Source organism: Grus americana, chromosome 2, assembly GCF_028858705.1.
Source record: "Grus americana isolate bGruAme1 chromosome 2, bGruAme1.mat, whole genome shotgun sequence".
NCBI classification, from domain to species: Eukaryota; Metazoa; Chordata; class Aves; order Gruiformes; family Gruidae; genus Grus; species Grus americana.
Genome location: NC_072853.1, coordinates 139,942,953 through 140,087,131, shown reverse-complemented (window position 1 = coordinate 140,087,131; position 144,179 = coordinate 139,942,953).

The window sequence follows — 144,179 nt, the reverse complement described above, 5'->3', positions numbered from 1 at the left end:
AATCAGTTGCTGTTCTGAAGATCAGACAGTTCAGAGAACCAAGTCAGACAAAGAATGGGAGAACAGAAGTATTACTGTCTTATTTTACAGATAAGGAACTGAATAATAGAGAGATTAAGGTCAGACAGGGAGGCTGTGGCAGGTCTGGGAACTAGTCCCAGCATACTTCCTTAATCACAAAACCATTCTTCATTCTGAAAGATTTTATTGTTTATTCTGCAGACACCTTCTATGGAGCTGAAAGAGAAGCAGAGCTTGGATCAAGCTTCAGATCCAGAGTAAGGATAACTTTGTTGTTTGACTTGAGGACTAACTCCAGTATAGGATCTCTACTGACGTCTCTGAGTTCTTTAGAAATGCAGTTCTTATCAGCTCCTGGTGATCTGGAGATTTTGGTCCTATGTAGTTAAATTCGGGTCACAGTGTTTTTTAAACATCTAATTCCAATTAATTTTAGTAAGTGTTAGACAAATAAATAAAAGCTACTTTTGTTTTTCATTTCATTCACATTAATTTGCATTATGTGAGAATTCAGTTTTCTCTATCTTGCCTAATTTGCATAAATATACACATCTTTAGGATGTTAATGTGCTAGTCTTCTGGCATCAGTGGGAAGCTGCTGATCCAGAAAGGTCCCACTTATCACTGCCTATATTTTAACAGTCTGTGGATTCCAAGAGCTGCTAATTTACGCCAAAGAACGCATTTTCAGATTTGTCCCGGTCTTCTGTCACTGGGGACTTTCACTGTATCAGAAGCTATGTTTTGCAGTTTCCTAATGGCTTTAAAAAGGAACAGTAAATGTCAACAGGCAAAAAGGCCAAAAAACTGGGAGAACTGATGCTCACTAACAGATCCTTTGGGAATTAGTCATACCAGTTCTTGGTTCTTTCCACAGGCATTTTTACAATAAATGATATAAGATCTAAAAGCAAGATAAATGTTAAAGGTTCTTTAGTCACTGCCTAGTCCAACAAATGAGCAAAAATTGAAGAAAATAGCATCTAAAAAGTCTAAGCCCTTGAATTCAAATCTTCAGTAGTTTTAAGAAGCAAGTCTTTCTATTTATAGCTTTAATTATCTTGAATTCTGTGTCTCCCATGGCTTATACAAAGAAGCACAAAACATATATTTAAAAAGAAACCTGTAAATGCATTTTGTTATCAAAATCAGTTGTGTTCCAAATTATATATAGTTTTTATAGAAATTCATGTTACTAGTTTCTTTGCTAGTTCAGTCATTTATCCTGTAAGTTTTTTTCCCATATTGAAAACCAACAGAGAAGCCCACAACATATAGGTACTGAATTATTTCAGTTATAATAGCCTCATAGTTCATATACTACTTATTTTCTGGTTTATTTTAGTGGTTACATAGCTAGCCTCCTTCCATAGCGTAACACTTATAATTGATTTAGGAAAATGGAAGTTTCTGCTTGACCTTATGTTGCTTTTTTCAATCCTGCCTAAAGATACTCTTTGTATTTGTACAATAATTCCTTCTCATAGAGTTAAGCACTAAAAGAATTTTGAGTATTTCAGATTCTTAGAGGTTCATCATGTCTGCTTTAATGAGAAATCATTTTATGAGCTATACCATGACCTCTATAGTCAGGTGATTTTTCCTGTCCTTGTTCTTTGCATTCTTAAGAACAAAGCTTTTGTCCACCTGTGTTCATTTCTGTGGGAAGCCTTTCCATGATATAGTCTTGTCATAGTCTGCTGTGGTTGTTTTTGAATGATATTGAAAATCTTAGTCTACTCTTCAAGATGGATTTTTGGGCTATATTTTCCCTTTCATTATTGTTACAAACTGGCATATACATAAGAACAGAGATTACCCTCTGAATTTGGTCATACTGAGCAGGCCAACCCCCCTACCCTCTAAAAATACCCTCTAAATCAAGCAAAAAGTAGGAGACCCTAAGTCATTTTTGAAGAAGACCGTCCACTGAGTCATTGAACCACAGAATATTTTAAGTTGGAGTAGACATCTAGAGGTTGCCTATGCTGACCTCCTACTCACAGCAGGGCTGACTTTAAAACTAGAGCCATTGAGTTCCTTAGATGGTAAGGCCCATTGGTCCAAAAGTTCTGTCTTCCTGTCTTTCCCTGTCTTCCTTCGCCATCAGGAAGTTAGGTTTCTCACCACTGCATATGCAAAGCAGCTTCCTTCTATTTCAAAGCAGGGGTGATAAATAAACTTAATAACTGTCTTGCACTGCTGTAATGTAAGTTATGCTGGACAGTTACTCTGAGATGCAGCCTTCTTTGGAGCTAGCAGCATCTGAAGCATCGTCCCGGGATCCAGAACTTGCTCTGCTATCTGCTCTGCACAATAGTAGATCCTGTGCCAAAATCTGACCTTATGAATGTGGTAGAGAAGAATTAGGTGGGGAGGCAGGGTTGGGTAGTGCAGAGATTTATGTGGTAGTCTTTTTGGAAGGCTGTATATAGTTGGTGGGGAGTGGGTCAATAGCAATAAGATTTAATAAAATTTTTGGAAGGTAGGATTGGTAAGAGTTAGTGGGGAACGTGGACCAAAGTGTCATGCACTGCAAGTGGAACTCACTCGTTTGACTCCTCTCTCACACTCTGTCCTCATAGCATCATATGTTATGCATCTGCTATTAGCATTCAAGCCTGATTCACATGGTCATCGCATAACGATGAAACCATGAAACAGTTGGAAAACAGAAAGGCAGAGATTAGTATTCTTCTGTGTGAAAGGCGAATTTCTTATGTTTTAAGTGACAGAATGAGGCATGGGTGGGTGGCTTCCCAGAAATGGAAAGGACAGTGGAGAAAACTTGACGAATGATAATGTGAACAGCTGATTTGCATAGCCAGAAATTTTAACAGCCAGTTCTACTGAACTAGCTACTCCTCCAGGAAGGCTTTGGCTTACAGGATTGAAGACAGTAGCCAGGCTTTTTAAGAATCATTTGTGGCTCTAATTTGTATCTAATTTTTTTCTGGAGCTCTGAAACATGAATGACTGCATGTTTTGCAGTGGGCACCGAACACCTTGCAGGAGCAGGACATTTCAAACTTACTGCTGCTTTATTGATATCACAAATACTGTCATGGCAACTAATAGCACTTGCACAGACAAGCAACCTTTTGTAGAGACTCAAGCAACAGAACAAGAAAAACTAACAACTGTCTGGCAGTGATCTATACTTTCAAACAGTGAAGACTGAAAACAGCACTGATCAGCTTCATGTTCAAAAGTGGGTACCTTTAGGAAGTGTTTGTATGGCGTGCGTCTGTCTGTCTGTCTGTCTATCTGGTGTACTGACAAAATAAAGAAAATGAATTCTTTTAATTGGATATGATTGATAAGTATTTCTTTTGCCCTAAAATTCAGTGCATAGACTTTAAATAGCAAGTATGTTGCACAGTTTGAGCTTGCATTGAATTATATTCTGGGAAAGGGAGTATTTTCTCAATACTGCCTATAAGTATCTTTTTAAAAAACCTAAATCATAGTTTGCATACTCCACAGAATACAGGAGGTTGTGCACATTGTCCCTCGCACTTTACATGCTTCGTATTTGTAGTCTGGAGCCTAAAGATACTGTGATTGCTCATGGCTATGTGGGGAGAGGGAAGAATCAGATGTGATCACTACAGGGCTCGGAATATGTGGCCCTCTACACAGCATCACTTTAAAATTGTTGTTACAGCTCTATACCTTAAGGGCTGGCCATGGGTGTGTACCAGTGGTGAATAAGTGGCTATTTTTTAGCGGGACAGTGCTTCCCTAGCTCACATGTATACCCATTAGCACACTTGGTCAGCATGAGGTATGGTCTGTGACCAGCATCCTTGCTCATAAACCATAGGAAGAAGCAGAATGCTTCTTTTAGGCAGAGATGATTCAGATATGCCAAACAGTGCATTAGTTTTGCTTCACCTAAATTCAATTAGAGCCTCTGTATGAAGCTTTTAAATCTCACTGATGTTTTTTTACACTGAATTAAGTATGGCTAGATGCAATAGTACCAATCAGGATTTTCTATTCTGAAGACATGATCAGACTATGCTTCATATATCCTTTACCTGCTAGCATGCTGGATTTCTTATAGTATGATTATTTCTTTAATAGCATTCCTTTCCTAAGGATGTGCAATGGAAATAAATGTCTAGCTGTCTTCGAACTGACATTACCCTGCCTGACATAAGCCTTTTGAGGAGAAATGATGGAAGACTGAAGGTTGTCTTTGTTTTTATCAGAAGATAAAAACGAAGTGACTGAGCATTTTACAGTTTGTAAGCTGTAGCCCTTGAATAAAACAAGAATATTGCTGGCTAAAAGCAAAATTCTGTTTCCACTGATACCAAATTTCCTCTCAACTTCTGCTTTGGTGTATAAAAGCCTTTCACAGAGGTAAATTACTATGGTTCTTTTGGGACAGGACAGGATTTCTTCATGTATTTTCAAGTATTAAAATCTCACTAGGGAAAAGACCATATGTCAAAATAAAATCTCTTGATTTTAAAGTCAAACTCATGATTTTGAGGGAAAAATAAGTCATGATTTGTGATTGAGTAAGATTGGCAGCATTAGAGAGCTGGCTTTTGACACATTCAAACTCGTAACTTGTGGAAAAGAAAGTAATGTAATCTGTAGTATCTGGTACCTGTACCTGTAATATCCAATAGTCTGATACCTGTAATCCATATTAAGATGTATAATTACAATTATTTTTCTTGTTATGTGCTTTACAATGCCCAATTATTAACCCAAGTTATAAGCCTCTCAAATTTACTGACACAGTAATGTGTTCCCTTTTCTCCCAGTGGCTTGTCATTGGATGTTCAATCACTGTTGTAAATTCCTTTTTCAATCTGCTCTGTACTTTTTTTATTTCCTACTGATGATTTCCTATTATTTACATTAGTTTGAGAGATTTAAATTTTAACATCGCGGCCAAATACTGGATTGCATTTGCTCTGAATGAATCATAGATCAGTAAAAAAGGACAATGTGGCTCTGAGTCACCTTGTTAGCTTTCAGATTCTGGAATGAGGCAGAGACCTGGCTTTTTCTCAAAAAGAAACAGAAAATGGTCACATAGATCTTATACACCCATACGTTCAAAAGAAAACCATGCTGCAGAAATAATTTCTCAAGATCCAAACATCAAACTAATCTGGGATGATCCCAGAATGATGTTTGCTTTGTCATTACAATACAGAATAAATTGTTCAGAATAACATACAGAATAAATCATATGTATTCTGTGTTTTTAAGCAATATCGGGAAGTAAAACAGAGTGTGAAGGAGGACACCATTTTCCTCCCTTATGGTTTAGTAGCAACATTGTGTTCAGTCTCCAGTGTGGCATCTTCTAAAATCAAATCAGGCTGTTCATTAGTTCATCACTTCCATAGACTAAGCCAGAGAACTTGAAACAAGAATGTTTGAATTACATATTTTAGCTTGGAAGGGCCTATCTTCATTTTAAGGTAATCTCATGTAACTAATAATTTAATGTATAGTTGAGTCTTACTTTTGGCCATTTGCATTACTTTGCTTTCTTATGTGACATCTGGCCCTTACACACAGATTCTTTCTGACATTTTGTACAGTAAATTACTTTCTTGCTTATAAAAATTATTGTGCTTCTCTACTAAGGTTGTTGAGTTAGAACCAACTGACAATCAAACTTACTGACTTAATCAAAGTCAGTAGAGTTAATCTTATAAAAGTGAGCTTAGAGGCATGCCCACTATTCATTGTCAATTTAGCTCTTTTTCATAGAATCATAGAACAGTTTGGGCTGGAAGGGACCTTTAAAGGTCATCTAGTCCAACCTCCCCTGCAATGAGCAGGGACATCTTCAACTAGATCAGGTTGCTCAGAGCCCTGTCCAACCAGACCTTGAACATTTCCAGGGATGGGGCATCTGCCACCTCTCTGGGCAACATGTTCCTGTGTTTCACCACCCTCATTGTAAACAGTTTCTTCCTTTTATCTAGTCTAAATCTACCCTCTTTAGTTTAAAAGGATTACGCCTTGTCCTATTGAAATAGACCCTGCTAATCAGTTTGTCCCCATCTTTCTTCTAAGTCCCTTTTAAGTATTGAAAGGCTGCAATAAGGTCTCCCCAGGCTTTCTCCAGGCTGAACAACCCCAACTCTCTCAGCCTCTCCTCACAGGAGAGATGTTCCATCCATCTGATCATTTTTATGGCCCTCCTCTTGGTCTGTGTCTTTCCTGTGCTAAGGACTCCAGAGCTGGACACAGTACTCCAGATAGGGTCTCACCAGAGCAGAGTAGAGGGACAGAATAACCTCTCTCAACCTGCTGGTCGCACTTCTTTTGATACAGCCCAGGATAGGGTTGGCCTTCTGGGCTGCAAGCGCACATTGCTAGCTCATGTCCAGCTTTTCAGCCACCAGTATCCCCAAGTCCTTCTCCGTAGGGCTGCTATCAATCCCTTCATCCCCCAGCCTGAACTGATACCAAGGATTGTCCCAACCCATATGCAGGACCTTGCACTTGGCCTTGTTGAACTTCATGATGTTTACATGGGCCTACTTCTTGATCTTGTCCAGTTCCCTCTGGATGGCAATCCAATCCCTCAGGCATGTCAATCGCACCACTCAGCTTGGAGTTGTCTGCAAACTTGCTGAGGGTGGACTCAATCCCACTCTCTATGCCATTGATTAAACAGTATCATTGATATTAAATAGTACGGGTCCCAATATGGACCCTTGAGGGACACCACCTGTCACTGATCTCCACCTGGACATTGAGCTGTTGACCACTACCCTCTGGATGAGACCATCCAACCAATTCCTCATCCACCAAACTGTCCATACATCAAATCCATATCTCTCCAGTTCAGAGGGAAGGGTGTTGTGGAGGACCATGTCAAAGGCCTTACAGAAGTCTGGACAGATGACACTGTAGCTCTTTCCTCATCCACTGATGTAGTCACTCCATTATAGAAGCCACTAGGTTGGTCAGGCAGGACTTGCCCTTGGTGAAGCTATGCTGGTTGTCCCAAATCACCTCCTTGAACTCCATGTACCTTAGCATATCTTCTAGGAGGATCTGTTCCATGATCTTCCCAGGCACAGAGATGAGGCTGACAGGTCAGTAGTTCCCAGGGTCCTCCTTTCTACCCTTTTTAAAAATGGGTGCAATGTTTCCCTTTTTCCAGTCAGCAGGGACTTACCCGGACTGCCATGACTTTTCAAATATCATGGAGAGTGACTTGGCAACTACATCAGCCAATTCCTTCAGGACTCTGGGATGCATCTCGTCAGGTCCCATAGACTTACCTAAGTTCAGGTTCCTCAGGTGGTCAGGAACCTGATCTTCTCTTACAGTGAGATGGACTTTGCTCCCCCAGTCCCCGTTTTGCAGTCCATCAACTCAAGAGGTGTTGGAAAACCGTTTTCCAGTGAAGACTGATGCAAAAATGTTCTTGCGTACCTCAGCCTTCTCATCCATTCATTGTTACCAGTTTGCCAGTCTTGTTCATCAGAGGGGTATGCTTTCTTTGACCTTCTTTTTCAGGTCAATATACCTGTAGAAGCCCTTAATATTCTTTGCATCCCTTGCCAAGTTCAGCTCCAGACATGCCTTGGCCTTCCTGACCCCATCCCTGTACAACCAGGCAGTCTTCCTATGCTCTTCCCAGGATACCTGTCCTTGCTTCCACTGCCTGTGCATTTCCTTCTTACACTTAGTTTGACCAGCAGGTCTTGACTCATCCATGCGGGTCTCTTGCCTTCCTTTGCTGATTTCTTACACTTGGGTATTGAGAGCTCTTGCGCTCTATAGAAAGCTTCCTTAAAGATCTGCCAGCTCTGTTCTGCTCCTGTGACCCCAAGGGCAGTTTCCCAGGGGGTCCTATTGACTAACTTCTTGAAGAGCTGGAAGTTTGCTTTCCTAAAATTCAGAGTCCTAACTTTACTCTTCTCCTGACCCATATCCCTCAGGACTGCGAACTCCATCACTGCATGATCACTGCAGCCCAGGCTGCCTCCAATCTTGACGTTACCAATTAGGTCACTTGCATTGGCAACCATCAGGTCCAGTATTGTATCCCCTCTGGTAGGGCTGTGCATTACCTGGCTTAAGAAGTTATCCTCAATGCATTCCAGGAGTCTCCTGGATAGCTAAAGCTCACCATGCTACTTTTCCAGCAGAAGTTGGGGTGGTTGAAGTCCCCCAACAGGTTGAGAGACTGCAAGCACAATGCCTCCTGTAGCTGATGTAAGAAGGCTTCATCAATAGGCTCCCCTTGATTGGGCAGCCTGTGGTAGGCACCAACCACAGGGTTGCCTTTGTTGCCTCGGTCTCTAATTCTTACACATACTCTTACTTTCAACCTGCTTGTGGTTATTCTTCAGAGAATTCTTCATTTTCTCATAATAAATCTTTTCATGAATAAAGATTTCTAGTTCAATCTTTAATACAATTATTAGTTGCTATTTGAGAGTTCTTGCAATGTCAGTCAACAATTTGAAATTACTCTGTTGTCAATAAATCATTCATTTTGAATATTTCTAACTGATTATTCATTGTTTTCAGGGAGGAGTGGTAACCTGCCTCTGGAAGATCCAACTGGGCCTTTTTTTGCTACATTACTTCTATTTTTGAAACAGGGAAATGACAAAGCAAATACTTTAGCTCATGTATAAATACCCTTGCAAGGTAATTTACATGTTCAGTATAAAGAGCAAGTCTCTCTCCTAATCTTACAGTATACAATCATACAGAATAGAATTGAATATATTATATATATGCATTTTAGAAACATCATGTACAGATTCATAGATGCAGACAGTCCACAAAAGAATGGTCATCCTTTTTTTTTTTGTATTGAACTACATGATTCAATAACAATTGTCTTTCATAGTTGGTCACTAGTAGTATTTGATGTATTCATAGTCCATTACTAAGGGAATTGTTCTTCATTCCTTCTGTTTGTGGAAGTAATATGTCTGACCTAGGTCAAGTAATGATTAGCACTGAAAGCTTCCCATATTGGCTAATGCAGGCTAGGTTTTTGATACTGCTTTTCCAAAATACAGTAACACCTCATTTGTGACATCATGAAATTCTAGCAATCTGAATGCTTGACTTTGTAACCCTGATAATGTTCTTTTAATATAGATTGTTGCTGTGTAGCTTCTTAGCCAGTTTTCTCTTAAGTGAGCTAAGAAATCACTGTACTGCTAGGTAACATCCTGTTGACACCCATTTGTTCCACGTTCTTGGCTGGAATCTTTTTATCCACCCTATAGATACTGATAACATTTTTTCTTCAGTCTCATTGGCTATTTCTTACAAATGACAGAGTTTGTTTCAATTACAAGCTCTCTGAAACAAAAACTGTGCTTTACATTATGTACAATGCCTAGTATTTTCAGTTCAGAGTAGTACAGAAAGATTTTTTGAACTTCAAATGATCCTTACCTAGAAAAAGCATTTCTCAAGAAAACATTGTTTTTCTGATGAAGAAAAGAAAACATTACTTTTCTTGGGGTTTTTTTCCTTTGTAATCTCCATACTACAAAACTGAAATTTTACATTATAGTTTTTAATGATTCATTTAAGAAAACCTTAATGAAGTAGTTTAAGCAAGAAGATGAAATTAGTAATGAACTTCAATGTAAAAATGATCATTAGAATGTGAGTCAATCTTGTTGGTGTTAATAATGACAATAATACAGAGCCATTCTAAAACAAAACTATCAAATATTAAGCATACTGGAACAGCAGTCAAATAAAGTAGATGCAGAAGTCTAAAGACTGCCATGATAGATATTTCAGATTATTGTTGATACCCACGCACATATGCTTTCCTGCCCCCATGTGTGTAAAGATTAGGATATGAAAATATGAAACAAATAGAAATGTTCCTTCAAGTGGGATATCAAAGAGAGTTTTTGGGATGTAAACCTTATTTCAATACTTCAGCTTCAAAGATAATGCCGTTTTGCAGTAAAGTCTGTTGAGATTCTAGAATTGTACTGTTATGCAATGACAATTAAACAACTGAATTATTCTTTATACTTTAGCAGAAGTGAAATTTCATCAAATTGCTAGGAAAAACACCATTTTAAAAGATAAATCAAAATGCAATATGTTTAATTTTTAAAATAAAATAGCTGGGTTTGGGTTTCTTCCATGTTCAAATTGTGCTTTTACTTGCAAAGACCCCTGTGGTTTAAATAACCCAGTCAGTGTACACTAATAAAAATCCCATTAAATTAAATGGCCACTAGGCATATAGAATGTCCTGTTGCAATTTCAAGAGACAGTTTGTTACAAGACACCCTGCTATGTACCTTTTATTTTATCAAAGTAAAGGAGAAAAAGAAAAGGTTGCAAAATGTGTTTATTTCTATGAAAAATATGTTTCCAGTGTACTAGGAAAAATTGATGTGTTGTGTGTTGGTTTTGTTTTTTGTTGGGTTTTTGTTTTGTTGTTTTTTTTTTATAGAATGAAAGAATTGGCTTATTCCATGTCTAGTACATTTATAGCACAACCTACAATAAATATATATAATCAGCAAAATCGGTCAGTAATTTTCATCCTCTGAACTATTACTTGTTTCTTTTGGAAGGTGGCAATTGAAGAAGCAATTCAGTATATATTGTATTAAACTGTTTTAGAGCACATACTGTACTTGTTTGCCAGCAAACATTATTTCTGAAATAGGGGACTGGTTTTCTTGCTAATGTTTTTCTTGCTTTCCTTTCTTCTCTTAAAAAACAAAACAAAACAAAACAAAAAACAAACCCAAAACTGTGGATATATTGAATACTTGTGAAAACAAATTACAAATATCACACTGGGATGAGTTTAGTACCCATGGTTCTCAGCCGATATTCCCCTCCATACTGCCTACCCAAGCAAGGTCTGTGATATTTTGTTGAAGTAGAAAGCGAGAAATAGGATAGACTATCAAACTATTTTTACTTTATGAGATTTTATCAGAAGCTTAAATTTCCAGAAGCTGCTAAACCTCCTATCTTGTTTTCTCACATCTCCTCCATGCTCATGGAAATCACAGTGCTGAAATTAACAGTTCTTTCAATTTGTCTCAAATATTCTGGTCCAATCCTGTTTCACCACTTGTTTCCTGTTTCATCACTTCATACGCCTGGCCGATCTCATTTAATGATATCCAGTTCTGAAGGATATATGGGCTTTCCAGAGGCACAAAAGGCTGTATGCTCACCTGATGTCTGGTCTGTTAATTCCTTCTTATGGCTTCTCCTAAAAATGAACTACCAGCATCCTCATTAGTACCACTACCATAGAAAAGACATATATTCAAATAATGTTTAATGACAATATAAGGAGACATATAAAAAATATTTTTATCAAATATAAAATAGAATTGAGATTGTCTCATGTAAAGACATAGAGCCCCAATTCTTATTTTAGTCTTTGGTCTCTCTTTTATGGAGATAAAATATGGAGAATGTAAAATGCCTATAATAAACATAATGTAGCCTTGACATAGCAAGGTGTATGTTAACTCCTGTCAGACCAATGTTTGTATTACATACAGGTGTTTTGGAAGAACTTTGCACTTTAAGTGTCTTCTGAAATTACAAACCAATGTAAAGAACTGCCAAGTAGAAGAGGTGTATAGCTGCTCCTTTCTGAATGGCACAAACATTGTTGTAGACAGCTTTTCCTTTCTACCTTCCAGTTTGACATCGGGCAAGCTTTGCCATGCCTACCTGTGGTTCTGAAACCCCTCTGGTGACTATTTTAGTTGGCTATGATTTATTTCTTGCTGAAGACTGAAGTGTCTTGACACTATCTTCATTCCTTTAACCAGTTGCTTCACTGAGCTCAAAAACCAGTCTATTCTCAAAAGTTTATGACCCTACTATCTTAAGTATTCTCATGCAGTTTTTTAACTACTATGCCATTTTCTCAGAAAACAGCTACTTGCTGCAAATACTTGTTGTAGAACCTTCATTCATGTTCTTCTGCTTATACCCTTTATACTCACAGTTTAGATCAAAACACTGTCCTCACATGGGCAATGTTTATTACTTGCTAAATATGCATGAAATGGGCTTTATATATTACATGTTAATAGCATGGATTTCTTTTCTGCCGTTGTCTTTCCAGTTTTGAATGACTCCTTGAAGTTTACAGGGCAATAAACTCAACACAATTTTGTATTAAATTTTTTTCTTTAAGAACGGGACAGGTAGTAACAACATCATACATTCAAATTTTCTCAAAGATTGAGTCTTATGTGAGAATCGATGTATCTTGGCTGTCTTAACATTCCTATAGACTTTTCATGGGACTAGGAGGGATGTGCTGACCCTCCTTAGGCTCAAGGAATGACTTCACTCCACTAGGTAAAACTCAAGGAATTTTACTATTATCCCTAAGTGGGCTATGTAAAAAACTTAATCTTCCTATTGAGATCTTAGAGGACAATTAAACCATTTTGGCTGAAATGTCAAATGATGTTAACGACAGGTGGCTTAAAAAAAGAAAGCAAAGAGTGTTCTTCTGAAAATAATTTGTGTAGATATAATGAAATTTTTTGAGTACATAGCATGATTCTCAGGTGTCATCATGTTATGAAGTGTTAAAGAAGCAGCAGAGCAAAAGCGTAGGAGGCTGTTTAACTGGTCAAATTTTCCATGGCAAATCTTTTACATTGGATTTCCAGCAGTTCCCATTGCTTTGAGAAAACAGACAAAGCGCGAAAGATGTGTGAGAGGAAAAGATGGCTTTCACGCCTTTATTTAGCCATTTTACTTAAATATTTAAATTATATGTAAATCATGTTATGGATATTTAAATCATATTGTCTTCTTACTGGAAACATTTTTGTCCCCTCCCTCTATGTAATTAACGTGTGGAAGAAATTACTGTTAGAAGGCAAAATGCAACCACCTGCATTTCTCAGCATTGTCATTTTTCACATAGAACTCACAGGTGTCTTTTAAACAATGATGAATTAGCAGGCACAATCTTTTTTTCCTACTCATTTGTTTGTTAACTACCTCTATGATAATAATGTATTTGCATACTTAATTTCCTCCGTTGTAAATGAGCACCTTTGAACCACTTCCTAATTATTTTATAGTATTCTTGTATTCTTCATTATTCATGCATTCTATTTACCAAATAAAATGACTTTTCCTCCAAAGGACATTTGAAAGTATTATAATCATATACATAGACCAGTTGTTTCCAAATACAGTATTAGAAGGGTCAGAAGGGAGTTCTTAATATGAAGCAGACATTAAAAAAAAAAAAAATTGTTATTTTGTCTGAGGTTGTCTTTCCTTTGCTCTCTTTTTTCCATGTGCAAAATCTGAATAAACAGGCTGTATATGGACTAATTGGACTAATGCATGGGAATAAGGAAACCACCATTCACTCACAGCTTTGGGGTAGATGGCAAAGAACACACTACAGCAGTCCTGGTAGTGTCCTCCAGTCAGTGGTCACTAGTCACCACTGATACTTTTTCCTAAGATTTTGTATGTTGCCTGATAAGTCTTTCCGTTTTCCTTGACCGTACATACCCCTACATACTGCTGAGTCTGCACATAGAGCTAGCATTTTATTCAGCTGCATTGTGTGTGGGAGGCAGAATCGTGTTCCCACTGAGCATGTTACTCAGCCTACATTGTGTTCGTGCAAAAAACCATTATTTGGCTCATGGCTATACACACATAATCACCTCTGCTGATTTGCAGTCTTTACAGATCTCATAAAGTTTCTTTTAAAAAATATTTTTTTAAGTGTTCCAGGTGTTGCCTAGCCTCTTGTCAGGTACCTAGACAATATTTTCAAGATAAAGTCCACTTTGTTTTTCTGCTCCCTGCCCTTTTCACCTCCACCTTCTTTCATCCTTGGCTATCTCTTTCTAGCATTGTACATCAATCCTCCACCTCCATGATGCTATTTCTTCCTGATTTCTAACCTTCCATTATGTGCTCCTTAATCTCTCATACTCGTCTCTGAACCCTCTGCACATTACAAGTAAAACCTAATCTCTATCATTCATTGCTGTTTCAAGTGATAGTATTGGACAGCTCTAAAGGAAGCCAGCACAGCACTTCAGAGACTGGGAGAAAATGTATGGGTTGCACACTGGCAGCTCTGGCAGTTCTACCTCAGCATCACTTCAACATTTAATCAACTACAAAAGCCATTTAATGCTTGGGATACTCCAATGCTATAAATATGATCCCTTAAGTAATTACACAGCTTTACGTCCTGTAACATATTTGGTAACACTTTAAATAAAGTGTCTTCAGTGCATTTTGATGCATTTTTAATTTAGACTGGATACAGCTATGATTGCATGCTAGATAAATAACAGTTCAAATTTAAATGGATGCATCGAGATTTCACAACTGGCTAATAATTAAATAACTTGGGATATTGCAGTTGAAAGTATCAGTATATTTCAAAGATTAATTAATAAAATATAACTTTTATGAAAAGCATCTTTTCTAATAGCACACTATCAGCCACACAGAGAAGCAGTGTGAAGAGGCCTATTACTTTGCCTGGAAATACAGACTCTGGTAGAGATTGCTTTTGGAGTGTAGAGAAAAATCTATGTCACTGCCTGGCTTTCATTGTCTGGATACCAACTTTTATCACCTGAAGATGAGCTGCCTCAATCACGTATTTACCCATGACAGTCAGGATGTAATAAGCCTGGCATATTTGTCTCTGGGTTGTGAAACTGTAGTATGAAAATAAACAAATTGATCTTAATTAAAAAGTCAGTGTTTTATTGTCACAATTTTTAAATGAAATGTGTACCTTTGTATTAAAAAAGCCTGTTCACTTCATACTTTTAATTTAAAATCATTAAAACCCTTACTTGACTATGAAGTAAAACTTTGTATTTCAAGATGAAATTAAAAATTAAACTTTTACTTTTTATTTTAGAACAGAGTAATTATGAATATCTCAAAATATACCTTTGGAATTGCTAAAGAACAAATAAAATATACAAGACACGTTACATATTTCAGAGCAGAATTAACACTTCTCTAGCCTTCAGAGTTCTACACTACTGTAAATACAGACTATAACTGAAGAAGTACAAATGTTACTGCACCTGTGAGTTCACAGTAATATATTTAACAATGTAATGTTTGAATAACGATTGCTTATTCTGTGATTTCCACTACAATTAAGTGCTAGTTGAGGACAAGCAGAGCACTCCAATATTGCAGGCATTCACTAACTTCCAGAAATCAAAAGAAAGGAAAACAAAAACTAAAAAAAGTCAAACCTCTTTTTACTAGAAGCTATTATCCAGACAGTTGAATTCCTGAAGAGTGGCTGAATCTTTGGAAGAGTGAGATACTTATTTCTGCCAGGCAAGGTACATTTGTACGGCATTTCATCTTCTTTAATTGAATATTGTTATACAGAACCCTGATGAATTGGATCTAAGATGGGCATCTAGGAGGACTACAAAGCTCTATTATACAACACCATCCTAAGTTTTACACAGCTACAGTATTAAGCTGACAAAATATTTTTTATTAAACTTAGGTTTCTTCATTTAATCAGTAAACTTACTTACAAATGCTAATAAAATTTTGTCTTTTGTGAAGCCATGAAAACAGAAAGAACTGCGTAAAGAATGTTATGTAGGTTTATATAAGGATATATATATATTTTTTATGTGTTTCTTAAGCAAGAACAATTCTAAAACAATCAAAACTATCAAGTGGCATAGGGACGGTAAGAAAGCTTTGTCGCAAATGAAGGCTATATGCTTATCTAGAAGGCCTGAGTAGCCTAAAGAAAAAGACATGACTGAAAAGCATTTCGGTTAAGCTCATAGTGGATAATAACAGATTATAATATCCATGTATTTTGGAATCCATTGAAAGCTGATGCCTCAAGTTCAGTGAGAAACTAATTGTTTAAAAGAAATAGATCCAATGTGTGCTGGATCAACCAAACAGTAGAATAAAGCTATTATTTTATTCTTTCTTCAATCCAAATGCAAGAAATAGCAAAAATGAGGGAGATTTCATAACAGTCTAAGTTAGGCTGTTCCAGTGTTTTATCATCTAAACAATTAAAAAGGGATTTTTATTTTTTTCTAAAAATGAGTCTACATCAACTTATCTCCAGTTTCATCAGAACTGATAGATTGGAATAATTATTTTCTATGTCCTACACAGGATACTTCTGTTGCTGAAGCTCTGATCTGCGTTGCCTAATGTAATGTTTTTGTAATGAAAACATGTAGCTGACTCATATTTAATTTCAAAGACATTATAACCCTTAGATTCTTTTCTGTACTCCTCTACAGGTCTCATTTTGTATGAGTGCATTTAAATACTCTCTTTGAACTGTAGATCTTTGCTCATGCTTTCATTTAATTTGCTCTTGTCAATTTCTTGCTTTCCCTCCAATTAGCCAAGATCATTTTGATTTATGATATATTCTCCAAAGTGCTTGCAAACCTTGTTCTTTGCAGTTTCCTGCAAAAATGTCACTCTGTCGTCCAAATTGTTGAAACTGTTAAGTGGAACTTGGCCTATGACAAACCCTGTCCGAAAAAGACCCCTTCCCATTTGACAGAGACATATTGATAATGCTTTTTGAGAGCTACTGTTCAAATTTGTTGTTCATAAACCAGTCCATTTGTTGTAAAAATGTAATTGATGTAAGTTACATCTAGACGAGTATTTCTTTAGCCTTCTTAGTGTGCTGGTTTTGGCTGGGATAGAGTTCATTTTCTTCACAGTAGCTGGTATGGGGCTGTGTTTAGGATTTGTGCTGAAACAGTGCTGGTAACACAGGGATGTTTCAGTTACTGCTGAGCAGTGCTTGCACAGAGCCAGGGCCTCTTCTGCTTCTCACCCCACCCCACCAGCCAGTGGGCTGGGGGTGCACAAGAAGTTGGGAGGGGACACAGCCGGGACAGCTGACCCCAAATGACCACAGGGATATTCCATACCATATGGCGTCACGCTCAGCACATAAAGCTGGGGGAAGAGAAGAAGAGGGGGACATTTGGAGTGATGGCGTTTGTCTTCTCAAGTAACCATTGCACGTGATGGAGCCCTGCTTTCCTGGAGATGGCTGAACACCTGCCTGCCCATGGGAGGTGGTGGATGAATTCCTTGCTTTGCTTTGCTTGTGCGTGCGGCTTTTGCTTTACCTGTTAAACTGTCTTTATCTCACTTTTATTCTTCTGATTCTATCTGCCATTCCGCCGACGGGGAATGAGCGAGCAGCTGTGTGGTGCTTAGTTGCCAGCTGGGGTTAAACCATGACACTTAGGAGCCAGGCCATTTGAATAATACCAAAAATGTTGCAAAATCCAAATATCTAAACAATAATTCCTCCCATACTCACTACATTCTGTCAAGGAAAGAACTTGGAGAAATTTAACATCATTTGCTCTTCTCAAATCAATATTAATTCTTTTCTCTGACTTTAGTATTTTCAGGTACTTATTTGATTATTTAATAATTTTGGCCAGACTCTTTCCAGAGATGAAAAGGAAGATAATTTCTGAATCTTCATTCTCCTTTTCCTTTCTACTAAAGATACTTACTACATTTGCTTTCCTTTAGTCCTTGGGGATGACAGTAAAGACTTAGAGATTGCTTCAGAAAAGCATTCAAATGTGAATTTCATAAGGCCCTAACAATTCAGACTGTTCTAACTGCATATTTTTCAGTCTGTTCTTCTTATTTGACTGTGTTCCTGTCTTCTGGATAAACTCAAGTAGCTAGTCACAATTTAGTGTTTTGGTAAAGAGTAAAGAAACTGGAAGGCAGTGAATATTTCAGCTTTTTCTGTATCATCTATTATTTGCTCTCTTTCCCATTTGGTAATGAAATTATTCTTCCCTTTGTTTTCTTCTGTGTTCCTTACTAATTGAAACTGTTTGTGTCTCCACCTTTCTGCTTTTGTTCCCACATACTTGTGCATTTTGTTTGCAAGCATATGAATTCAGATTCAGTTATTATTTTCTACTTTAATCTATTATTATTATTATTATGCATTGTAATTCAGGTAAATACATTTGAAAATTTGTGGTTTAAATGTATTTATCCAGAGGACCTTCATCTTATGCATTTTGCGTAGAAACGTACTGAGGTGATAAGGAATAGTCATCATTTATTTCTTGAGTCACACTTGTTTTTCTTTCCTCCTTATCTTTATTCTTGTTTGATATTTCTAGCCCTTATCTATAGTATTCTGGAAGTTGCATGCATTACTAATATAGTAACTCCAAATATTTCACGGTTATTTTTCATGGCTGTCTTTCTTTTATCAGATAGAATGCAAGTGAACAGTGAGGCTCCCTGAGAGTAACAAGGGCTAAAGTTACGTGTCCCTTCCTTTGGTCTGGCCAGTGGAAAATTCTCCTTAATTAGAACTTCAGTAATGAACTTGTTTCTGAAACCCTTTCTTAGTTTCAGTGGGTTTAGAAACCACCATGGAACCTTTTTTTCCCTCACTGAATATCTTTGCAGTAGTTAGTAGTTCATTACCAATGAAATGGTAATTTGTGTATTTTAAAATATTAATATATTTTGAGATTTCCATTGCATTGCACTTCACTAGAATGAAATATCACTGCCTTGGTCCCTATAATGTGCTCCAAGTCCCAAAGGGGTACACACCTACTGCGGACATTAGGCCAAAAGCAATCACCGTCAGCTGAGACAGTGTGCTCAATGCATAATGCAGGAGCAAACTTCATAGCAGGACAGGGAAGCAGGTAAGACAGCGTGTGTTTTACAGGAAATTTTATCATTCAAGTCAAGATGATTTTTCTGTTGAGCGCAGATTAATCCAAAAAGTTTTATCAAATAGGATATGCCATCACTGGTTTGAGGCCATTCTTTAAAAGACAAAGTCAGTAGATATATAAAAGTTTCTTCTAATTTCTTAACAATCTTCTTCTTCCTGTTTTTTTTTTTTACTTCATGTATGTTACATTTCCAAAACAAATTTTGCACATACCCTCCCCAATCTGATTAATGAAAACTATCATTGCATTTTCCTTAAGGGTTCCTATCAAGGTAAAAGCCACAATTCCTGGCCATTTAGGGTGTGCCCATGTTCACTGTAGCATTTGTTCTGTCCAGCAGTCTATCTATTACAAAAAATACAATGATGAAATGAACCAGTACTTAATAATCCAAACTATCAAGAAAATGCTGTTCCTTTTTCGCACTGTCAAATAAAGTAAACAATTTAAATAAACTAGGAATTATCTTACTAGGTCAGACCAATCTAGTTAATAACATATCTTCAAAAATGTGGAAGAGCATTTTCCTTTCCTGTGAAGGCAATGATTTATGGCTGCTATTTACCATCTTCCCACAAAACATTTTCCTGTAGTCCAGGGTTTAAAACTTCTGATTCTTTTCATTAAGGAAAAAATCCTTGCTGCCTTATGGAAGAATCCAGGAAAAAAAAAATATATGGAAGGAAAACCTCACAGACATCCAAAGGGCTAAGAGCATAAGGAAATGGATGAGTCATGTTTTTAGGTGACTAAGATGAGACATTTTAAATGCTTCTAAAAGTAAGCGTTTGCTCCTCCTGGAAACCAAAAGGTTAGCTGTCTAGAAATGGAGGCAACCAAAACCAGTCATTTTTAATGTCTTGCCCTTTTTTCTTTTGTGATTCCTTTGCCTTTCCATTTTCCTTCATGTCTATTTTTATTTTTTCCCATTAGGAAAAGGTCATCATGATCCAGCTGACAATATTTCATGGAAGAAGTTACAAACCAGTTGCAATAATCAATTCTACTTTTTCTTTATATGTATATTCATTTGCTTTGACATCTGAATGATAAGAGGAAATTAAGCAGGGCACAGACAGGTGCTCTATATACGAAATTTATAGTGAGAACATTAAGATGAGAAGAGATGAGTTGTTCTTGACACCTGTTGCACCTGTTGCACCATCTGATACATCAAAAAAAGTCAAGCCATACCTTCTGCATGACACATAATGGTGGTAATTATACATTGAGTTTTACACAGGCTCACATGGATAAGAATTTAATAAATGTGAAATCCACCAAGGTGATAAACTGAGAAAGTTTCGTAAGGGTAGATTTCCTCTTTGATCTGCAAACACAAAATCAAAATGAGAACATTAGGAAGCATAGCTTTCAAGTAAATTGCTTCTCTGATTGCAGGTCTGTAAGTAGACTTAGTGAGGAAAAAAGATAAATTAAGTATTAAGGCAAATGCTCTCTTCTTGAATATTTATATGGCTTATTTTACTATTCTCCTGTCACTGCTAGTGTCAGAGAATCAGACAACTCAGAATGCTGTAATGTTTGTCCTATAAAATAGAGGTCATTTTATCTAAAAGCTTGCTGCCCAAGAATGCCAAAGCAATACAGTCAGACCCTTTTCTACTGATCACTGCAACAGAGATTACTCAGCCATTTAGACCAAAACAAGCTTCCTCAAAGTGGCAGTTTGTATTTTTGCTCTAAACTTTACTTGCAGTGTAAAGGTTCGATAATTCATTGGAAATCACTGTGTTTTTTCCCTTTGGTTTGGGAAGCAGCTATTGTGTCCTGATCTTGAACTTCTCAGAAATCCAAGTAAAGGAAGGACATTCATAGACCCTTAATTTAGTTTTATCTGCTCTTTGGTGAGGCAGGTTATTGATAAATACGCTGCGCAAAAATGCCAGATAGTGCAAATAAGTTTACATTCATTTACCAACCTCAGTATTAAAATTCCAACTATATATCACCTACTTCACTCTACCTTTTCTAACAAAATTTGTGTAATGTGTCCACTTCTGCAATATAAGCTGATATATACAGATCATGTCATGCTCAGGAAGCTTTTTGTTAAAATATCCTAACAATAACATTTTGTTGCCCATCTAGCATTGACCTTCTAAGAAGGTTCTAATTGTTGTAGACAAGAACTTTTAAATCAATTACTATTAACAGGTTTTGTGATAGTTTCTGTAGAAATATACTGCTTTTCCATTTTCAAATTAAAATCGAAGTAGATGGATTCTCTGTACTCAAGTTCTCTTCTCACACCAGAAGCAGAGAGATTAACTTTTCACACAGCAGGAAGACCCAAACCTTTTATGCACCAGTTTTCAGAGATTTCATGGAGGAGAAGAATATGAGGACTCTTTAATGGATATAATGCAAGTCCATTTCATCCATACAGCACTGGAGAGTGAAAATGGGGAAAGAGGGATAACGTTTAAGAAACCTGGTCAATGAAGGAAGAGGAGCTACCACTTTAAGAAAATGGAAGTGATTTGGGGAAGAGATGGGTTGAGGTTGAAGCTTAATTTTGACTTGCCAAATGTTTATGTGACCAACCAGGGAAATGTGCTTGAAAAACTTTGATTAGCAATGATGATAAACTAAATTCTTTAGAAGAGTTCTGTCTGTCTTCCGTCCATTGTCTCTTCCAGGAGGGGTCACCTCACTGTATACTTACTAGTAAATACTTTGGCAGGACTTTGCTTTTTCAGTCCATCAATCTTCATAGACTTTCTATGTTAGGCCAAGCTCTGCACAATGCCCTCTGACCCCTGGCAGAATCATCTTAAGTGTGACATCTGGCTACATATCTAGTCCCTAGTCTCATAATAGACTCAGTCTCTACTCTTGCCACAGCTCTCCCAGTTCCTACAACTCTGTCCTGTTCTCTGCCATTTTTATTACAGCTCTCCGTGACATTCTCTCAGGTGTGTACGTTCAGTAGCTCTAGGTAAGAATCATTCCCTAAGAACAACAGATTCTACCTGTCTCTTTGTATAAAAGCCAAAATTATGAAAATCCACTGCCCTCTGTGATACCCAGTCATAGTCTTTTTAATAGGTCTTGCTATAACCATGTGGTGCAAAGAAACAAATAGCACGTCAAAAAAACTTTAATGTTTTGGCCTCACAAAAATTTTCGTCAAAGTCCCAGTGAACATTTGAACTCCAAGTAAGACAATTTAAAACTTTAAGCAAGTGACTAGGGCGGAAAAGAACTTTGGAGTACAACATATTCCTCTGCCCACAACAAAGTTTAGTATTTCCAAGACAATTTGAGAATAAAAGACAGTCATCAAGATAATACATTCTGCTCAGTGAATATCATGAGATGATAAAGTTCAGGATATCTGTACTGAACTCCAAAGCTAATATGATTTGCTAGTGTGCTCTTCTGCTTGGAAAGAGAGCTATAAGTAAGATGACAAAACAAAACAAAACAAAACAAAACAAAAACCCAACCAAACCCACACCACAAGAAAAGGATAATTGAAATTGCTGATATTTAAACACTGGAGAAAACCAAAGTCATTGTTTTTCCACATCCAGCTAATTTGGATAGCATCTTGCACTGTATTGAATGAAGCACAGATATTTGGTTGTAATTAAAAAAGATTAATATGTTCTTATCAATAAGATGATTTGAATAATAATAAACTTTGACTACCAACCTCATTTCTTTTCCATGGATTTGCAGTCCTCTAGAATTATTTGGAAAATAAAAATGAGAGTTTCCTTTTATGTGTAACTATCTTCAAAATAGATAAGCACAGTGTTTATCCTGACCTGAAATTGCCAGGTATGTCTGGGTTCTTCCCCACTTATTTAGATATATTTAGCACAACATCAAAAATGTTAATTCTTGAGTAATCATATCTATATTAGAATAAAGATGTCTGGTCTTCAGAAGATGCAAAATCTACATTTAAACTAACACTGTGGACACTTACCTGCTTGATAAAGAGACCGCATTAATGTTTTCAACCATTTTCTCTAGCAAAGATAAGAAGAACTTCATGTCACAGCACAGTTCAAAATACAAAGTATAACTCCTGCTGTTAATGACCCATTTTCTCAGGCTGAATTTGGCATACAACAGCTTTCTGATCTTTGGTGGGCAAGGAAGAAGTGTTTAATCATCATGAAGGAGGAAAAACTTCCAGTTCTGGGTTAATCAGAGTACCAAGAGACTCCTTAGGATTTAGGTTTATATAAGAATACCTTGGTTTTAGGCTTAGAAATTAATTTGACAACAAATTATTTCTGCTTGAGCATTTGATTCAGTGATACTTCTAGACTATAACTTTCTGAGGAAAGAATCAGAATTGATCAATATCGAAAACTTTCAGAAGTATGATTAGTTTGATTCTTGCCCCTCCCTTTGCAAGTATCTTTTCACATTTTGTTTCCAAATCAATTGGTTACATTTTCATTGGTTTATTTCTTGACTGTATTAAATTTTATTTGTCTTTTTTTTGTTAATATGAGAAAGGTGAGCAAGGTGACATTACCAAACTCCAGATCTGCAATCTGAGATAGAACTGGAAAAAAATTCTACTGACAACCTCCCAAGAGATACTTTTGATTTATTTAAAGATATCTTCAGCATCTGTGAAATGGGTACTTGGTTGTATCATGACAGCAGCAATTGTGAAGATAACTTTCAGATCCCACTGGGCATTTGGTATGATTTTTGTAGCTTGCAACTTCAGTAGATTTTAGGAGAGATACTGACTGAGAGGTAAATGGTTGATTGTTATAAGGAGGGACTATTATTTCCTTTGTTTTGTATTACAAACCTTCCATAAATATTTTACACCTTACATTTGATCAAAGTTTTTACAATAAGCCACAAGGTAATTTATTTATGTGGTGTTCATTAGAGATGAATGTTCAAGTAAAAGCGTGATAAAGTAAATTTAAACCTTGTACACAAGATATTCACTTTAATATTCTTCTGCATTGTTAATTTTAAGATTTTTTACATGATTCTAGGAGATAGCAAATTATTACTTAGCCAAAGAAATATTTTTGAATACTGTCCATCTGCAGACCTCATTTTAACATAATTTTTCTAGTAGTTGTGGCTTAGAAAGACTTCGCAGTTCTAACAAGAACAGATTGCATTTATTAGAAATATTCTTAATATTCTTGACATAATTAAGAATTCTTAATCCTACCCATTTTCACTCCAAGAGATTCATGGTTGCGTGTTTCCTTCAAATTGTGTTCCTTGTCTTGTCTAGGAGCAGAATAATTTCTTATGACTAGTCACAGGTGTTTAACATGTCTGTGTTGGAGTAAGAAATATAAAATATTCATGGAAAAATTGACGGAGGGATTTGGGGTGTTGTTGGGGTTTTTTTAATCACAGAATATCGCTTTATTAGGTCAGATGTTAAATAACTTGTTTCATTTTATTGGTGTCCTTCAACAAGCATCAAAGAGATTACTTTGTCCAATAAATATTTGCACTTCAGCTTCACAGAGTGTAAACTTAATGAGCAGGTAATTTTAAGGGTTTTAATGGAAGATGGCAAGTAGCTAAATTCATAGACGACAGTTTAATGCTTGATTCTGTGAAGCAGTGAGTAGTCTGGCCTAGTCAAGCAAATCCCAAAGAATGCTTATGTTTAAGTTTAAGCACATGCTTAAGTGCTTTGCTGGAGAAGAGAAAGAATGCTCAGTAGTTCGTAGGACTGAAGCACTAATGGGTAATTCCAGATAAATTAATTCATCAGTGAAAGCTGGTCAGATTAGTTTCTGGAGCCTAAGTGTTTGTTTTCTACTGCTCCATTTCCCTGTTCTCTCAGAGGAGAGTTGAGGAGATTTACTTGAGCTTCTCTTTAAAACACCAAGTTGCGGCTGAGCAACTGAGCAATGCATTTCCTTAAAACTTGCAATCACTATCTCTACAGAGAACAGAAGCACTTGTCTGGAGCATCTGCAATTCAACTTATACCAGCCTATGCTTCATTACCAAAAGTTTTTCAAATTGTTTGCGATTCAGATGAGGAAACCACTATTTACCTGAGAATGGATTTAGGTTTGAATTATTTTTCTCTGTTCCAAGGCTTTTGTACTGGGATCTCAGAGCTAAAGGGTAGTTCCGAAGAGTTTTATTGGAAATGTGTCAAAGAGGAGTCATTATTGAATCGATCTCATAATATTTAGTCTCATAATATAATGGTGTATAATTACTTAATTTAATCTAGTAGTTCATCATAACGGAAAGCTCCCTGTACTATAAGAAAAGTCATTTATTAATCTTTTCATGTATCAGTAAAGAGACTGGGATATAACTTCTCCTCAGCAAGAAATCGAGTCCAGCCTGACAGCAACTCACTTTTCATTGACATATGTCCACATAAGCACAGAGGAACCATTTGAGAATACCTGTAATAAGCTGCCATCTGTCCATAAAGCAGGAAAAATCTTCTTTGTTTAATTTCGATTTAAAGACAAGCTCAATCTCCGTGCACCCACATGAGCTGTGTGGATGAAATAGATGATGACAAAAATATCGTACATTGTGAAGAGTTACTGTTAAAATGTAAATCCCCCTGTATCTGAAGACACCTCTGTGGTACTCAACACTCTGCTACTTATTTTCACATGTGTATAAATCCAGTTCTTTATAGGTATCACGCTTTCCTGAGCATAAGGATGAGAAATAACCTTTATGAAGCTGGATAAACTAAACTATTAAAACAGAATAGCGTGGGGAGATTGGCTTCTCAAGCTGTCTCAGTGTTAGTGAGCTCTTAGTGTGAAATGCATTTGGCCTAAACCCAACTTGTTACAGAAAACTTCCTGGCTAATTCAGTTGCTATAAACCTAGTTAATTTTTGCTGGAACACAATTATTTACAAAGAAAAGCACAGTCTATTAAACACCTTCAGACAGCTGCAGCTAAGTACAGCCATTTTGCATTTGGAAATGAAGGTGGAGCAAATTGCACAAGGGATTAGATCTGTGTTTTCTTAAATGCTTTTCAGCGAAGACAATGTTCTCATGATAAAATTCCTGTTCTCAAACTCTGTGTTGTCCTGTTCAATTTCCTGTCACATCAGCCATGCACTATCATGTTACAGCAGGAAATGTTACACAGCTTGATAGGTGTAACCAGATGTGCTATGTCATGTCATGATATTTCAGCCAAGGAAATTTAAGAAGAGTCTGTTTTGAAAGAGAAGCGATCAACGAAATCTTCCCTTCCCTTCCCTTCCCTTCCCTTCCCTTCCCTTCCCTTCCCTTCCCTTCCCTTCCCTTCCCTTCCCTTCCCTTCCCTTCCCTTCCCTTCCCTTCCCTTCCCTTCCCTTCCCTCCCTTTTCTCTCTTCATCTTTCTCTGCCAGCTCCTTTTGCGTTGGTGACATCATTACAGAATGTGAAGATTATTCAGTGAATTGACTAGAAAGAGAACACAGAGGCATGTCCTTCCCCTCACGCAAGTCTCTATGTCTTTAGGGAAATACTCAGAATTGTGCTAGAAATCCTCTAAACCAAGGGCAGTGAGAGGTGTGCCAGGCTGCATTTTTCTTGCTCAAATTAGAGGTTAAGTGTGCATTGGAATATCAACAGAAGCAAGGAGATACCGTTTTTCAAAAGTTGATGTTCCCAGTAGTGCTAGCAGCAATGTCTCATCCCCCTGCAAGGGGCTTCTCCAGACAGAGAAGCTGGGATCTGCCTTCTCTCTCTCCTAGATGTCTTCCTCAAGGTGCTGCAGCTCTTGAGCTCATGCAGTCCATGTTGTGCATCATTTCAAATGTTTGACCTTGTGATTGATTATGTTGACCCCTGCTCTATTGCTCACTAAATGGCACTGTAATGTGAATTTATGGGAGGCTGATTTTTATTTTTTTATTTTTTTTTAAAAAGAAAGATAACGGGTCCAGAATGCTTTATTGGAGGGCTCTGATTTTCAGAGGGCACTGAATACTCACACACTTCACCTATTCATATCATTCTGAGCACAACAGGCAAAGCACCAAAACTCACAGTCACATCAGCAAATTTCCATGGGTATTTTTATTATTGCTAATAATAATTTTGTATTTGACTCTTTATAGCCCAGCTGAAATTCTTCTTCCTTTTTCTGTCTCCTAAAAAACACAAACAAATGGATTTGACACACACACACCCCTTTTTTTTTTCACTTGTGACAATCTAAATTAGATGTCTGCTAGGATTCTTGGAATCAGACCTATCTGAGCATCATCTAGTAAGACTAGAACAGCAATTTGAAAAAGAAGCTGAAATTGCAGTTTATATTTCCCTGAATTTTAACCCTTAGCATCCCAGTTCTCAAATTCTGCTCTGCAATTTCTAAACAGATTTTCTTATCCAATGTAAATTGCTATCTTAATTACTTTAACTCACTAAAGCTGAAAAACAGTAACTTACGCACATTCTACTTGAAAGTAAGTTTTTATTTTTACTGAGGAAATATACTCTCTGACATGTTAAATTCCATCTAATCCATGAGCCCTACCATCTTTCACTGGAGGATCATTATAAAGACAGACAATCATTCATTCTCTTTGCTGGATGAAAGGTGCAACGCAATGATACCATGAAAGCTGATAATCCACTCATGTTTACACTTTAGATATTTCCCACAGAGCACTGTGGAACGAGGGACACAGATGATGATTTGACAAATGCTGTCCTTTCATACAAATTCCCTGGATGCATTCGTACCAACGTATCAGAGTATTCTACTCCTGTTATTCATTTCAGTAATTAGATTTGGAGAGCGCAGTACCACATACATGCTTATGGTGATCACTATTAACCCAAATGGTGATCTTTTTCCTTTCTCCCTTCTCTCTGTTGTCACTTGAATTTGCTGCATACTGCCATAGCATCTGCCAATAAATAAATAAATCACCCAAAATACCCAAGCCTGCCACCTAACAACAGAAGCAAAATCCCTTGTATTTTCCTGATTGCAAAGACAAAAAGAAATCATAGTAGAAGAAAAGGAAGGAGAGAAAAAAATGAATTAAAGATGAAACAAGAGAGAAAAAAACATACAAGTAAAATTTTGAAACAAAAGCTAGTTTTTTAAAAGCTGAAAAAAACAAAGTGTTAAGCCATAAAAATAATGAAATGGACTTTTTAGGAAGGAACTGTACAGATGTATGAGATAGTGGAATATAAAGGAAAAGTATAGATAGTCCTTTATATATTTCAGTGCTTTGCATCTTTGTTTTTATTAGTGACAGAAAAGCTATTAAAATATAACATAGCCTTGGGACTGAATCTGCAGAAACTCAAACTCTTCTCACATTTGCACAGCATAAATGTAAAACAAATCAGTATATTTAGATCTTTTCTGAACAGACTTCATAATATTTCATCATGAATGATAATGTATGTTTTTCCTCCCTTCGTCACCCTTATATCTAAATATAATGATGACCTTACTCCCAACTTAATTTCTCCTTCAGAAAAACCTCACATTCACTTAATAAAAATTTTATCTCAAAGAGGTTTCAAATATCACATAATATTATTGAATTGGATTAAGAGTTTCCACATTTACCACGTATTTTATATGAGTATCTAGCACATTTGAATTTCATTAGTTATAATAATAGATATCATATATAATAGATAAAATTAAGACATATAAATACATATATATGTGCACATCCCATATTGTATAGGGCATTGGTGCCACAAAACAAACCCTTTTCCAGGATTTAATGTTTGGTCTTCCACACATCCTTACAATACAACTGCTGTTTTCACTTCCACTTCCATACATGACGTAAGTGATGGAAATGCAAGTATACCATCAAAATACATCCCTTCTGGGCTAAGGTATGCCTAAGTGTAAAACGTTATTAATTCTTTTTGTCAGCTTGGATTGTATTTTTCATCGTGATCTGCTAGCAGTTGAACAATTGATCATTCTTGTAAACTGAACAATTGATCTTGGTGAACTAGAATTAGACATTGAGCTAATTTTGTGTATGTCACAGAATATGCATCAGATAGTACTGGCTTTCACTGTGTACTGACTTAGGTCATATTCAGACCACTTAGCTAAACAAAAAAGGTCACATCTCTTTCTAACAACCCCTTGACTCATCCATTTTCTCATAAACAATGTGTTTTTAACTAGTGGAGGAAAAATACCCTCCAGTAAAATGTGTATTTTTGCTGTCAACAGATCAGGTAATACAACTATCCCTGTAGTCAGTTGTTGTTTTCATTAGCTGAGCTTCTTGACATTTTAAGTTCTACAGTTGAAATTTCACAGTCTATTATCTTTATTAGGACCTGGAAACCATGAACCTGTTTAAAAATCTTTTCTCTCTCTCTTTTTTTTTTTTTTTTTTTTTTTTTTTTTTGGCTAGATTTAAAAGAACTGAACAGGAAAATGACCAGCTGCTTAGATTACCACTCCAATCCTCTCATGAATTTTTAAAGGTAGGGATTTTCCGAGAACCAACATCAAATAAAGGATCAAATGCCTTCTATTACAGAATACAAATGCGTTGTTCAAAATCCCTAGAAATTACAGTCTTTGAGAACCATCTGGACCCACATGTTATGCAGAAGAGGAGAAACACAAAGGAAGTACTGATTAATTTTAATGTAGGGTGAAAAGACTTGTAATTAAATGTGGTTTTATTAAGTTAGTGTTGTTTCTAGCTCAGACCTTCAAGACTAGTGTCACAGCCTAGACTTCTCAAAAGTAGATTTTTTTTTTCTCATTTTGAAAACTTATTGGATATATTGATAACAAGAGTAAGCTTGTAGATATGGCATTGATTTATTTAATGGACATCCATTCTGAGCAACACACTGGTCAGTTTAATAATTCTTTCCATTGGTGATTTGCTTTTTTTTGTCTTTATATACATATATATATATATCTATCTTGTGCTTATGGCAGTTTAAACAAATTTGCCTTTTTTCATGAAAAGCAGAGTGAGACATTTTTATTAGCATTCATTCAATACACTTTCCCCTATTAGTTAAGAGCTTTAATTTTGAATGTGGGATGCTAGTAAGTGAGAAACTGCTTGTTTATCTGAAATGACAACATAGAGATCTATGTTTTCAGACATTGATTCTGTTTACTATGAATACAGACCAGTGAAAGGGGACAAGTTTTTTTAAAATGTTATCTACCACTCTTCTATTGCCTTTCAAGGGACATAAATTGTTTGCACGCTACTCTCTCTGATCATTTGGACAGAAGATTTAAATGAGAGACAGCTTTAGCTGAATGAATATACAATTCAATTGGAATAAAGAGATAGCATGTGACCATATCACTAGGTAGTGCATAGACTTAGTACTGCTCTCTGCATGGAAATTATTTTTTCCTAGAATTACTTGCCAGCCAACAAGAGGGCTACATTTGCTTTCAGTGTGGTATTTTCATTGTGTATAGAAACACAATAATTAGAAGAGACGTCTTCTGACGCTCACTCTAAAATGCAGAGAGTAAATGGCACATGCACAGATTTCCTATTTCAGATATAAGGGAAAACAGATAGATGAAAACCTATGAGAAAAAAAGAAAAAAGGAAAAGACAAAAGAAGAAGAGTAACTTGGAAAAATGAGAAAATCTAAAAATATGAATGACGAAAACATTCATACCAGAAGTTCCTATGACAAAGCCTTAGGAAAGAAAATTAATAATTCATTGTGTAGTTAGTTGTTTGGGAAGCTACCTAGTTTGGAGTTAGTCTGTTAGGAAAAAAGAACAGTCAATATCATGAAAGAATGTCAAAAAAGAATGAAAATTTATCAGTAAGCAGGAGAATTACAGAAAGATAGGAACAGAGAGGATCATAACCAGTTTTATTCTCCTTCCACTTGCCACCACACAGGATGTGCTATGTGTTACAGATACTTATATCCATCCCAAAAGGTGTTGGTCTGTTCTTAATGATCTATAATGTTGAAGACTCCGCAAGCTCTTCAGACAAACTGCCCTTGTACTTCATTATCCATTTCGACTAGATATTTTTTTTTTAATATCTACCCTAAATTGTTGTTGCTGTAATTGAGTCCATTACTCACAGTCCTGTCCACTCATGCATGGAGAACAGATTTTTTTCTTTATCACCATACCAATCATTCAAAATCTGTTAAGAACATTGTCTGCTGAGAGTTATTAAATACATGAAAACTACTTCCAGTTCAGGAAGTCCATCAGTTGAAAATAGTTAGAGGTTGAGAAGGTTTTAGATGCATCATCTTTTCTTGTACTCAGTTTCTTTGAGCTTCTGTTTCTGGCCATTACTAGAAACATGGTAACAGGCAAAGTGGACCTTTGAGATGATTTATTTTTCTTCTGATTTTATATAGCTTCAGATATGTTTTTGTATCCCCTCTCAGCCTTCTTCTTTTATTTAGGTTTAATAGCTTCATTTTTTCTCATGTTTTGTAGAACTTCATCATTCTCTGCTCTCTCGCAGGCATAGACTGGTTCACGTCTTCCTTAAAACGTGGGTCTCAGAAGTGAATTCTGTACTGAGTTCAGCTGAGCTGAGTGAAGTGGAACGACTTGTTCTCTTATTCAGTAGACTATCCTCATATTTATTCATTCCACTACAGAGTTTGCCTTTTCTGAAATGGTGTGGTATTACTGTCTTGGCTTCAGTTTGTGATCCACAAAAGCCCACATCCTTTTCTGAAGAAATGATACCAGCCTGTGTTTGTGCAGTTGCTCATATTGCGTTTACCTTCCTAGAAATTAATTTTACTCTTTCCAGATCATCTCTCAAATTTATTCAGGCTCTCTTTTAATTCTAATCTTGTCCCCAACATATCCTCATTCAGCTTGGTGTCATTTGTAAATGTAATAAGGCCATTTTGTATTTCATCATCAAGATTGCTAATGAAAATACCAAAGGGTATCATAATCTTCAGAATGCTGCTGAATCACTGAAAACTTATTTTCTGGATTGAGCTGTCCAACTAGTTTTGCTGCAACAGAATAGAAGTTTCATGAAGAATCTTTTCCCACATGCAGAAGTTCTGGAAGGTAACTTTTTACCTTACTGTCAAAATTACTCATGTTACCCAACTGTAAGCATTATGACAGAATTCAAAAAATCCTGAAATTTTAAATTATCTGGGTGAATATAGATTTCATTCACTTTAAAAGCTTAAAGCATCATTATTCAGCTCAGTTGCCTGCCTAACACAGGTAATGCAGCTCCTCCGTTACATAAACCCTATTTAACGTATTTGAGTAAAGTACAAGCTTCATATAAAGACTTTGTATTCCTTTATAAACTTTCTTTGAAATACTGGAACATGATAAGATATAATGTGACTGAACCTAGATCCATTCTGGAAAGGGAAAAAATATGGCTCCAGCCTATTAGAAAGATATTGTCAAGCTGGTCAGCAAAACAGTAGGTAAACAGGAACTGACAGTTATAATTTATTTTTATTCAGAAATGCTGCAATCAAACTCCTCATAAAAAGCTATGTGGAAATACAGATATTTTGGGATAAGAGGCAAACTACTGTTATGGATTGGATACTGACAAAATAAACAGTGTTTTCTAAACATGGAAATATAAAATACAGAGTTTGCTAAATGGTGCAATTTAGGACTGTTTTTAGTCTTCATTAATGATCTGGAAACAGGATGAATAGGGAAAATGAATGAAACAAACGAAACTAAATGCTGGTTGCTTTTACAACCGGTAATATTCTCTGGGGTTTTTTTAAAGTTCAATCAATATGTTAGCCATTTTTTTGTGCTTCAATTTCAAGAGTAGATCATAAAAGCCACACATCTGAATAACTGTGTTTCATAGCAGGTCCAATTCTATTGTTCCTTCTCATAAGCAAGTCTTTATACACACACTGAAAGTAGAAATTGGTTTAGAAGAACTGAGACTACTCAAATGAGTCACTATGTGTTGACCCGAGGCATATACTGTCTGTCTGTCTTGTTGCCTGTTTTGCACCAGGACCCTTGCTTCCCAGTTGCACACACACTACGCGTGTACATGGTACGCAGATACACATTAATTCACTCTCAGACTTCCATTATGGTGCAAACCCCGAGTTTTCTTTCAGAGGTTTAGGCATTTTGGCAGAAGAGGGATGCCTTAGATTGTGAATGCTTGTGGGTTGCAGATAATTGCGTGTGTGTGTGTGCATGAATGTCTCAAATTAAGCCTTTGGATTCTCAAGCACAAGCCTACTGTAGTGAGCTACAGCCAGTATGGGCTGGTTGTAAACTGTGATAACAGCCTTAATGAACAGAAGTTACACACATGGGACTCTAAAGTGTACAGATACTCATTATACATTTGTCAGAAGAACCAGCTGGGAAGCTGATGATGCATTGTGCTTCTGCACGTAGACTGTTGAGATCGGGGAAACCTTGTCCTGTGGGAGATAAGCTCTGACATGCTCCAGCCATTGCCGGAGGAGGCCTAGGGACACAGCTATAACTGCAATCAGCTGGACCACATGAAACCAACAGGACTTTCAGTCCAGCTTTTCCAGACAAGCAGCGATCTCCTTGATGGGAAGGGAAGGCAAGACTGAGTAATGCTGGGGGGAACTGAGGGCATGAAATAATCAAATAGCGTAGAAGCAGTAGTCTTGTTGGTTCTTAAATAAACCTCAGTGTTCAAATCTGCTATGGATTGCCATTTAGTCTGTCTCTCCTGCGATAGGCATGACTGAGAGAATAGCTCGCGCTCTCTGCAAGTATTACAGACGCAAACTGTGAAGACATTAAAATTAATTGTTGCATTTCTTGCTGCTGCTTTATGCAGGGCCAGTTCTCTACACTCTGATAAGAGAGTCTGAGGGGTACTCAGACTTGTGCTGGCCCTAGCTTTTCACAGGAATCAGAAAACAGAAGATTGGCATAGAATAATGATGTTCTGGCGGAAATTCTTTTTTATCAAATTCACTCTCTTTTTGCCACAGTAGCTGCTGGAGTTGGGAAGAGGACTGTTGAAAGAATCACTTTATTACCCCTATAAATTTAGGCTCATCCTTAAATCTAGTTAACCACGGCTGGCTAAACCAGCTTTGGAGTAGAGCTAAGCAAAATACAGACATCCTAAAGAGCTCTGTAGGCCCTCTTTATCCTGGAAGCTGACCGGCAAATTCTGTCCTTAGCCAAGCATGTGACACTTCAAGTGACATTTACAACCTTTGCAGGGTTATAGTGAAGTGACTGAGAGCAAAATCTGACCTTTTTTTTTTTAATATTAATTCTACCCATCCTCAAATTTTTTCACTAGCATACAATGGAAAACTCTTTTTCACACAAATGCAGGGACTGGGGTGTCTTTGTATAAAATCAGTAGAAAGAATCTTTCTTTGATTTCACTGGGAGCCTTCACTTCTGCAAACAGATCCACAGCTAAGGAGGGGAATATATTAGTCCACCTCTTTATTGCAGACATTTTGAATTTTAGCAGTAAAATAGCATTGGAATTTACTGCCGTCTCAGTTGTCACATCTTCTATATATAGCAAGATTCTTTTGGTTCATAGTGCTGATTAGCAGATAAGTAGAACATGCGTCTTCTCTAGATCTGTGCTTTCCTTTATCCAATATTCTCAAACAGAACTATTAATAGATGTCTTTTAAAGGCTTTTAGTTATCTGAGGACTTTAGTATGGGCTATTACAAAAGGGAAACAATACTAATAAATTCTTAATTTCCCTTATTGTTTTTTCCTAATGTATCTGTAGTAGCCAATGACAGGAATGAGTAGAATTGAAGTTTCCAGCTGCCTTGGCTGTTAATCATGTACGGTGCCTCATATTGATCCAGTGGGCCGTGTTTCTGCTATCAGACCTGGCACAGATGTCAAAGTCTCATCAGGCACAGCTAAAGCAGCATATTGTCCATGGTGGTGAAAAGTAATACTGTATTAATAACCTTCAGCTTCCACTTAATCCGTGGTAAAAGCTGAGGGGTAAAGAGAATTTCCACTTCACAGGCATAAACACCTGTAGGTGGGTAAGAGTTTTTAAATGTTCTAACACCTGCACATATCCAGGTATGGTGCTCCAGGGACAATATGCAAGCTGTGCATCTGCCCGGAGCGCATTTGCAGTGTTGACTCTCTGCTTTGTTTTGGTTCGGTTTTACCTGAGTATCACAGGTGATCATCCTCTGGAGGCTGTCACACAGGGGATTTTTTTTGGTAACTTCTTTGAAGCTTATAAGTGCATTACTCCTCATCTATGTCCCCTCCTAACCATATAAAATTGTTCTGCCTTTCACATTACACAGGGAGCAGCAAGCTTTGATAAGCTGTTTGAGCAAGACACCTATTGGGGTTATTGATTTTGTGTACTCTTTTATTTGACCTGCTTAAAACAACTTTTAGCAGTTGACTAGGTTGTGATTTTCCTTCCCCCCATTCCTCTCATGAGAAATTTTAATTTTAAAATCCTAAAAGAGGAGGTGTACAATTCAAACAACTGCCAGCTTGCAAAAACAGTGTGATAGGTGCTTAGTTTCTGGAATATTTTCCCAGCTCTCATATTGAGAGTTAAAGCAGATTTCTAATTTTTATTCCACTCATTACTAAACAGGAACACTGAGGTCACAGCAAATAAAGCAGTATGAGTTAATGAGAACAGCTTTAGCAAAAAGAGGAGGTGTTTCTCAAACTACATCAAGTGCTTCACATATATTAAGAAACCCCAGCTGAATCGATTTAATAATGTTGGGATTTACACAATTATTACAGAGCCTTCATTATTCACCCAGCCTGCACATACCACAGCACAAATGAACATCTCAGTCTGGTGGTATTAACATTGCCATTTTCTAACCCATTCCCAGGCCATCTGCTACATGCTGATCATTCACTGCTTTAACATTTAACAGTTACCCAACTGCAACTTAGCAGATTTGTGTACTTTTGAAAACAGCTGGTTTAATAACTGCTTCAGAGCTTTTGGATAAAGAAATTATTTTGTAGTGCTTTACAATAGACTTTTTTTTTTTTTTTTAAATCAGTGCCTCTGAGAAAATAGTATAACAGTTGCTTCCACAAATTTATGAATTTGCAACTCTTTATTTCTTGTCACATGAGGAAAAATGTTTGATTATTTATAGAACAATAATTCAAGAAACCTCTTTTACCATTCCTGGTTTATTTTTTGTCCTGTCTCAACTGAGGAGATATTTATGTGCTGGGATACTGAAAGAGGTTAATATGTCTAATCTGTTGGAAAGGCTCCAAGTTGGTGCTTGTCATATAAAACAACAGACATATAGTTTAAAAAATAAAATCATAGCATAATAGTAAAAATTAAGTTAAATTAATAGTGAGCTTTGAACGTAGTTGAGCTGTAACCCTCACTTTCCAACTTGATGAGAATGTGAAAACAGTGTTCATTCTGCCACTGCTCTTGATGTCACATTTTATAACAAATAGTAGATAGGACTGACTGGAACTTCTTCTCTTTACTTTGTCTTCTATATATCGTAAATTATCACAATTTAGGCACTCTTATAATTTCAAAAGATAGTCTAAATCACAGTGATTAAAAAGCCTTTATCATTCACCTGAAGTAGATTAAAAATATATATAAAAACATCTTGTTAATAACCATTTGACTTGCTTATTGTAAATACTCTTCAGATGCTAATTAACCCTTGCTTCATAAACATTCAGGTAGTTGTTGCTGACATTGATGCCGACATTGATATTTACATTAGAAACCAGAATGGAAGCAGTTAAAAGGCAAGAACTTAGTATTAATGTGTCACAAAACTGACAGTTCATGAGGGTTTTTTTCAAAGCACCTCTTCTTTTACACAGCCATCAATCAAAGTGACAGCATCCGTTAGATTAAGTTTGGATTCTCCAGCACAAATTAATTAATCTGTCCAGTACTTCCTATCTCACCGTTTCAATCAACCAACAAATAAAGCCAATCAAGACTTCAATTCTTTGCTGATTAGCCAATAAAGCATGACAGCAGACTTGTGACAGTACTTCTGGGATTCTCACAGAAGCTTATTTATAGCAGGTAGCAAGTGTTGTGATCAGTCTTCACAGAAACAAATGGATGTACATTTTATTACTATTTTTTAAAACTAGTTTCAGAATAACAATAAATGAAAAAGTGGAACAGCATAAAATATTTTTGAGAAACACATCTGAAACACAACAAAACATAACATTAAGCGTCTCAGAAATCACAGAAAATGAAAGCACTTTGGTGGTATGTAATAACAGCTTTCAACTCCTGCCACTGGAACCAGAGCAGTGAGGAGTGTGAAAGTGAGATATGCAAGGATCTGCACACAGCTGGCCAGCAGGTAGCTTACACTGTGGAAATGTCCTAACGTAGGAAAAAACAGCCACATACAATAACTCCAAGGACTTTCCCTTTTCTATTGGAAAAGCTATACATTCTAGCCACACGAGGAAGAGTGAGAGCAGGAGGATCTCCACCAGCCTGTGAGAGGTTAGGGAGCAATACTGTGCCCTTGGCACGCAGCTCAGTTATGAGCCCATACTAATCTGGTTTGGACCCTTCTAACTAGGTCTTTCCAAGACAAAGCCAGGACAGAGTCGTGGGAACAGTTCATTCCGGTTTCTCCCGCCAAAAGGCAACAGGAGCAGGAACACATAAGGTTTTAACTCTTCCCCTCAAGCCTACTGTTTACCATCACCATCCCAGCAAATTTTCACCATCGCCAGACTTTTCACACCTAACACTGATACACAACCGTATGCAATTTCTCTAGACATAAGACATATAGTTCCACCTCACAGGAACAAAGTCACAGTTCTGGTAACGTACAATGTTATCTTAAGCACTTTAAGTTGATAAAAAATTGTGATATCGTCTCTCCCAGGGCCGAAGAATAATATCGCGCAAATAAGGCCGGTCTGTTTTAGAGGGAACTCGTCTTTAAGCAGTATGGGTGAGTTAATCTGTACCACTTGACCTTGGGGCTGAGACTTGTCTCTTGTTCCCCTTTTATTTAGCTGTTCAAGGATACCCTTCACCTATACACTCTAATGGGGTCTTAAAAATACAATCAAGTGTATACTACTTTCCATTTGAAGCTAATACTGTTATCTCAGCTATATCCCAGTCTGAATATGTATGTGGTGGAAAACTCAAGTGGCACAGCTTTCTGCCTTTTCCCACTTGGGTCTGAAAGCTAAATTTTCTTGCCTACACAGGGCTTCTCTACAGTATAACTATTGTTTGTTAGAATAGGGATGCAAAAAGTTGGATTACTGAACATGAATCCAACCCATATCTGTGTCCATCATCAGCAAGGACATTATGTCAGTTTGGTGTCACATGAGATCTTCAGAGCTTTTTTAAAGCAGAATAAAGTTTTGCTACCGGATATCAAAAGGTGCTTTTCAGAATTTACTGTAAAGGTCTCATTCAGGTTCCAATTAATTCAGTACCAAAACTCAGAGGTAGCAAGATCAGGCATTAATACCATAAAGATCTAATTCTCTCTTAATATAATTCCTACTAGTGTCAACACATGTAATTTAAAAAGAGATGCCTGAGCAACATCAAAAAACTTACAAAATAAATATGCAGAGATTTTGTGACAAAACCACTATCACTAATAGAAACATGAACTATTCTATTTTTGAAGTGTTAAGGAAATCAGGTTACATAGAGCGTGCTATTACCATGAGCATAAAATTACATTGTAATTAAATTCCTAAGTAAAATTTTAATACTTTAAATGACTTAAAAACAACTGCAAAACAACAAAGTATGAATGAGTAATATTGAATTTCAAATTATTCTCACTTTCATGATTACAGTTCTGAAAATAATATGCAAAGCATTATTAAAATGCTTCTTTCATTTCCACAGTTTTCCAATAAAATTAATATAATTAGATACATTTGAATTTTGTAGATGTTGAAAAGTAGATTGATGGTGAAGCATAAAATATTTAATGTAACTCTGGGTAAGAAATTACAGAGAAACTATATTACAAGTTAAGCATAGTTGATTTTAGAATGATTTATTTAAGTTCAATTTTTCACCCACAGCCTAATAATGGTTGTAACTGTCAGCCAACTTAATATTTACATAAATACAATTGAATAGAAAGCTCTGTGCTCCTGACATCTGAATATTTTTGTTTTATTCTGTTCTTTTTCTTCTCAGTATGTTATGACACACCTGTTAATGTGTTATCGGACTCTACTGGAACTATTCACTGAGGAACATGACTGAAATCTACCATTTTCTTCATTCTCTCTCTAGAATAAACAGCTTATAGCAGGTGAAATTATTGTCATAGGGGTTTTTTTTTAGTTTTGTGGGTTTTTGGGGTTTTTATGTGGGGTTTTTTTTCTGTGTTTCAATGGAAGCAATAAATATTGTTTTGTAAGAAAGAGAGAGATTATGTAATATTGCTGCAGATAATGATATTTTAGGCCAGGTTCTCATCTGCTAAGATTGGGTTGATTCTACTGGATAAAAGGAAATAACATTTATAAGCTCATAGGTGCAAGAAATCCAAGACTTTTTTTCATTATGCACTGAATTGTGAGTGTGTACTGTCATTCCACAAAGACTACTTTTCAGAATGATCTTTCATTTATCATCATTACAGCTTTTTTTTTTTTTTTTTTGTGATTCAGTTCATCCCCATAGTTTTGTACTGATGGGAAATAAACACTAGCCATCTTTGTGATTATACTTATAAAACTAAGTATAATCTGCTTATTCATTTCAGTCACCATTTGATTTCTGTATCGTCTTTGACTCAAAAATACACTCGAAATATTCAGTTGTCCCACATAGCAGAAAAATTCTAACATAGACTGAAATATTCTTTAATTACAAAGAATATACAGTGTTAAAGCAGCAGACATCAGCTAGTTAAGATAATTTAATTTCTTGCATCTCAGTGCTCCTTCCTGATGCTCATCAGACCCAAAACACTTTGTCAAGTCTTTTCTCAGCATAACTGTATTTCTCTCTTTGTGTAATGTTTTTTGTCTTTTTTTTTTTTTTTTTTTAAATATACTCTGTCCTTGTTGTCTTTGTTTTGTCTTGGATTTGGAAGGATCTTTTGATTTTTGTCAGACTGATATTTCTAGTGGCTATGCATGAGTTTCTGTTTATGTCCTCAGCCACCCAGTGTGTAAGTAATATATGAATATGTACTCTTAAGAATATTGTGACAAACGCTGCATGAAAAAATAAGTTGTTTGTCTGGTTATCCAGCAACGCACAGCACTTTCAGGCCTACTGAAAATACTGATAGAATTTATTTATTTTACATTGATATGTCAGTGAATGATCTGGCTTCAAAAACCAGATTAAATACTCAGTGACTGTATTTATGAAGTTAAGAATTCATCAGTTTGCATTGTGAGTTAATTACATTGTCATGAATATTTTAAGTACAAAATTTCCCTTAATTAGATATCAGAGCCAGGGAGTGAAAGATGGAAGGAAGAATGAAAGAAATCTGCGAAATTTAGCTGATTTTGCTAGATGACATAGTTATCTCTAATAACAGGCACCGCTGTTTCTGTTTTGGAATGTCCCTCTTACTATTTAAAGATGAATCCTGATTGCATGTCTTCTGATCTAACAAAAAGCTGTAACACAATAAATATAATGAAATGAAAAAAAAATATACGTTTTAGGGTTTGCCTTAGGCTGAAGAACAGCTTGAATGGCTTCTACACTGACTTGACTGTTGTCTCCATTCTAAACACTGTAAGCTTAGTTCTTTAAACAGCTTGTTTCTGCTAAATTCTATTCAATATTATAATGGCGTAAACACATTGTACAATTATATATAGAAATAAATATTGTGATTGAATTTATGCATAAATAGTCACATATTTGAAGCAAAATATCGAGAATCTTACGAGTAGTTCCTAGATATGATGGCATTTTCTATGACAAAATATAAAGACTATGTAGTAAATATACAATCATTTCAATATGCATTTTTAGGTTCCTTTCTAAGTGTTGGGAGGTACAATCACCATTGAACTCTATTAGCCATTGTTATATGTGCAATCCCTGCTAATTACCTCCAAACAGAAGCAAGTCTTGTGTTTCTTGGCTCACAGTAATGTATGTCTCTACTGAATCCTGATACTCTCACTTGTTTTACTGTCCTTCTTACAGATTTCTCTTCCTTTCTTCCTTTTCTCCTGGTTATATTTAATCTTTTTATTTAACCATATAGATCTAAGCATTTAGAATTTTTACTCGTAGTGTATATATATAAATATGCATGCACACACGCACATATGGGTGCTGCCCAGTTTTTACAGAGGCCATTAACACATACTAGTTGGTTTTACAGTCAGATTTACAGCTGCTCAAGTAGTATTTTTGTCTATTAATTATTTAAAACTAGTGGATGATGTTTACACATTACTTCATTGTTCCATCTCTGCTTCTTAGTTTCTCTCCCACGTTTTGCGTCTAAAGTCCTGTTTTCTTAGAATCATATCAGTGTCATTGTCAGCAGTATGTGGGACTTTTCTCCCTTAAAATGCACCAGTGTTTTCCTCAATGTAAAGTTTTTCATATTGCTTTAATACCATCCTTTCAAATTAAAAACCTGTGTTACACTGAGAATGTACAAACAACAAAATACTGCAAAATAATGAAGAGAAGGTGTTTTCAGTTTTCAGAGCAATGCTTTGGATTGTGACACCTTTCGTCAAGTTTCATTGGTCATGTCGTGTTTCATATCTCTTGTAACATCAGATGCTGTAGGCTGAAGCAACCTTATGTGTGGAACATCAAAATGTACTGTATTGTATGTCATCCAAGAAATCTTTGACAATATCGTTAGCACAAAGTGTATGACTCATTGAAGAAAAAAACCACTAACAATACAGGAAAAATAAAATGTTTCTTTGCTTTACCAAGAGTTAGGTCATATTTTTATATATATATATATATATAATATACATATATATGGGTCTGGATTTATTCTGGTGCATGAATTGGTCATCAAATAGGTATGCTGTGAACACATTTGCTTTTAGGTGCCCCCATAGGGACACATAAAGAGACATACTGACATTGTATCCTTTCCTATTTAACAATATATAAGGCATGCTTCTAAAAATATATGTCTTAATTTGGCTCCAGGAATTTCTCTGCAGACACAAAAGATCCTGATTTTCAGATAAGTTGCATAGCACTTAATCTTTTAAATGTGAAAAGAATAAGAAAGGTATTTAAAGTGCGGTTTCAGAATTCCCATTAGGAATAGTGTCTGAAAAGAGAAATCTGCTGGAAATAATTCTAATTGCTCCTTTTGATCTCTACTAGGCAACTAACACCACTGACAGATGAAGTCTGGTGAGTCCTGTTGAAGTAAAGACAGTATCACCCCAGCTGCTTGCCTTGTTTCTCTGCTTGAGGTTTCTATTTCCACAGCAGAGTTGACAGAAGAGAACACCTGCCTACACATCAGTAGGTGTCTTGGCTTGAATTTGGATCCTTGGCGTAAAAAAGCAATTAAAATGGGTTTGCATTAAGATGCCAGATCCTACATGGAAGCACATGCACTATGAGCGCACGTTCCCCTTGGCTAAGTCTTCTGTGGAAGTGGTAAAACTTAATGTGCGGCTGCTGTAGTAACTTAAACTGTCACAAGAATTTTTTAAGTGCCCTAAATCCCACAGTCTGAACACTGGAGAACAAAAACTTCTGCATCTCACTGTGTTAGCGTATCTACTCAATTAAATCTCAGATAGATAACTCATTATGTTATCTGGAAAAAAGTTTTCAGGTAATTTACTTTATTATTTTTAATTTTCCACACCTATCTTGTATGTTTCTGCAAAATTCAGGTTCCTATCTCAAGGATAAAAGAAATTCATTGATTAAAGACTTTTGTTCATAAACCGTATTTAGTAAGTTTATTTGTAGAATTGTCTCAAAGCTTTGTGAAAAGCTGATTTAAATTATTTAACTAAATCTAAATAAGCCATAGGTTTTTGTTGTTAGAAATTTTAAAATGGAGTGAAAATCTTTTTTGCCTCACAAACTGGAGATTTTGAAAGAAAAGCTTTTAGAAAAGCTAAAGGGTGTTTGCAGAGGGAGTCTTATTTTCAGAACTGATAACATTTTTTTCTAACAAAAAACTTTGGTTAGAAGACAAAGTCTATACACTGTGCACATAACAAATGGCTTTAATATTTTGTTACATCCTGCATAGGAACATTGATCATGAAACTTAACCATATGATATTATCAGTCATACTGCGACCAAACAGCTCCCTCATCCATAGCGCTTAAATTCTAAGTTTGAATTGAGATAAGAGAGGTACACAAAAATTTGCAAGAATACAATGCCACTATCTAGACTGCAAAATTGGCATGCATAGTAGGGTACTGAAAATCATCTATTATCAAGTTTTTCGTTGATTTCACAGAAAGGTAAAAGATTTAGTAGAGATGTCGAGGGAAGCTACCAAAAAGCATTATGGAAGTTCTGAAATAGTTTCTTCCAAAACCCACAGTTTTACAGAGAAAGAACTTACAAATATTAGATAGAATCTGTGTAGGCAGATTTTGGCAGTTCACATCAAGACTGTGTCCAGGCAAAAGTCCTGAGTATCAGCTGTATTTCTTAAATTGTTATAATGTTTTTGAGTATGAGGATTTTTTTTTTTTTTGTGAGGAATATCACAATTTGTCCTAGAACGTTATTTACATTTCTATCTTAACAGAAATTCTAATGAGACTATTTTCCTTACAATTGCTGATGATGCATTATTGCATTCTATCATTGTTAAAGGTTATACTTTTTTCTGATGTGCTTGTACTCCATGTACTTCATTGGCAATTAATGAGAATTTTGTATTAAATACCTAAATATCATCAAACCACTAAAAATACCTTTGGAATTTTTTTGCCTTCTTTTCCTCTGGCCCACAAATTTAGAGAGGAAAAAAAGTTAACTAGTGTTTAAAGAGAAACCTGAATATTCAGCCACCTTTGGCATCTGAAACCCCAGGTCATCTTCCTTCTGCAGCTGTGAAGTGGGGATAAAACTAATCAACTACAAGTTACCACTATTTGCTAACTCAAACCACAAAGAATTTCTATTAATCAATCAAGAGAGAGTGGAGATTTATTACATGAAATTATTTCTTATTTAAACATAGTGGGGTAGTGTCTCCTCTCAGGCAATTATACACGCAGAAAAGTTTTCTTGTCTTTAGCTTCAGAATGATGCCGTTGAAATATGAAGCAAATAGTTATTTGCATAGCGTGAACAACTAGATTTTCAAAGTATCACAGGTAATGTGTGTTTGATGTACTGAAAGAAAGTGATTTTTCAATTATATGCTTGTGTTGAAAAAAGTTATAAAAGCTTTTTCAGAATTCTACAATAAAGTAATTTTTAAGTGGCTTTCAGGTTTTATTTACACATTCTTAAACCATTCTCTCAAAATCTATGAGAAAGGAACAAAAAATAGCGTAGTAGCATATATCTGGGGGGACACACACATTTAGAGAATCTATCTATCTATATCTGTTTAATTTTCAATGTCAGCTTTATAAGTCTGTTTCTACTAACTGATAAGCCTTTCAATCTGAAATTTACAATAACTTTATTTCCCTGATTGGAGAGAGAATATGGGGAAAACATGAAGCACTGTGAAAGGAAAAAGAAAAAGAGTTTCTGTTGATAAATAAAGCCAAGCTCTAGGAGATCTCTTATTTTATCTAGTTCTCTCTTTTCAAACATATAACCCTACCTTGAATTAATTTTTCAATACCTTGAATTAATTTTTCAATAAACAACAAAGTATTTATACGAGTGTCTATTTCATAAACTACACTGGACAAATTCATTTGGAGAAATGTCAAAATTGCTGTAACTTCCAAGAAGTCATACACATTTATGATTTTGAATAGTTGAAAAGGGAGAGGATATTTTCATAAAAGTTGAAGCTTTTCATTTCAGGGTTTGGTTTTTTTTATATATATATATAAAAAAAAATAACTCCAATGACATTTCCTTTGGAAATTTTTTTTTTCAAGGAAAGTGCAATAATAGCAGAAAAAAAATTCATTTGTGCAAAAATATTTATTTATTTTTTGAACTTTCATTTTAACCATCAGATTGAAAAATCAAGAATTTACATTATTAATAGTTGTGACTGACACTACATTTCTCATGTTTCCTTGTGTTGAGGTGCGTGATGATTTCTGCAAAGGTCAGGAGACACACTTCCTTCCACCTTTTACCCCAGTCTGCAGCATTTAATGCCTGGCTGGAGGCATTCGCTGGGACTTTTGCCTTTCTCTTAATCAACTGTTAGTTACTGCCAAAGGCAAGATGCTTTCTTATCTTGTATGGCAAACTGTAGGTTCTTTTTCTCTCCTCACAGGCAAACATATCTGTGAACAGATATATAGTCCTTGAAATGAGATGCCATTCACAAAGCATTTTTTCTAACATAAAAAGTTCTGTGTAACAAATAATATGTGAAAATTTTGAAATCCCTTTCTTTCTCTGAATGATTGTCTTTTTTTTTTTTCTTTTTTAATTTTACCCAAAATTTTGGGGAAAAAAGAAAACAATGCTGTTTATTCAAGTGGTTCAGGGGACAAAAATATCACATTTTTAGGCACCATTCTTCAGGCCTGTTTGTAGTGAGAGGGAGCACATACTCTAAGTGGGTAATACTGCCTCTGGGAGAGGCAGGGGATCTGCTGAACGCAAAGCAGAGGGCAGGTGTTTGATCTTACCAGTCTGGCAAGAAACACCTTGCCTTGCTGAGTAACTTCTGCTCTACAGGGGCACTGCTACTCTTATAGGGCTCTTACAGGTCTTCCAAACCTTAAAAATCTGCAATGCGCAGAGTCAAGATCTTGTCTCTCAGCAGAATCTCATAGCTATTTCTGGGCACAGCATTCAGCAGGACCCATGAACGGCAGTTCTCTACCTGTAAGAGATTTGAGTCCTCTTCTGTGGCAAGGCTTTACCTAGAAGCTGAGAGAAACGGTCATTGCTGGATCAAAGCAATCCCTACTGAATTTTGCCTAACAGCTCTTACAGCCTTTGATGAGCTGAGAGTCTATAAACCAGAAATTACTTTTGTCTAGGAGATAAGGTCTTGCCTGCCAGATTCTTGAGATCTCTCAGCATCCACTGAATTCAGAAATTAGAAAAGAAGGGAAGGGAAAGGAAGGGAAGGGAAGTCCAAAGTCCTTAACTGTTCCTCATAGGATATTCCTTCCAGCCCTTTGACCAGCTTTGTTGGCCTCCTCTGGATGCACTCAAGGCCCTGAACATCCTTAAATTGTGGGGCTCAAGGTGAGGCCACACCAACGCTAAACACAGCGGGATAATCCCCTCTTTTGACCCGCTGGTTACGCTGTGTTTGATGCAGCCCACGATGCGGTTTTCCCTCTTGGCTGCTAGGGCACACCGCTGACTCCTACTGAGCTGCTGTCACCAGCACCCCCAGATCCCTTTCCGCAGGGCTGCCCTCCAGCCACTCCTCTCACAATTCATACTTGTGCCTGGCGTTACTCTGTCCCAGGTGCAGAATCCAGCATTTGGACTTGTTAAATTTCATCCCCTTAATCATATTCCAATGCTCCAATCTATCCAGATCCCTCTGCAAGCAATCTTGTCCCTCAAGAGAGTCCACAGCACCTCCAAGTTTATTAGAGACAGTTACTGTAACACAGCAACAATATAGGAACCTAATGGAAAAGCATGCAGGGTTTCAGTTCTCCTCAGCCATCGCTGTAATCCAGAAGCCTTTCTCAACCACAGAGGGGTGTTTGTGGGATCTCACTTGGAGAAAAGGCTATAACAGAATTCTAAAATCATTTTTAGTTTTGTTGCTTCCATCAAAACATGATAGAGATCATTACTTTTAAGATAATAATAATAATAATAATAATAATAATAATAATAATTGAATTCAAGCACACACAAGTTGAAACCTTGAGAATAATGTTGAAAGAATGGATTGTATGAGAGCTGTTCATCACATTTTGGTGTTATGTTAATGGGGAAGGATGAGAAGTTTGTAAATAAATGGGTGGGGAAGGACATAAAAAACCCTCACCATGGTGCAAGGGAAAAGGGGGTAAAATAAAGCAAGTGGTACTTGGGTAAAAAGAAAGAAGAAATTGTAGCAAATAGGTAATCTGAACTAAACAAGGAAAGCCTGCTCAAAACTGTGGGACGCTGAGATTCTGTTTATCTGTGCTTTGGCAGTAGTCTCCAACTCCTTTAGTGATAACTTATACTACAGATCAAAACAATGAGAGATGAGTTTAAATCATGAAGTTTCAATATAAAATTGAACTTCATCAAAGTACTTACTGGGAGATATGTCCTGGCCCCTTTTTATAACTAAATAGTTTAGGTAGTTTTGAACCCAGAACATCCATGGCTGCAAATTTCCTATTTCACACTGCATGAGACTTTCAACTATAGCACTGTTCAATTTGATATGGGTAGATAGGAAGATTTGTGATGGAAACTGAGTGCTTCAAGCCAAAGGCTAAATTCTCATCTCAGTGGACTGGGACTTAGGTGCCTATCTGCTTTGAATACTGTCAGGAAAGTTATCATATGCATGAAAATTCTTGAGCATCAGAATACAACTGCATCCTCAATATTTGAAAGGAGCATTAACCTAAGTATCGCAAAGAGCATATAAGCCATCTATTTATTTATTTATTAATATAGGTGATATGGATAACATTCTCTCTAGGAATCATTTTCCATGTTTCATTAGCTCTTTTGGATTTTCAAATTTGTGGAAGTTTTGAAAATTAAATGCTGCTATTGATTAAATGTAAGCTTTGTTCCAAGCCATGAATTGGGTCTTATGTTTATCAATAATGTATTATTTCACATTTGAGACGCTACTGATTTTTCCACATGCATGCAAGATTATCATTTCACTAAACAACTGTGTTTTGAATACATGACACTTTTCTTTTAGATTTTTGTATTGGTTTCAGCTTTTTTGAGGCTGCATAATTCCACTGTCAATTAATGACTTGAATAATTCAGTTGCAAAATCAGTAAATCATACCCTGCAATACAAAAATCCAGGTGTTGTGTAAGTTTGACATGAAGTTTCAATCTGTCGGTTTTTAACACACAAGAAAGCCAATTCACAAAGTCCCAACATACATTAATAAGAGGAACTGCTAATACTTTTAATATATTTGTTGTACAGTTAAAAGCACTATGCAAGTTACTGTGTGTATGTTACTTCTTGTTACTAGGCAAATTGTGTTCCAGATCCTTTGAAATGAGGTTGTTCCATACTTCTTGTCTCTTTATTAAAATATATTTGATAACATAGCTCAGTGAAGAATGGAAAGATTCCCATCATTTTAAAGAAAAGCCAAAAAAAGTCTGCTTGAAGAAATATTCCCTAAAGTTGGAAAGATTCCCAGATATAAATGTCATCATTCAAGCATTAAGTAGCTAAATGTGAAGAGTTCTGCCTAACACGAATTCATTTTGAAGTGCTATATGGTACAAATGCATATGCATGCGTTCATGCATTTTTTTACTTTTGCATCATTTATACTACAGTTAGTTTCAAAGATAAAGTATTTTATACAGACATATGTATATCTGTTTTGTCCTTTGATATTGTCCAAGTTATTATAATCCTCTCTTACTGAAGAAAATACAGGAAAATATTTCTGTCTATAAAGTCATCTAATGTTGATTCAGTAGAAGCTATGGCAAACAATATTAAAGTGAATAATGTATTATCCACTGTGTTCCTATCAATGAAATGGCATAGAAAAAGATTTGCATTTTATAAAATAATTCATACGCTTGCATATACAAGTACTACTAACTCTAAAGTGACTACTCAGTTTATAAAACCTTACATTTTTCTAATGTTCTGGAAGACTAATGATAGGCATCATTATTTCAGGGTTAAATCAAGAAATGACATAAAAGTCTTAAGGCTAAGCACCGTATTACCTACATTTAGGTACTTAGAATACTTGGAATACAATTTTCCTTTCGGCGAAAGGGGAGAGTTGACAAGTTGGAGCTGCAGTTCAAAGCACCCTGGAGCCAAATAGGGAATGGCTGAAAACTTGTCAATAGTTTGCAGAAGAGGTCATACATCCCCATATTAACACCATCAACTGTCTTCTGAGTAACAACCTGCAGTTTGTTCTAAGTCTGCTCAAGGGTCCTGGAATAAAATAAAGGATGAGGTCTCCCCATCCTTGGTAAGCATCCAGATCAGCCATTTCCTGTTTGTTTTCCTGACATAGTCTTGCACTCTTCATTTCACATATTCAGCAGAAAGCTTTCCACATACAACAAGGCTTATACTCTGGTACACTCTCCAGGAAAGCAGGAAAAATTGAAATGCCACAAAAGCCTGAGGCTACTACAAAAAAGAGGCCTGCTTTTAAAACTAAAATAGCCCCTGGTGCATGTTATAATAGTTGGTTATCTGGATCTGTACCAGTTCCAAGAGAGGTCCAAGAGAGCTACCAGGTTCAGTGCCCATGGGTGCACCGATGAATGTTTGGTTTCTGACTTCTGACCAGAGGGAAGGGATGGCAGTGAAGACCATTGGACCACTCAGTTGGAGCAGTTCTGGACATAGAGAAAAACAAAACTGTAAGCATTTAGACAGCCTTACAACCAAATAAGGATTGTCTGGGTAAGGCTGTCTCAGAGGGCTTCTTGTGAATCACTCTTTTGCATACAAGCACCTCAATTCCATCCCATTCCTTTTAAGACACTCAACCATACTGGCTCCATCTACATCAGACCTATCTGTCATATTTTTGCAGAGGCAAACTACTGTCTTGCATATGAGCCAAAGACTGAGAGCACATTTTCTCAAAAAGAGGCTTTCTGAGGAAAAGACCAGAGGACCAATAGATGAGCCCGCTGAAGCCCGAATCTGTGATTGTGCCCTGAATTATGTAACTGTACAACTTTGGAAAGAAAAAAGAAGGAGCCGCTTTAGAAAAAGAATTCTTCAACATGTATTTAATTTTAAGACTTCAGTCTTGTTGATTTAATGGAACTTCAAAGAGACTTAAACATGCAATTGAAGTCCTTTGCAAAAGGACTGTCTATACCAACAAAACTTCCTGTTCTGGAACCAGTTTATGTCATGGAAAATTTTGGAGGACTTGAAATAAAATTTGAATGGCATGTTCTGTATGTTCTATGTTGTGAAACACAGGATTTTTTCTTAGTAACTTTATGGCTAACGAAAGTTCTTAATAGGCTTTGCCACTTCAGTAATAGAGCTATTATGTTACATATAATTTTTCTGATATCTCAGAAAATGCAACTTGAATTGTTCTTTAATTTATCTGTGGTAGACACCTACTGCAATCTTTGCTGGAAAAATACGAGAACTTCTAAATGGTACTTCAGATACTTAGATAGGAGCAAAGCAATTTAAACTACAGAAAATACCTCCTATCCCTGACAAGAAATATTTTTCGGGAAATGTGTTTTTCCAGAAGAAGAACCATTTTTTTTTCACAGTCTCCATCTACCTTTACTGTATTATGTTATATTATTATATATTCTAACAGAAAAGCTACTCAAGGTTAGAAAACTTTAGGATGTGAGGGCTCCTAATCTTCCTTCCACAGAGGAAAATAATGTATACATACATGTATATATAATATACACATATATATTCCATGAATACTGCTTCTACATCTACTGCACATTCTTATGAATTTCAGTCCCAGAAGCAAACTACTTATTCATTTCTCAATCTTACTAATATCAACATGTTTTTGTTACCACTAATACAAATCATCAAGGCTTATTTTGGCTTCATAGGTAATTTGCTTCCAGCTCATTTAATAATTTAGTATAATCAGTAGTGTTTAAAATCTTCGCAATTTTGAAGTTGTGTTACAATCAAAATGCATTTAGATTGCCATGCAATTCAACCTTACAAATCACCAGCCAATCAGCACCCCCGATGTTGTGAAGCACTCTTATTTTGCTCTAAGTGTTATCTCATGCTGCTCTTAACACATTTGGAAATTGAGAACATTGACTGCCTTTGGTGCCTGCCTCTATTCAGTGTGTTTAATGTCTGAGACTTCACCACTATTCTGTTCAATTTGGTATGGCATTTCAGCTGTTGCTGTCTATGCACTAGTCCTTTTCAGTTCAGTAAATGTAGATTCAATCACATTACAGAGAAATAAATTATGAAAGGAATGCATTTTGAAATGTGGGAACTCTACTTAGTGTCTGTTTGACTCCAAGGGAATTATGGACTTCAGGATAGTTTTAAGTCTATTTAGATTTCAATAGCACGATCATCACTGCACTGCCTAGGAAGCTGGGAAATTAATATGGCCTGCTTTCTCCATTCCAGAGTAAGCATGGAAACAGCAGGAATTAATTCTGCAGCCTTCAGAATCACTCCTGCCTTCCAGTTTATGAACCTTGAAGGACCTGGACAGTTTTTGTTTACATTGCTTTATGTGATCCGAGATGCATTTAATCCTTTCCTCTTCCTGTGAGATAATGCAAAAAAGAATTTCTAACCATCTCCCTCTTTTGACATTAGTAGCATTTTGTTTCTTTTTTTTTTTTTAATTTCTATTAGATTTTTCTTTATTTTATTAATGATTTTTGCTTTTGCCTGCAAAATAATATTTCAGTTTTATTAGAAATCTAATTGTCTGATTTAGAGAACCCTATAAACTTGTGAAAAAATAAGTCTGTAAGATATAGCTAGCAGTACTGTATTTACTCAAGCTCACGGTAGGTATATCTTTAAATATTAACATTGCTTATTTTAGATCACTAACACCACTAATGCCATTTGCTTAAATGAAATTTTGTTCTATCTAGTCTTCATAAACTATAATTTTTGGGAAAAAAAAGAAGATTAATTAAGCACATGCATCTATTCCAACTGCCCAACTGCCAGTATGAGCAGCAAAAACCAAAAAATTCAAAAACTAAACTATTTTTTATTTTAAATTCTTTTTTCTTATTTTGTAATCCTTTGCTTTATTGCTAATATTCCACAAATGTCATGGCAAAGTTTAATATCGGAGTTAATGATGTCACAGAATGGAACATTTTGGATAACTTCATTGAATGAGTAAATAGTGAAGTGAATAAAAAATGTCAATAATTCAAGCTAAATCCTAACCACTTCTTCTCTAAAGTTAGTTAGCGTGTATATTCTCCATCTGAAGTATCATCTTGGGTGTTTTGCTTTGTAGTTCAGCTAAGAGGATAGTACTTTCATTTTGGAATTCTTTTATCAAAGGTTAAAAGAAAAGTTTAATGAATTCATTTTTGTACTTAACTATCAGTTACTCTTGAAGGGGCAGGATTACTATTTTGCATGTAGAATACCAAGGAGATGCCCACACCCTAAGTACATGTAGGAACGTAATGTTTTGCTTGTGAAAACAGAGAAACACAGAAAACAAAATCTACAGCTACTCTTTTTTAACTTACGCCTTTCATAGAGCAGTGATATCTCTAGATGGTTCTGTGTATTGCATTGTACAGCATACAGAACTACAAAGAAATTCAGTTTCAGCCACGTTTTTCTTTCTCCAATCTATTACCAGTTTTACATATCTCATCTGTGTAGGCCCATTCTCTCTTTAGCAGTCTCTTAAGCGTCTGATACATCTCTCTGATCCAAATCCTGGCCTCAGACAAAGTCCTCAACCTGCTATCCATCTTCTCTCTTCCTGAGATCATCCGATTTACACGTCTCACCATGAATTTTGTCCCAGTGTCCTCCCTAGCTTCTCACTGCAGCTCCTGAACAACCCCCTTCCCACATCTCTCACCCCCTTCTGCTTGCCTAATTCTTCAGACATTTCAAACATCCCTCCTCATCCTTCACTCTCACCCTCCTTGTCCTCGAACGGCCACCAGTCCCCCTACTCCCTTGCCTGGTTTCTCTGCCTGGAGAGAGGCCCTGTTGGTCCTGGCACAGCTCGTTTCTCAACCCCAGTTTACCATTCAATACCTTCCCCACGGGCTTTTAATAATTTGCTTCCCCAGCAGCTGCATCCACCAGGGATCCACCCCATCCTATCACTTTTCCATTCAAATTAGGTGTTTTTTTCCAGACGCCCTGCACACGTTGGACGAGACAGGAAGGGCACCAAGAGCGCTTGAGGCACAGTCTTACTGGCTGTGCCTTTTAGATCGGGTACCGAGACCTGACACTAGCTGCAGGAAATGGAAGTCCCATGCAGCCTTAGGGTGGGACCTGCTCACCACATACGAAATTCAAGAATTCCAGCTAATAAAACATTCTCACTGAGCATTTAATAACTATGCTGTTTTGAAGGTTTGTAATTTTAGCCAAATTCAGGCAGATATTCACAAAGGTAGCAAAAAGCACATCTGCAGCGAACGTCAAAATTCTGCTTCAGGGATTTGTAGTGCTTGAGCTTGTTAAAGACAAGGGTGCCAGAATTTTGCAATATAAGGAAAACTATATGCGAGTCCTTTTGCTTGTTGTCAGATAGGGTTTAACCATTTTTGACTAAAATTAAACATATCAGCCTAACGCACACACTTGGCATGACAAATTTCAGCTTGGTTGGTTAAGTTTTGGCAGAACTGCAAGCAGCTGAAACACAACTCTTACAGTGGGAACTTGTACAATCCTGAAGGATGCATGTGTGTGTATGAAATGAATGCACATATACACACATATATGTGTACTCCATATACATCTGGTATGGTATAATGTGGCATGGTGCAATTTCTGCCCTAACATGTTTCATGTAAAATTATTAGTATTCTTCCTAAGGCATCCATCCACAAGAAAAGCAAGCTAAAATGTGACAGAGAACAAATCTCTCGAAGTCACATAAAACAGATTAGAAGACCACGCAGGATTCTCCTAGTGTAAAATCCTAATTTAAGATAAATTCTGAAGATACACATATTATTTCTGCTGCGTGGATCACTCTTACTGCGCATGTGATTTTATTACTTACTCTGTTAAACATAGTAGCAGCTGTCCTCTTTTACACCTCTAGGGGAAAAAAAAATCAGAATGGATTATTCAAAAGATTTAAGTCCCTTTGAGACATGGCCCTTCCAGCAATACTATAAATTCATTTTCACTCCAAGGTTAGATGCTACGTTGGCCTTGATTTAAAACCCAGGATTCTGTGGAAAATGGCAATGATATCCAGCTCTGACAAATTGAGTTGGTCTCAAGGTATTGAAGGATGACTAATAAATCTGAGACTTGATCCTGAAACTTTTCTACACATGCATTGAGTCTCTTTCTTCTTGAGACATTTGAGATACTGTTAAATATTAAAATCATGTCATACCAGTGATCTATTTAATTGACTTAAGCCACGTTTAATATTTTCCTTCAGGATAGAATTGGAAATTTTAATGAAGTTTGAGTGAATATATCTTGCCTGCATGTTAGTAACAACTATAATTTGCTTTGGGTCAATGCTACTAAACATTTCATCCACTAAAGCATACAAGAAAGAATTTTCATGAAGATAAAGAGGATTACATGTCCCAGACAGCTGGCGTATTTCTAGTGTTAGAGAACTTGTTTCTAAGTATGGATCAATGTATATTCAGCATCCAAACCAGAATCACTGGGGTTTGACTGAAACCAGCAAGTGTGAGGCTGGTGTTTTGCCATCACATTGATATTCAGGTTGTAGACTTTTCTATAAGGGCCAGTTGGTCATCCTCCATGCTGAACAACCCATCCGAAGGATGCATATCACGATAGGCCGAGTTTGCAATGGAGTGAAGATCCTAAGATTCAAGAAAGTTATTTGCGAGTTTAAACTGGATACTGACTAAAATATCAATTCAAATTTTGAATTAGTCTCTTTTCCTTTTTAATTTCAGCCTAAAGTGGACTCCCCTTACAGGGACTCCTTACTTCCCTTAAGAGCTCTCCTTTGATCAAATAATATATAGAAAGTGCTGTAATCATTGTGTGCACTGGAAAGCATCCAAAGATAGACAAGGAATTACATAGCAGCCACTAGCCTTCCTGTCCATCTGGACAAAATTCCAACATATTTTTCAGTAACTAATGAAAAGCCAGTTAAAATGATTTTTCCTACCTACTTAGTTCTGGGTAACCACAAAAAGCAACCTTTCCCCCAAGTCTTATCATCCTCCAAATAGTCCATTTACCTCTTATTTCCTTTCACCAAGCTTGATCTTTAATCCTTTTAATGGTGCTCTGTTCCTTATCACCTTTTAGCCACACTTACTTTTTAAGGTTATAAAATGTGATCTTGTACACCTTAAAAAATACCTAGATTGTTAATAGAGAGAAAAAAATCAGTACATTTTTTCTGAATAAAAACAAAAGAAATGTCATCTTAAGCTTTCTGATTTCTCTTTTAAAAGCAAAATGTCAATACCAATCAAACCTGAAATAATCTTCAGCGTAAGGAAAAAAAAAATTACTTCAATTGTTCTGTTAACTTGTCTCAGACTATGTGCCATGCCAATCAGGTCAAGAACCTTGTTAAATGAACTCAGGAAAACTTTGTCATGAAATCGGGAATCTTTTAAAAAATGGAAAAGAAATTGCCCATTTCTAAGTCACCTGTGCAAAACAGGAGACAAAAAGCCTCTATCTTTTAACACAGCTCTTCAATTAATTAAAGTCTAATGGATGTAGCTTACAACTCTGGAAATGTTCTTCCATTTTTCTTTTTTTTTTTTTTTTTTTTTGCCTATTTAGTACTGGGATTGATTGCTCTGAAGCTGGTAAATTGTGGAAAGCCATATAAAACACAAGGCCACTGGCTGGCAAATGTTAATCTCTTGTGTTACCCGCAGTCAGACAGATTCTGAATGTGAACAGCTGGTAACAGAGAAATTCATAATTACAGCAAGATCACCCACAACATTTATCTGGACAGAGTGTGTCTCTCACTCTTCTATTAGCCTGCTTTCAGAGTCCTCACATAATAGCTATTAAAGTGTACCTGAAACATAATTTTGGGTGCACTCTCACAGTAACACTTCTGTGACTTTAGAATCACAGCTCTGAGGAATTTGTCTGTGAAAGAGAGGCTGTAATTTTACAAGGCTTTGAGCCTTACTTCCCTAATACAAAGAAAATTTGCTATAATTGCTGAACCAAAACATCTGGTCTGTTTTCCCTCCTGTTGCCAAACCTATTCTTGGTACGAAGTAGCTTCAGCTGTGGCTGGTGTTGGAGACAACCCTAGCAACATGCCAGCAGTTGTAGGAATTCTGGTGCTCAGAGGCTGCAGAAATTGATGGAAATGTAATAGTCAGGGGAAAAAATCCAAAGAAGCATCTGAAATGATTCTTCACATGCAGTATGGGTGCCTAAATAAATTTTGAGAAACAGGCATCAAGAAGCGTTCTGTTCCAAGAACGGCAAGAAAGTCCATTTTCCTTTCTGTTGTCATGAAAACCACGGTGTAGGGAAAATGCAGATATCAGACCAGCAAATTCTGTAGAGGCGGAAAAGAACTTTGACTTTAAGGATTCTGGAGCAAGGCTAGATCAAAGTCACTTCTGCCACAGAAAATGGAGGGTTTAAAGGAATAGCTGCTGCACCTGCCTCTGATGAGAATGATGGGAGCAGAAAGTTTGCTCAGTGGCCTGAACCTTTGTTGACAGCCTGCCTTCCAGAGTGCTGTTTTTCCGGGACATTTAAGATGAAATGGTGTGACTGTAAGAAAGAGTTGCTCAGTTGGATGCTAGCCCTGCCCAGACACGGAGCCTGATCTGTGGGTTCTGACTGGAGAGCTCACGGCCCAGGGCCAGGCAGCCTTGCTCTCCATGTACCGCACAGATCTCTGACATACTTTCTTCTCACCCCTTGGGTTGCATAGGATCTTCATTGCGTCAGATCATCTCACTGGGATGAGGTGCTTAACTTTTGGCTGTTGCCCTGCAGCTGGAACATGGAAAGAGGACTACTCTGTTCATATTCTTCTCTACAAGTTATACCGTGCATATAGTCTGTACGGCATGTTATACACCATTACAATGACGACAAAATAGTGTTTTTCTATTACGTGTGTTCAAAAAGCCTTTTTCAAAGACTTGTGATTTTAATTATTTTTTTTTTAATGAAACACAAGTATAGAAACAATGGAAACTTTACAGTACTTATCGCTATAGCCCTATTTAAAGAGAAGGTTGTATTACTTCTCAGAGTAATCACTCAAGGTATCTGAACAGATAAATGGATTTTTCTCAAAAAAAAAAAAAAAACAAAAAAAAAAGTTGGTAGAGACCAATTTAATCCCAGGATCTAATTGCTCAAAGAAAATTATGTCCATCTCCTTTTCCAAGCTTCAAGTGCAGTTTTAGAATCAGTTTAAAAATAAGCAATAGCTGTAAAATTTGCCCTGGAAATTGTTGTTTTGCTCTCTTTTAAAGATTATAGGTGTATTAAAATAGGTCAAATGGATTTTTCTTAATAATTGTAAAAAAATGTCTTTTTGAAGGGAAAAAACTGTAGAAAATATCTTAAAAGGAGAACGTTTCCTTCCATTAATGTAGAAATTGGAAGTTATGATGGAAACTTGTTTGTAATCTTAGAATATGTCTAAGTGGCTGTCTAAGGCTGATGCAAACTCTCCTGCTGATGATTTGCGTTAGCCAGGCACTAGCCGTTAGCCAGCAGATATAATCCTGTTCCCGAGCTGATCTGCATGGCAAGGTATACTAGCTTAGGCACTGTGCCACTACAGTGTGCCTAAAAGATTTTTGGACCAGAGCTGGTTTCTGTCAGCTCTGATCACAGTCGACTGAGGTCATGCATATTTGCGCCCGTCGAAATAACTCTGCCTTTTATGTAGTAGGCACAACTGCATATCTGCTATAAAACAACCAGATAATGTTATTCTAAAACTACACAAGTGAAACCAACCTATGAAATAAGTTGAGTGTCAGGAAAGTAAGTGAGAAAGCATATTGCTATTATTAAGGGCAGTAATTCAAGTGTAGAACTGACTGGAAATTTTTGCTTTTAAAGCCATTGGAAAATACTAATTTAGCAAAACAGAACCTTTTTTAATAAACTACCAGTTTAGTCAATGTTTTAATTTGTCCACGTCTTTTAGCCACAATATAGAATTTTCTGTGAAAATCATAAAGAGACTAGTCTTAAAAAAAAAAAAAAAAAAGATTGTTTTTCTCAAATCACTCATTTTAAGCCCCAAACTGTTGAATTCCATATAACTACAGCAAGTATTCTGGTATAAAATTCTGTCAACCCCTCCTGTTTGAGCTAAATGACTTCACATAAATAAACACCTTTTCTTTGCATGACAGGCTATGACTAAAAGTTGAAGCTATCATTAGGATGTAAGAAAGTCTTGTTCATAGCTCTGCTGTTCCCATGACTCATCAAAATGTTTGCCAATAATCTTGGACTACAGTGTAAGTCTCTTTCTAGTGCAACTGTGCGATTGGAACAGCTCCAGCAGACTGATTACTCCATGCAGAATAGCCATTAGCCTGGTGCTTAATGCACATGCATGCAAGTTCAAGGCTCGAGTTGTTTGTCTGAATTTTGCAATGGAAGAGTTTAGACTCGTACTTCCCAATTTTGCCTCAGACAGGACAAGATAAAAAAGACAAATATGTCAGAAATATTGGTAGGAAAGGAAGAATGTCATCGACAAAATCAAGTTAATGATTTTATTCTATGAATAAAATCTGTTCTATGACTGTGGTGTTCACCTTACTAACCATTTGCATATATTTTTTTTCAACTGAATATGCCATGTCTCTGTAAGGAAAAGTTGCAGATCTTGAGGAAAACCAATATGCATTGTTGAGAAAAATGTTGCTAATGTTCCTTTACTGTGAACCACGAAGACACACTGAACAATAAAGAAGACTTGAAAATATTTAGAAGCATATGGCCAATCAGCAGTCTAAAATGCATGTCCAGGTGTACTATGCTTTGTTACTCAGATTTGGGCAGGACCTTTTGCAAAGTATTTCTGGAAAACAATACCATTCTGATTTTCAGTACTGTTAATGCTACCACTGCAAATATTTTCTCAAACAATATAAAAATGTAGCTGTGTAAGGAACTGCTCTAATGGTATAAAGAATGCTCTAAGAATCTCTGAAATTTGCAGTCTAAGGGACTTTTCCAGCTCAAACAATCCTGGGCTATAATGCCTTTTCCCATGAGGTACCTCTCCACTGTAATTATAAAAACTGTGTCACTGTTCAACAAACGGTGTAAGACCCATTACACAGGGAAGAAACAAAATAAGAAATTTCGTGGGTTTATACCTTCCTAACATCGTGGCTTGGCAACTCTGGTCTCTACATTCAGTCATCCACTGGATGTCTAATTTAATTAGTTATAAAAGTCCACTTACTCATTTATTTTCCCTCAAGAACTGGTGCAAAAGTTAGAGTCCCGACTGTGATTACCAGGCAACGCACATATGATCGTGCTTCTTTGTTGTCCCTCTCACACTATGACTCATATTCTGTAAAGCATCAAGCAAACACCAAGCATCTGTTCCTCCTACATCTTGAGCAAAAAGTCTAATCATTCTATTAATACATGAGTTAAAACCAGAATCTCCTTCAGGTGATCCTCCTCAGGTCTCCTCAGGCCTTACAGCAAATGCCTGTAGGTATATAGACCCTCTGTAAAAAATTCAGGTTTTTGGTTGTAAAAAGGTTTTTTTCAACTTATGCTCCAGGTGCATGACCTTCAGAAATAGAAGTGATTTCAGTTATATTGCTGTGCTTCTTGCCACACAGCTCTAGTCTGTTCTTCTGGATCATTCTTCTTAAGTCCATAACTCTTTCCGTATGGCACAGTAATCCTTCATGCTCAGCTCTATGCCTTGAAGTCTTCTCTGGGGGCTATAAGGTGAAAACAAAGGCACCAAAAATGTTAAAGTAATGAAGATATAGATGCTCAAGTATTTTATTCAGTCCAACTTTTAGATTGGAGTGGTTGGGGGGTTTTTCTGGTGTGCAGTAGCAAACAAGTGACTTTTTCTTCACAAAGTATTTTACTCACCAAATGTCTGGAGATATGAATGGAAAAACATGAAGTGCTGTAAGAAAGCTGAGTGTCTGTAAGTCTAACAGCTGGTCATACTCAATAAAGGATTTTACCAGACTGCTAGAGTCTGAAGGTCTCCTGAGATTCTTCTAGAGCTTTGATTTCAGGAACTATAATGATGAAGGAACCAGTGTTTTTTTCAGAGAAAACAACATGTTATTTCAACCAGAGTTTTACTTCATAAAAAGACTTCCTTGCAGCAAGCTTCTTCTCTTCCTCTGCTTCACTCATTGTGTTTATAGAAGACTGTCATTATAGCTTTAATCTTGAAACTTCAGCTTCCATTCCCAAAAATGTGTAAGAGCCAGAAGAATTCTAAAGTTATCCAATTTTTAGCAATAACAACAACAAAAGTTTAGAACCTTGGTCTGACCAGTGTTTGAATAAGAAAAAGCAGTTGGGAAAAGCTTTTTTCTTTAAATCTCACTAAAATTGTCTTTACATGCTCAAAGGAAATTAGTATAATACAACATTAAAAGAAAGTCTTAAATGTATTTAATTACCTCTCTTTTAAGTAGTTTCTTTCACTTTCATCTTCCTTTTAGGTACTGTATCTTGGCATCTTTTGCTCATTATATTTGTTGCCATGAGCAGTGCTTTCAGTCCTTGTACTGTGATTTAACCCTTTCTGTTCCTGACAAATCAGCTTCTCTGTCCTCAAACAACAGGCATTTTCTCAGAAATTCAATTTGTGTTCCAACCAACAAGCATAACTTTTTATTTTCTGAAAGCTGAGATTCTGGTATTGTTTATGCATTGCATATTAACCTTTTCTTTCAACCCTAGAGATCTTATTTATATTCCAGCAGAGCAGATGAATGAGTGTCTATATCAGTGATAAACAGAACATGAAGCACATGTAGGATGCGTGCAGCGGGCAACAGTTACAGTGTTCATAACTACCTTTTTTCTGATAATGTATACTCAGGAAATCTTTCCCCTTTCCAAAGGGCATGTTTTTTATACGGCTTTGTGGTTGTCCAAGGGTAGGGGACAGATAACATCACAAGAAAGTCTCAGCAGGCAGCTGGAGGATAGAAAGCCCAGTTGAAAGCAGACAGGATGCAAAAATCTTCTTTGGCTTCTGACAAGCTTTTCTAAATTTTTTTTTTTCTGAGTGGTCCTTGTTAGCCTCTCCAACCTTGTGGCTAGAGCACTAGGCATAGGACTAGCAACTAAAAAGATATAATAATTGACAGAAAGTTTGTTTTACATGGAAAAAATGTATAGGATCCATACTCTGAAACAGAATTAATCTACTGCTGTTACCAGCCAAATATACTGTACTACCCTGTTCACCACCGTCACACTGGAGAGCTGCTTGCTCTTAGTCAGGAGGGAAAGGGTGTGACACTAGAAGGTATTTGAATTTATGTCAGCAGGGATATTTCTAACAAGGACATCACTAGGTTCATTTTCCCGTATATACTATTGCACAGAAATTAGCTCAGTTGTTCTTCCGTTCTGTGAATGAACATTGTAGTTAGAGTACCTGCATTGTTTAGACACAGGACACTATAATCTACTCTTGAAAAAGTGGCTATGTTTGCAGGAAGCACTGAAGTTAAATATTATATTGCCTTGTGCTTGCAGTGTCTTTAGTGCTTGTCCCCAAGCTCCTGGTTACAGGATCCTCTGGAGAAGGAATTGAGGAAGATAGTTATAAACCTGCTCCCAAGGGCTATTTCACAACATATGTAGTAGGACTCAAGGTAAGAAGGGCAGAGTTGATTTTGGATGCAACATGAAACAATGTGGACATTTATGAAGTGCTGGACCTTGTCGGTGACCAACGGAGTGTGCTGCCACTCAGGCTGTCATCTAGAGCTCTCTAAGGCTATGTCTAAACTACTTAGTCTGGGATGTCTCTCCTGATCTTTAGCAAAGTGCACATCCCAAATGTATATTGACTTACTGTGGGACAAGACACGGGTAGTTTCTTCTGCTTCTCTTCTTGTCCATACCATGGTTTCCATGGGAAAGAAATTGGGAGCACAGGTCCTATGGGAGCTGCATTGTGTTACCTTCATGATGACTGGCATTACAACTGGCAGAGCTACCAGCCCACAGTCCAGATATAGCCTCAGTTAGTGGGCTCAAACACAGTGCACCAAAGCACTTTGAAATTAAAGCGTCTTCTCCTCATGTCTGCACTGCCTGTTGTATGTGATGTCTGAGGAGCAGCCAAGGTGCCATAAAATCCTGCGGATGAACAGCAGTAGTGCTGAGCTGGACTGACCATAAAACGTAACTTGTTCTAAGAGGTCCTGTACAGAATCTCACTTCTAATTGCTGAACCTTATTTCTTGGGCATACCTCAGAATCTTAACTTCTGTTTTTCTGCTTTGCAAACCTGTGACTGATCGTTCTTTCTGAATTTTGAATAAGCTTGCTTTGTTATTGCATCTGTTTGATTAAAGAACTGCATTTGACAAATTCAAAAATGTTTCACTAGAAAATATGTTTTCAGGAGGACAAACTTCAGAGAATTTCACATCACAACAACAAAAGAAATGTAAACTTCCCCTTCCTGCTATCCCCAAAGATCTAAAGGTTTCTCAGAAATTCGGAACATTCCCCCCAGGTCTTCTATCCCCAACAAAGAGAGTCTCCTATTTCCTTTAACACGCTGCCTAATGAAAAATAGTAAGTACTCCAACATAAAAGATTTTTAATCATCCAAAGTGGTGGCTCTGTAGTACAAATCAAGGAATTAGCAGCAGCTGATTTTACATAGGATATAGAACAGAAGTGCCTTGGGGCAAATCAAAAGCCAATCTGTACTTCTGTAAAACTGTGAGGCTGAATTTCATTCAGCGTACAACTTAAACATGCTTTTCACAGTAATTCCATATGCAATGTGACAATTTTTTGAGTTGGAATAAATTAAAATGTACCTTTTATTATTAAATATTAAGAAAAATTTAAACTGGCCACTTCTTTCTTTTCTACATCCTTCTTTCTGTATTACACAGCTATTGTGTTAAGAAAATATTTGCTTTGATACCAGTGATGTTTTGTATTCTTTCATAAGATCCTTTTTCTGTCAGGTATGAACATTGAATGTCATGCATTGTTATTGCACTTGAGTTCTGCTAGTAGCTCAGGAAATAGGTTTAAGGAAGGGAATAGACTAAGGAAAGAGGAAAGGGGAAGGAAAAGGAAAAAGATCTTGAAACTTATGGCTATTGTAGAGGGGTGTCTGTAGTTACTATAGAAAAATAACGAAAAACACATTTACATATATATTACGAGCCATAGCTGCACTGGACAATGATACAATCTGATTTTCAGAAATTAGGACATTGAAAAAAGTCTTTGTTTATGAGTAAAGCATTACAAGATCAACAAACAATGAACTGTGACATGCATCTCTTCTCAACAAATATTTAGAGAGAATGGGGCAATGTATCAGGTTAGAGGGTTGAGATTTTGTTTCCTTATTGCATTGCACCTATGCCATTGTTGAGGATTTTCTGTGGACTGGACATTTAAATGAAATTCATGGAAATATTTTATTTCCCCTATATTACCAGTCTTTTGCATCATGCAGGAACATAAAGTTCTAGAAGCATTTTGCTTACTTGAAGCAACAAAAAAGTATCTAATTAATCCATTTTTTAAATACATGGAGGTTTTGTGATATATAGTTAGTCACTGTGTAGACTTTTATGATGTAGTTTCTCATCGGCATGACGGTCCCACCAATTTCATCCTAAATTACAACTCATTTTAATTTGATTCTAAATTATAACTCCTGCTAATTGTAAAGGGGAAATAAATACAGGATAGCAAGGCAAGTATCTAGCAAGTATTGAAGGGTCCGCAGCGAACACAAGACTGTGATCTAGTCTTGCAAACCTGGGTGTGGGTCACCTGGCATGTGAGTGGGTACACTTTTACACATCTCTCATCTCTCCTTATTCTAGCTACAGCGACCCTGTGCAAATGAAAGCCCTTTGGATTGTTCTAGCTGGAGTTTCAATCTGAGTGTGAATATTGTCTAAATTAAAACCCATTATAATCATGCTGGTGGTAGTTTTAGAGTGGGTACCAATTTGATCAAAAAGGATTTTGAGGCCAATGAGAATCAGATCTAGGGCCCTTAAAAATGTGATCACAATATAGTTAATCACATCTGCTTGTGTATTCACAAACCCACATTGCAACAAAATTAGGTAATTTACAAATATAACAAATGGATAACTGAACATGCAAGATTTACATATACAAATACTTGTACCTGAAAATATTGCGGGTTGTTATTTAGAAGCTTATTCAGAACAAACTACTACAATTCAGGAGACAGCATCTGGAGTTATAATAGATAATTTTATGGAAACATAAAATCTCAATGGTGATAAAAACCCCAACAACGAACAATCTGAATCCTGCGGGCCGGTGGGAAAGGAATAAGAGACAAATATTTGCAATTTAAGAATCCATAGTACACCTGCATTTTAGTACAGTAAAATTGTCGTTGTCCAATGCCAGAAATGATGTGGGACAGTTAGAAAAGATACAGATAGGAATAACGACAATGATCACAGAAATTGTTTTAACTGTGGGACAGACTGAAACTGTTTAACCTGCAAAAGAGACAGCTTGGGGAGAGTATAATAGTAATCTGTAAGTGTGGGTGGCACAGGGAGTAATTATTCACAATATGAGAAAGAAGGGGCATCAAACGAAATAATTATATGGTAGGAAGAATAAACATCCCTATATCTGTCTTGTATTCTTCTGTGTACAACTACTCTGACGACCTCTGAAGAATAATACTAGATCAAACAGAAACTTGGTTTCATCCAGTAGTGCCGTTCTTACGCGGACTTTCCCACATGACCATTCCATGTAAGCGTTTGTAATAAATATCTATTACAAAACCCCCTCTCATCTTCAATCGTACCACTGGTAATTCAAGGGTGTGCAAAGTGCAAAGCAGCACAGGATATCTTCAGATAATGCCTTTTTGCATTCCTGCTATGCTGTTCTAAGGGAAAAATATAGCCTACTAAGTTTGTTAGCGTGAGGCAGATATCTAAGGGTTTCTAAAGTACTTGAATTCATATAATGGCATTTTCAAGAGCAACTGTGAAATTTTAGTTTTATAACCAAAGTGAGTGCCACAACAGGATTTTCAAGCACATGCGCTCCCTCCTATAAACCAAGGCTTCTAAATTCACTTGCACATTAATTTTAAGCACTAAGTTTTGAGAATTTTGCTATATATATATATATATGAGAAATCTAAATTACTTCAATTTTTTTTTTCATTTTGCTTTCTGGTTTTTGTTTGTTTGTTTAAATTTTACACACCTTTGTTTATGTGACAAATGAATGAGCATTAGAAGTGTTTATGTGGGTATTTCATACCCCTTTCACTCTAATGCTTGGTTTATTCTTAGATGAATTCTACCATTAGATTGTAATTAAGCCCATATACTACTTGATCTACAGTTTAAATATGTTCTTGAATGTGTAGTTTGAAGGGAAAGGACATACAAGGTTGGTAGAATAGATTTTGTTTGAATTTTCTACAGCTGTAATATAAAAAGAAGTTTCACATACAAAAATGGCTAAATAATCCCTGGATAAAAACTCAGGGGTTTTCAAACTTGAAACTAACTCAGATGATACATATGCCGGTACTCCTTTTTTAGAAGTTTCAGGTCCAAAATGGAAGTTCACTGGAGGACTTGCAACTCTGACAAGTAATGTGTATCTAGCTAATTAGTTAAAACAGTTCTGGGAATGAATGAAGAGTGAGCAAGTGGGCAGGCTGCGTGAGGCAGAAACCTTCACCAAGATGATCATACTCCTCCTAGCAAAGAACTCAGGACACTGATGACTTGCTAAAATATGCTCACAAGCACTCACACACACTTACAGATGCACACACGCACGTGCACGCACACACACACACACTTCTTGTTCAGGAATAGTGAAGCTTGATTGTCAATTTTAGGGCCCAGAAAGTCTTTGGAGGGGTGAGTGCAATATCAGAGAAAATGATATTAGGAAGTATAGCAGTTTTAGCTGTGGATGAGGCTTTTCTGTAATAATTACATAATCTAGACATTATTGCTCTTGGAGTTAGACTGATAAGAAGAGAGGTTTGTTCTTATTTGATTAGATTGTTAAACTGTTAAATGAACTAACAATAGATTCTTGGACCTGCATATAAACGCTGTGTCCCCTTTTTGCAGATAGCAGGATTTTGCATGTAACAATGTCTGTCTCTTGGTTGCGAGACTAAAAAGTTTTAACTTTGCTAACTTGTTTTTCTCTTACGTAATGAATTTTGATTCTGCTCAAGCAATATTTCAGCAATAATTTGAAAGCTGGGGAATAGCCTTTCATGTCCATTTGTCCACAGTATAGCCTGTATCTTGATGGCAGAGGCATTCTCCTGTGAAGAGAGATATGTGTCTGTGCGATATATGTCTAACCCTGGGAAAGAATCAGCAGAGGTTAGATTCATGTAAAGTTGGCATCACAACTGTGGTTGTGAACGGAAGCATCCATAGCTGCTGCGGTCTGTGCTCGGCACAGTGAGGATCATCTGTGTCATGCATAACTGATGATGTCTAGCAGACTAAGCCCTTCTGTGGACTTGGATGGTGTCCATGCCTTCTGCATTATCAGGCATTTAACTTTAGGGTCTTGAACTTAGTCTTCCACAGTAGAAACCTCAGCTGAGTGCAGGTGTTGCTGGCACCTCACCACTTGCACTACTTTTAACCACAGAAATCTGTAGTTCTTTGATGCTTTGACATAGATAAAGATGTCAGCTGTATAAAATTTTAGTCTGCCATGCTATAAAACGTTCTATATGTTGACTTCAGTAGAATCAAAGTAAAATTAATGATGTCTACTAAAACACTTTCAGTGTAATTATTCAACATCTTTTCCTCAGACTCTCAGAACGGTACATCATAATGTGGAGAACTTTCAGTTTGCTTATTTGCTTCTTGTGACATCAAATATAGGAAACTCACATAAATAATTCCTTCAAAATAATCGGAGTCAACAGAGCTTTTACAAGTGATTAAGGTGAATTAAATTTCATTGTACGCTGTAGTCCTAAACAAATTTCATACTCACCTGAGTTTGTTTCACAGCAAATCAATAATACTAAAGACTTTATTTGAACAGACAATATATAGTTTCCTATTCCTGTTCAGTGTGCATATGAAACTATCAACCTCAGTTAATGAGAAATTTTCCATAAACATTGATGGGTGGAAATGTTTTCTTTCCTGTAAATGACTTTGCCAACTTGCATCTGCCATCAACTAACAGCCTCGAATATCAGGAGGCACCGTCCAACACCCGAGACAGCCTTTCATGGTTTTCAGTGGTCTTTGGGCAAGTATTCAACGATTCAGTACAAACTAAATACCGCCAGTCTGTTTTCAGGTTTCATTGCACAGCCATCAGCAGGATTAAAAAGTTAAAAAAATCCCACTGTAGACATCATTAAATATTCATGCGATACCACTGCTGAATCAAGTGAAAACATGAAATATACAGCAAAGGTAATAGCATACCACTGCCAGAATCCACGGAATCAGCATGTGTATACTGTGTGACTTTTTTATCTCAGGGTGCCATTAATTCCTGCCCATCAACAAGTCTTCAGAAAGTGTCAATGTTCTAGAAGATTTTGTTAAGGAATAAAAGAGACATAATCATTTCCAAAAGGTACACAGATGTCATTGCATAAAATAATTGATGAGGAAATACTGGAAGATTCTAAAATTTCCTAGCCAATTGTCAGTGAAGGATTTCAGTTTATGAGCCATCTTGCATTTATGCCTTCAAGCAGAATGTTCCCAAATGGTAATATGTGTTGAACAATTTCATAGAAAGATGTGAAAATAAAGATATCTTCAAATATTAACATAGATGTAACAGAGACTTAAAGTATTAAAAATATGTGGAGCAAATTTCCCATAATAAGTGAGATATTAGAATCTGGTGGTCTATCAGCTGAATACAGTACTTTGAGAGTGCAGGGAGGAGCAAGGTGAGTCGCTGCCCGAGTTTTATTTTGGGTGTGTGTCTTCAGTCCTGTCTCTGACCCTGCATCATGGATAGACCTTGGCCCTGTGTTCTAGGTAGGTTGTGTCCTGTCCCCCTTGGACATATACTGTAACGCAGACCCGTCTCTGTCCCTGTCTCCTGGATGGACTTCGGCCTCACCCTGCAGCCTTTTCTTCAGCCTGGTCTCTGGCCCTGTCTGCTTTTGCTCCAGGCTGGATTCCACGGAAGGACGCTGGACCCAGTCCGTCTGTGCCTGTTGATGGACCCCATTACCAGCACCTGGCTCTGCCTGCTGTGTTCAGCCCATGTAGGACTGGGTCCTGCTGGTGAGGACACAGCCCCAGATGGAGCCACTCTCGGTTCCTGGCTTGTCTGCTCTGGAGGAGCAGCTCTGCTCTTGCTGCTCCCTGATGCACACATTTGAAGTTGCATCTTCCTGGAAGGGTCAGAGCACTAGCGAAGAGTGATGAGTATTTGTATCGTTATGCACAGGCAAGCACAGGATTCCTGTGAACATTTAAGCACAGAGCAGTCACAGAACATCATGTGGTACTCCAAGTAAAAAGGTAATTTGTATATTCAGAGTGGAAAAATGGAGCAGCTATATTTAATGACAACTGATGAATAACAGTATATGAAACAAATTAAAGATAACATAATTGGTGAATTTCACTTTGTGCATATGACTAGAACTTGGCTTCTGTACTCTTTGAAAAAAAAAAAGGGGGGGGGAATCAATTAAGGCCCTCTACCATCTGGTTTATTTATGCATTCTGGAAACATTGGGAATCTTGAAAATGGTTTTAATTGTAATCTTTTCTGAGCTGAGTAGAAAGAAAAAATTGAACATGAAAAATCCATTTTTTAATGTTTTGTTTTCGATCATTTCACATTAACTGATCCAGATTGGTTATTATAAACATAATCTTTGGGTTTGCAAACATATAACAAAATGAATTTATCTTCCCCAGAATTCATGTTAATCTGCATGCGTTAGTTTTTTAATGGGTAGGCATAAATATATTTCTATTGTGTTCTAAACAAATACACTTCACTTTATGCCACTCACTTTCCTTCCCTTAGTAAAATCCTTATGCACCAGCACCTGCTTCTGACAATGTAAGCACAATGAAGCATGGCTGGAATTCACAGGTTAGCATACCATTCATTCACTCAAAAAAAAAAGAAAAAGCAATAAATGAAATAGACTGGAGGTTCAGTGTGGCTGCAAAAGAGATACTATCCTGCAGTTTATTGCATCCTAAGCCAGGGAACATGGCCTTTATAGCACTATTACCAATGAATTTTAAATCACTCCAAAGTTCAAACTTCACTGAAGCATCACATTGTATGTTGAAATCAGATGACCATTTTGGCTGCCAAATGCCATCTATATTTCAGAAAACATCCATGTTCTAATCAAAAATGAATTAAAAGACACAGAAACTTCAAGCACCATTTGTCATCTGAAACTCATGTTCATTAATATGCCTCATATCTGTAACTCTGAGAAAAGCTAAGTCAATTCCCAAATTACCATAACATTCAAAACTAAACAGTAATGCATTTTAAAATGAGTGTATTGAAAATTGAATGCCAACTGAAAATAAATGATGGTACCTTTTAAAATTAAATTACAACAGACTTTTTTCTTTGTCCTTTCCCCTGTTGTCATCTTCAGTTAGTCTAGCTGTCCAATTCTTACCATATTTACCCTATGACAAGAACGGCTTAGAATATAAAAGACAAAAACACCACATAATTTTTTCATAAATACTTCATAACAATCATAAGTTATTATTAAAAAATCCATTACACAGAAAGGAGTTTCTTAATTTTTCTGTTTTCTGTTCTTTCACTACATCCACTCCAATGAATTTTCACACACATAGCTCTTCTTTTTATTTGACCTTGTCCATAAATACCCTTATTTGACATATCTGTATAGACTATTTTCAGGACTTGTACAGCTAAATATATAGGGTTTTTTTGTAAGCTTGGTATACATTTAAAAACAAACAAATAAAAAGAAAGTTTGCTAAAAGCAAACTAACAGAGCAATACAGTTTTTCACTATGAATTTTTGGGTGTGTGCAGGGAAAACTAAGTAACTATGATAAAAGAAATCCAAACCAGATATTGATTTAATATTGATATTGAAAAAAGTGATATTTTTTCATATATGTTAAAATCCTTCCTTTTTGCTGAAATTATTCTCAAAATACTTCCAATCAAATGTCAGAACATGAAAAAAAACCCAACTCCTGCATAGCTGACGATAAAATTCAGCAAAATGAGAATGGGATTGTGAATTCCAGGAAAGAGAGAATTATAGGCCAGGTTTTTTAAACTCTAAATGGGACATAGTTACATAATAGACTTATGAAGTTACAGAAATTACTTTTCTACATTTTTAGATGCCTAACACAGCATAACTCTCACTACTATTTCATGTCCATAAAGCAGTAGTCCACAAAGTATGCAAAGAATGAAAATAAGCTATTTTGATTATTATTTAGAAAATATTATTTTGATGAATTTCATTCTTCCCATGTTCTTCAGTTACCATTTCCATTTCTACTTCATGGATTGTATCTGCTTGTACTATGAGATTGGCAGATGTCATTTGCCTGGTGTCATACTTGAGCAACAATCATTTTAGACTACTTTGGCACTTTAGCACAGAGCATCTTTCTTTATTTGGCATCCTTCTGTTTTTCATTGTGGGCCACATTTTTAAATGCAACCTCTAATTTTGCACTGGCAATCAATTACAGGTGCAAGTAATTGGAGTATTTAGATGTCCAAATACCTGATTGCAGGCACAAATCATGTAGTTAAACTCTAAACACTATTGATTGTGACCACAAAATGAGTGGTTTAGTTGAAGTCCCCTTTACATGTTTGACCCAGAAAAACAAGATGCTATTTAAAATAAATGGAACATTATTTCTTATGTTTAAAGCTTATGCCTACATATTGCAAATGTCTATATTTTTAAAATTTTTTTCTTTTTTGGCTGTTCTTACAAAATGTGTGTTTGATGTGGCTTTCTGGTATTAATATAATTGTGCCTCACAGACATGTAGTAACAGAGAGTTACTGAGATTTTAATGGCTGAACAAATGTGATGATAGTGCTTTCTTCACTTTGACCACAAGTCACAAAAACTACAGGGCCAGTTAAGCAAATCATCTCCAGGTAAAATTCTTTCTTTTCTCTAAGGGAATTTTACCAGAAAAAGGGCAGAAAAGCTGAGGCTTTCTAATAAATTCTAACTGAAGTAAAGTATGTGTGCATTAGAAAATGTCTTTCTATTCTTTTTTTTTCCACCTTCCTCCCTGTGAGTAGCTACTGTGCTTGAACTGGAATCTGAATTGCATTTTGTTGCTTTAGACATAAAAATGCTTTTTTAAACACAGATTATCAATCATGCTGAATTACGTGGATGATTGTCATTGTGTACAAACATCTGGGAAGAAATATGTTGAGGCCAACACATTTCCCTTGTCAACTCAAACAAATGGTTTGAACCCAGGTCTGCAGAAGTAAAAGGCTTTAAGTGCACTAGCCCACTAGGTCACTGAGAGACTGAAACAAATTACGGTGGTTACACATTTTTAACCATAAGAAATGGTAGACAGACAGTTTTTTCTGCATGTATAGTGACCATTATGAAATAAATATGCACATGCCATTTGGTAGACAAAAGATTAATGGGAGACAAGTCCCCGAGTCAGCATTTACAGGCTGCAAAAAGGTAATTGTCCAATTACAGACTTGCTGAAATGGCTTTGGTCTTATGGGGCATGCCCTGGGGAAAAGTCACAGGATTGCCACAATAGATTAGTTTAGAATTTGGCTTCTATATCTTATTTTGACAAGAAACAGGCAGTAGAAATTCTGCTACTCTCCCAGCATATTGCCATATACTCACTAATTCTGAGACTGCTATTCCAGCTCAGCTCTCCTAGGAGTACTAGTGCCTGGTGATCAGTGTAAAAGTAGGGCTTCAAATGTTATAGATGAATTTTAGTCCAGGTTTTAAACCTTCACCAAGTTTTTGGGATGGCAGAATTTGAACTGTGGATCTTACCCCTCCCTAATAAGTTTTCTTGCAAGGAGTTAACATAAAGCTAATTACTTTCACTTTCAGAATGTTAAAAAAAACACAGGGCCAGCAATTTTTGTTCTTTTTTTTTTATTTTTTGATGGTTTTTTAGATGCAATAAGTATTGCTTAGGTGATGCATCAATAAACCATAATAAAAGTATAAATATCTTGCAAGAAGTATGATTAAAACAATCTTTATATCTTCTTTAAACTGTGTTTCCAGGATACAGGTTTTCATTCACAATCCTTCAAATGAGTCTCAAATGATGAAAATGCAGATAAATATTATCCCAGTTATGAAAATTAATAAATCACACTCATTAATTATATTAATTTTAATTACTGCAGAAGAGCCTTCTTACTGCCTAGAACAGTCTGACATTGAGGTGAAACTTCTCTTTGTAACTTAGAAAGCTCATACTAAGGGTAACAAAACAAGCAACATGTACAAGGCCACAGGAATATTACTTATCTTGAAATGAAAATACTTTTTGCCTCTATGATTCTAAAAACGCTGCATAAATTTATAGATAATTAGAGCTGATGTAGAGAACACATCATTGAATTTGTAAATTCAATATAGTATGGACTGAAGAACTCAAATTACTGTTATTTTTTTGTTAATCATAGAATCATAGAATGGTTTGGGTTGGAAGGGACCTCAAAGATCATCTAGTTCCAACCCCCCCTGCCATGGGCAGGGACACCCTCCACTAGACCAGGTTGCCCAAAGCCTCATCCAACCTGGTCTTAAACACTTCCAGGGATGGGGCATCCACAGCTTCTCTGGGCAACCTCTTCCAGTGCCTCACCACTCTCATCATGAAGAATTTCTTCCTAATACCTAATCTAAATCGACCCTCCTTCAGCTTAAGGCCACTGCCCCTTGTCCTGTCACTACATGCCCTTGTAAACAGTCCCTCACCATCTTTCCTGTAGGCCCCTTTAGGTACTGGAAGGCTGCTCTAAGGTGTCCCCAGAGCCTTCTCTTCCCCAGGCTGAGCAACCCCAACTCTCTCAGCCTGTCTTCATAGGAGAGGTGCTCCAGCCCTCTGATCAGCTTCAGTTAAATCTTTCAGGATGAGACCTCAGCCCTCCAAAGTCTATATGTATATTTAATTGCATGCACATGAATTCTGTTTTGAAGGTTTTCTTTCAAAAAAGCTGTATCCACCAACAAGCAGGCAATCTTTCCTTTTCACTTCTAGGAATGATAGCAACTCTTAAGTTTTATCACACAGGTGGACAAACAGTGGCATAGAGGCTTTTGCCAGCTCACAGTATTTCAGCTCTTTAGCACATTTAACTACAGAACGATTTCAGTGGCTCCAACATGTAATTTGGTCTTGGACTTCAACTACTCTAACATTCAAACTTCTCCAATATTATATTGTTTGTTCACGGCACTGTCAGTCAAATTACAGACATATGGCTTTTGTTTCATCTTACTCCAGCTGCTTAAAAATCAGGCGGAAAACTTAAGCCGGTCATGGGGTTCCAGCCCTCACCCCAGAGAAAAGCAGGCAATCTGCCAATGTTTCCTTTCATCTCAGACACCTTCCTGCAGAAAGGAAGGATTTCCCCACTCAGGAGAGTCTCCATGAGAAAGCCTAGATTTCAGATGTAGCTCAAATAAGCAATACTTAAGCTATTCTCATGCAAGAATTTAAAATAAAGGGTTAATGTGCTGCTCAGGCGCATTTAAAGAGCTTTCCCCCTGATACAGCACATTTACTCTGACCCTCCGTTGAGAAACTAAAACAAGTCATTAATACCTGTTCTTTGAATGACCTTTAAGCTGAATCTTTTGTTCTTTCTGATTGTGATTAACAAACAGATAGCTTTTCCTTATGTGCTTCTCTACAGTTGCTTTTCCTTGTGCTCTGTTTCAAGTGAATCCAGTTAAAACACTGACCATTTTTCTTCCAGAAACAGTTAATGAAGATGAAGTTCAGATCAAATGAATGAAATCATACCTCACAAAAAATAGGACAATAGTCTCTGATAGTGTGTTCCCTGTCTCTTTAAGATGTAAAGTAATTGAAACAGAAGTCTTAAAAAGACTCAATTCTAATTTATTCACCTGTGTTCAAAAGTAAGTAATGAAACATTTCAAAAACTACATGGGAATTAATTGAACACATACTAGTTGATAATCAGATGAAAGTACAAACATTTTCATTTTCAATATTTACCTCCACTTTTACTGAACTGTGTACCAAAGTATTAGTCCAGAGTGCAACATAGGGAGGAAAATAAAGAACAGACAAAAATTTAAAACTCTTGTTCCAAACACGAAACTTGTTTCTTTTTCAAACTCTGAGCAGAAAAATGTCAAAGTTAACGTTCAATTTCAGATAGTTTTGTGGACAAGTAATTTTCATTATTCATCTATTGAAGAAGGTCACTTAAATAGGTAATCAGAATGATTAAATTACCTCCCCAGAAGTCCCTGTACTAGACCATGTTCAACAGTATTCGCTTAGGTCATATTATCTGCATGAATATCACTGAGTACATCTCCTGAAGTATCTTTTTTTTAATCAAAAAAAGACATCCATTGGTTACAAATTGCAATGGCTGTAAAAACTTTCAAACCTACAGGCTGGCGGATATTCACTTGCCAGCAGACATGGCACAAAAATGAGTGTAACAGGTAGATTCTCTTAAATGAAATTTAGTAAGTGTGAAAGGTAGCAGCCTCCTAGCTGTGCTCCCTGTGCACAGTTACACCGAACTGTGCCATTATGCTCTGCATGTTGGTTTTAATCCAAAATAACCTGGAAGAAGAGCTTATCAGGAAAATACAGTTTCCATGAGCAATCATTTTGTTCCTACTGTTTGACAAAGACAAAGAATATCCACAGCCGTAGTGGCACTAGCAATGCACTTACATACTGGAACTGACAGAGATTCCCAATTTATTCCACATGAGAAGAGTAAAATAAAGCAACCTGTAAAGGTAAAAAAAGCCCAGAACTGAAAACAGATTTCCCAGATGTGAGCTCCGCGTGATCACAAAGACAGTCTTTCTTTCCTTTTGCAATGCCTTAAAACCTACAGACTGACTCAGAAAATACCGCTGTTCCCTCAACAGATTTTATAAGACTTCTGTAGTATGAGTTAGGATTTAGGCTTTAATTTCAGGACGCAGCCTATACAACTGAGAGAAGGTAGTAAGTAGCATGGCTTTCTGCTGTGCTGGATGGCTGAGGCAGTGGCCCCCCGTAACCTCTTTTGTGCCCCTGCTTGCTACAAGTGTGGAGGAAGTCCTGGGTTTCTGTTGAAACACTGCACGTGGAAATTATAGAAGTGACATATATTAAGGCATTAAAAGATTACTTTTACATTACAAGGGACAGATGACTCAAACATTATACAGAAAAGGTGGAAAAATTATTAACTTCACAAGATTAAGTAGAAATTTCCAAATAAATGTCAGCTTTTAAATCACCTCATTCTTATATGCTTATGTTAATTTGCATTGTTTTACAATTAGTAATAGTATTTATTATTATTATCAGGTGTTTTACACTTCAGAGTGCATGACACATCTGAGAGTTATGTTTTCCAGCTTTACAGGGATTCCAATTTATCATTTCTTAATTGCCTGCTTGGAACAAAATCAAGGCAATTTCCCTTCCCATCTGACCAAAACAGCATTCGTCGGCCTTGATCTTCAGGATCCAGTGTTTGAAAGAAGCATACTGTCAGTCAAAGAGCTCAGCAGAAGAACTGTGCAAGGTACATGAAAAATGGTACTAGAGCCAGCTGATCTTAAATTCACCAAAAAAAAAAAAAAGTGAAACAGGGAATGGAAAGTGAAAAATCATTTATATAATAAGCAAAAGTGTATTCTTAAGAAATACTACATGCAACTATTTCAATAATAAGTATTTTATGTTTTCAGACAAGCAGAAGTTTAGTCTTTCAGAGCAGTGAGTAAACTTACCTTTTTTTTGGAAAAAGATGAATGCAATGTAATTAATATTATTAGTCTACAAAATAGAAGCCCTAGGGCAAAAACTAAAGCAATAATTTTAAGGGAAGAGGAATAAGAAATACAATCCTACACTTAATCTCCTATCAGGAAGGAACAACAATGAAAACGAAAGTTTTAGGAAACAAAACATTTACCTAATAAAATGGGTAACTCTCTAAAAAGACACATCAAAAGAATTAAAATCAGTTGAGGAAGACTAATTCTTTAAGAATCTGCAAGATGATATCCACATCAAAAGAAATACTCAGATGCTTAATGTTAAGCATGTACTAAAGTGATGCGCTGCGTTAGAGCTTTGAAAGTCCAACCCATAACAATATCATAACACAGAGAAGCTACATCACAGTTGCTTGTGATAAAGATCGTGTTTTACAATGCAGTGGTGCTTTCCAAATTGCTTTATGATTCAGAGGAAAACCGTGAATCTGAATGTTATATCAACACAGCTTCCAGATTAAATGCTCTCAGCCACTTAAAACTGAAAACTGGCAAGATTAAATAACCAGCATTAACAGCAATTTTCCAGTACTGGAGAATACTGGTCTCATTAATATGATTGGAGTAACTTGAAAAGATTAATTATAAAAAGCTATTCATATAAATGTTTCTTTTAAAAAAGGCATATGAATAAATTTATACAATAAAAAGCAAAACTGTTGCTCCTTTGTGAATTGCTTTCTGGAAAGCAGACATGCAGTGGGGTGTATAAACGCTGTGTATACTCGTGAAAATAACTTCCAGTAGTGCAGTATTGACAGGGAACATTTGGAAACCATGGCTACCAAGCCAACTGAAGACAAACAACAGAAGATGGATTGAAACTGTTTGAAAATAGCAGTCTCTCTAACTGCAAAATAAGGTGCAAACTTCTGAAACGGTCACTGCCTGTGCATCATCTTAACTATCGATGCATGGGCTTAGTCTGTGGCAGGCTGTTTAGGGACCAAAACGAACTGAGAAGTCAAGAACAGACCTGCAGAAACTCAGAATTTTCTCTTTAAGTGCAATAATCATAATCCCTTTTTCCATATCATCCCTATAGTTTGTCTGAACTTTAACATGTTTTCTTATCCTCAGGTGATCTTGAGGCTGGAGCATTGCAGAGGATTCTGTTTAGGAAAGGACATCATACTCAGAATTAATTTTCCTTTCTTTTTTGTTTGTTTCATTTTGTTTGGTTTGTGTGTGTGTGTGTGCGCGCGCATGCTTGCAGGTGGTAAATGTTTTCTCTCTTTTCTTTTTTTTTTTCTTCACTACCAGATTCATTATTCTGCATTAAGCTACGTTGAACTACATTTGTCATCCATTAGTCCTGTTACTGTCTGCATTGTTCCTCATTATTTACTGTTCTTCCTAATATAGAATCACATGGAAATCTTGCTTTCAAAGGCATTATCCAATTCATTTATATGAATAAAAATAGTAGAGGACACAGGACTAGTGCTTGCAATACCAGCATCTCACTAATAACTTCTGCCTGATTTAGGAAAGAACAGCTTCGACTTCTCCTTTTGTCCTTTTGCAGAAATTCACTTTACTGAGTTTCTGTGCTGTATTTCCAGTGTGTTTTAGAGGTTAACCTTTGAAAGAGACACAACTGTGTCCTAAGCCAGGTCCCGTCTCTCTCATACATAGCTGCAGAACTATACCTTTTCACTACTTAAAGTAACAATTTTCAGACTCTTGGATAATGCAGAAATTGAAATAAAGAAGAAAGGAATTGCAGTGAGTTAGTGAACAAAAAGATCTTTATTTCTTTGGGATCATGTGGTCCATTCATAACATCAAATATTATACTTGTCATTCAAAAGCCAGCGTTTCCCATCAGTAACTCTTACTACCTTTACCTGTACTATCAATGTGAAATAACCATTTGCCAGCACGGGAAAGCTGGCAAACTGTGCCTGTGTTAGATGAACAGTGTGACAATATTTGAGCTGTTTGTTTATGCATTATATTATGTTGACCTGTAAATATTCAATGTAGGAAATTTCCCAAGCCAAATTTACTCTGACTTACTTCACAGGGTTTGAACCCCAACATATTTTGGTCCTACTTTTCTTTGATGCCATGCTGTGTTTTTATTACCTTGGTCAGCAAACTTTCAATTCCCTTCTGTGTTGTTTAAATGGGATAATGTTTGATAACTTTTAAAAAGCAGGAGTCTTTTAGAGACCTCTCCATACGGTTTGCTCTTCGTAGAAGTATATAATAAAAAGTGGCTCCTATTCCCACCTTCTTTGTCAAGGAGGGCTAGGTTCTGGTTCAGAGTCTGCTAAGGAATCCTGATGTATGTTACAGAAATAAATTTTAAATGTAAATGCAGTAAAATATTCTACAGTGCCTGCCAAATGTTATGGGTTTTAAAGCTGATCTATATTTTGATGGTGGTTTTTCATACTTCTTACTTGAGGGGAACAACAAATTCATATTAACAAACAAAAGTAACAAATGCTTTTGCTTTGTTTTCTAGGAATTTTCTAATTTGCAATTTTTAAAGCCATATTTTAAAAGGTTAAAAATGTCTTTGCCTGCTTGCTGAGAGGCAGCCCAAAGGAACTCTGTATGCAGTTTCATCACTCATAAGAAGCATTGCACTTGCTTACACTAACAACTTCTGCTTAGTTATTTTTATTTCAATTACTACCTACTGCAAGCACTGGAGTCTGTTTGCTTTGTGAACTTTACATGCAGCTATAAAGACACAATGTATAGAATAGGAAAAGCACATGCAATTTATTATAAAGCAGATATAACAACGCACCCATGAAAATATATGTGTGTCGCATATGGTTGACAGGAAAGAAAGTAGGAATTACTAAGTCAATTATCAAAGTCAATAGGGACCTTCAATAAATTAAAACCTTGAGAGTGCATCAGATGATGATTTCTAATCTATTTCATAAACAACAACAACAAAAAAAAGAGTTAATTTTTTCTGGTTACAATGATGATTTAAAAAGAACCCCTCTGTTCATCTTTTACCAAAATTCAGATTGTAAAAAAAACCTCACTAGGAAGCACTTTTCCCTTGAGTTCTTTTAAGTTATGTGCAATCCACAGTCTTTTAAACCAGCTAGAATTCAAGTTATATTAGAAACTGTCAAGAAAAAGGTAGATTTCACAGCCAGGCCTTTATTTCTCTGTTTTTAATGAAGTATGTTTCCAAAGCAGCAAATTGAGATCTTTATTCCCTTTAATAACTTTTATTTACAAGCAATGCTGTGACTGGGTGGCATAAACAAACAAGATTTATTCACCTAAGTATTTAAACACAGCTAACAAATGAAGAGAAAAGAAGCAAAGCAGAATATCAGATAAACAAGAAAAATACATTTTTAACCTAGTAGTAAATTGGCAATTATGTATATGATACGCAGGTCACTGTTTCATTTTTATTGTTCCCTATTGGAGCTGAAGGAAATACTAAACTATGCTAAAGGCAAAACTCTTGGCAGTAGTTAATCTCAGATAACTTCTGAAAATATAATTGTTCATCTCCCAGTCCAGTTGCAAAATTATGAGGAAAATCTTTATCAAAAGGACAGGTACTTCTGACAAGGTGTCAGCCACCAGTGAAATTCTTTGCCTTTGAAAAACAAATAATGGGAAGGAGACCTGACTGCAGCTGCAAGAGACAGAAAGAGAAAAAAGAAAGAAAGAAAGAAAGAAAGAAAGAAAGAAAGAAAGAAAGAAAGAAAGAAAGAAAAGAAAAGAAAAGAAAAGAAAAGAAAAGAAAAGAAAAGAAAAGAAAAGAAAAGAAAAGAAAAGAAAAGAAAAGAAAAGAAAAGAAAAGAAAAGAAAAGAAAAAAGAAAAGAAAAGAAAAGAAAAGAAAAGAAAAGAAAAGAAAAGAAAAGAAAAGAAAAGAAAAGAAAAGAAAAGAAAAGAAAAGAAAAGAAAAGAAAAGAAAAGAAAAGAAAAGAAAAGAAAAGAAAAAAGAGATGGAGATGACTCCACTTTTCAGCTCTAGACAGCAGCAAAACTGAAATCCATGAGAAGTTTTACATGGCTTTCATCTCTAAAACATAAGTAACTTTAGACCAGTGATTTCTCCACAACTTAGGTTCCCAGCTGTGAAATGGGAATACAAGCACTTCTCTAGGCGTGCCCTAAAAATGATACTATCCTCATTCTTCAGTCATTGTTTTATTCAGTGAGTGCTTCCACTTGCAGTGTCCATGCACATAACCCATTAAAAAATGCCCACTTCTCTCTGAACCCTTTTGCGTGTGCTATACGGCTTGGTTTTTTGTGAGGCTACAAGGGATTTAAAATGCTTGTGGCCTTGCTTGGTATTTCTAATGAATCTGAGAGAAGTGTCATTTTTGTGGGTAAGGTTGCTTATTTCATAGCACAGGCTTCAATTCCTTAATAGCTTCATTACTCAATATCTTAAGAAAAAAATGCTGACAACTTGGGACACGTTTTTGATGATGCTTGGTAAAACTTCATGTTTCTATTATAGTCAGGTCACAATTAACCCCTATCCTGATGTTATGCAGCTGTTAGCGTTTCTAATTCAGGTCAGAAAGTTAATGTGCTGCTTTGCTTTCCGACTGGGTGAGACCCACTTGGCATAAACCAAAAGGCTGTTCATGAGACAACAGGAACTGAAAGAGCGGAAGATTTGGTTCAGTTTGAGAATTGCAAACACAAAATTAAATAATCAAAATGGCATTGGAGGATGTGTCCATTCTAGCATATTTCAGGATTTTTTTCATTTTAATGTTATCAGAAAGTCTTTCATCGTCATTTCCTCAGAACTAAGAAACAAGAATGGGACATATCTTTTCTGAGCCTATCATATGGGGTGATTCTAACATTGCCTTGCTTATATGTCTCTTTTTAACATTTTACAGTCCTAGATTATTAGTCCCATTACTTTACATGGAACTGTTGAATATTATTTTGATAACTTTTCTCTGAACCCCAATAGTGAGAAAGGCCGATAAACCACCAGCGATATCGGCCACTGTTTTGACATCATCAAAGTATTTATTAACTGCTGCAAGAAGTGATAATAAAATGAGTAAAAACATTTGCAGTCTATACGGAAAGATATTTTTGATACAATTTGGCCTTTTGCAGAATTATTTGACACTATTAATCATCATCAAATATATGATAGGTACCTTTGGCATTTTATTTTACAGGAAAGAATACTCTTGTTCTGTTTAGTTTTAATTTAAATGCAGATTTAAACGCAGTGTAATAGAAACTAGCAGTCAGTCTCCAAGGGGACCTGCTCTGGAGCTGGTGCCACCTGCAGTGGAGCGGCAGGTCTTGGCACGCAAGGGGTTTTCCTGAGGCAGGGAAGCACCAGGGGAGCGGAGAGACCTGCCAGGAGCTGGCAGCTCTCACAGGAGACCCTGACACACACTGGGCTTTGCCAGAGCCATGGCGGCCACCCCCACACCCACGTGAGGCAGCCCAGGGAGCGCCAGCCAGTGGAGGACCTCCAGCAGCAGGTGGCTGAGCTGCAGGAGGAGGCAGAAAGCTGTGTAACATCAGGAAGGCTGAGAAAGCGTTAGACAGCTGGTTCCAAGCACAGTCTGTAGCGGATCCACAACCCACGGCCAAACAGCCCAAAACTCTCCCACCATCACACACAGAAGGGAGGAGTGCCAATAATACAGAAGAATGGAAGCTTGCGATGACAAGGACCTGCAGGAGGAAGAGACTTCCCCCAAGCCTGAGATGCCTTTGGAGAACTGCTTCAGCGCTCTGCAGACTGAAGAGGAAAGACCCGTCACATCAGGAGAGATGATGGAGCTGAGTAAGGCAGCCTGACCTCCTCCCTATGTAGCAACCAGAGCAACTACGAAAAAGGTGGCGGGTGATAGCAGTAGGCGATTCTCTTCTGAGAGGTGCAGAGGCACCTATCTGCCAACTTGACGGACTCTCTAGAGAGATGTGCTGCTTGCCAGGGGCTTGGATCAGGGATGTCACTGAGAGACTACCAAGCCTCGTACAGTCCACTGACTCTTATCTGCTGCTGTTGTTTCACGTGGGCACCAGTGATACAGCCAGGAACAGTCTGAGGAGCATCAGGAAGGATTACAGAGCCCTGGGAGCGGTGGTAAGGGACTCTGGAGTGCAGGTGGTTTTTTTATCAATCCTCCCAGTCAAAGGGAAGGGGTTTGAAAGGGCCAGTCAAATCTGGCGAATCAATAAATGGTTACAGGACTGGTGCCACAGCCAGATGTTTGGCTACTTAGACCATGGGACTCACTTTGAGAAACCTGGTCTACTGGGGGCTGATGGGGTCCATCTGTCAGAGAAGGGGAAAAGCATTTTCAGTCATAGGCTTGCTAGGCTGGTGAAGAGGGCTTTAAACTAAAGTTTCTGGGTGGTGGGAACCTCAGTCAATCCCGCTCCTACCAGTTTGATGCCAGTGGCAGCAACAGAAGCCCAGAGCTGGGAGAAGAGTCATCACAGGTCAGCAGGAGAGCATCTGAAATGCAGCACAAAGGAATTCCAGACAGTCTAGGCAGTAAGTCAGCTTCATTGAGGGCCCAACTTAAATGTATCTATGCAAACGCATGTAGCATGGGGAATAAAGAAGAGGAGTTAGAGACATGCGCATGCTTGCAGAACTATGATCTCGTTGGCATCACGGAGATGTGGTGGGATAGCTTCCATGCTTGGAGTGTTGGGAGGGAAGGACACAGGTTTTTTAGGAAGGACAGGCAGGGGAGACGAGGAGGAGGTGTCACCCTCTATGTCAATGACCAGCTGGAGTGCATGGAGCTCCACCTGAGGATGGATGAGGAGCCGACCGAGAGCTTATGAGTCAGGATTAAAGGGAGGGCAGGGACAGGTGACACTATAGTGGGGGTCTGCGACAGGGCATCTGACCAGGAAGATGGAGTGAATGAGGCCCTCTATAGACACATAGAACAGCTTCATACTTACAAGCCCTGGTCCTCACGGGGGACTTCAACCTCTCCAATATGTGCTGGAGAGACAACACAGCAGGGCATAAGCAATCCAGGAGGTTCCTGGAATGTGTTGATGAGAAGATCTGCCATGCTGGACCTTGTTCTCACCAACAAGGAGGGGCTGGTGAGGAATGTGAAACCTAAGGGCAGCCTTGGCTGCAGAGACCATGAAATGAAGGAGTTCAAGATCCTCAGAGCAGCAAGGAGGATGTATAGCAAGCTCACTACCCTGGACTTCAGAAGAGCAGACTTTGGCCTCTTCAGGGATCTGCTTGGTAGAGCACCATTGGACAAAGCCCTAGAGGTAAGAGGGGCCCAGGCCAGGTTGGATGGGGTTTTGGGCAACCTTGTCTAGTAGAAGGTGTCCCTGCCTATGGCAGGGGGGTTGGAACTAGATGGTCTTTGAGGTCCCTTCTAACCCAAACCATTCTATGATTCTATGAGTTGATGTTATGTTTTGGTTTTTTCCTCTGTCTATACAATCATAATGGTTACAATTTTGCTTTTAAGACTGTACGGATTGTCCTGGTACTGAGGTCAATTTCACTTGCCTGAAATACCTGGCACCATGATGAACAAGTCTTTTAAAGATAGTTAATATATCTGCTGCCATGCAGTATGACTATTCACATTAAATGACATACTTTTGTCAGTATCTCAGCCACTTCATTGTCAGACAGCTCCAATATGAAAACTATTTATTCTCTTCTCTCCTTACTTCAGTTCCTGACAGCCTCATTCTTATTACCTGAAAAGATGAAGTAGGAAGCTACTTTTCCAGTGGTCTGGTTAGACGGTACAAAGAAATTATCAGGCTTCAACTTGACAATGTCCTTATCTGATGTAACAGCACACTCCGTTCTTTGCTGTTGGACCAACAAAGCAAACAATTCTTTGTGGTTTTCTGTCTCTGGTACTTGAGACTTGCTTTTCCTTTTCAAAGCACAGGTCTGGTTCTGAAGCTGATGATCGGGTCGTCTCACAAAGCCCCTTTTGCAGAGTTCAAATGGACCCTGTACTGGTGGTATGCAGCGTGCAAGAATTTTTACCTACCTACCCCCAAATATTTGAATCTCTATTGCATACTGAAATTAGAATCAAACACATACTACTTATGAATGATATAATAAAATGAACAGCCTTTCATTTCTATGGGCAAATAATACTCTCTCCCTTTCTCAATCTAAATCAAACTGCAGAGTTACCAATAAAAATAAGTCATGACTCACAAAGTTAAGTTCTTTTGCATTAATCTTAAACTCTTTAGGAGTTATTGGAGTCTCACATCATTAAAACTAATGTCAGTGGTATAGTCTGCAGTAACTATTAAATTTACAGCTGGAAGACAAGACTCCTATAAAAGAAACATTACTTTATCACCGTACTAAAGACGAAAATATGTTGATAGTGTTTACATTGCATAGTTGAGGCAGGTAATGGTTTACAGGGAAACCCTTCATGGTGTAGGAAATCCATTCTGTAAATAGTCACTGTTTTTTTGTTACATTATTATGTCAAATAATTCTGCAAGAAGCCTAACTATATTAAAAATATCTCTCTGTATAGACTTCCAATGTTTTTACTCATTTTATTATCACTTTGTGCAGCAGTTAATAAATACTGCATACAGTTATTTAACAGTGTACAGCTTATTTAACTGTGTTCTACTAGACTGTCCTGAATAAAATGGAGCCAAATTACAAGTGTGAAATCTGTCCCAAGTCCATCACCAAAGTACAGGTAACAAGGTATTGTCCATGAATTTACTGTAGCTCAGGGACTATATCAGTCTGAGGAAGGCAAAAAAATCCATCGAGAAACATATTGAGGTTACCATCTGAAGTGCACTGTAGGAAAGGTTGCCTGAGAACCTTTCAGACATGTTAGATCCAGAGCACGCATAATTATTCTCTCAGTACAGTAACTAAAAAGGCATTTTTACTAGGGAGAAAAAAAAAAGGAAAAAAAAATATACTTTTCCTTAGAGAGTAAGAATCAGCAAAGGATTTTACTCCAGTTCTTAACGTATGTCCCACCTCGCTTAGGGTGTGCGTGTAGACTTCACATGGACTGACTGGGAGCTATGGCTCCAAGGGTTTCTCGCCTACCTCTGCATATGGTCTCTCTTTTGGCCCTTGTAACTCATGGAAGGCCTAAGAGGGGATGGTGAAAGGAAGCAGCCTTGCTTTTACACAGATTGCAAAGTCTCGATAGTCACTGAGTGGTGGCTGGGCTGTTAAGTCTATAAATTAGTGGTGTGTTTATATGGCTTTATTCACTCTCCCAGAATCTGAGGCTGGGTTTCATCTCCTTAGGCTCTTTCACTAAACGTTTTGTAATTATTTGGTTTTCATTCCAGTGAAATATTTATGAAAACACACTATTTGTTTAAATCAATATTATTCAGAAATTAATCTGAATTTGTGAGGCTTAGTGATGATTTTTGAGATGACTAGCACAGTACATATTCTATAGATGTAAAAAAGTATGAGCAAAACCACTTGGGAGGAATTTTAAGGAAAAGTCTAAATATTTTGTAGTAGAATATTTAAACCAACATTCAGTTTTTCATTTTGGGACCCAAATCCTTCAAATGCACACAGAAAAATGCTCATAAAAATTTCTAGATATGCTCTGTGTGTATTTAAAAAAAAAAAAAAAAAACAAAACCAAACATACACGGAAAATGAAATTATTTACTTCAGGTTAAATATTTTTTTTTTTTAATTTGAGCCATTTTGGTTAGAAAAATGAAATTATTTTCAGTCAAATCAAACCCAGGATTAATTTTTGAGGGGACTTTGAGGTAGAAAAGGGACTTAAGCTACAATAAGAAAGTGTTAAGAAAATGTTACTTAGTTAATCAGGATCTGCTCTAGAAGCAAAGAAAGAAATATAATCTTCTAGATAACTAACTTTCAGTTGTTTTCTAATGCTTGATGCAAGCTTCATACTGTAAACCACAGAGATTGGTTTTTTTCTTATAACTGTTTATAAGCAGCATTTGAAATTACTACTACTGCCTTGACAAAATGTTTATCTTACATCCATATGTTCAGTCTAGGGAAACAATCTCTTAAAAGATTTGATTCAATTTAGCTATACAATAGGGACTAGTTATTTTTTTATGAATCTGATGATGCTAAGCAAGTGAAGAAGCAAATAAACAAGCTCCTTTAAAGAAGCCTTTACGTTATATTAACATCAGAAAGACTAGAATATCTACCATCTTAAAACAATTCCTCTGCCTTTTATAGCTTTGTCACTCTTGAAAAAGAAATATCTGCTAAAATGGCAATGATCTATTGAGGATGTCTGCACAGAGCAGAGTGTCATTGGTGAAGGCATTTAAGAAAAGATAAGAGCATTTTCTTTCCTTTAAACTTTCCTCTTTGAGACCAAATAATTACTTTTATTCTTTGAATTTTGGGGGTTTTTTAATTGCTTACTTTTACTGAAAAGCTACCATTTTTATGATTGCTGTTTAAAAAATAATAGTCAGGAGATATAATCTTGTTTCTGTTTGTAGAAGTCCTTATTTATGTATCTGTTTGTTTGTTTTATTTTAAATAAAATGGGCTCTTTTAGGAGCCCGTCACCAGTGTAACCATATTTACTTCACGTCACATAAAACTGTACATACTCGTATTTTCTAATACAAAACTCACTACCAAAATTATGAGTCTTAAAATTTTGAAGCAGGTGTTACTGTTATGGTAAATTACTGTGGAAAAATGTCCTTTCAGGTGAAATGGGGCTAAGTTTATTTAGAAATATGGTGAAATACATGGTAGGTTATACTTTGAATTTTAGTAGTTTTTCTCCATAAATATGGACTTGGGTATATAAATGTCTTATGTATCATTGCGTTACTCTCCATCACTTTCCCACGTTTAAAAGCCGAATGTCTCTATCAAATAAAGTTGCAAAGTTATATTTAAGGTCTCTTGGCTAGTTATAGATGTAGACACTGAGATCCCCCAGAAGAATCTAAAATTTCAGCATATTTCACAAAGTTAACTACTGTTATATTACTCTTACTTCTATATGAAGGTTATGATCAAGGAGAAAGCACAAGAAGGAGTCCGACACCATATTCAGCTTTGTAAGTCCCTCCAGAAAGCTGAGAGTTAAAAATCCTACTTTTTTTTTTTCCTTTTCAAACAAATGAACTTTAATTTGGTTCACTGGGGCAGTACTTGTTCTAAAATGTGATAAAACTCAGAATGATTTTGTAATAAGTGAATTAAATATTTCATTAGATATTTCAAAAGGAACTATAAATCTATTTTAAGATTAGCAAGACTTATGTATATATTAAATCATATACATTTGCTTAAGCTAAATAGAAATAAGAAGTATCCTGGATTTTACTGATCACTATAAAAATAGTCAGGAAAGATATTTTGTTTTGCTTTGTTCATAGGAATAAGAAACTCAGTTCTATAAAAGACTTTTTTTTTCTATTTCTAAAGTAATTTTTTAGACTGCTTAGAAATTAAGACGGATGGGAATGAGCGATTATCCAAAACATTAATTGTTTCAATCTACTGGTTAATGTAGAGTTGCATTAAGAAAAAAACCCAAGCTTTAAAGAGCTAAAGGACATAGAAAAATGCAAGCCATACAGCAATGTGTTTTCCTGAGCTCAGAGGAAGCTAAAAGTACAGAGTACGTGAAGCAATGACAGTGTTCGGCACCAGTTGACAATGACATGCAGAGCATCCTAAGCAATAGTGTTTCTCTCACAGAGCATCTGAAATATTCATAGATTCCAACAGTAGAATAAATTTATTGTGTGTTATAAGAGATATAAGAGGTTGATAAACTGCTTTTCTGACCTTGGAGAACTTTGTTGGCACATTAAGGGACTTTGATACATAGCAAGGTGCAGACATTCACTATGATTTGTTAGGTGCATTCTGCTGGGACTGCACTATCAGGTGAATTGAAAACAAAAAACCTCTCTCAAGAAAGCAGAGTGAAGAAAAAAAAAAAGGCCAGCAGATTCTCCCACTGTCCCTGTGGTGATCTGGTAATCACAAAAAATTCACAGGGGAGAAAAATGCTGAATAACTTCTTTTCTTGGTAGTTTGGGGGTTGGGTTTGTTTTGGTTTGTTTGGATTTTTTTTTAATAAAATACTAACATCTGGAGAAGGGGAGATGAAATATTTTGTTCTCCTTGGTTTTCTGCTGCCTATGTACTTTCCACTGTGGTACGAATGCATCTGACCCATCCTGTTTTGCTCACCAAGTATTGCTCTGCGCTGCACACTGGTTCCAACACACGACAGCAGGGCCTCAGAGAGTCGAGGGCTAGGATCCTACTGGTAGGGAAGCAAGGACTTGGTTCTCTGCTATAGTACAAAGACCCTTCAAGTGTGGGGAATGGAAAAAAAAATGGAGGAAAAAAATATAGCACAACTCAAAGGTTTCTTTCAATGGAGAAAGAATGGCAGCACGGGTTGTTTCAGAGCATTCATCTTGATTCCCTCTCTTCCATCTTTATGGGTTTAGTCTACTGCCTCAGTATCAGAATCTTTACATTCTCTTCCGGCTATATAGGCCAATACAGCTTACAGAAGTGGTTAAATTACCTGTTTTTCTCAACCTCAGGGACTCAGGATTTGTAACTGCAGAGGCAGTGGCATCAGCACACAGGCCCTCCAGAGATCAGCAGTTTGCCTCACAAAACTGCCATCTGTAACTCTGAATAATTAAATATAACTGATAATCAATCAGAAGCATATGGTTAGCATAACAGAAATTGAACTGTCGCTGAAGTCAGGGAAAAAGCTGCTTCACTGAGGATTAAGAAGATTGGATTTTGGTTACCTGCACACTGTATTGCTTGTGAATAAAAAGAGGATTTTAGTTTCCAGTATAAGTAGTCTATTAATCCTAATAAATGCAACCATCTTTCCTACAGAAACATTTAACATGAGTTTAGTGCTTTTACCTCATTCTAATACTCCTGTCATAAAATAGCACAAAAATAATGTAGCATCTTAACAGAAAACCACAGGGCCATCTTGTATAGGCTATTGAGAAAGATTTATTGTTTTCAGCTTGAAAACAGCAAGAAAAACATAAGAAGGTTGAGGGATGAACTGTGATCACCTAACTCAAGCAAATGAAAGCAAAGCAGGCATAATGGTCCTACCTCTACAGCTTGTGAGAAACTGGTTGGGTAAATATGAGCAAGGCAGTGATGATTAGTTTAAGACAATATATTTTAAATAAGCAGCAGACATTGGTTTTGGTACAAACAAAAGACCAGGTTGTAATATCACCTTCCTAAAGTTCACTGAAAATGCACACGTGAAGTCCTGTAGGCTTTTATTGTCCAGCTTGGGAGATTCACCATGACAAGGAGAGGAATTGTTATCTAGGCTACATAAACCGGTGTGAGGAGTGGGGAAATTTAAAATCCTACACTGACTCCAAGACACAGCAAATGACAAACAGCAACACTAGTTATGGCAAACCAGGTGGAAAAGAATTGCTACCAAGGGCCACCGTCCCTTCCTTTACAAGGTGTTCCTTGTAATTCTAGCACCCTTTGGACCCTGATGGCACACCTGTATTTTGATGCTTCCAGCTCATAAAGGCACAGTTTTGTCCACATACTCCTTCCATTTTCCTGCTTTTCCCTACTTCGGTTGGAAGAAGCCACTTGATCTTTCAACACACAACTGTTACTCCCTATGGGAGTCCATAGTCCAAATCACACTATTATTCTAAAAGATGGGATGGGTACATAGCTGGAAAATTTGGTTAGCCCTACAGGCAACTAATAAGGACCAGTATATTATTTATGTATGAAAACACACACACACACACACACACACACACACCCTCCCTACATAAAATGGTTTATTCAGTCTGAGGAGTCTCTGTTCCTAGGCACAGCCCTGGTAATACCGCATGCTTGAGCCCTAAGCGACTGAAAATGCCAAAGGGCTAGTTAGGTATGCCTCTGACAATGAATAATCAGCAAGGGATTGACAGTAAGCATAGGTAATTTTGATTGAATAGACTCTCTAGGTTCACACGGACAATTCAGAAGCCCATTATACTTGTTTAATGAACATGAGTAGAGTAATAGAGATCATTCATTAATTCACTACATTAATTGAAGCCAGTATTGTTACCTTTCGTCTTTGTTTAATTCTGCCATTATCTGACCCAGCTTTATATTGTTGATATATTTAATATTCTGTGAACTGTTTCGTGTTGACTCTTTGATGTATTATAAAAAATTCAATACAATTTCATTAAGAACAGGACTGAAGTGGGATAAACAGTAACTCCAGTTCTAGTGCTATTTATATTTTAATTTTCAGTGTAAAATGTTCTGCCTGACCTTTTAGAAAGCTCTATTACATTAAATTAGGATGCTCTATTTCAATTGGTATATGTTCATATCGGCATTTCTAATAAACCTTGGAAAAGGAAAATATTTATAATTTAAGCTTGTCCATCACCAGATTCATACAGCTATTGCAGACATTTTATGGAAAAGAATATATATCTTTCAAGTAAAAGGAAGAAAAATGGCTTGCATGACTTTACAGCCTTTCATGAGGTAAAATGAATAGGTTTTTTGAGCCATTAAGACCTTGTCTATGTTTCTTTCTTTCCCTGATGCTTTTGGTTCCGAGCCTGAACTTTGGTGGCTACTGGGATAGTATGTGAACTTGCTCATTTATTCATTTTTGGATAGTCCCGAGCCCTGTCTTTGCTTTAGCTGAAAAGACTGATGGCATGTTAACACTTCTGAGGTAATTTGTTCTTAAGTACATCTTCTAGGTTATATGTCATAATGACAAGCAGCCAGCATTGTAGGTGCCAGAAACATTACAGCCCTGTAGCAGGGTTACAGTTCATAGACTAAATCAGCTCCGAAGATGTATGGGTGGTCCAATGATTGCTGAGTGCTCAGTCCAGGAGTTTAAAAGAGAGAATCAATGAGCCACAACTGTGTAAAATAGGGGTCAAATATGTACAGCTGAGGCTCCACATATATCAGATAGGGCTATGTTTTATCTTCTGGTGTGTAACATTTGTTACTGAAATGTGGCTCAGAAACACTCTGTTAAAAGTAGATTGGTATTAATTAATTCAGATTACTGTCTGCTCTAGAAGGCAGGAGGATAACAGTACAGTTCTGAGCCACCTTCAGCATCTGTCTCGAAATCTAAGTATCAAATCAAAGTTGCCAAGCAGATATTCAATCAAAACTCTCTCCTCCACTGACTGCCCTTTGGTTTTGTATCAGTGATTTTCTTGCCAGCACAATCTGCTCTTCCAGTCATGGCTTTCTTGCTTTTTCATCTGCATGACTTTCTACTCTATGTTCCACTGCACTGTTGAATCTATTTCAGGTCTTTATAACTATTTCTAGATTGAAAAATAATATTCTTTCTATGGTCTTGATTCAGTTTCTTTGACATGAAAAGAAGCCTTATACTGACTTAGAGAGACAAAACCCCAAATTCAGGTGGTCCAGTGAGAATTCAAAGAGCCTCATCAGCTCAACAAATCTAGCTTACCTCCAACAGGGGAGAGAACAGGTTTGGAGAAACACAAAAGTCAGTTCAAACCGTGACATCCTTTAATTCTCACACTCTGACAGCTGTTTTCTTTATTTGTACAAGTCTATAAGGATTCTTACAGTTACCACCTGTGGGCTTCCATCCTCCACTTCTGTAGGAATCTAAACTGCTGCAGCATCCTTAACACTGAGTTGCTATTTACCCTACCCTAAGTTGGAGGTGGTTTCACAGAGGAATCTGATCTCAGACCTGCTTTCAACATACAGAAGCCATAGCCCATATCATTAATACATATTTGAGGGAGAATATAAATTTTCTTTGCAATAGGCCTGCTGAGGAGGGTGGTGGTGGGAAGGGTGCTTTGAGAATGCAGAACCGCTACAATGAGGAGCATGTCTGATCCTCCCATTCATGGAAGAAGGACTCTTAACTCCTGTCCCTCTGAGCATTTGTGCAGTCGAGGTTTCTGAGCTAATGTTTGGGAAATTGAGATAAGAACATCTTTAAACTAAGGAATAGAGAGAAAAGAGATGTGAAAGGTTAGTGTAGTAGCTACTTTGAGTTTTGGCAAGAAAAGAAAACTTAGCTAAATGTGAATATAGAAATAAATAATGCAATACCATCAAGGAAGAAAAACAGCAGCTGGAAGGGACTAATATTGATAAGAACAATAGTAAAGGTAGACAGAATAATTTTTGAAAGGATTATATTTAATCTTGTAAGAAAATTGGATATGACCATTAATGCTATTGTAGGCAGCTCAGCATTAGGAAGGAAGAATACAGATAAAACAGGATTGCTGAGAAGCGAGTGCAGGTTACTTGATTTTAAGGGCCTGTGTAATTTCATGAAAATACCTATGATTATGATATGGTTACTTTAAGAGGGACTAGATGCCCAAGTCTTCTAGTCCTATTTTTTAATGCTTTGTTAAAAGGGAAGCTATCTTTATTGGCATATGAAAGAAAATTTTACATTTTATTTCCTCTTGCTTAGTTTATAAGCAAGTTTTATAATTAGTCGAAGACATGGAATACTTTGTTGAAGCTACATCTTTTTATTCAACTCCAACTTTTATTAAATCTAATTAAATAATCTGTCAACATTGGAATTTTAAAACATTCACTAATTTTTTGCTTTTTCTTTATAATGGTTGATAAACTTATGTTTTTGTTCTGTTTTGTTTTCAGAAAAAAACCCAATCAATCCAATGTATTGCAATGTGAAGCAATCAAGTGAGAGGGGTAAATCTTGTCTTATTCTACCCCCTAAAAATTGTAATAAATTGCAAAAAAGTTATCTGGTCATTAAGTATAAGAGTTGCTATATAAACTTTCAGCAGACTACTTTAAGAGTGTCCACCTTGCTTTCATTATAAGTATTAGTACTCTGCTCAGTGCTTAAAAGCTGCATTACTATTTACAACACTGGAATGTGTAGTAGTAAATGTACCTTTTCACCCACAGTTAATCTTACCTGTTTTGGAGTGAGGACGTCATTCCACTGGGTCTGAGAAAGAATTTTGAAGTATTAGAGATAGATTTTATTTTTGCTGTGAGCCTTGAGGTTTAAGAAAAGAAGTGGATAGATAATAATTCTGCCATTAGAGTCTTTTATAACTCATTCTGTTGCTTTAGCTACTAATGACATTTTATTAATATGTAGCTTTCCGCATGATATAGAAAACCATTATGCATTTTAGCATGGGGTAAACAGTCTTTCAGATTGCAAAAAAAAAAAAAAAAGCTTTTTTATTAAGCCAGAAAAGACAGCCAAACAGGTCACTAAATGTCAATAACCTTATGTTATTTCAATGTGATTATGCCTGTCAGGAAAGAAGAATGAAGTATTCTATAAAGTGACCAGGGGATCAGGCTTTGACCCTTAAAAAAAATCTTTTTCCTTCTGTTGGTATGTCTCAAAAATTTAATCTGCTGCATGAGGTCTTTGTGAGAAATGTTTTCATTAGTGAGAGATGAATCTTAAATGCTTAGTGAGATTTTTAGGTACTGTTCCTATTCGATAAATGGGTATTGGGATAGAGCTGGCTCGATTCACCACACGTAGCTAATTGTTGAATAGTTAACCACTGAGCCTAAGCTAATCATTTAGCCTCCCTCTGTAGCAAATCAAGATAGAAAGATATTCCTTCCAGAGAACAGTTTATTTTCACTATTCTAAATACCTATTTTGGGATAATGAGCTTCTGGAAGTGCTTTCCTCTATTTCTCAGTAGACTAGAAGCAGCCCAGGTCTAAATTAGTCAGTTCAGATTAGATGCCTGACAAGATGGCTGACAGTAGATGAAACTCTCCCAGAAAAACCAAAGCCAAGAGTTTGTAAGGTATTTAATTCCCAGTAAAATCAATAGACAACAATAGGATGAAAGAACCTACGATAGTTTCTGGACCACAGAGCCCTGCCTAGAACAGCAGTGAAAATCTAAGTGCAGTTAGGGAAATTAAAATGGAACTCTTCAGGCCAGAACCGGCAATCTAATAGCCACACCATTTTCTCTGTAGACTTTGTAATAGAAATCGTACAGATCTATATGGGGAAAGAGAGTTATAGTGTACCAATTATTTTTTCACCTGATTAGGAAAGAGATCTTTTGAAAGACTGTATCAAAAGCTAGACCTTTCTCCCGAAAACCATCTGAATACATCATGGCATTTAAGAGTATGTACGTGAAGGTCAGTGTGTCTGTGTTCTTTTCCTGAGTATGGACCACAGTGAGATTCACTTGAATTAACCCTAACAATGGGCTGTACTCGTGTATAAGGTATTAAAAGCAGTGCAGAAAAGATGTACTCAAAAGAAAACCTACCTACCAAAAGATTAGATACACCGAACTATAATATTTTCCTTATAGCAAATAACCCAAATATAGACAATCGAATGTTGTTAATTTCTTTCACTTGTTAAAGAGAATCCATCATTTGTTCTTTTAAGAAGCAGCAGCCTTGTTGTACTGTTACTTTTAGCAGTTATTCAGTCCTGCTCCCAGTTGAATCAATTATTTCAGCATGGGAGCAGGGCTGAACCCAGCTGTTTAAATTCCTCCCGTTTTCACTTGATCTTAACTCTCACAAATTTCCACTGTTGCAGTTGAGAAGCACCCAATTGATTAATATATTTTGAGCTGGATCTTTGATAAGGACCTTGGAATCTGGCTCAAGGATATTCAAGCTTAATGCAAGGCATTCAGCCCAACAGGCCAGAAGTTAAACAAAAGAGTCAGACTAATTTTCATGCAAACTAAAAAATGAAAGGGATTCTTTTCAGATCCCAAGCAAAGATACTAATTTTAAAAGCATACTTTTCTAATAACTCACAGAACGCACTGAACTTGTTGGAATCTTTGCTTTCCCACGGACTGTGAAAATTAAATTGCTATTACTCAGTTTAAATATCAAATCTCATTTTATGCTTAGCAGAAGTTAGAACTTGATGACAACAGCTTATTTAATATAAAGGATGTGAGAAAGAGTCACTAGCTCCTATAATCTAAAATGGTTTATAACACAGTCCAATTTAAATAATTCAGATTCAGTACTTTAGCTAAAGATTAAGTTTTATGAGACAAAGAAATTTCTTTATACATATGAAGAGGAGCGAGTAAAGATCACTGAACTCTGCATTTCTTTCTACAGTGGCCCTAAAAAATCCATATCAGGACTATAAACATGCTTCTTGGTTATGCATACTTAAGGTGGAATTCACTTCTCGGACTGAGAAGAATATACAGGACTTGAAATTATTTCCGCATTTACTCAGAAAGAGGGAAATCTGACCACCCTGGTGCAGATTTAGCATAAAAGGACTGGGAATGAGCTAGGTCTGAGGGATGTGATGGAGAGAAAGGCTCTTCTCTAAGTGCTGGCAGTTAGTGCGGTTCCATCAGAGCCCCTGCATCTTGGGCATCTCAGCAGGACCAGAGACCCCGTCCTTCTCAGAAGAATCTCGCCAGTAAATTCGTGTGAATCCACTGTCTGCGCTTTAGTGCACATCTTCTGTGTTAGCCGCATTTTGCAGAACACGGCGAACATGAACAGTCCTGTACAACGTCAGCTCCTTTGAATCCCCCAATTTCCTGCAATTACTTCATCTACAAATGCATGCTCTGGTATAACAGTAAACACGTATGTTATCATGCAGACTTATAAAAGCGATAATAGTGGTAGCAGCCAGGCAGGTACTCACAAAAATACACAACAAAGTGAAGGAAATAAGCTCCTCTGAAGACGTGGAATTAAGGAATCAGTAGTGTAGTGTCCCAAGAGGGATTCACAGAGGTTTCCCTGCTACTCGTTTTCTGAAGCTGAAGGGACAAGTCATTTCTAAGCCCTCTATTGACTGCCATCTAGGGGCCCTAAGAATTTTATAGTGCATATCTTTTGTGCCATCAGCTGTATTACTTTGTGTGTAGGGAACATAGAAAGGAAATTTTCCTTTTCTGTCATCTTAACAGTCATTGTTCCAACAGATGTCTGAGGCAGAAGCCTTGTAATTGTAAAGCTAATCCTGGATAATAAAAAAAAGAAACTGGAACACTTATTTAGAATTTTGTCTTTCTTTTCAACCTGCGTACAAAGTCAAACTATAACATAGATGTTATTAGTATCACTCGGGACTTTACACAGTAAATTTGTAGCACTGAGGCAATAACAGTCAAAGAAAAGGATGGATTTTCCAGAGCTCTGAACACTCTTAGCTCCCTCTGACTTGGCTGCAAGTTCTGGGTAATCTCCACTTCAGAAAATCATGTCTCATGTTTTGTTCTTTCCATGTACTTTTTATTCACTGGGCTTTGAAACACCACAGAACTCACTCATCCAAAAAAAAAAAAAAAAGGTTTGGTTATCATTTTACACTTTTAACATTAATGACACCAAACTTTTTTGGAGAAGATCCTGGCCTCTTCTGGAAAACAATTAATATTGTCACTTGTTTTCTGAAGATCATTGTGTACAAACTATCACAGCTTGCTGAGTTACTCTGGGAATAATTTCCCTAGACGTTAAAGAGGCTGTACAGTGCTGTCAGTTTTAGTCAAGGCCAGAGGAACTGTTTTGGGTTTTGTCTTCTCTGTGATATATACATGTCCACTCACATACTTATGTATCCTGTTTGTAATTTTCTTCCTCTTAGGGAAAGGTCTATCTGTCATGAACTATGAACTTCAAGTTAGCAACAGATGATGGAAGTTACACTTTAAAAATGGGAACTTAAAAATGTCAGAATAGCCTTCTATGTGCATTCAGAGAGTCTAAATGTGTTTGACACTGTACCATTATTTTTATATAAACCATCTAGCCTTACAATGCTGAAAGCCTTGTTAGATCTAATTGTCTGACCTTTTTTTTTTTTTTTTTTTTTTTTTTAAGATGGTATACAGGATTTAATTTTAATTGGTTGTTACATTGCAATTCAGCTGTGGTGGCCACCCAGAGATCTTTGTAAATAACATGTTACATCACAATGTTGTTCTCATTTCAGTCAGTAAATGCAATTTTAATGGAGGCTGCTTATTTATTTTATTTCATTTTGAGGGAAAATTAAGTGGAAAAAAGGCAAAGTAAATAGTGATGGCTTTTTAAAGATCTCATTAAAAATAAGTATCTTCTATTCTACCCACCTCTGTGACATAGAAGACAACATATTTTAAGAAAAGACTTATCCTGCCTTCAAGTCCTTCCTTTCCTGACTAATCAATGCCCCCAAACACGAGGCTCAGTATACAGAAAAAATTAAATCAAGGCCTATTCATGCCTCAAATATTGCTGTATTGATAAATAAATTCTGGGAAAAAAGAATGGCTTTTCTCTTATGGCTGTCTGCTTTGACCCAGACAGAGAGCGATGGAGGGAGAATACAAAAATGGTACCTTCATCATTGCTGGAATTAGTGCAGCCCAAAAGATACTGCTTAATTTTGTTACTTGCAATTGTTTACCTTGAAGCATGCAAACCCACATTAGAACCAATGGAGCAATTCATGGAGCAAAGTGAAGATTCACCATGAGTGAGAATGAGAGAATCTGGCTCTCAGAATGAGGTGAATAGTTATAAGTAGGGCTGCACAAGACATAATGCGGTGCTTGAAGCCTTTCTTCAGTGAGTCCTTAATAGTGGTGCCAAGTGATACAAAAAATTTTCAGTGAGAGAACCTGGAATGAGGACTGTGAATTTTTAGGGCACATCACAGTACAGGGATTCTGCACCCCAACTGTCCTATGATGTGAATGCATACACCAGAATAAAAAGAAATCAGTCACATTTTTAAATGATTTCTGAACAACTGCTAGCTTTTTTACATGGTCTTCAATTAATGCCCAAAGTCAGCTATTTTCCTACAACAGTCACAATGTCGAGAAAGAGCAATCTTTCTGTAAGATACTACGGTGGAACTAAAAACAACTATGCCCTAGAAGGGCTACAACTTCTTGTGTTGATTTAAGTGAGACACTGAACTTTCCATCTTCAGTTTTCTACCTGTAAAATGGAACTAATCATACTTTTCTATAATAGCTCATCCCCTGCCTGATTTTTCAAGAACAGGAACTATTCCATTTACGTACTTGTACCTGAGTGAGTGAAACTCCTACCTGAGGTATGTAAACACTACTGTAGTAAGTACGGCAATCTTAAAACATTGTCCTGTGTAAAGGTCATTCAAGAGAGCACAAAACTAAACCACAAAACCATCAGGCTACTTCAGTTTCACTTCTATGGGCTAGAGGTACCTTTAGGTGCATGGATAGCTATCACAACAGTGCCTGCATGAAGTATATCTGTGACTAAAATCACAATTCTTTTGGCATGCCTTATAAGCCACTTTGTGTGTGTACATGTTAGGAGGGGAGGATTACTACTCAACAGAAAATTCAGTCCAGACTAAGTGAAAATGTGGTACTCATCGTCTGGTGAGTTGGGCAAGCAACAAATGGCCCCTCTCTTGAGGAGCTGCTGACAAGCTACACTGTGTTTGCTTTTCTGGGCCATTTCACTTAAATAAAACTTTAAGCAGGTGATTTAGTTCCTTAAGTGAGTCTCAGAGAGAGATTATTCTAGCAGGTGGTCCTCGCTGCCAGCATGCTTGATTGGTACAGTAAACTTATTCACTTATATTCGTGGATAACTTTCCAGTTTCAGCCTCCCTAGAGCACTGCTCTTTCAAGCACCACTTTTACACCCCCTTATGTAGATGAAATTCAAGCTGGCTCGGACTCCTTTTGCATTCTTGTATTTAATTTTGACTGCACTGTAAATATGTAAATAGAATCCTACCCAATGATGAAGGCAAATATTCTACTCTCAGCTGCCTTAAGGGTTCTTCACCATCAACAAAAGGCAGCAGATGGGCCTGTTTGCTTGTTTGCTTTAAAGAGAGGGAGAAAGGAGAAGAGATTTTGTGATATTTTATCCTGCATAGTGTGGGGCATTTTGGGCACGGAGCGCTGAGAGACATTGCCTCAGGCTTCCGCGCTGGAAAAATTGCTTGTGCTTGTGTAAGGAAATATTTCAATGTGTGAATTTTTTCTTTTCGAGCAGATGATTCCTTGCACCGTTCCTCAGCCAATGTTTCAAATATTTTGAGAAATATCTTGTCTGTGAATTGCTAAGCCCTTAAAGCCTCTGATCCATTCTGTGTTTGCCAAAGCTGTTCGCTTCAGGTCCATAGTAATAATAAAAAACCCCACTCTCTTTGAGACGCCAAGGTGTGACTCACCTTGAGAGAGGGATAAAAGAGTTAAAACTCAGACATGTGACTAAATGCACTGGACTAAGTATCTTTGCCCAAGGGCTGTCAAAGATTGGGCTCTAATCTGGACTCTGCTTCTTGTTTGCTGTTTTTTGGTTTATTTAGTGATATTAATATTCATTTCCCCAGCATAAGGAAATTCATTGGGAGTTACTCTCAGCTAAACTGTAGATCTACTAGTTTTGTTTGCTGATGCAGCAGACGCTTGAAGAAAAATAGAATGCTATTACTCTGACAGTGAAAATACTGGCTGGTCTATATTATGCTATTCAATATATTTTATCTTGATCCTGGATGTACTGAAATATAGAATCACTTTTTTTGTCTGATGTACTCCATTTTCTCCAACAGTCATGTCCATTATCAAAGGTCAAAGGCTAAATAAGCAGTAACGGAAAAATAGCGGTATCTATCTGTCTGCCTAACCTCTAAATGTTTATTTAACTCACAGCCGGATTTTAAAGGCGCTTAAAGGAGTTAGATACCTCAACTTAGTTGTTATTCATCTACCATTTTCCACCATCTTTTTTGCACGGAATCTCCATAACTATAATGTAGATTTTCTGTCTGAAGTGAAGTCTCACTTGATATGTGTAGCTCTGGTGTACAAAGACCTGTGGGAAACTACAAATCAAAGCAAAACTCCCATGTGCTAGAGCCGGTAAGTGCTTTCTCATTTTTTTCTCTATAAAAGTGTCACCCTCATATTCATTATCCATTCTTTTTCCTACTGCCATGTGTCCAGGGATGGTCAGGAGGCCTTGAGCCTAGAAATCAGAGATAGGAAAGGAAGGGGAATAGATAGAAATGAGGGAAGAGACAGGAAAATCATGAGCTTCAGACCAAAAAAAAGTGGAGTTTATTCGTGTGAAAATATTTATTTTTACATTTTTTTATTGAGAAAACAGTTTTTGTGATAAAAAAGAGCTTTCTAGAATTTCCTTTTTATGAAAAAAATACAGATCATTTTCTCTAAGGTGCATAATTTTGAATCTAAAAGAAGGAATTTCAATTGAAACCAACTTCTACTTTGCGAAGAATTTTGATATAAAATTTTCCGACAGTAACAAATCATAGATATATTGTATCCCATACTTTCTGCTCCAAGTTTATTCCCATGTGGTGAAATACCAGCGGTCACTATTGCAGTTGATTTCTCACTGAGCGACTTGCCCAGTGTCACACAGGAAACATGAGGCAGAGCCAGCAAGAGAAGGCATTTTCCCAGTTCCAAGTCTGGTAATTTTATTTTCTTCTCCCTATTTTTATTGACTGCATTTCTATTTGGAATCCTCTCCTGGGTCAGTATTACCTTTAAATGAAGAACAATTGTAACCTCATATATCTTTGCCTACACTCACACAGAGACTTCACGATTACTACTTTCAACAGACTAAAAACCTATTTCCTGCTTAGCTACAAGTTAAAGCAGAATGTTAGTTGTCATAAGCAAAACAGCTGAAGAACAGGCTGTTCTCTGGTTGTCAGGGTAAGATGCTTATGTTTCTGCCTTTTGTCCATTTCTCCTTATTTAGACCTCATGTATGTAATCATCCAAGTAGAAGAAGGAATGGTTATTTATGAGAAAATTGAAAGTAAGTCATGAGGCTACCATGGGAAAGCAGGGTTCAATGATTCCACTTAGAGCAGAGTATCAGAGAGAAACAGTGGCCACCAAAGCAAAATCCTCAGCTCTGGTGTGATCTTCTATAAGCTGTGACAAAGCTAGAAGTAATAGCTGTGTCCGTGGGGAGAGGGAGGAGGCCAACACTTGCTCACAGAAGCCTCCTCATGCATCACTGTCAAGCAGCCCGTAGAGGAAAAGAAGCAAATCCTCACTGTGAAATTGTTTCTCAGATTCAAGCAGTGGCAGCAGCAATGCAGTCTGCTGCTCTTGTAGAAAAGGTGTCAGCAAAGGGAACAAAGGTAGCCCCGTGAAAGCAACTACTTGCTGAACCCATTTAAACAATATCCTTGCAATGTTAGTAAAAAAGCTGCACAGCATAAAGATGGAGGAGGAGTATATTAAGCAAGCGTGGAGATGAGGGACGAGAGAGAGAGCAAGACAGTGCTTTGGAAAAGAAAACACTTCAGCTAAATTTTCTTTTCTGATTGCATTGCCCGTACGTGCAGGTAGGGCAGCGCAGGGGCAGGGAGCGGTGCCAGGCGCTGTTCAGCAGGCACTGCAAGCCCGTGAGAAACCTCAGCCCGCCGGAGGGGGACCTCTCTGTTGTGAGGGACCAGGTGATGCTCTACACAGGAAATGAGAAACTGTCAAAAGCCGAGCAGCCTAACTTACAAAAATAATGGGCAGTTAGAGTACCATGAAAAATATTTCTGCTGGGCTCTGCTAGAACTGCCTGTTTGCGATGCTCTGGGCCTCCTGAGCAAGTGAGGATGGGGAAAGTCAGCACCAGCCCTGGGGTCCCCGTAAAGAACATACGGACTAACAAGTCTGCGTGGGCTTCTGCCTTCTTTAGACCTGGTGGCAGGGGTTATTCAAAGTTGGATACATGAGTTTGCAGTGTCATAATGATGCAGTGAACCATCTTAAGCACATCTACGCAAAAAAGTGATTTCTCTAACTTAGGCCCTGCCTGCCTTGTAATTAACAATTTAGAAGTGGGGACTTGCTCTGAACCTGCCTCACCTGAGCGTTATCCAGCAATTCGACTCTAAGAGGACAGAAGGATGCGATCTGGTGTGGTTTCCTGTGCATGTCAAGGTGGCTAACATCTTTGAAATGAACAAGGCAGACTGTTTAGTCCATCTCAGCGTGCCTCAGCTGTGTAAAAGGATCATTCACTCCATGATACTGTGGGTTTTAATTTGAGTTTATAGTTTATTGCTATTTATCACTATTCAGTCACCACAACTGCAATGTATACAAATAAAGGCAAGCACTTAAAACATCAGCTCAAATAGAATCACTAACACTATGAATTTTTTACTGCCCTTTATTAAATAGTGGCATCCAATAAATAACTATTCCTAACAATAAAAGTAGAACTGTAATTGAAGTAAATGTCATTCCCACTGAAATATAAATGATGTGTTTATGAGAAGACTATGTTGTCCTGTGGGACAAATTATTACATACAGTAGGCTGGAGAATGAGAACATAAGCTCCATGGGGGGAAAAGTGGCAGGATGCTTGCAAATTTAAAAAGTATGGAATTGCAAAATTTGTCCAGAATTTGCTATTAATATATTTATTGTGCTAATGCTTCTTTAAATGTTCTTTCCTTTTAGAGATTACCTCTATATGATCAGCCCACCTGCTTAATCACGCTATTTGTGTTTCTTTTCTTTCTTGTGGTTGCAAGAACCAGGGAGTTAAGTTCATGAAAGCTCCTGCTCGCTCCTTCAACAAATTAGTAAACTCACTGGTTCTAAAGTAAAAATTTCATTATGTTCTCTTACTTTCATAAACATACTTCTAGATAAGCAGTCTACTCCAAAACAAATACCACGTCCAGATTTATAAACCTGCGCTTATAAACTTAATTTATTCCATAGGTGTTTAAACTGACTCTGATAGACTCTCATGACAAAATATAAGAGTCAGCTGCCTAGGAGAAATCCTGCTGTTGCCTTCGTGGGACAGGTTACTAATTTGTTGTATTATAGTGTCTTCTTCTCAAAAGTGTTCATACCAGCTGAAGTAGCACTTCAGATTTTGGCTAGGTTACTCATTCTGCCAAATAACTGTAAAACCCTGACATTAATGAAGTTTATATACCTTTAAATACACTTTATATATCTGAAAGAATCAAGCTTCAACTACACTTCATATAGTTGTAAATATACATTCTTATTATCAAGAACAGCAAAGATTTTTCCCAACGTGAATCCAAAGAACAAAACTCTTTTTGCTCTTATACGCCTGAAAAGACAATAACCATGAACACTAATTCAATATATAGTAATAATGAATTTGAATAAAACATTTAGAATTCTTTTAAAAAATATAATCATACAAATCATCATAATTTAAGCTATTATCCATCTAGTTGGAGGTGAAGGAAATGAAAGAAAAAGTAGAAGTGTATTTAAAATGCAATAATTTTACATGTTGTGAACTAAAATAGTTATATTTTTATCATTAGTATAAAGGGTGAGAGTTTTTTCCATTTTATTTTCTACAGTGGAAGATTTTGGGAATGAATAAGGTCTTATATGTTCATTAATACAGTTTTTATTGGATATTCATAAAAGCAAAAAAAAAATATTCCTAATAGGCACAGTTTGACTGTGAGTTAAAAATATTTTCATTCAAAATATTAAGAAATACAGAAGTACATAGCACTCAGAAATGTTTCTTTAATAGCATGCTTTGTAGCTGAAAGACTGCAAAAATACCATGTGATAAAATTGCAGTTTCCATGGTAACCTTGATTGTTTTTAATAGCCAGGAACTAAGAGACATAAAACATGACTTGATTGGCAGCTACCCTAAGGCTGCATCAGCTCCTATAAGATAACCAAAATGCATTTTTATTTATTAATACTAAGCAACAAGCTACCTTCTTTCTTGCTGCTGATTTCACCACTATGTTTTCAATATTTAGTGTTTTGTAATAAATTCTAAAACCAGTACTGACCCTTTATACAGCAAAAATTAGAACTCCTCTGAGATGTCAAAGGCAGAAATGTTACTGCTTTTGGCCTGCATTTGCAAAAGTTTAGAGAAATGTGGGCCCTGTTATTCCTTCTATGCTATTAATTAAATATTTTGTACTGAAGGTTCCCCAGCTTCAATGTCTTTAGACACAGGAGTAAATTTATATCCACTTTCCAGCATAACAATAACTTACGCTCATCACTTCTTGTTAGTCACTCTCTCTTTTCTGTTTGATCCAAATCTCTGTTGTCCATATGGTGTTGCTTGATTGCAATTTCTTCCCTAGGAACATTCACATCAGAGACAAATGAGTTGTTTTAATAATGGCAAGTTAATTGTAACATAGCATTGCTAAGTACTCTATGTTAGCTCTGCTAGGGTATTGGACAACGAGATATATGGAAGAAATGGCATCTACTCTGAAAATAAATGACACAGGAGCCACCAATGAACAAACTCACCCTTATAAAGTCTGTCTAGTTGAAAATGCTCTCCTGATAATAATTTGAGATATGTTGTTGTTTCTGGATGTCTTGATTCTGAGGGTAGACATCGCAAGACACTCCCAAAAGTGCCGTTGTTGTGGTGAAGTGGGAGACCAACAAGCATCAATACTTACATGTCTTTTGCTAAATGGTATTATACTCCCTAAAATCAGGAAGTCACATTTTTGGCTGAGCTTAAAAGTAAAAGGGAGGATGAGTGGGAAGTGCTGCGCCTCATCTATCAAAATTACCCCTGGCTCCTTCTCTGGGCACAAGGTCAGCTCTTCTCAAAAAGTGAGCCAGAACTCCATTTCCTCTTTTTAACTTCAGCTTCAGTCTAAAAGAACTTTGTGAGTCAATGATGATTTCTCAAACTGTGCTCTCTGCTGCTCCATTGGACTGCTTACATAGTCGCCCATCAGTTTTCTCCTTCAGACTTCCTATCAGCACTAATGGTGGACTTGAAGCCTACTTTGGTACCAGTACTCCAGAGAGGCTGACAGCCAAATGGCAGCTCAAGCAGCTCAGACACACTCTTCCATACATGTGCAGTCATATTCCAAACCTATTTCTACTTCTGCTACTCCAAGCCTAACTCTGTGACTAGACACTGAAGGCATTTTTAACTACCCTCTCTACTATTTCTCACATGTAACAGAAGTCTCTAATAATAATTTGTTTCCTCCTTTATTCTCAGATTACTTTATAGCTATAGCTTCATGCCTTCAAAACTCTTCAAAATCAGAACAGCTTTTCCATTTGAGTTAATGACATCATATGCTGGGTTAAGAAACTGTGATATGAGTTCTACACCATCTTGCTCTGCCTAATAGGGTGTCATAAAATCATTGTGATAGAACTCCTCTGGTTAAGTTTCACTGCTTACTTTACTGTATCACTAATCCAATCAGGTCCATTCCTGCAGAGTCATTACATAAACTCTCCAGATGAAGGAACCGGGAATGAAATATCAGAGTTGGATAGTTACAGCATAACCTTCCTGTCCTTTCCCCACTTTGCTTGGCTTTTCTTAATCAAGTCAGCTACAGCTATAGCTCGCAACTCTTGTGCCATTTCATGAGCAAAGGAAGAATAATAACGTATTATCATTTATACCATCAAAACCAAAAGAAAATCTGTAGAACACACAGTAAATGTAATCATGAGTAAGCAAAAACCAATATAATGGTGATAGGGCAAAATACACCAAATGCTGAGAATGAGGAAAAGATGTCACAAGAAAGATAACAGAAATGAAAAGATATTGAAAGACTATTTTAAAGGCAGTATTCACACTTTACCATGCAGTCACTTCAGAGTGATCAGAGTGGAGTCTGTATCAACAGACTAGCTGATGTAGCATCTTCAGATTTACTATAGGTATAGAGAGCTCTTCTTCTTTGTGTTGGTGTTTGACCAAGAAGTTTATGGTACACACATCAGAGTACAAGTGAAAAAGATGGTGTGGTAGTTCAAGGCCAGACTGGCTGGTGTATATTGCTCAATGAGTAAGAGTTTCTTCCCCTTCTGCTCACCACTCTTTATTAGACTATTCCAAGCAGTGGTGATATTCTTGGTAAAGAGGGTGGGGGTAAGGGACGTTCCATATATCATTAGAAAGTTATGCTTGCTATCATGATACAATTTGTTAAGCAAGTTCATTCATTGCTGCAATATGATGTCTGGGGCTAGAAAAATCTGGTAGAAAGTAATCAGGTGTCCATTTTGGCCAGAAAATCTGAGATTACTAAGGATTGTCACAATATCCCACTCAAAAATCTTCTAAATGCCTTTTTTTTTTTTCTTTTGGTCCGAAATCTTCAGAGAGACACAGAACTCTCTTGCAAGCTACAACTCAGAGAAATAAGCAGTTCCTTACATCTTAACAAGAAAATGGGTGTCAATGGTTTTGCCCCAGCCAGCAGCTAAGCACCCACCATGCAGCTACTCGCTCACTCCCCCACAGTGGAATGGCGGAGAGAATTGGAAGAGTAAGCGTGAGAAAACTCATGAGTTGAGATAAAGACAGTTTAATAGGTAAAGCAAAAGCTGTGCACGCAAGCAAAGCAAAACAAGGAATTCATTCCCCACTTCCCATGTGTAGGCAGGTGTTCAGCCATCTCCAGAAAAGCAGGGCTCCATCACATGTAATGGTTACTTGGGAAGACAAACGCCATCACTCCAAATGTCGTCCTCTTTCCTTCCTCTTTCCCCAGCCCCTTTTATGCTGAGTATGATGTCATATGGTATGGAATATCCCTTTGGTCAGTTTGGGTCAGCTGTCCCAGCTGTGTCCCCTCCCAACTTCTTGTACACCTCCAGCCTACTCACTAGTAGGGTGGGATGTCCTGGCAGGAGAGACCTTGACTCTGTGTAAGCACTGCTCAACTCAAAACATCTTTATATTATCAGCACTGGTTTTGGCACAAATCCAAAATATAGCCTCATACTAGCCACTATGAAGAAAATTAACTCTATCCCAGCCAAAACCAGCACAATGGGAGATAAGGATTCCTTTCCTAATCCCAGGTTTAGACAGGTCTATATAAGGAACGTGTTCTAACTTAACCTCTGTGCTGGGTTGCAAAAGAATATCAGGTTGTGCTGGGATCTGGGCATGCTCTTGCACACTGGTCTCGTTTGTTTTAACAGAGAAGAAATGCAGTCCTGGGTGGTGCTCCTGGTGAATAATGACCATGCCCCCGTCTGGGTTATAACTATGAACCCCAGAGTAGGCCACATTCTGAAATTAATTTAGAAATGGACATAGTCTTTTTCGTTATCTTCTGGCTTAAGCCAGAAGCATTAGCTCATTTTGAAGGAGAAATAGTGCACATGAGCAAAATATTCACCAGATTTGTGTCATAGAGCTTACATCGACCTTCATGGTACCTTTTGAGAAAACAACTGTTAACAGAAGACCCTGTAAACAAACCCTGAATGATTAGTGAAGTGATCTTTGTAGGCTACTGTGCAGTCTGGAACTATTTCATAATAAAATGCCTTTAAATAACAGGCACTGTCCCTTCAAGTAGTTTGTGAATTCTCTTCATGTGACTGAAATTGTGCATTTCAATATTTTCGTGATCCACAGGTATTAAGTCTTCACTAATTCTGATATTCACCGATGTCCTTGGGTCATGGTAACTTCCTTCTTCATTGAAATCTTGACATCTGTGTATGTATATCCTTCAGAGTGATTAAGAATGCCCCTTTTCTTCTCTATAGATGCAACAGAAAGTTCAGGCTCTCTAAGTTGTCTCCATGGGGTTTACATATATATGTACATCTCCTGGTTATGATCCCCAAACTCCCGATACGAGAATAAAATATAGAAACATATGATGAATTGTAAGGCCAAAATTCAAAAATAAGAAATGAAATATGCAAAATAGTGGGTGAATTGAATAAAATTTGATCAGGGTGATCTGTCTAGTCATAAATACAAAAATAATACAACAAAACTTTAGCTGATTAGTGTATTGGTTTATTACTGGAAAAGTAATTTCAGTGCCTTTCTATCCACTATGGACTTTCTGTTAGTTGTTTGGGAAGCACGTCTCAGTCTAGCCATGCTTTCTGAATCAAAGTTATCCTGCAATTAGTCTGTCAAAGGATGGGACAGTGTGCTTCTATGGCATATGTGGCTAGTAATTTGCTGAGGATTGCCTTACACCTCAGTCTTTTCAGCATAGTCCACTATGTAAATTTATATATATACTTAATATACATATATACACATACAGACATATATTTACACACATATGTGTGTGTATATACACAAACATATGTCTCTCTGTCTGTGTGTGCAATGTATCTACACCCTGCAGAGCAGTGGACTGTCAAGATCTGTAATATCCAAAGTTCCAGTGGCTTAACTTGTTCCCTTCAGACAAGACTATTCTGGGGAAATTGACTGTGAAATAAAGAAACACAGAATTACACTTTATTCCTGAAAGAAGTGACAGACTGGGAAAAAACTGGTGATTACAGTCTCAGTGTTGTCATCACTGGTCTCAGTTCTTTGTGCTTGCTACTTTAGACCGGAGGACCCTTCTAGGTGTCTCTACTGACTATTGTATCATGGTCTTTTAAGCTTTCCAAGCAGATAATGCAGTCTCTTCCCACTTCCACTTTTCCATGGGAGAATTTCTATGCTGCAGCTCCAGCAGCTACAGATCCTGAACTGAGCCCCTCAAACTCAATGATCCTGTTAGTGGCAAAGTATTTTTTCATTAAACTTCAGTCAGGAAATATAGATGGTCCCTGTGGGCTCGGTCATAGCTACTCAGACACAGGCTGCTCACCAGGTGCCCTTTTCCAACAAGTTCAGGAAGTTCAAAGCCATACCAAACTCAAACACATGTAGTGACCTCAATACAAACACATCCCCACTAAACTGGTCATCCTGGGGGAAATTGATATCTACTTTTTTTCATTCTTTCTCAAACTTAAAATGAGGATTTTCTTATACTGTGTGTGATTAGCTATTTGTAAGGAAAAAAACCCACCACAAACACAAACCAAAACAAAATAAAACAACTCCCTCACATCCCAAAATCTAAAGAACTACATCTCTCTTATTTTATAGAATCATTTTATAGAATGATAGAAGAGACCTCTGGAAATCATCTAGACTCTAGGTGACCTTCCATTCAAAGCAAGACTAGCTTCAAAGTTATATCAGGTTGCTCAGGACAATTTCCACTTGAGTTTTGAATATTTCCAAAGACAAAGGCTCCGCAGCCTGTCCAGGAAGCTCCCCTTACGACTTTTTTTTTTCCTTCTATGCAATCAGAATTTACGTCTCTAAAACTTGTACCCATTGCCTCTAATCCTTTCACTGACTGCCTGCAAAGAGTCTGGCTCCATTTTTTTCTGTAACTTCCTATTAAATACTTGAAGTCTCCTATTACATCCCCCCCTTCAGCCTTTTCTTCTTCCATCAAAAAAAAATGGAGCTCCCTTAGTCTCTGCTCTTACATGTGGCCCAGCCCCCAGTCATCTTGGTTGCTCTTTTCATTATACTTACTCCAGTTTGTCGGTGTCTGTCTTGCAAATGGTGGCTCAAAACTGAACATTAACTACAGCTTTGTCCACATTTTCTCCAGAAATCTGCCCAATAATAAAAAACCTTTCTTCATATTTTCACCAGTATTTTTCTGGTCATGTAAGCTATAAATGTTCCTAATAAAGCCATTTGATTCTATTTGCTTGATTGCAAGACTGCTTTGACATATAGGGCTCACTAGTCCATCTTTTTCCTTTTTTTTTTTTTTTTTTTTAATTCCTCTGTCTTTAGCGCACATAAAACTTCCCTATATCCCTCCCTCCCAAAAAAACCAAAAACCAGCAGCAAGACCTAGAGGCTCATTTCTCATTACTGAACTGCTGTTTATTTATACAAAAGAAGGTGTATAGCATTTGGGTAAAGTGACAAAGCTACATGATATTAATATTAGGCTGCTCAGTGAGCTGTGGAACTGGCCATAGCCCATCAGCCAGCTAATTAATGAAAAAATGTGGGAAGTAGAGAGTACTCACTTCTGATATTGCAAAAGGAAAATAAAAAGGAAAGAAAGAAAAAGAAAAATCTTAGCATAAAATGTTTCAAAAGTCTTCAGAGGATCTTTGAAAATACACTTTTGTGTCACAGACACTGTATACTACAGTGTACACTGAGGGCCAAATTACCCCAAATTACTTAGACAGAAATACTGTGTAAAATGGACACTTATGAAAAAATTCTGTGATGAGATCATTTCCTGCTAAGCTAGTTGGATATACTTTCTTTCTCTCCATATAAGATATGGATCTGCTTTCCATACATGCTGAGTTCTCCTAGATCTACAATAATCCCAGAAGAATTTAAAGACTTGAAGCCATCCTCACAAGAAATATAGTTCTACACTGGCTTGGACTTTTGGCTCCTCCCATGCTTTTGCTTTTAAACAGAGCTCCTGACTCTCTTAGTTGAAGGAGTCAGAGAAATTGGCAGCTGTTTTCTCTTTTTCGGAAAAAAAATAAATTCAAAGCTAGGTGGTAAATTCAGCTTCCAGGCCCATCACACATGATGACTTTTTCAGGTGTCTCCCCAAACAGCAGACTGAAATCATCCTTCTTCCATGTATCTTCAGGCTACAAAGCAGTCATCTCATATTGTGTAAAAATAAAAAAAAAAATAAGAGAAATTTCATTGCCTCACAGGAAGGCAACGTAGTGCTATGGAAGGTACCGTACATGTTATTAACCAGGAGAAATGATGTAAATAGGATCTAGATAGCAGATGAACAAGAGCTATTTCTTACATTAATCAAGTAAAAAAAGACAATATAATTTGTAAGAGAGATTATTTTTTTCTTAAAAACAAAATTTTAACTGTGTTTAAAACATTTTGTTGTTTCTCTAATTAGAATGAGTAGAACAAGATATTTCATTCATTTTTACTATTCTGGTTTTTCTTTTTGTCATTAAATTCTTATGTTAGTGGTAATTAATAGACCCAGACATTATGTTTTATTAGGCAAAAGCTTTTTAATGGAAAAAATATAATTTAAAAACCATATTTGCCTATGAAGGCATGAGATACCTTAAGATAGCTGGTATCCCAGTGTGGTCCAACACTCACTTGAGAGAAAGCTACATTGAGCTCCTTGCTTTACCTGACTCATTTTGCAGATTTCTAGGTATCACCCAATCACTGAGGGTCTCACTGTGATTTTGCCTGAATGTGTATTAACATGCAGAGATAAATTGCAGAGGAGTCAGAAAGCTCTGTATCCAGAAAGTCTAGGATACAGAGGTTATCATGGACTGTCACTCAGACATCAATAGCTCAGTCTGCAGAATCCCACAGCATACAGTTTGTGCATTTAATTTGCATTAATATATTAGCATATTCATTAGTTGTTATTAATTATTAATTAATCCGTGAAACTAGTTTTGTTTTTAATGTCGTGATATGGAATTACACAATCACTAAATGATTGATTATCAGGCCTTCTTTTTCCAGGTAGGCTTTTTCTGATCTATTTTCTAACTGTCCAGGCTCAAAAATTAAATTTCATTGAATGAATCATAGGTCTGTATCTCTGTTTTATATCTTTGCTTATATATGTTTTTTTATCTATAGCTATATCTAACATTGGCAGATTTTAATAACCCATAATTTTTTACTGTGTTGAATACCCATTTTTGTGTAATGAAGCATATCTTTAAGTTTTTGTCCTATGCAACTATTTATCTGAGAATTTGAAATAAACAGGAAGACTTACCAAACCCAGTGATGACACAATATTTCAAAGATATAAGTAAAGACTGTCATGAGAAATTACATTACAAATACATGCCATTACCTCTTAAATGCATAGTGAAAATATGGCGGGGCAAGTGACTTGCCTCAGCAGATGGTTCATTTTTCTTTTGTGTATGTGTGCACTGCACATGTGTGTGTACATGAACTAAAATTTAACGCTGTCTGGAAATTTTTTAAAATAGAATAATTTTAAATGCAACTGAACTTCTTGCTGTGTCTTGCTCATTCAGTGAAGATTTTGTAAAGAAATACCTTCTCAAGAAGAGAATTTCTGACCACATCTCGAGAAGTATTCATCATCCCAGAAGAGCCAGCACTAATAGGGATATGCCAGATCTATGTTCCCCTTATTCAGGTCAGGTTTTAGAGCTTCTAGGTTTGGTGTCCCCGGTGAATTCTAAACTACTGGGATCATGGCTAGATTAAGTTGCTATCTCAATTTGCTGCTCTCTCTTTTCATGACCTTGGCAACATCTTTTGCAAAATAGATAGCATCTTTAAATTTCTAACAATTTCCTAAGTATTGTGTCCAGACTTGGTTTTGATTCTTCTCAATGTCTTTAAACACTGCTCTGAGAGATAGAAGCTCAAGTCTGTTTCCTGAATAAATGTCGTAACACTGAATAGTAGACTCACTCGGGGGAAGAAAGGAGGCAAGCAGTACTTCCATTGTTGCTATGTGTCTTTAAAGTGAAATCCAAACACGAAGCTTTCAGGGCAAGATGAGCTAAATATTGATTAGCTAAATGTTAACAAAGGTCTCCTGTTTTTCTACTTGATGGGCAATTAAACATCTTCCAATCTTCATTCAGAGCTTTCGTTCTTGGAAACAGAAGGGGTTAAATAACAAGAAGACACAAGCACAGAGCATTCCCCTCCACACTGCAAGTCCAGATTTTTTCAACAGCTGAGTATTTTGTAACCACTTAATACAGAGAAAAAACAAGTCTTAAAAAAAGACCTCAGCTTTGAATAAGACACCTTTCTAAGCATTTTGACCATATCATTCTGACTTCTTCACCCAGGTTCTCTAAAGACATCCTCGTCAACTTGCTGGAGTCTTTAGAAAGGCTACCCAATAAATTGAGTAATATAATTTTTTTATTATATTCAATTTAATAATATTCAGATCCCAGATGGTCCCATAGCAAAAAGGAGTAGTTAAAACACAAAACCAACTCATAGATCTGAGAATTGAAAGAGCCTGACATTTTTCTTTTTAAGTAAATACCATATTTTAATTGCTGCAGCCCCAAGGTAACCACAAAGTCATGCACTGACAGCTCATGCGGATTTTATGAGGCTGTTTACTCTGTTGTTCATGAAAAAAAGTTTGTTTAGCAACTGCTGCTGCTCCTGATGCTTACATCACCTGTAAGCTAGGAAGTGTCTTCCTAAATAAGGAAAAAAGTAAGAAATATTTTACCTGCAAAGAAAAGCCTAAGAAAAAGAAATCCGAGTGTACAGTCAAAGTGGGGAGTTATTAAGAGTATAGAGATGGCCCCAGTATGAGTTGTTACCTGGCTGTGCCAGTCCCCCCGTCCCCCCCCATTTTTAATGTTGTTTTGCTTCCATTTAAGAGAATGGATACATCCTTCTTGACTGCAAAGATGGACTGCAGGTACTTAATATCTTCTTTTATTTCCTAAATTCTTCATTTGTGAAACAAGATTAATGATACTTTCAAGGTCTTTTTTATTAGCTTTTCAGGTTTGCAGAGCTTTTTGCAGTCTAATGATCTGGGCCTTGCTATATCACACAAGATCATGACACCATTGAGTATATGCATATTAATAAATATCATGTTCTAGGAATTAATGTTAGTAAGAGGATCAATTTCTAGACAGTATGTATGTCATCCTATGGATTTTATGAATGATATTAGCTAAACCAAATCTATTATGTAATTTGCACTTTTTCTGGAAAGCAGTGGTACCAATAATATTTCTGAAGATGTGATATGTAATCTTTAGCAAAGAAGTATTTTTAAGAAGTACATGAATGCTGCAGCAGCAAACAGCTAATGATAACCTGAAATTCTGTATTGAGATATTTAGATGTCTAATGTAATGGGAGTGTCCCATTTTAAAAGGATTTAAATCAGGTAGTTTTAAATTTCATTATGTGCTTTTCAAACTAAGATTTACTATCCAATGTTTTATACAAACAGTAATATCTATTCCTGTTGTATCAGATGATTGTTTTGCCCTAGTTGCTTCTATTTCCCACAGTTTAATGGGAGATAGATCTATTATTATTTAACAGAATAAGTACCATCCATATCTTTCCACTTCAAAAAATACAAGCTTCAGCTCTCCTAATCACCTGAAACCACAGTCACTTCTAGCTAGCAAGCTGAAATATTATAATGGAGGATATTTTCTAAGGCATAAAAACCTCAATTACATCCCATTTGTAGTCAACTGGAATTTGAAGCCTTTCATTTATTCCTTTAAAATCTTCTGCTAATGTATATGTTTGGCATTATTAACTCACACCCTTTTCTATTTAATCCCATGATGATCAATTAACCACGAAGGATGTGGTAGACCCCAACGGTATGGAGTAAAGGACATATTGTCCTTGCAATATGAGAATCAAATATAGGCCTATGTATGTGAAATAGTAGATTTTACCTTTGGTTATGCTACCATCTTGGCCATGATTCAGAAAGGTATATAAGCACATGCTAGGATTTATACACATTTCTATCATATTAAAGTCAATGAGGCATAGGCAAATCCTTAAATAAGGTTGAAGAGAGGTCAACATATGAGACTTTAGTTTTTGAATTACTTTTTTCAAAAATAGAAGAAAGAAAGAAAGAAATTTGCCAGACTTCAGAACTATTTAGTACTTGGAATGCCTGGAAGTTTAGAGCTACTCATCTTAGATAAACCTGGGAAAAAAGAAAGAGTTATTCACAACAAGTAATGATGAAATCAGTCCGTATTTGTGCTATTATATAATGGACCGAAGAGAAGAAATGAAAACTTTGGAAGTATCTGTAAGTAGCATTTAAGACCATTCTGGTGCCCAGTGTAAGTTAAGCTTCTGTACTTATGTTAATTTAATATTTATTTAATTAAATTATACATTATTATACATATTGAGATTGTGAAGAAGTGACTTCGTGATCTTGCAAAAAACTTTTTGTCCTTCTTGATGCTAAGTATCACCTTTTGTGAAATCCACAATCATTACTAAAAAGCAAAAGGTCTGGGATTTGTTTGTTGTTCCATTAACTTGAAAGAAAATTATATTATTCATTTGTGACTTCCCAGAGAATAATCACAACAGGGGTGGGAAAGAGGTCATTGTGCAGCAGTAGCTGCAGACATAAAGTATGGAAGACTTTTGTCTCTGGAAAAAAAAAAAAAAAAAGAAAAGGATCCCTTGAGAAATGCACTTTTACAAAACTCTGCTTTTAAAAGGCCTTAAAGATTTTGTACTGTGCTATAAATGGACATCTGTTCTATAAACTGTACCTCAATAAGATGACAATGGTTTTCATGTCAAATCTCAACAGGCCACCTTTACTCATGTTCTCCTAAGTTAAGAAATGCCACTATAGCAGAATCAAACATAACCTTTAATATTACTTTCTTTGGTCTAGACTTCAGTTAAATGCAAGAGAAATGTAAGAAATCCCTGCCTCTCAGTGGATTTGGTTTAAGCCAGCCTCTCTCCTTTAGAGCTATTGTCAGCTGGGAGTTCTTCCAAGAAGAAAGAGAGGTTATTTTGTGTTCCTCTTTCAGTCTTTGTCAGATGAAGAAAGATAAAATTAGATTAATATATATGCCTGACTATTTTGTTGCTGTAGAAGGCTAGAACTACTGCTGCAAGTCTTGCGTCATATTTAATGTTCCTGGCTCCGATACATACATCCATAGGTTTTGTATGCATTACACAATGGAGCTACACTGTTCCTCAGGCACATGGCTTTGGGACTGATACAGCTCAACAGCTACGTGTCCCTACCAGGAGTCTCTCAACTTGAAGTACCTCTAGGATTCCTGCAGAAGCCTTAGTTACAATTCAGGAAACACAGATATACTTATTTGGCTCACAGATCACTTGAAACTTTGCACGGAAACAAGCTGATAAACATTTCCGTTTTGCTGTCTCCGTGCCATGACCTCTATGCTAAATTCTGCTATTCTTTTCATAGAATCTGACATTCTGTCTTTAAAAATGGAATTGAAAGTGGACAAACTCAGCTAATAATTTGAAAAACAGCTTCATCCTGCTTGGTCTGCCCAACTTGCTTTTCTGTTCTTTCTCCTGGGTATGATAGCTCTATCACACTGTATGGCAGAGATTAGCATGCATAATAGGAGGAAAAAAAAAGAAAATGTAAATGATGACTATGGAGTAGAACCTGGCTAGAGACATATGGCCCTCACCATGCCTCTGTGAGATGCTGCTTTGCCAACAAAATGCTTTGCCCCCAAAACACCTGCTTGCAAGACTTATGGGTTACAAAGAACTGGTGAGTCCTCGTTCTTGTCAGATTACAAGACTGCAGAAGTCGAGAAGTGGGAGAACTGGTCAAGACATATAACTAGTTCTTCTCTGAAAACAAGAAATTTTCCTTTTTTTCCTTCTGTTTTGTCTTCAAGACCATCTTTTACTAAGAGTGGGAACAATATATTTGATGTCACAAAGAAGTTACTCCTGTTCAGTGAAGATTAGGTGGTTCCTGTTCATAGTCTCCATTCACTAAGCATCTGCAAAAATGTTATCCCTGATATGCAAATCCTGACTCTGGGTGTCCTGTTCTAGATGCAAGAGGTAGAATGGGCTGCAGGAGCTGTATCGCCCTCTGCGCTACAGAACAGCTCGGCTCCCTCGTGCTCACAGCAGGTATAGCCATAAGCAGGCATGTGAGACATTGTTGCTCTAACTGCTCAGCATGTTTCGAAAGCTTTCATGTGCATTAAAAACTGGACAGTTTGGCTTTTTCAGGAGGAATTAAACAGATTTTTATTATTATTATTATTATTATTATTATTATTATTATTATTATTATTATTTTAGCCTTTCCTCCCCTTTTTTTGTCTTCGCCCCACAAGGATTTATAAATAGCATCCACAATCCACATGGCATGAATTGCAAATGTAATCACCAGCACTAAGAAAGGTTAAAAAGCTCAGAAGTGTTGGGATCTGCTACTTTGGCAAACAAAGGCTGCATTGTTCAGGGGGCAGAAAGCAGAGCAAAGGGTTTTGTTGCACTGTGGGAAAGTGCTGATCATTCTTTAAACCGATGGTAATACCATGAGCTGTATCAGACAAACCAGTGGACTTTTGGTAGTGTATAAATCCTGCCAATACTGAATCAAAGGGGCTCTTCTGTTCACCTTGTCATTTCATATGCCTAATTTTTCATTTCAGCAGCTACTTACAGATTGGCATTTGAGATTTAATTGATACCTAGTGTGTAGCTAAGGTCTCCCTTAGTAAAATTTATTGTTTATTGTGCTCAGGAGAAACATTTTTGTAATTTACTGGGCACTTCTGGGAAGTGAAAGCATTATAATTGTCACAGAAAAGAAACACGCAAACATGTTTCCCTTTACTTAATTTACTGCTGTGATGGACAGACATCTCAATACATTTGTAACGGAGTCAGACTTTGCAAAAGAAGAAATCAAAGATGTGCAGTTCATATTTTAAAGGCAACATAAATCAATGTCACTCTGCTGATCTTAATGTATTCTCATCAATCTACACGAGCTAAGAATGTGTCCCACAAACCATCTGTCACAATCGATACTTTGAATATCCAGTGGATGTTTGACACTGAATGTCCAGTTTGCTTTAAATTATATTTGAAGACACTAATTCATCTTTTTCAGACTAAAAAATGTGCTTAAACTGAGACCACATTGTAATGACCCTCAGAGAATCGTTCTTTTCAATAATCCAGAAATTTCCAGTGTGATGAATACCAGATTCAGAAGATATGTCAAAGAACACACTTCAGGAGATGAAATTTGTTCATACAGTAGAAGGGAGTATCTATCATATGTTTCCATACAATTTGTTTAAATTCTTTCAAAGATTGCATTTAATAGTATTCCAAAATCTTTGCTAAGATTATAAAGATCAAAAAATATAAAATGGTACATAAATTCTACTTCTCTTAATATTATCTGGTGCCTAATTTTTTACCCTTTAGTATGAAATAATTAATATTTTGCTCAAAGTTCCATATGAATTTGAAACTAGAAAATATTTTTTGCTATAACTATTGCTTTTTCATACTTTGCAATGGGTACTAAAGAATATTTTCAGACAAATAATTACCTTTTTACAATGTCTTGTGCATGAAACTCCTTAAGCGCTGAGGTATGTCTTTTGGAAAAAAAAATAAAATCTGAACCCAAATGCACTCTTTTTTTTTTTTTAATGTTTTGACACAAAATATTTCAACTATTTAATGCAATAGTGTTTATATAGATATATAAACCCTTTTAATTATTTTAATTAGCAGTATGAAAACTTATAGCAACTAGGAAAATTATAACTTGAAACAAAATCTTTTTTCTCTGTTGTTTTTTTTTTTCTCTTTTACTCATTTCCACCACCCCACTCCCTCACACACACACACAAACACACACACATCGAGTGCACTACAGACTGGAGATGTCTATTACTTTTTTGGTTTTCTCTTTTTCTTCTTAACCCTGAAAAACAGACAGCCAATGATTCTCACTTGTGGCTTAAAGAATTTCCGACAAAACTCAAGCACTGCTGCATAAAAATGAAGCAGTAAAAAAATGACAGTACTTCAGTACCACAGGCAAAATATCTGGGACTCTCAATTTATGATGTAGTGTTGTTGTGGTAATGCCATTTATATCATTATTTGTCATGTAAAAATATACTAGACATTTTAATTTTTCCCTTTTCCAAAAGAAATAGTATTTAGAAAAACGGTAGCTTGTGTCTTGAAATGTTTACAGTTCTGCTGTTTCTTTCTCTGTAGCTTGGGGAATGGGGACACAGACAAAACTCTAGTAAGGGGCTTGAAGACTGTTGATGTAACACTGTACTCAGTTCATATTGGATGAAGTTTTTGACAAAGGTTTTAGCAGCATATTTTATCTTTGCTAGTTGTGTTTCTTGAAGTAGCAGGTATACTACAGTGGATTTTGTATTGCGAGAATTCAATGAACAGAACAATGCAAAGAAGATCATTATTTTGTGGGCCATGGAATATCTGAATCCTTCATCTTATGCAAGAAAATGCTGCCAGTAGGCATTAAATGGTTTGAAAGGATATAATGAATTTGCAGGTCATATTGTTTCCCAGTTTTAGATCTATTTGCCCAGTGGCATTCATGAGGATGTTTAACTCCTTCTGGGGTGTGATCTTTCTCCTACTAAAGCTCAAGTCAGTTTATGCATTATTTTAAGTACAATTAACTGACCCATTCTTTGTGAAAGCCGATACTTGAGAGAGTGTGCTGTTGTTACTATCAGGTGTCGATATTCTGTCAACATCAGTGGCATTAAAAACTAGAAAATTAGCTCAGGAATCTGAAAACTGGCTGTAGATCAGTGCAGATGCAAGGGCATCTTTTACATTCCTTCCGCATATGATTACTTTCTCCAGAACCATTAGGGATCTGACGTTCAGGATGTCACAGGTATTGCATTGACTGACAGTGGATAAATAGCTAATACAGACAAATAGCAATGATGGATAATGATAAAGTAACACTTCTGTTTATGCATGATGGTCCATGAACACCTCAGCTGCACAGACTGCATGAATCATACTTTGGAGGAAGACGTAAGATAACTTTGCGCTCACACACTGCGAGTCAATCACTTCTGAAAAGTTGGTCTGGAGGACCTCAGTCTGGTCAAAGATATCTCAGGTTGTTTCACTGTACCGCGCTTTCAGAAGGCAGCACTATTTCAGCACCGTGGCGAATGTAAGGATAACGAGAAAGGCCACTGATCATTTAAGCAGGAGCAAAGCGGCAAAGAAATGGGGCCAAGAGCATAGTTAAGGGAATGACTGTTCATGAGATGTTTTTCAATAATATCTGGACCACAATGAATCCAGTGATACTGCTGAGTCAGTCATGCTTGACACACTACGAACTCAGCAAATAGCAGTTGTTGTACTCCACTCATGGTTACCCACTCACTCTCAGAAACACGGTGCCTAACCAGCCTGATTACACAATGATTGAAAGGTCACCAAGTCCACTGAAGAATCTGAGCTGTGCAAATAGACAGGGACAGAAGAAGGAAAACAGGCAGAAACAGCAAAAGAGTGTGTACTATCAACATAAGTGGAAAAGCAGAGCAGAAATGGAGACTGAAGGAGATAATGCAATTTTCTGCCAACTAACAAAATTTAGTTCGGGCTACAGATTTCAGAGACAAAAAATATAAATAAAGAAAACTATGATTGTTCTAAGCAGTCTGGCATATCTCAGTCTTCCATAACAGCAGTGAAAAATCAAGAGTTTCAGTTTTCAGAAAAAGCACAGATGTATACATACCCAGAGGATTACAATCTAAAGGATTGCAATACAATTAAATAAAAATATTTACTTTGATCACTCTTCTAAATTAAAATTGAAGAATTTGTTTGGTTTGGGGGGTTTTTTTGTTGTTTTTTTTTTTTTAAATCAGGAGGCATATATTTATTTTGATATGTTTATATCAGTACTGAATCTATTTTGCCATAATAATAGTCTCTTAATTTTTCTTTTTAAAGGTGAACAAGATATTGGGACTGGAAAAGTAGTTGAAATTCAGGATCTGCTAGAAGGTTCCCATCCAGTTAACAAAGGCTATTTAAATACCACCTTCTTCACACATAACAACGGTTACTACACAAGTGAATCAGATACACATATTATTTGTCTGCGAGAAATGTTTATGTGCCTTAGTATGTTCCAGAGAAGTTGTGGCCAGGGACAGACAAAGTGACAAAGTTAGAACTTAAACCCGTCATGAAGCTGATTGATGTATCTGTTGTTTACAACCGAGTCATGCAGTCGAGCATTCTGCTTAGGATGGTCTTTGAGGCCGAACATCACAGCTCTGTGGGATACCATTGCCTAATGTTCCCTTTTTCATGGCACTTTATAATTACCCTACTCCTATTTGCAACAGGAGTAAAATTTAAATTAGGGGGGTGGTTCTATTAAGCAGTCCTGAGTCCCTACAGAGGAGAAATTGTATTTGTGCCTTATAGTATATATGAAAATTTAGGACAGGTGTGACTCACTGAAGTCCACCGAAATAATTTCAGTCTTCATAGAGCAACCGCTGACCAACAAAACAAGCAAAGCAAGTGAAAACTTATTTTTATCTATTAAATCAGTGGTAGAAAAAAAGCCCATTTAATGCCCTATGAATTGGCAGCTTACTTTAGGGGTACTTACAGGTTGCAGGCATAAAATCTGCAATGCAATGAAGCTAAGCAATGGTTGAGTGCTACAAGTACGGCAACCTTTTATAAACTCTTGAGTGAGTTTGCAGTTATAGATTTGGCATTGTTTGCAGACCACTAAATATTCCAGGTCCCACTAGTCCTGTATTGTCCAAACCCTGGTTTCTACAAATTAGATTCCTAGTGCTAAACTCAGAGCAGCACAAGGTGACGGAGGGAGGGGAGGTATGTGGCTGGAATTACTGACCTCTTACATAAAAGAAATTTGGAATATGGCTTTTGCCTGTTTCCCAAGACAGTAAATCTTTGAATTAGCTGTGTTCGTGAGTACTTGCATTGAAAAGTCAGCTCTACTTCTTGTCAGCCACTTTAACAAAATTGTGCGTGTGCGTGTGAAGATCAAAGAGTAGGAAAGCAGAAAAACGCTGAACAGGCATGCAGACTTTAGCGCATACAAAATTAAAACAGTTAAAAAATTGTCTTCACTTAAGAGCAACCCAAACTGTTCGAAATAATCGCTGTTCAGCAACACAGATAATGATATGTTACTTCACATAAATATCTAATGACTTCAACATGAGGAACTTACTATAATGGAGTGTCATATTAAAATATAAAAACCACCGATGGAAGTTGTAGCAGCAATCCAATCTCTAAAGTTCCATTTTATGGGGAGCTGCAGGTTTGCCGATTAGTGATGGGTGCAAAAGCATCTTAATTCACAGCAAACCTGATAAATACCATTGTGTGTATCCTTTTTAAATGCAGACAGAGAAGAGGAAGAAGTATCAGTGTTATTCAGAAAGCTCTAGTGCCCAAAGCATCTTTTTGAATGTCAAAAACCAAGTAAATGCTGAAAAGCTGTATGAAATATTTTCCAATCCTCTATAATAATGTCTCCTGAAGCTTTCGAAGTGACACACACAGAGAATGAAAATATTTTCTATGTTTATCTTTGGGTTTTTTATCATCACAGATGATAGGTTCAACTTAATTTCATATTCAAATTTTGGTGACTAAATAAAGGATGCAAACTTTTCAAATTTGGAATATAAAATCAACTGGGGAAAAATGCAGTATAGTACAATAACATACATACAGATATTATTTCAAATATATATGGAGAAATGGATATGTGTAAAACAGTTATAAATTAATATATGGCAGTAGAGATTGTAAATTTTATGAAGTTACAATTAAAGTATTTGAGTACATTCTTACTGTAATTTCAAAATTATTTTCCTTACACTGAAAAGAAAATAAAAAAGGAGGAATGAAGGAAAAGTTTAGAGTAATTTCATTTCATTAATATAATTATTCATTAAAAAAAAATATGTATAACTCTTGGTTATTTTCCAGCTAGATTTCAAGTAAACTTGAAGGAAATATTCGTATTGGATTATATATTTACATAAGAATATGTATTTTACAGCATAATTAAATGAGACCACCTTATACTAGAAACAAAAAGAATAATTCTTTCCTTTGTTGTATAGTGATGGGTTAATCTTACCTAAATTATAAACAGGAGGGGAAAACCAAACGATTCACCAGACAAAGTGGCACAGACTTCAGATTCAATGTTTCTTCACACCACATGGGTAGAAGTATGCAAAACCTAACACAATGGCCAAAGACACAGTAAAAGAACAAAGGAGCTGCACCAGTACTGGTACTTTTTCTTCCTTAGAAGATCCATATCATCAGGGTCTGAATAAGAAAAAAATGTCTTGGGAGATAGAAAGAAAACAAAAAGGCCTGGTCTTCCTATTCAGTACTGCATCTTACTCTATTGTATTTGTCTATGGGAGAGCATATTCTTCTGCACAACCACCTGTACTGTTCTATCACTATCAGCAGGACTTCTAGGGCATGATGAAGCAGAGTCCAAAATCAGTATCACTACTTGAGCTGAGCAGAGGGCAGAAGTGTCATTTCATGAGGGATTTCAAGAACCGGAATTTTAGTTTCATTCTGTCTAGGAACAGAATTTTCAGAAAAAGAATAAAATCTGAAAATCAGTAAATACTAATTTTGGACTGAAGGAAACATTTCATTTCAGTATAACTAAAATATTTTCATGATATCTTTTCTAGGATGACAAAAATTATGTAACTACTAACCAAAACATGTTTTGATCTTACCAGAATTCCCTCTACTCAAGAAATTCTGACACAGTTAACCTCACTTTTTAACCAATCTGGACTATAAGGGAACCACCCATATCATTGTATCACGTATTTCCAAATGAATCACTCAGATTCCTCTGATTAGCACTGCTTCATAGCAAAGAAGAATGCTTCTTAGGGCACATGGATATGGTTGTGTGACTCAAAACACCAACATCAGGGCTCATAAATTTCAGCACTTTTTCTCACTGCTGCCACCATGGTATTACAATCTTCCATCTGTAGTTTCATTTTTTAAGATATTTTATGAGCTGATGTAAATTAGAGATGCCTTCAGGTCATTTTAACTCACCACTAGAATGGTCATCTTGTTTACAATGGCAGCAGAGTCAGAAAAGCACAAAATAAAATTTGAGGAGATGGGCATTACTTGCATTGTTTGTGGCTTAGTCATTACCACGATGCCCCAATACTCCATGATTTCGGGTCATTCCTGAGTGTACAGTCCTGCTTCCCTCACAGCCTCACTGGTGGTTAAGGCCACGGTGGAGCAGGTATATCTCTGAAGGCATTGTGGCCCATGGATAAGGCCACGCTGGAATAGGTGCACCTTGAAGTGACTGTGGCTGTGGATAGGTCTATACCACAGCAGGGATACCCCTGGAGAGACTGTGGCTGATAGATAAGGAGCAGGAGACCCCTAAGGGATTGCAGTCTGTGGATAAATCCAAGCTGGAGGAGGGTCAAGGGGAGGAGTTCATTGCAATGTTAAACCCTGGGGTCTGGTCCAAAGGGACCAGCGGTGGAGATTGTAATGGAAATACCTTTAAATTGTAACCCGGGATTTGAGTTGCATGTTATGGAAATTATTATAGCAGGAACCACCTGAACCGATGGAGGACAAGCCTTACAAGAAGCAGTGCAAGTGCAGCCGTGACTTGACCTGAGCTGGTTTTGGTACCCAATAACTCCACACAACGCACCACCTCTCCTGTTCTGAACGACCACCATAACAGATGGAGCTCAAAGTCAAAATGAAATCAGTTTGTGGACATTTGTAGACATTTTTTAGACATTTTACAGGGGCCATCCATAGACTAGGGGAATGATATCTATGTATTATATCAAAGGATGGGGGAGGGGGGTGGTTAATAAGGTTGTATCAGATAGTGTGGGACCTGAGCATGATGTAAATGGTATGGAATAAAGGGTGGAGAATGTGCTGGTTTTGGCTGGGATAGAATTAACTTTCTTCATATTAGCTAGTATGAGGCTAGATTTTGAATTTGTGCTGAAACAGTGTTGATAACACAGAGATGTTTTTGTTATTGCTGAGCAGTGCTTAAACAGAGTCAATGACTTTTTACTTCTCACAGCACCCCACCAGCAAGTAGGCAAGTAGTTTTCTCTCTTTTACTCTTCTGATTCTCTCCCCCATCCCACCATGGGCAGGGGTGAGTGAGTGTCTGTGTGGGGGCTGGTTGCCAGCTGGGGCAAAACCACGACATCCAGGAGTGACTATTAGATATGCAAAAGTAGTCCCTGGTTTTTTACAGCTATATTACTCCATGTATCTCATATCTGACCTCTAGTAATAAGATGCAGTTTGGGAGGACTCCAAGTACGCATTTATCCTTGGGAGCTGAGATTCCAAGAGCATGAACAATTAATGAAAGATTGTCAGATTTCCCAGCATCCATATTAAGATTTACCTTTCATACCAATATGACATGAAAGCATGAAAGCTACACTCTGACCTTCATTCATGTAATTCAGTTAAAGTACATCAATCATATTTTCTTTTCTTGGTTGAGTGGAGATCTTGTTGTTTCATTTTAGGAGCAATTTGCCCATGGTGTATTAAGGACCATATTATGCCTCCATGAAAAGCGATACTGTGAAAAAAAGAGGGACAGCAGAAAGAAATGTATCTTGTTAAAAAAAAAAACCAACAAAACAACAAAACTATAAATGATGTTGTCTGTCCTCTGCAAGTTGATTGTCTTTGCACCCAGTCAAAGCCAGTATCATGTAATCAGTTTTTACTCAGAATTTTATGTCTCTCCACTCTGAGAAGAAAGAAACAGAGACTAGTTAAAAGATGATGACTGAGATTAAAAGGAAAAATCAGGTGTCAAAGGCAAGACTGAGGAAGATTGAACTGCTTAAATCAGAAAATGGAATCTAAAACCTCCAGTTCAGTGGCTGCCTGGGTTTCCTAGACATTAGTGTTTTGCATTATGTTGCTGCTCAGATCTTAGCAGGCAGAGTCCTGACTCTAATATAGCTCTTTTTGAGATTTAAAAATAAGATGGAGTGATACCTATACTGCTTAAAGGTGCTGACCTCTTCAAGTGGCATGAATGTCCAAAATGAAGACTTAATGGCTTTCTTTTTAATCAGTGCCTGTGACTGCCACCCAGTTTTCCATAGCAGCCAACTACAGAGAAAAATTCTCTCCTCAGAGGAAGAGGATTCAAGCCCCTATTTCTTATCTGCCAGGTGAAGGCTCTATCAACCGGGCAGCAGATGAGTGTATGCCCATGTCTCTGTGTGTGTGTACAGACACATACAAATATTGGGCTTATTCCTACTTATCTCCTACGGAGGGTATTATCAGAAAGTGGTGGCGTTAGTTTGTGATTAAAATATATCCAACATTGCAATATTACTTATACTGTTTAAAAGATCTCCTTGGTATGAGTTCTTATTTTGTTTTATGCTGACATGTTGTAGTCTACATTTTTAATTATATTAACTAGAGCACAAATTTAATGTAGCTAGAATTTTTAAACAAAAGTATCCCAAAGTCACATTCCACACTTTTGCTATTTTGTCTACAGTATCTAACCCTTATTTACATAGAAAAAAAAAAGCTTTGATCACATGCTTTTATTATCAACAGCTTTGGCAGCTTTTCAAAGTAACAAGGTCAGAATAGTGACTTACCAGGTTCTATGGTTTCATTGATACAAAAATGCCTATGAGTATTATGCAGATATTTCAAGTGATAAATCCTGCACTATGTGCTTCTACAGAATATGGGACTTCAGGTGAGGACTTCAGTACAGGTGCCCCTGTACCCTCTACAATGCTCTTGTCATTGTGCTAAGCAATAAGGTTACCCTGTGACCTGTTTTAGGCTGTGGTTGTCCATTAAATAAATATTAATTCATCCCAGCATCATCATTCTAATAGACTATAATGACATTAGGTTGACTTCTAGGTTGAAGTGAAGACAATTGTTTTACAAAATGGTTTATTCCAAGATTTAATTATATTGTTAATCCTTTAAGAAGCGCAGAATATCCACTCTAGCAATAGAAATTCTTTACACAAACTCAGACAGCCCTAGTTGTTCATCCTCTAGACCAGAGTTGATGCAATTAGCACAAGAATTGTAACTCTGGCTACTGCACCATGTCAAGCTCTTCTGGACAGGGAATGGGCCATATGCATGCCACTATAGTAATTCTTGGTGGGAAAAAAGTTTATTGCAGTTGAACAGATTTCAGACAAGAAGAAACAGCAGACTAAAGAGCAGGTAGTCACACTCAATGTTCTTTAAGTCCTAAACTCAGCACAGCGTTCCTTATCACTTCTCTCTGTAAGGACTGTGGCAGCAAGTTTTCCATCTTAGTCTGGCTTTGTTAGCTTTCCTAGAACGTATGACAAGATTAATACATATTCCCAAGCTTTTCTGAGAGAAATGAATATGGATTCAGGTATTTGTGTATTGGGTGGTAGCTTGACTTCATTTTGATAGGTGTGCATATTTTCTTAATAGGTATTTAAAGTGGGAAGTGGAACATTCATTTTTACTAATAGACACTTCAGTTGTGTTTTACAGTTGCAGATGTGCTGAAACTTTCAAGACAGAAGTGAGACAAATCACAGGCATAAGAAAATATTTTTAAAAGAATCAGTAACCAGTGTGATGATAGGTTATTAAGAAATTTAAAAATGTCATCTGTATTATATTTTTTAGCTGGGCCTATTCCTTCTCTCTTGTACAAATAAAACTAAATCTTTAACAGAACTTTGTATGGCATGATGCTAGCTTTTCCCATTTTTTCCTTCTGCTTTTTAAGAGCTATTGTGGGCTAAACCTGGTAGGCAGCTAAGCCCCACACATCTACTTGCTCACATAAAAAGTAAAAGTGAGAAAATTTGTGGGATATGATAAAGACAGTTTAATAGGTGAAGCACTGGTGTGTTATCAACACTGTTTTGGTCACGAATCCAAACTAGCACCGTACAAGCTGGTATGACTAAAATGAACTCTATCACAGCCAAAACCAGTACTGTATTTGATTCCAATGTGTCAATACGCATTAAAAACATTAGTGCTGTACCTGGATCTGTATGTTTTTTCTCCAATTCCTGTGTGCTGTAAAATTCACTCAAAAGAACTGCATAGTCCAGAAGGGAAATATCTATTCTAATTACATCCCTGCAGCCTATCTTTTAAGTCCCGTGCCAGATCCAGCTATCAAATTGGCACTAGTCCTTGCGCAGCACACTAACCAACGGCAGGCAGGACTTCTGAGCCATTAAATACTATTGACTGAATTGTCAGATGAAAAGACTGCAACACTTAAAAGTTCTTTGTTTATGATTTAACAGCGAGGCTGAGTAGGACTGACTTTGCCTACTTAAGCTTTTTAAGGTTTTAACTTCTACATCTGTATGGGTCACCCTATGCTTCTGTACGGTCAAAAGATAAAATTAGGGTCAAAGCTCAAACAATCTGACCAGTTTTTTTCAATATCACTTTTATGTATTTTACATATTTTCTTTAGGATGAGATGAATAGAAGCTCTTTTCCCTCCCCTTTCACAATAAAACAGATCTAGATGATCTAGATGGCAAACTTGGATGTAGTTGTCTACACTATCAGATGAAGCCAAATACCACTCAGGTCTCGGGAATGATTTTATTGTATTTGAGATACCAACTTACCCTGCCATCTAAACTACTTTCAAAGTTGAATTGCTTTCATACACACAATATTTTTTCTCCTCTAAAAGTGACAAAGGTCTCAACAAATGATTGAATACAATGAGATACATTATCCACTCACACTCAGGCACAGACCAGGAAAGACTTGTTTTTTTCTACAATCAACAAAAAGCCTTCTTTTTTCTTTTTCTTTTTTTTCTTTTTTTTTCCTTTTCCCCTTTATCTAGTAAACATCGCAAGCCCACAGTGGTACTTTGAACAACATTTTAAATGCATTTGGAGGTATCTGAAATAATAGATTACGCTAGCAAAAACTGAATGCACTTTTCAAGACCTAACCCTGTATCTAGTTATTCTCACTGACCATATATCATTCTTTGTCCAAACCTGAAGGGTTCAGCCAAAGAGATGTTTTGGTAAGAGAAAATATCTATTGATATCTTAGAGTCACAAGGCCATGAGGAGTTGATTAGTTGGCCATGTTAAATGGTCACAGGTAAACAATGTTGTCTGTTATTCTATGGAAATAATCTCAATATGTGCAGTTTTAATGAGCTCCTACTTTCTGTTGGATCAGTACCACCATATTCTGTGTTCCACCAAAGCAATACAGGGAGAGAATCTCCTTGTCATTGTAGATTACCACTGTCACTCATTAACCAAGTGTACCTGTTAACCCAATGCTATTAAAAAAAAAAAAAACAAAGTAAGTTTCTTTCAATGTTATTTATGCAGGGAGAAATTCACCCATTTAAAATCCTCAGCCATGTATTGCTTTGCACTTTGGGGATGATTTCTAAGCCCTTGACAAATATTCTAGGGAGATAAAGGATATTAAAACTGGCCAATGATAAGAGATGAGATGGGACCCTGAATCCTCAGTTACACAGATTTAGTGGTTATGGACTTTAACAGAAGGGCAGCAGCATTTATTCCAGGAAATTCTGTCTCTGAAAAACAAAAGGCACTTCTACAGAAGATAAACTTTTATTTTGCTGTAACTGAAAAGCTGTCTTACTCTGAAAGCAGTAACTTTCACTGTAGGGATGAATATGTTTGCTGACACAAGCACCTAGACATTCCTTGTTACTGTAGACATGGTGAAAGAGAAAAATTTCACAGTTTGGCTTGTTTCTTGCCTATATATTTCACCTTTCTCTCAGGTAATATTAATGTTATTATCATGTATATATTACTATTCCCTTATTTTGCTATTATCATATATACTATAATCATAGCAGTCATTTCATGAGTCATTGAACAGCAAACATCTCGTGGAAAAACAACATAAGTGGATAGCAAAGCAAAAAGGCACAGCAGTTAAAAAAAGAAAGCAAGATGACAAATTAGATCGAGTATATCCAGGCTCCATCGCTATCTCTAAGTCCATTCAAAATATGCCTGCATTGCCTCTTTAGCTGGCTTCACAAGCTTGATTCTCCTGAGTTATGCCTAGAGGCCTGCAAAGATCCTTACCTTTGGCTCTTGCAGGCTTGGACAAAAATTAACTGACTATACTGTTAAAACTGCATTCATTTTTGGCATTATTACATACTGTTTCTTTCCAGAAAATTAATAAGGTGGCTGTAATCCCAAAGACCTGAACTGCAGAGAAGAAAGATTTTTCACATCATCCACATAAAATGCCTTATTAAGGTGCAGAAGTTAAGAAATCTTCGTGGAATAAATAGATATGAGAGTGATGACTTCTGCTAAATTTGAATTTTTCTCTGAATTTTGTTCTGCAAGAAACTGTCTCTGTCCACTCTTTACATAGAGGGGAAGGACGTGTCATGTCTCTCAGAGTTGCTGGTTCATTTTTCCTTCACATATCCTTGTGTTGTTTGTATTCAATTCATGTCTAAACTTCACAAACGCAATGTTTAGAGATTTACTTTCTTTCAAATAAAAACTGAGAATACAGAGAAACAGATAATAGCTTCGGGGAGGTCAGGAAATGATCTGTTAGTAAGTATTGGCAAAAAACAAACTGCTGTTACAACTGAAAGTGGATGCAGGTCAGCAAAATGATGCTCTAGACTGTTTGACTAGATCTCCACTCGCTACAACGGGAGCAGACAGCTACTTTGGAGATGCGTAAAGTTCCGAGTCTTAATCTGTAGCTGGAAGAATTCTTCCACGGTGTTCATTTAATGTTCTAACCTATCTCTTCTAATAGTTGTAATGAGTGCTCAGGTATAGAGTTTAAATACAATGATAGTTGCTGAGGATATTGTCCCAGTCATCCAGTGATTAATAGCCATCAATAGATTTTTCTGCTAGAAATTTGTCTGGTCCCTTTCTTAATACATCACCAGTAACAACTGCCCTGGTCTACTCTTGCCAACAGACTTAGACCAACAAGCAATCCTTCTAGAAATACAGTATCAGCAAAGAGATGTCAACCTATATAACTCCCCTAGATTCTTCTTGATAGTAAGCCATATGATCCCACATAACACAAATAACTGTGCTTTTACAATGTCTTTTACTAGCTTAACTCTTTCAGCTAAAAAACCCCAAAAGAGTAATTGCCATGTTGAGGCCAGCTTTTCATCTAATCATCTTCCAGCTGAGTGTCTTGACTACAAACTAATTCTCTTGAATTTTCCCGGTTTGATGCAACTCATTTGTCAGTCTTCGCTACGGACATTCCCCTTCAAAAGAAAAAGAGTATTCCCCTTTTCTCACTCACTTACACACACACAAGCACATCCTTGCTTTATGATGTTTCTTCCTTCTCTAGCTCTCTATAGAGTTAATCCAACTAGCTATTTTAAGTTAAACATCTATAAAATTAAGTGAGATGGATTTTTTTTTTCTTAGACTGGCAAAATAGTTCCTAGGATTGCTGAGTGACAAATGTGTATATTTACCTGTTCCTCAAAACTGTAGCCAGAGCTGAATAACTTAAGCGTTTTCAGATTTATGTCAGATGCTTGGAGTCACATGCAAAACCAAGGCTGTAGCTGTAGAATTCCTTTGCATGTGTAGTCTCACAGTTGATGCAAATCAGCATTTGCAAATGAAAAATGTCTGAAGCATGATTTGAAGACAGAAATGTTTCTCTGCAATGCGTGCTTATGCTTTTGCTATATATAAATGAATTTACTTCCTGGAAATTCATACTACAGCATAATAAAAGAAAAAAGTGCAGATTAAACAATATATTTCCTTAATTCTGGCATTCCTAAATAGCATGATTAATTGTAATTTTTTTGTCTAAATTTGGCAGAAAAGGTAATACACATGGGAAAGTCTGTTAGAAAATCAGGTTAGAAACAAACACATCTGTAGTGTAAACAAGACAAATAAGACATCTGAAGTACGTATAATTATATGTGTGTATATATATAGCACTCTCTACTTAGTTTAAATTAAGTATTACATAATTTTAAAGTTTTAAACTGGAAGCACCATAGTAACTACACATAATATGAACTTATTCAAATGCTATGGCTACACCTTTGATAAAATTTTATTGGAAAGCTGCTCATAAAAACTTTGATTTCTTGGAATGTAAACTCAAATAACAGTCTATAGTGATTTTTTAAAATGTTAAATTAGAAATTGCCTTGTAAAATGTTACTGCTTCTTATTGCATAATAATATTTCATTTAAAACTTCCTGTAATATGTTGTGGTAGTATTTAAATAAAGAGGAAATGTTATTAAAACAGTTCCACCAGTGTTTTACAATTTAAAATAAATTGTCTTCAGTTTAAATATGTGAACTATTTTGGCAGAATGTTTAAAACAGAAAACTAATGGAATACAGCTTTTCAAAGTTAACTTAGAAAAAAGTCACCATGTGTCTTGCCTCTGAATTTCTAGTGAGTCTGCTACAGAATGGCATTGACTATAAACAATTTGAAATAAAGGTGATTAGATATTGTCAGTTCCAGTCATTATAAGATTCCTTTATTTTCATTGATGTTATCTACCTGCCTTACATTCCATTAATGTAATAATAAGTAGAAAAATAAAATTTTTTAAAAAGTAAAATATTGTTCCTATTAAAAAAAAACAAAAAAACAAAAAACAAACAACTTATAAATGCTGTACTTTCTTATACTTCCTTCCAAGTTTTTTGTTGTTGTTGGTTGGTTGGTTTTGGTTTTTTGGGGATATTATTTTGGTTGGGTTTGGGTTTTTTGTTTAAAAATATTAGCCTTGGTAGGTCTTAGAACATTTTTCATAGATCTCAAAAAGACATATATCAAAAATGGTGATTAAAAAGAAAAGAGGAAGAGGAAGAGGAAGAGAGAGCGTCAGCATAAAAATAACAGTAATAAAAACCACTGTGGGAGAGTACCAGAAATATTTACAGGGACATTAACTGTACATCTGGTAAATGATAGGCATGCTGTATAGTCCTGACTACTTCCAGTAATCTTTTCAAAGCTACTGAACTTTCCAGATTCAATCTTCAAAGAGCAGATACTTCTGCTCTGAAGGAGCACAAGAAGGTAAGAAAGTCCTGGTGTACATAAAACAGAGCACAGTATAGTTTACAGCTGCAGCGGTAGTAAATAAGATGACATTCTGTCCATGAAAGTATATTCTGACTTGCAAGTCAGAATGGTAAAATGAAGTTTGCCAACATAAAACCACATTTCATAACGTATTGTCCAGGTCCATAGTACTCAGAGATAATGTGGGCATGATCTCTCTTTTGAGCTCAGTTTTAGCAAAATTACTCTGGGCTCCCCTGCTTTCATTCTAAATTTAGAATTTGCCTAATACATGAGTAAAGTTTATAACTGTATAATCTGCCCTGAATAACTGATTATATAGAGATGGAGCATCTGAAGGGCAGACAGAGAGTCAGAAAAGGCTCTGGTAAGGGAATGTCAGATGCCATAGATAGAGTAATTACTTTGATGCACCAAACCACAGTTTCTTTTATTTATTTCTACTGTCCATTTGTCCCTGAATTTGTGCTGTGTAAAGGAGTGTCAGACAAATAGTTTCTGACAATTCCAAATGAAATAAATCACTATAATATCAACCCTGGAGGGAGGGTTACAGATGCTTACTCTTAATCAATACCCAGAGAGAAGATTCACTGATTTCTTTTACACTTAAAAGTAGCTTGCAGTTTCTCAGATGGCCAGTAGAAACTGTGGGTGGCTGATAAGTATCAGGAAATTCTCTCAGCTTGAACTGCTTGTCAGTTTTTTGAAAAAGAAAAAGGATATAAACATTGCAGAGTTTTGTGGTAATTCATTTGTCTACACTTTTCAAAAGTAATTAAATACAGAAACTTTCTATTTCATATATCAACTGAGGTTTATTTATTTATTTATTATAGAATATACCCAAATCACATGTCAAAATTAAAAATGATAAGAAATAATGTTCTATGAGCTAAATCTGAAATGCACATTAATGGAGCACCAGCAAGTTTGACAAAATGCCATGGCATAATTATTTGCTAATTAGCTAGTGTAGTCAAACATGTAGGATTTACTGCTACTTACATGACTTTTCATTGTAGAATGCAAAAAAGGAAATGATAATGACTTCATGCTATAAAGACAATTCTTTTTGGTTTTGGTTCATCTGCTTAGTTTCAAAATGACATTGTATGCTGAAGCACCTCATGTTTAGTGTCAACTTTTATTTTATTTTGAAATCTCTCCAGAGTATGAAATACAAGATGACAAAGACACTAAATTGAATAATAAGTGTATGTTACAATTGCGTGTTACAATGTGCTAGCCAAGATCCTAAGGCCAAGTCTTTATTGTAAATCACATTGATCTATAATTACTATGAAATGTTAAGTTTTCATATTCACAGAGTCTTTGGAAATAAATCACTGCATCATTCATCATCAGTATCAAATGTGTGGTATGGAAAAGTAAATCTGCATAGAATTGTTGTAAACTGAAGAAATTACTCTGCATTCTCACAGAGCTTTTGATATCTAAACCAAAAGATGATAGATATTATTTAATTTCCTTGTTCTTTAATGAAATTAAATGTACGTATAAACCTTTGTTAAAAGAAAAACTTTTCTGAAGGCTTTTTTGAACTTTGAAAGGAGTGATCTGATGAGCTGTATTTTTCAGCCTGCAGAACAAGACCTACAATTTCAACTCAACTGATTGATAGGGGTCAATCTAAAGATTAAAGGATGGCATCTTGAAAAGTGTATGGGTTCCCAAGCTGATACAGCACACAAGTATGTTGAGAGAATAATACATTCAAATTCTATTGTAACTTTTTGATGGAGAATAGCAAAGTATTTTACCAACAAGGAGGTGTCAGATTTCTTCTAGTGTGGAAGGAAGGAACATTCAGAGGTGATTTCACCACACCTTTGTACCTTTGCTTTCTGCAGTTCACAGCCTATCTTTAGTAACCTACTGGTTTGGACAAGTGAGACAGTGTATCCAAAGAAACAAGGTAATGTAAAAGTAAACAGACTGCGGGTATGTGAGCTGGATTTTTTTTTTTTAACGATAATATTGCGTTCTTAGAGAATGGGCCAAGAGATCCTTAATATCTCCAGCACGACAAGAACTCTACTTACATGTCGTCTAAGCATGGTATGTCCAGCTGAACCATAGCTTGTAAGATCTGCAAGCTGACTCAGCACAACCACATCAGCTCCTAATAACCCCATACAGCCACCAAAAACTCTTGTGGATCTTCTAATAAGCACTGATATGATCCCACTTTATTCAGCTTAACAAGGTTGCACCACAATTTAATGCTTAAATACCTACACAATTACATATGTAATGTAGACCAGACCCTTTTATATCTTCCATGAAGACTGTGAGTGGTGAAATTTAACTGTCTGCACTCTGCCATCTAAATGTACCTTAGTGAGCGATTAGTAATTTATCCTCTTTTAACAACATTATCTCTTTAAGCTTTGAGGCAATGTAATTTAAAGCTGTGCTTTGAATCAAACAGAAGTTACATAAAATGTGTTCTGGTGGGATGAAGCTCCAAAATTGATCATTTTAACCATTTTCACATTTACATTTAATATATAGTGTCTGCCTCTTTCATTCCCCACTTTTCAAAACTGATATCTTCAAAAAAGCATTGCTGAGATTCAGAGTACACTTTGCATACTACCTAGACCCCATAATACAGTTAACAATTTCATATTGAAAAGTACATTTTCAGAAAACAAGGGAAATCCTAATCACTAAAGTCATATATAGGCAAAGATGAAGACTTGTCCTCACCATGGCAGAGAGACATGGAGACAGGAGAGTGAAGAGCATGGAAGCATTTGCAGTGCCTTCTCTGATTTTCAAAGTTGGAAGCAGCCTCCTTATTACTGAACTGATTGTTTTACAAGCATATACTGAACAGAGCAGTGTGACTCAGGCCAGGCATTCCTCACTCAGCAATAATGAAACCAGGTCAAGAAGACAGAGAATTCATCCAGAAGAAATTTCATCACCCCCAACTCTGTTACTGAGTGATCCAGAGGCCTGAGTTCAGTGACCGATTGCATATACCACCATATTCAAGGATGCATTGTACTTATAAATGGTGTCCATACACTTTGAAATCTCCCTCTGAAAGTTTAGCAGGTGTAAAGAGGGACTTCAGTTAGAAGACACCAGCTGCTTACACATTCAATGAAGATCAACTCCTGTAGGCAGCTCACAATTTTTTGGTGCTGAGAGCCATCTGAAAGAGGATTCCTCTTTCTTTTGTCTGCTTTGTGAGCTTTCCCTCAAATGTTTGGATGGCGTGGCCTTGTTCTCAGAGACACTTGCTGCCCATAGTTATTACAGCTTTCACTGAGAGAAGGGGATGAACATGTCAGTAGTGGGTGGCACTCGCCATAGGTGATCGCACATTGTTTGTGCACAGTACAAGAAGAGCTTTTATAGAAATTAATAATTTAGGGCAAAATTTTGCCCAAATGTATGTGTGCGTGACTTCCTTTGAAATCAAAGACAGCCATCTGCACATGTACCTATGAACAGAACTAGATCTGTATTTTCTTTATAGTTTTCTTTCTTCATAGTGAATTTTTTCATATAGTAAACCCAGACTGAACAATTTGTTACAATGATAATATAACACCTTTCTCTTCTACAGTGCTTTTCATCAACACATATTAAAGTCCTTAAAGGTTTTTTTTCTTCCACCATGCCCTTATTTCTTTCTCCCCCCCCCCCCCCCAGCGTTCTACTGATAATCAAAACTGTGCATAAGTCTTTCTGTAATTCAGAATTTTGATAATGAGCAGATATTTTTTAAAATACTTCTTCCAAAAGACACAAACTGGCCTCGCCTGGATGCAGATGTCCCTCAGGTGAACTCATTTCCTCACTATACAATCTCCAGAAATTGACATGATACTTAACTGTAGACAAATTTATGGGCCCTGAACATATATCACTTTAATTATAAAACTGTATTTTTGAAAGCATATTGGTTTATTACAGCAAAACCCAGTGAGTCACTGCTAAATTGTTTTGAATGCTCTAAATGTTGTGTGGACTCAATGCTTTAAAAATCTTCTTTTTAGATATCTTTGAAGGAAACTGTGAAAAATAGGCTTCCTACTGTAGAGCTGGTCACCGTCCTTGGCTTTCTAACCTCTGAAAAATGTAAAGGATAGTTCTGCTATTCAATGTGTTTGCATTTTCCGCAGCAGGAAAATACACTTACCTATTTATAAACTCAAGCAATTCTACAGTAGTTACTGTAACCTGCCTACACAAGTGAAAGCTTATTTCTTTGTGCTCACCATGGTGTGGCTCATTCCCTGATGCACATGGAAGGACATTGTAAATAACATTTTAACACCCACAGCCCAGTTCATATTGAACAGACGAAACGTGTGGCTAGCCCATTTAAAGAAGAAAAGGTTAATAAATACGTAAGAAATGTTACTCATGTCTGTAATCTGCCACATACAGCAACAAGAATCACCATTAAAGAGGTAAGGTAAAAGAGCTAATAATACAGGTCTTACTTTAGTCACATTATTGCTTGTGTCATTCTTGTTTTACCAGCTGTAAACAAATGGCCCTCTTCTTACTTCTGCTCCTTTCTATGCTTCTTGCTTCTACCTATATTACAAAGAGAGCGCTGCGAGCAGCACACTGATTTTGACCACAGAAGACTGAGCTCAAGGCACACAAGATGCAAGCCGTGCCTTTCACTTAGCTCACCTTTGAAGGTCAAAGAAAGTATACACTCCCAATGAGCAAGACTGGCAAACTGGTAATCATGGGTGAGGAGAAGGCTGAGGTACGCAACAACATTTTTGCATCAGTCTTCACTGGCAACCACTCTTCTCACACTTCTCGAGCAGATGGACTGCAAGACAGGGACTACAAAGTCCCTCCCACTGTAAGAGAAGATCATGTTCATGAGGAACCTGAACATACATAAGTCTATGGGACCTGACGAGATGCATCCCAGAGTCCTGAAGGAATTGGCTGATGTAGTTGCCAAGCCACTCTCCATGATATTTGAAAAGTCATGGCAGTCCGGGTAAGTCCCTGCTGACTGGAAAAAGGGAAACATTGCACCCATTTTTAAAAAGGGTAGAAAGGAGGACCCTGAGAACTACTGACCTGTCAGCCTCATCTCTGTGCCTGGGAAGATCATGGAACAGATCCTCCTAGAAGCTATGTTAGGCACATGGAGGACAGGGAGGTGATTTGAGACACCCAGTGTGGCTTCACCAAGGGCAAGTATTAACGTGACCAACCTCGTGGCTTTCTATGATGGACTGACTACATCAGTGGACAGGGGAAGAGCTATGGATGTTGTCTATCTGAAATTCTATAAGGCCTTTGACATGGTCCTCCACAACACCCTTCCCTCTAAATTGGAGAGATGTGGATTTGATGGATGCACTGTTTGGTGGATGAGGAATTGGTTGGATGGTTGCATTCAGAGGGTAGTGGTCAACGGCTCAATGTCTAGACTGAGATTGGTGACAAGTGGTGTCCCTCAGAGGTCCGTACTGGGACCAGTATTGTTTAATATCTTCATCAATGACATAGACAGTGGGATTGAGTGCACACTCAGCAAGTTTGCAGATGACACCAAGCTGAGTGGGATGTCCCATCCCTGGAAACACTCGAGGTCAGGCTGGACAGGTCTCTGAGCAACCTGATCTTGTCAAAGATGTCCCTGCTCATTGCAGGGGGGGATGACCTTTAAAGGTACCTTCCAACCCAAACTATTCTATGATTCTATGAGTCTACAAGTCTATGAGTCTATGAGTCTACGATTCCCTGCTGTGAACACCTATGCTTTACTACAGAACATAAGTTTCACAACACCAATCACAGGTCACTCTAGAAAAGAAAATCAAAAGAGAACTGGGAGAGGAAGTGAGATGTAGGTTACAGGATCAGTCAAAGCATCCATCTCTGCTGCTTAGCATTTAAAAGACAGACGGGTAAAATGAAAGAATTGTTTTGCGATGCTTAGGTATCAATACCAATACTGAGGACAACTTTAGTTATAACTCTATCATTTTAAATTTTGCACTAAGGAAATATAACAAAACTACCACTTGAATTCACATTCTTGATAGCAGTTCTGTATGGACTTCAGAAATGGCAGTGTCTAAATGAAATAATTTTCCATATTCAGAAGTTGAGGTAATAATTGGGAGCTTAACTTGCATAAATGACCTTGAGCTTGGCCCAATCTCCAGGCCTCACTGTTGCTTTGTTGCTGACTTCTTGAAGGAATAATGCATCTTAACTAATTTTTGTTTCTACTCTTCATGTCAACAAGGTATCAGAGTGAACCATGTATGGAAATGCAGTTATGAACAAGTTTTAGTCCCTTTTAGATCCCTTGAACCAAAGTAAATAAAAGCTAGGGTAGTCCAGCCATTGCTAAGTACTAAGAAAGAGAATCTTAAAATATATCTGGCTGAGGAACAACATAAATGACGTGCAAAAGGTGGTTGTAAAATCTTAAAACAAAACTAAAATAAAATCATAGCTATTATGTGAGCTTTTCTAACCCTGAGAGAGCTGGCTCTTTACAAAATAGTTTATTTTTTTATATCAAAGCATTTCAATCTCAACTTTCTTTTAATAGATGGCTTTAGTGACTGTATTCATGATGGCAGAAACCTTAGAGAACACATTGCACCAATGCTGTAGCTCATGAAGAAACAGACGCAGTGTAGTGTATCATGACAGACTGAAATGGAATTCCAGCCATGTGAAGGTAAATTTTCCAGCTGTGCTAGCACAGATTGGAATAACTCACTCATGACTGCTGCAGAAGAAAGTGTCAGTCTATATCTCAAACTGTAGCTATCAACCACTTTGTACCGCTGCCTGCAGCAGACAGGGAAAGGTTCTGAAGTAACAAGGTGATATTAATGCATTTCTGGGAAGTAACTTACAGTTTTATAATATTTTTGCAATCTTTGTTTTTTTCTTCCAACAGTTTTTGCTCTGAGTTTACGAACATTTAGATATTTTTTTAAATGGGTATGTACTTCATGTACAGTACTCATTGCTACGATATTCTTTTTTCCTTTTAGAGTAGCTGCTGTTTTATGAATATTCAAAGTGCTAGTGGAGATCGTGCTACTATCATGAGCAATTAATTAAATTAGTGAAGTTAACACAACACCTTAGAATGGGAACAGAACTACATGAAGAATATTTACATGAAAGGATGTCACAGGATGATTGAAGGAGGACTTGGGATTTCACAAAGTGGACTCAAAAACAGTCAGTCACTAAATCAATAATGTATTATGGTTTTACTTTGAAAAAGAGCAGGTGAATTTTGTGCAAGTGAACTTGTAGAATCAACAACACTGATTTCAGCTAAACACATTTATTTCCTGTTCACCAGTTCAGAAGTCACACTGAGTCTCTCAGCTCTTATTTCTGTGATTAAAATTCATCAGATATTCAGCTCCTTGGCTTCTGCTTACAGAAAAATAGGATTTCTAAATGGGTTTCCTACCTAATGCAGACTTAGAGCAGTTTAAACTCCAAGATCAGACAAATACAAGTCTTTGAGAAGGGACACAGGAGCTTAAGATGTACAAAAATATCAACAGAAGGTGCTTATAACATCAATGAGTTTCTCTTCTTTATTCCTGGCCTCATGATATGTTACAATATACAGAATATGAGGCATTACCTTCAAAAGTAAATTTCAGCAAAAAGATAAACAAAAGAACTGAAGAGAGGAAGGATGAAGAATACCAAAAATCTAAAGGTTCCTACAATATATGTAAATAGAAGCTTCCTTATTAGAGTACGCATCCTATTATTTTCTCAAAGGTATTAACTCCTCCTTTTGAAGAAGCAGTTCTCTGTTTCCTCAACTCTGTCACTACAAATTCCTTCCTGACTAGGCTTTCTAAGATGTTAATTTCCCTTGGACTATTTTAGAATTCATACCACCTCAGAAGTTACTTAATTTTAGTTGGTCTCTGGTCTGACCATCACTGATTTCAGCCATAAAAAATCATCAAAGTGATCCTATATTAAAATGGTGGGAAAATAGCTAGAATATAGATGTGTTCTCACTAAATATACCTTGCTTTTTATATGACAAGTTAGTAGTTTCTCTATGCATACAAGTGCAAATATATCAGGAAAAGATCTACAATTATTTGCTACACATTTGCTTGGCTGTATATTTATGCTTATGAATCAGATCAGAACATTTTATCAAATGTGAAGGCCAAGGAAGTTCTTCCTCTGCTCTTATGCAAGAAATACATGAAGTGCAGACAGGATAGACCCTCTGTGTCTCACAGCTGCTCCCACTTCTCTCCTTATTGCATATACATCTGGGTGTTTTATGTAATTTACCATACAGTGACTCAATGAAAACTTTCAGTACCTTGGTGGCTGGTACCTTTCAGTCTGCCTAAAATTAAAGGAAAATTCCTGTTCAGGCAATATTGTTCCTTCTGTGCTCTCATTCTTTTTCCAGCACCCATTTCACATACTACTAATTTCTGACTTTCATCTGGTCTCGTAGTGACTTTCTGTAGGAGTTTAAATCCCACCAGAAAAAATGTGCAGCGACTCAAAAATTTCACTCCTTCCTGAGCCAACCAACATTTTCAGACACCTAGAAGAGGGCCCTAGAATAAGTGACTACTAAACCTCTAAAACGCTGGAATCTGAACCTATCTTTGCAATAGCATATAAAGTCATTGAACTGTGTCTGTTTAAACAACATTTATTTCAGTGAAAATCTTCATTAGCTGTTTGCCAAATTCACTCAACTTCTCCCAGCTGCAGGACTGGATAGAAAATGAACTCTAATTGGACTTTGAGGTAGCAAATTTGACACTCTACAGAAAAAGAACTATCTGAAAATTTGCAGCTGGGGTTTAAGTTTGTTTTGGTTTGCTTAATTTTTATACTTCTTTCACCACAGATGTCAAAATCTTGTGAAGCTTTGAAACACATGAAAATTATTTATTCCAGACCCAACCAGCTTTTCACCAGCTGCAAAAAAGTCAAACTGGATGGAGGAGATACTCATTTTAGTATTTCTCTATATAAATTTGACTCAAGCATCCATGACAAATATCAGGCTCTATTCACAGGCTATTTTTAAAAAGCAGAAGGGAAATTAAGCTAAACTGCCAGAAAGAAGGTGCATGCCTACAGAACTGAAAGCAGTGATTTAAGAGTGAGTTACAGCACCTGGTGACAGCAAGTGTAAATAACTATGTCCTGTCTCACTCCTTTATACTGCTACTCATTATCATGCAACATGAAAACAAAAAAATACAGAGATGGAAACAATTCTCAAAAGCCTGGCCACATCCATGAATTGATGTAATTACTGTGCACCCTGGTCAAAGTAGCCTAGCAGTCTCAGAAGAGGAAACGTTAGGAAACCTAATGTCAGAGTATAGGTTCTTGATGAGATGCTGCAAAAGCAGCACCTAAAGCAAAAGAAAATCATATGTGACTGCAAAACAACTTGCATGCCCAGTAAATGATCTGGAAGCAAATACAGATTCTTACACACAAAACATGCAGAATTTATACAATAACAAGAATTAAAAATTCTATTTATAAAAGTCCCAGACGTCATGGATTTCTAGAACCAAAACACATTTTTTATATACACCTGATAATGCTTGCTGTTCTCTTCTATGCTTTTTCAAGTTTCATCATGACCCTCTTGAAATGGGACACCTGAGTGAAAGATTCAGTATATGGGTCCATTGTAATTTGTAATGCCGTGGCACAATAATGTTTCCTAGTTTAGGTTTGGGGTTTGGGTTTTTTTGCCAAAATTTAGCACTCTGTTTGAATGTATTTCAGAGGATTTTCACAGTGATGCCAAAATCTCTTACATGGAAATAATTTGGAGAACAGCAAATATATGCAGTAATATGCAGATCATTACTTTTTATCTGGCCTACTTAGTCCCATTTGGGATTCCCCAGTAGAACATATTGACATACTGTGGAGCGAGTCCGGCAAAGGGCCACCAAGATGACTAAGGCATTGAAGCACATGGCACATAAGGAGAGGCTGAGATAATTGATTTTATTCAGACTTAAGAAGAGAGGAGGAAAGGAGATCTGGTTAGTGTCTACAGCTGTCTGATGGGAGAAAATTGAAAAGATGGAGACAAACTCTTCTTAAAGGTTTATGGTGATATGACAAGAGATTGGATGCAATTTCTACCAGAGGGAATTCCAAGAAACTGTTAGGAAAAACTTTGGAATTATTGGAATAGGTTGCCCGGAGAGGTTGTATCATGTCCATCCTTGGAGATATATTCCAAACATGACTTAGCACTGAGAAAAGTCATCTAACTGGTCCTGCTTTGAGCAGGTGAGTGGACTAAATGACTCTCATGTATCCCTTCCAACCAAAATTATTTTATGAGTCTGTGATTCAGGTAAGAGTAATACTGTGTTTAGCTATTCTGCAATGCTGGGAGAATATGGAGGGACTGGGCGCTGGTGAGGGCCCTCGGCCTACTGCTTAGAGACGTGCTGGATGCACTACAGCACACTCAAAGCCTAGAGGAGACAAGCCGGGGGCTCCAGATGCAAAAGAAACCAACGGGGTAACACTGGGAGAATACATCAAAAGAATTCCAGCCACCCCAGCTAATAAGTCAGCCTCACCGGGGCACAACTGAAATGCCTCTACACGAACTCACAGAGCATGGGGAACAAACAAGAGGACCTGGAGGCGTGTGTGCGCCTGAAAGGCTATGACCTTATTGGCATTACAGAGACATGGTGGGACAGCTCCTATGACTGGAGTGTTGGGACAGAAGGGTACAGGCTCTTTAGGAAGGACAGGCAGGGAAGACAAGGAGGGGGCATTGCCCCCTATTTAAATGACCAGCTGGAGTGCATGGAGCTCCACCTGGGGATGGATGAAGAGCTGACCAAGACCCTATGGGTCAGGATTAAAGGGAGGGCTGGGGCAGGGAACATCATAGCGGGGGTCTGCTACAGGCTACCTGACCAGGGGGACCGAGCAGATGAAGCCCTCTATAGGCAGATAGGAGCAGCTTCACGCTCACAAGCCCTGGTCCTTATGGGGGACTTCAACCACCCTGACATCTGCTGGAGGGACAATGCAGCTGAGCGCAAGCAATCCAGAAAGTTCCTGGAATGTGTCGATGACAACTTCCTGCTCTAAGTGACAAAGGAGCCCACAAGGAGAGGTGCCATGCTGGACCTTATTCTCACCAATAAGGAGGGCCTGGTAGGGGATGTCAAGCTCAAGGGCAGCCTTGGCTGCAGTGACCACGAAATGGTGGAATTCAGGATCCTCAGGGCAGCGAGGAGGGCGCATAGCAAGCTCAATACCCTGGACTTCAGCAGAGCAGACTTTGACCTCTTCAGAGATCTGCTTGGTAGAATACCATGGGACAAAGCCCTGGAAGGAAGAGGGGCCCAAGACATCTGGCTAATATTCAAGGGTCACCTTCTCCAAGC